At 34.0% G+C, this 144,179-nt stretch overlaps 1 protein-coding gene across 1 annotated transcript; it reads right to left on the bottom strand.

The window, feature by feature from the left end:
* Positions 1-47,411: 47,411 nt before the first annotated feature.
* On the bottom strand, positions 47,412-119,661 carry LOC105215616 (knirps-related protein). The gene is made up of 5 exons (XM_029043329.2): positions 119,262-119,661; positions 116,683-117,549; positions 104,928-104,995; positions 57,720-57,797; positions 47,412-49,763 (listed from the first exon to the last, which is right to left on the bottom strand). The coding sequence occupies exons 3-5, from the start codon at positions 104,952-104,954 to the stop codon at positions 47,454-47,456; spliced, it is 2,415 nt and encodes an 804-aa protein (XP_028899162.2). The 5' UTR covers positions 104,955-104,995; positions 116,683-117,549; positions 119,262-119,661; the 3' UTR covers positions 47,412-47,453.
* Between the last annotated feature and the right edge of the window lie 24,518 nt (positions 119,662-144,179).

Genomic DNA, 144,179 nt, shown 5'->3' with positions numbered 1-144,179 from the left:
AGTATTCAAACGAAATGAAGAGACTCCTTCGGCTGGCGAGCAAGTGTAGCGGGACTAAGTGCTGTACGAAAGGAATGAACTGGGCGGAATTCCAGCGCAGATGTTTAGATTAGTTTTACATTTTTTTTTGTGTGGAAGATTAGAAAGAGATAATTAATCTTAACATAAGCTAATTATGTAAGAATATCTAATTCAAAAATTTACTACAAATTTTAGTCCTCAAACTTTATTTTGAATTGGGCACTCCACTGTTATAAGTTTTGTGTAAATGAATTTTGCTTAAACTGTGCTTTATTAATCCCAGCCTCAAATTCGGTCTCAGTCTCAGCCCATGAATGAATCTTCACCTGTTTCAGTATCTCAATCCCAGCCCATGAATGAATCTCGATCTCGATCTGAGTCCCTGAATTAATCTCGGTCTCGGTCTCATTCTCAGTCCCTGAATGAATCTAGGTCTCGGTCTCAGTCTCAGTCCCTGAATGAATCTCGGTCTCGGTCTCATTCTCAGTCCCTGAATGAATCTAGGTCTCGGTCTCAGTCTCATTCCTAGTTTAAGTACTAACTCACAGTCCTTGTATCAGTAAAAACCTCAGCCTCAGTCTCAGTCCTAGTATCAGTACTAACCCATTCTCAGTCTCCGAATATTAGTAGTAAACTCAGTCCCAGTTTCAGTCTCAGTCCCTGTATGAATCTCGGTATCGGTCTCAGTCTCAGTCTTAGTATCAGTACTAATCTCAGTCCAAGTCCCAGTCACAGTCCTACTATCAATACAAACCTCAGCCTCAGTCTCTGTCCTAGTATCAGTACTAACTTTAGTCCCAGTCTCGCTATCGGTATTGGCCTACGTTTACAGGTCCACCCTCAGTCGCAGTACTAGTACCTGCCTCAGCTTCAGTTTCCGCAAAAAGCTGGTAGGAACTCAAAGTATCCATACAGACCAAACCTTTATCAGAGCTTTGGACATGTAATGTAATCATCGGTCTCCGATGGGTTCTTCTTCAGAACTAGGGGAATATTGAACTTAAATTAAATAGTAAAATTCGAATTAGTCGTCATATCTACCGTTAGGTAAAAGTACTTCTGCGAATGCATGTCAAATTTTCAGCTCAACATTTGTTGCTGTTGTTGTTGGAATCATTAAAATTCATCCATTGCTGCCATAATTTCCAACAAATGGCAAACGATAGCAAAATGATTTGAATGAAAGAATGAATGAGCTGAATGAGCTGAATGTCTGGCGAGGAGCCTATAATTTGCAATTTTCACGTCAGTAAATAAAAATATTGCGTCATTGTTGGAAAAAGGAGCAATTCGCCGGTGTATGGATGGATGGCGGAGATGTGGTGGAGCAAAGCGACTGCAAGTAAAGAAGTGAAATGTTAAGTGCTGTTGATGTTGAATGACTGCTACGCTGAGCACTTATCTAGCGGCCTACCTGTCTGCTGAATGTGGCCGTTGTTGACAGCTTGGGTTGCGAGGCATTCAAGCCAGCTCTGTGGAGTATTGCCTAGCCGACTCCTGCGCCTGCCACTGTTGCATTTATGACTGTGATTGCTTTTATTGAATATGTCAAGTGCAAGATGCAAATTAAAGTTAAAAGTTACAGAAGAGCCACAGTTGAGCGCTGCATGCATGCAAATGTCGGCGACGGCGGCGGTTGTGGCGGCGCGGAGTGATAATATGAAGGATCAGCATTTATGTGGGAACTAGCAGGTTGTGGCTGAGTGCCGTAAAGTGCAGTCGAGCAAATGATTTGAATTGAAAAACACTAAACACTTGTCAAAGCACATTAAATATGAAATATCAGAGGCGTTTAGTGAAGGCACAAGCAGCACATCTGAACACAGTATATAGTATATATGTATATAGTATATACGTATATAGCACCAGCACTTGAGTGAAGCTTGGTAAAGTGCACATATGGCACGTTGCAGGAAAGCCACGAGTCTTGTAGCAAATAGTTAAGCGAAACTAAATGACAGTTGCACTGAATGTGGAGGGAGTGCAAGTTAGTCGAGCGCACGAGCTTGGTTGTCAATTGGAACTTTGAAATTATTTAGCGAAACTGTAGTAGAGTATGAAAGGTTAAGAGTTTGAAGATATGGATTTGTATAGAAAGTATAATAATTTTTTAGTTTCCTTCTTGAAAAGTATGCATATAAGGCCTATAGATTGGGTTGGGTTAGGTATTAAGGCTGATTCCTGATAGGAATATCAGATTTCATGAAGATGGAAGAACCAATAATTTAAATTTCAGCCGATGTCGAGAAAGACAACTTCAGCTTTAATGCCTGTTGTAATGGTCGTTCTTCGTCGTCGAACCTTCCTCTTGTTTGTAGACGGGCACTTGACAGACTTAGATATTGGCAGCACAGAGGCTCATGCGTATCTTCGGTCCTACCAGATCAAAATTTGATAAAAAAGTCCTCCGTCTATCACAATATTATCGCTCTGGTTGCGGGTTTTTCGATCTGGAGACAGCCAAGTAACTTGATGAATTTTCTTGTACCGGAATCTGGTACTACAGGCAGCCTTATTTAGGGCACCGGCGAAGTGGATCGGCTTCAGTCCGTTTGGCGATGTTTCGTCATGGAGGCTGACTGTTGGAAGACACCTACTTCACTCAACCTAACATTGACATAGCCAAACCCGAAATTGACTTCGTGGCGAGAGCACCGCTCATGGGTGCATTCTAGGCGCACATAGAAAGCATCTTTGGCCACATCATCCTTCTCTTCCGTTGGGTCGTGGCCGCAACTCAGCGAGATCTTGAAACTCTTTACTTTCATGCGGATTTGGTTAGACGTTCATCTGTTGGGGTGAATGCTAGGACTCTGCTAAGGAGTTTCTCTCACACCACAAAACCTACACCAAATTTAAGTTCCTTTATATGGTTGCTGTTGTAAATGCCACAAGAACTCACCTTCTTCCGTCCTTGTACCGTTCACCCCATTTCTTGGATGGCGGTGATACCTTTTGTTTTAGGAGAACATCAACCAGATGGGCGGAGGAATCTTCCCATTAAGGGCCTGGACATTCCAGGGACATGCCTTCAAATCAAAATCCTTAAAACCTTTGCAGGAGTCGTCATCAAAAGGGCGGTTTCTCATCCAATGAACATTTTTTTTTATCTGGTTGATCCCAAATTATATGTATAATCGCGAATCAGATGTTTGTTGGCTAACGAAAGGATACTTGGTCTAAGAGCGGATGTCATCAGCTGCATGACCCATATGTAGGAAACGATTCCTGGCCACTCCGAAGTGTATGACAGTCAGAAACTTTCCTCTGAAGATTTATACATGCTCTATCCCCCAACCTTAGCAATACATAAAGATAATACAAAGTAATATTTTATATCGAAGTAGGTGACAAAGTAGGATGTGAAACACCAATAAAATGTCTACACACACCTCTAAATATACCTTTAAAAGTACATTCGAGATTACATGCTGCCGCCACTTGGCGGTTAGCAATCGATGATCGATCCTTTTGTGGCAACAACAGACTTTTATTAAGTCATAACTGCCAGGCAAATGTGGTGACGAGAGTGATGGAAGAGAAGTAGTGGCAGTGATATATAATAAATAAAGACTCGCAATAACTTACTGTACTTACATATATATAAATGTACATATATGCCTCAATGTACATATGTTTAAATGTGACATGTGTTCAATAAACAGCGGCAAGTACTACGACTTAATATGCCACAAAAGGCCAACAACATGTGTCGATGTATGCAATTTATTTGTCATATCACGTGTTAAATATTTTGAAATGCATGAAGGTTGCACAGCCTAAGCGACAGGTTCTCCGAGTGCTGTTGATGATGACGGTGATGATGATGTGTCTGATGCAGACGGGAAGATGAATTTATAAATCTCTAGAATGGATGAGTAAAATATATGTAGACTCGATGGCAACTAGTCAAGCAGAGTAGCGTAAAGCCGAAGGGATAATAAAAATGGCAAAAAAATGTGTTTATCTCAAGTGAGTCCATTAATTCATTGATGTAAATATATACACACAAATGCTTTTTTAAGCTCTTCCGCAGTCACGTGTGTGTACAAGTCTATAAATGACTCTGTCTCGGAAATCGAACATAAATGGGCGTTTTATTTGAGTTATTGGTTTCGTAGTTGCAGCAGACTGATTACTTGTTGTATGTTGCCTAGCTCTTTATGCGATAATCATGCCATTATCGTTTATGCGTAGGTGTTTTGGGCGTCACTTAAGTTACTTTAGTTGTCTCATTGAATTTCATATGCAAAAGGGTAAACTCATAGTTCCATTGGCGTTGACGTTTCGTTTGGTAGTTGTTAATGATTGTAGACGTCTCGTTTGGATATTTGTTGTAGTTATTATCTTTTGAAGAGTAGTTGTTCGGCAATTAAGTAATTTCTGTTGTATGATAATATCGGTCGGTTTGGTCAACTATTTTTATTTGAGAGCATTATGTTGAATATAGGGTATACTAGTATGGATTTTTGAGCAGTTGTCTATAATAGGATTCAATATTCGGTTAGATATGAAACAATGAGACTACTTTCTTGTATTCCTAAAAAATTTAATTAGTGGAGTTTCTTTGCCATCTTCTGATGATACCCTTCAATATTTTAGGAGTCCTCAGGAGAAATTTGAATAATCTCACACAACCGGGTTATGAGTTTTTGGCTTATAGGTTAGGTGAGGTTTTGTGACAGATTCTGGATGAAAGACCGGACTGGGTCAGGTTTAGATATATCTTAAGTTATTTTCTGATTCCGGAATAAACTTTCAAATCTCGTCCGAACATCACAAATCTTTAGAGTATTCAATCCCTTCCAGGCAATAGAGTAGAGTCAAGATACGTCAATCATAGTTTTGCAGGAGCGGCATAATCTACAAGTCTACCGTATCATTTTCTAAACGACTCTAGTATAATATAAACTACAATATCAAGCCTTCCCGTCTGGGTACCATTCGAAAATCCCAGTCATAATATGTGAGATTTTTGAAAGTTTACCAAGCTCTGGTTTAGTAGAACTTCTCTACTTTATTGTGTTTACGTCTTCTTGAGAATTTGACTCGTATTCGGACTGAATGACCATGTCAATAACCAGAACTTCCGAACTGCGGGATCTTTTTTAACTGTCCACTGAACTATTTGAAATTGGGGGATGAATGGTTTGCCAAAGCTTTCTGGAGCAGACCTCTGGAGACCGTCTCCGAAGTGTTTCGTGTATATATGAGGATCTTGGGATCCAAACTTCTGAGTTTTAGGCATCGCAAAGGACAGTTTTTTCTACGAGTTATCCTCATAATCTTCCCCTTTGGGATCAGCTCCGAGAACCCAACCTAACCTACCTTCACCTTGTCTTCCGTGTAGTGTATTCAGCAATGAATTTTGGGCCCAAGAAGTTATTGAGTTCGTCATGTTGTCCCTTAAATAACTGGTAGTCGATAAGTACAATTTGGATACCATTTGTGTCGGATCTCACAATTCTACAAATCTTACCTCAAAAGACCAACAGACTCACTGTTTCTTCGACTTTCTTATAAATTCCGAATGAAAATATAAATAGAGGGAGTTTAATAAAGGGTTTATTCATCCAACAATTCACTTCCTAGAGTTTTTGTAAAGTAAAGCCATAATGAATCTTTGAAGATCTACGAAGTAATGGGACCTCAGAAGTTAACCATATAACGTCTGTGATATTGGATTCAACCTTGACTCTAAATCAATCGTTATTCTTCCCTTGAAACTCTGACAATTTTATTATCATAATTTATTCATTACTTTCCATTTCGTCACTTTGTGACAGCTCAGCTCAACTACTTCACCGATGAATCACTAAACTCACATCAAAAGCGTGTGTGTGCGCTCAAGTTTGTGGCATCAACACACCTCTGGCCTAGAAACCATAACCATCAACTGCTCCCAAACACACATCGAGTCATTCGTCAGCGGTGCAGAATATCATTTTGCTTAATTATTTCAAACGCTTTAGTTTCATAATTAAATGTCGATTTCATTTTCATTTTGGTAGGTGTGTTCGGCGCTTTGCTTTATTGCCTCGTACATGGCATTTAATGACTGAAAATGACTTCATTCTGCGCGAATTGGATTAAATGTTGACTTTTTATTAGGCGGTGGTGGTGGCGTGGTACCATATTTTTCCGTGTTTGTGCATATGCGCGCAGTATGTTGCATGGATGCGCGTAGGTGCAACATGTGCAACAAATGTGGTGTGGCTGCTGTGCGGAGCGGCCGTTCGCAGTGTAGGCGTTGCAACATTTGCTGAAGATTGAATGAGTAATCGCTGTGTGAAGTGAGCTCATGCATAGCATGATCGGCAACACAATTTATACATACATCTATATGTTAATAAGCATACAACTATTGTGACATCGCGGAGACTTCCCATAAGCATATAAGTAAGTACTTCGTAAATATAAATGTTTTTTTATTGAGAGCAATTTAAAGTCGTTTAATAATTATTTTCAGTTGCAACACAAATGAGTTAATGCGCTGTGACATCACATCGAAGTATAGACGGCTATGGAAATATGGTGAGGTATTACCTTTATTAATTGTGGTGATGTCTTTATCGAATACTATATGAATTGACGATTTTGAAATTCGAAACCCAGTAAAATTTCCCATAATTCTGCATCCAGCTTTTCGATGGAAACATGATTTCAACGAGTCTGAACGTTCAAGGAGTTCTTTTATATATATTTTCAAGGTTATTGTCGTTTGGTAAAATTACTAAAATTATGAGGGCCGCCCGCTAACTTCTTAACCTCACCGAATCCTTTATTCTGACTGCGTGTGGAAGGTGGCGAGCCCGTGGAATTTAGTAAATGGAAGAAGAATAACATCGTTCATTCAATTGATGTTTTTGGAAGGGAAATCGCATACTGTATATCGTGCCTCTGCTCCTTCGATGGCGTCCATCAAAATGTAGTTTAACGGGTTTCAACGTGATCGGCCGACAAATATTGTTGAGCCTCGAAAATGAAGAATAAAGCGGTAGAAGTCCACGATCTCTTATTTTGGGCGAATTGTATAGCAGACCACCGCTGTATAGATAGGCGCATTGTCAAAAGACCGCATTGGTCATATCTTGACTGTAATGAGAAATTCATCCTTTATATATTATCCGGAGCAAGTTTTTGCGGTGCTTCGTGACCGTTGACAAAACATGAGCCCACTCATTAGCACCAGAACCCAAGGATCAGTTAAAACAATCGACTCTATGCGTCGAACATGATTCGAAGAAGACGATCCTATTCGCCAGAAGGTGGAGGATACCGTTTTCTGGGATTCCTAATGTGTGATGCAGCTTCGATTACCTGGGGGAGGTAAAAACTCTTCGTTTCGTGTGCCACATTAAATGCCACATTAAATTAAAACTCGGTTAAATGGTTATCGTCGTCGCCACGTTCCAATTGCTTGAATTTGGTTCTGAACTCCCGCCACCACCTACCATATTTATCAGATTTAGACCCGTGTGGGTCCGTTCAAATTTCAGTCGGTTTATTACTACTATTAGACTCCTACGTATAGATCGTAAAAAGACTCTTATATATGGCGAATCATTTTGAGCGTATCAGAAATTTGTTGAACTGGCTAATTTCTTTTCCAGCCAATTCGTTTGCTTCGACAAAAGTTATGATTCAATCTCAGTCTTGTGAATATTGAAGAAAAAATGACACCTGCGTTCAACGATTTCTAACCTTACCAAGTATGTATATTGTTGAAGTTCACTATTGCGAGAACTTAATCTTTTAAGAGGTTCAGCGGGCCTCTTGCTACTCACTCTGGACCAAAAGTAGGTGGTCATAGTTAAAAAACAATTACCGAGTTCGAGATAAGCCCGTTGATCCAGCGCTCAGCGATTTGTACTCAGTCTGATAAAGTACGGATTAGTGTGCCCTTTCTTGCGAGTTCAACAGCTTTTCCAAGCATTTCCTCCAAAAGGAGACTGTGTTGAATATAAATCGCAATTTTTGTCATTTTTTTGTGGGCTAAGTTCTTTTCGTCCCTTTCTCATATACTAATTGGAGAATATTTTAAAACTAAAATACTATTTTAGAATGCACTGTTTTTTCTATAATATTGTAAGAGATATACTGAGGTTCTCAAGATGTAAGGTATATATAGTATGTATGTGGCGAGCTGCTCTTGGCAGTATAATTCAATTTCAAGTCTTAACGCATTTCGGCACCTCAATTGATATATTCATAAGACAACAAATAAAGCAAGAAATTTAAACAAAAACAATAAGATCGAAATGAGTAACAATAAAAAGACATTCGATCAGGCGATCGCATGTGTAGGTTGATGGGCACGCTGGTAGAAGAAGGTGAGGTTGCCGTTTTGTTTTTTGTGCGTATGTGGGCTTGGAGTGAACTGCACTGGTTGTTCCATTTCGGAACAAATAATACATACATATATATATCTCCAAACCTATGGCTTCTCTTCACTTTGCTGCCCGAGAGCTGTGTTGCTGTTGCTATTGTTATTATAAGTGTCACGTTTTCAACGCCGCCGCTACTGCTGCTGCTGCTGCTCACGGCATAAACAAGCGTGTTGCATGCATGCATGCATGTCTGTCTGTCTGTTTTATTGTTGCACGTAAAATTGTAGCAGCTTTGTTCGCCCGTGGCAATAAAAGAGTTTATGTTGCAACATACATAAATACACTTATATATATGAACATCATGCTGTTACACTTATGACACTCGCATGCCAATTGTATTGATGACAGCAATAATAACAACAAAAAGAAGCTAAAGCTGGCAATAAAAGCAAAGCAAAGACGTAAAAAATCATTTAAGCCAATTCCATTAATGAGTACAGCAATGCATTGCAGCTCCGTGCAACAACTTGTGGCTGCAACATGCCAAACTTTTTTAGTAAATCATGTCTAAGTATTAGTGTTAGTGCTTATTGCTGCCGGCAAACGGTTTTATGCGTCTCTAAGTCTAGCTGTCTAGCTTAGTATCAAAGTTCATACTTTTTATATGCGCTCTTCATTCAATTGCTCTTTCTTTGTAATTTTCCATCAAAAGGAGACTTTTTCTTTTTTGCCAAAAAAAAAAAAAACAACAAAAACCATTTTGCCAGCATTGCTACAGTTTTCCCCGTCTGTGTGGCAGTGACGCATTTTATGGCGCGAAAAATGCAAATTTGAACGTGGGAATTATTTTATGTGCACCATTAGGCTGGTTTATTGCTACACATGCGTTGTTAGCGTTGCCATATTACTGTACTGCTTTTATTGTTACACCGCTAAGTGTTCGCTTTTGTCGCCGTTTTGCGGGCGTGTACTCAAACATATGCGCACTAATACACACGCAAAGCTTTTTATGACAAAATTAAGTTTACAATGTCATATTGATTGGGATTGTGGGCCGTTGCTTGTAGGCTGAGCTTAAGCGCTGCATTTGTTGCCGTATTTATGTGCAGACAAATGATGATATATAAATGTTTCAGTTCCTGTTGTTCTTTCTTTTTGTATGATTCTTAATGTTGACAAATGTGTCTGCAGCTTAACGGTTAGTTTATGCGTTCCACGCTGACAAAATGGATCATTTACATATATGGTAATATCAAAAGTTGTAAGAAAAACGATTTTTAATATAATTCTAGTACATAAAAATGGAAAACAAATTGATATTTATATTTTAATGTTTTTCCCGCTGTAACCACACATTATATACTTTCGCAATTGATTTTTGTAATTTTATTAAGTTAACACACAATTTGACTCATATATTCGGCATAAATTCCACTAGAATGGCGAAAATCTTCATATATAGTATATGGATGCTGGGGTAATTGCTGAACAGATTTCAAGTATTTTTTTACACTAAGCTACATTATATCAAAGTCTATTTGGTCACTTAATTTTGCTAAAATAACTTACATATTAACCGATATATGCGGTATAAAGTTAACCCAAAGTTTAAAAGTCCGTATATGAGGTACATGGAGTAAGAGGAAGTATTGTGCCGATGTTACCCATTTTTGACACCGAGGTACACTAGAAGAAAAAATACATCTCCTTGGTTTTTTTTTAGAATATATTTTTAGTATATTTTCGGAAATGTATAACCTAAGCACTGACGTCCTCATGTTTGATATCTGGGGATTTAAAAAGTTTACTCCGATTTCAACGATTTTTAAACGATCGATACTAGAAAATATTTGTGAAAAGTACTATTCCGATATCTCCTGGTGCTTAATTTATATATTGTTGAATCAGATTGACTTCAAAATTGCAAGAAATTTATTGGGCTTATAGCTCTTCAGCAAATTTTATCTACTGGTAGGTCTTCTAAAAATTTAATGGGTGGCCAATTGTAGATGTTGCTTGGAAGTAGACGAGTAGAAATATTTTTTTCCTTCTGGTATGTATTGCCTTTGGAGATCGCTCCTGAAATATCATGTATCTTACTTTTTCGTACACCTTCACGAACTAAATGGATTATTCTAACTCGAAGAAATTTTACTATCGAGGCAAAATTTTAAAAGAGTCCCTCCATATAGTACGGAGGCGAACAAAAAATTAAATATAACACTTATGGATTACATAAATCAACTAAAACAAGGCATAGGATACAGACGTCAAGAGCCAAACAATAGCAAAATACAACAAGCAAAATTACAGAAAACATCGTTTATCTTATCTTCATAAAAATTTTTGCGAAGTAACTAAATAAAACAGTACATAAATCTATATTTTACAGCTTTTTGGAAAATTGTATGTTTTAATGAAAATTCTATAACTCGATGTACCTCTAACTCGAAGTTATTTGTGGATTATGGTAATTCGAGTTAGAGAAGTTCCATTGTATATTTAAAATTTTTACCCCTCTTGTGGACATCAGCTATAGAACCTAACCTAATCTAAGCTATATTAGTTTAGAAAACGTTTCATAATCCATTCTCCGTATAATTATTTTGCATATCAAGGTTTACTTTATATAGTTTTCAATTAATGGTGCCAAATTCTGTGCTTATAGGCCTGTAGGCTCTTGGATCATATGAAACGTAAAGTTTAAAGAAAGTGGCAACATTAAGATCATAAAGGAGAGGACTCTAGAAGAACAAATTGAAGTAGAAATATATGGGAATAAACAGGACAATAATGTTATTTGTTGTTTCAGAAATTCAAAATATTCTCTAAATAAGTTTTTGGAGATAATTCTTTGCTGTCATGAAGTCCGGCTCGGGTCAGCATTACTTAATAGTTGGGAATACTTCAATAGTTTGGTAAACTGTTAATGTATTCATAATATTATTGGTCAGAAACGAATATTTGATAAATTTATGGAATCAACTAACTTGACCCAAATAGTCATACCTTCATTTCAAGTTGTTGACATTTTCCCCGAGATTCGAGTGGATAGATTTAAGTCAAAAAATATTTAATTCCAATTTACTTTAAAAAGGACCAGAATCACTCCTCGATTGATGTCCTTGTATACAATTTTTTAATTGTCAAACATTTCCAACAGGGTATCTACCTAAAATTCCTTTCACACACTTAAAAATATACAAAAAGACGAAAACCAACTAAAACCAACAAACGCTCAACTTAGCCATATTTGGAGATTACCTTCGGGTTATACAAAACTATATACGTGTATGCCGCATAATATATGAATGTAAACGCACATGAGTTAATGCATATGCACAAATTGAGATCTGTTTCCATGAGAATTTACAAAATAGGAGTAAAATTGCTATATGATTTGATTGCATTTGTAGAGTCGATGCTAATGCGAGAGGTCTCCACTTTTAGAGACTTTCAAAAAAAACTTTTGCTGAGAAATATCTTCATATATTAATGAATTTGAGTGTAATTATTACTATTTTAGACGATTAAAACAATCGGTCCTATTTTCTGAAAGTATCCACATTTTGGAGACTTACAAAAATAATACAATAGTTCAGTTTAAATAATTTTAAATACATATTTGCACTTATTCAGGGGTATAAGCAGAACAAAAAGTCTACAGCTTTTGTAGAGTATGGAACAAGAGTCCTAAAAATAGTATTTAGTTAGATAGATAGTGGAGAGTTATAATTAATATATTTATTTTTGTTGTAACTTAGATTTGTAGCTCTTTTATCAATAATTTATCTAAAATTTATTTCAACTCACTTATTTTTGTCCTATACCCTCAACCAATCTTCCACTAACCTTTGGCATGCCAAGCACATTTTTCGTTGAATACTTTACTGCTTCATTTTCACAATTCGTGCCACCAACTTTTACCGCCAAACTATGAGTGTGTTCACCCATCAGCTGAGATTTTTTACTTCCCTTTTTTCAATTATGCTACTTTTTGTTAAAATTACTTTATTTTTTTACATTTTTTCCACTAGCTCTCAAAATATCGTGATTCCTCATTTTGAGCACAAATCGATAAGCAAGTTGAGGTGAAAAAAATATTCTCGCTAAAAAATTGCAAAAAAAACAAGCGTGAAGTGTACATAAAAATGCGGTGGTTGAGCGTGATCCGCTTGCCTTCAACACGTTCATTTTCGTGCTCTACATAATTCATCAAACCAAAACGAAGTAACGATCAACGATCGATGGTTAAATCGGCGTAACGATTGAATGTCTCTATGGACTTTTTTCTGTGAGACTTCTTCTGTAAGACTCTCGGTGTATGATTCTTTTCATTTTTAGCCAACACTTGCAAATCCATTGATTCGATTTGTTTTTGTCTTTTTGGTTAACACAAAGTAAGCTGCATCATTTGCACCACGACTCAGCAACACTCTCAGCTTGGTTGAGCCAAAGCACTGGCAGTAGAGAATTAAAAGGAATAACGAGTGCGCATTTTTGTTAAAGTGGTTGAGATGGTGTGAGGAAATAGTATAAGTTATTCCATTTGATGAGTAATGTATGTTGGAGCAATATTTGGAATTGAAAGGAAAAGCTCTTGTTTACACAAATCGTATAAAATTCACATTGAAAGGTGTTACGATATTTTAATACATATATTTACCAACTATATAATCTAAAGATAGTGTCCGAGGATCTATCCTACTTTCACTTTCGCTTTTTGTATACGCTCAAACCAATTTTCGACGCACTTTTTTTGAGCGATTGTCAAATTATGCGGCATCCAACGAGAACAAACCTTTTTTACGAATGTATGCTGGTGGGAGAAATGCATAGGCATGCATCTATCTGAAGGTATGTTACATGACGGTCTTGCATTATCAGTTCATGTACGGCATCGATGTTTTCTGGCACAACGGCTGTTTTTGGACTACCTTCACGGAATTGGTCTTTGAGCGAGCGTCGGCCACGATTGAATTCGTTGTACCAGTTTTTCACAGTGCTATAGGAAGGTGCTTAATAGCCATACAAAGATTTTAGTTCATCGATGCACTCTTGTCGCGATAATCCACGTCGAAAGTTGTGAAAAATGATCGCACGAAAATGTTCACGAGTTAATTCCATTTTTTGGCCGAGATGAATTTTTTAATTCCCTGAAAATAAAACAATTCACGATTAAATAACAAAACGTTCTGACTGATGTTATGATAAAAAAAAGTCAAACTTTCCAATGGAAATGTCAGATTGCACCTGGCAACACTTAGTGTTGCCTAGGCCAGAAATATATATAGCAGCCCTCGTATAACCCTCGAACTAATATATAATAGGTTTATTAGTCGACTCCAGACAATTTTTTATAGCACGAAATTTCTTCATCAGATCTGCGCCGAAACTGCGAAACATTTTTTCGAGACGTTGTTCCAAAAAAAGTAGAAGACATTGTTATCTGTATCCGGATGCTTCTCAGAACCTTTCATCAGATCTCCCTAAAACAGCTAAAGATTGCAGAGATAATAATAGGTTAGGATGAATGGAACTCGAGAAGATTGTTAGAGATTGGATGTAGAAGAAAGGGGCTAAAGGGATACACAGGTTCCATTCACCTACTTATTTAGTGTTAATTTAATATAATTTTCTGTTCGTGGCCCAGCCAGATTCAATGTGGGTGGAGACAAGATTATGAAAGTAGGTACACTGGCTATCCTGAGAAGCCCCGAACACTAGGTCTGTTTCATAAGGTAGTACGATAGATTTAGTCTAGAAAATTATTTTCTACAAACAAAATATAATGGATTCTTTAGATCGTGGCAAGAAATGATATAAATAGGATGGTGTCATCCTCCTTAACATTCATTGCAAATATTTTCACTTATTCCTTTGTGTGCCATCAACACTATAATCATTAAGTCACCAATACAATCGGCACATATTTAGCACGGCTTATCCACATCTTCTTTGAAAACTCCCCACTTTGCAAGATCACCTCTACCCACCATTGATACTTAGCACTGTTTTCCCATCACCTAGATATCATAAGCTATACATTACTTTACAACAACAAAACATAACGAAGAAGATCCAGTGTACTTATGGACCATTGATATGAATTACCGGTGCGTTATGATCTTCAGCATAGACATTCAACATTTCATACTTTGCTGTTGTTGTAACTGTGTTGTCGATATTTTGCGATTGTCGTGATCAATTGAGAGCAATTTATTACGAAATGAGGGTGAATTATAAGGCTGGCGCTGGCACTGGCACTGGCACTTGAACCAGCACTGCGTTCGGCCATAGATTGCTCTGCTTTTCGCCTTTGTTGACCCGACTGGACGAAGTCGGGCGCGTTCGCGTTCGCGTTCGCTCTCGCATTTATGTGTTTGTAGCTTCTTCAAATGACTAAAGTGTGTGCTTTTCGGAACTATTTTTTTTGTTCTTGTTATTGTTTTTTCTTCATTTTGCACACGACAACATCGCAGCGCCGCACAATTCGTTTGATCTTGTTGCAAAAATATGATGAGTACCCTCCGCCCTCTCCTCCCACGTTCTCCTGATCTTGCCAGTGCTTTGGCACAATTCGTGCGTTTGCGGCCAAGGTGCCGTAGCCGTCATGTTCGAGTTCTAATATGCCTTACTGCTTTCAACACCACAAAGGCAATTGCTTTGGCATTTGTTGTTGATTGGCATGATTTGGTTGTTGCTCTCAGCATGTTGTGCTATTGATCTCATTGTTGTTGTTGCTGTATTGCGCTTGTCGTTCGATTAGTGTGACTTTTGTTGTTATAGTTTTTGTTATTATTGTTGTTGTTTAAGTTGTTTTACATGAGAATCGACATGATCCAGGCGATTCGCGCACATTTCGGCTGATTTGCTACGATTTCAGCGTCACTTTTTGCGCTTGCTTTTGTTGTTGTTATTTTTGTTTTCAGTTTTTTTGCTCTTCTACCTAGTTGTCGACAATTATTTTATTATGCTGTCAACACTTGAATGCAATAATGCCAATAATCTTGTTTTATGACAGGCGCACACAAATTTGGCGTTACAGCGCCGCGCTGCCTTTGTCAGGCGATTCTTGCTCAGCCGATTGTTGATCGGCATTCGTTTGTCTGGCGTTCAACATCTAACACTCATCCGTACTTTGCTGTTGTTGAAACTGATTTGAGGTGTATCAAAAGCATCGTCCTCTTCCAGTTTTTTTGCTCGCGTTGATCGTGTCGGCTGATCTCGTTGATGATCCTCATTCATAGTAAGCCAACTTTTAGTATTTTTTTGCTGCATAAATTATACACGGTAATGGCGGACTTACATATTTACATATATATTTGTTTGTTTGTATGTATGTATCCATTTAGTTGCTTCGTTTTCGTTGTCTGCTTCGTTAATGGTGGGAATTGTTCGTGATTGGCTTCTACTTAATCGTTGCGGAAAATCGAGGGCACAAACGTCGTTCATAAATATGTTCTATGCCTGGCATTCGTTGATGAGTTTGCTCGGTGATATATGCTTATTGGAATTTTGAGGAATGTTGTAATATTTTTTATTTATTTCTTCGTTGCTTGGGAGGAAAATTATTACTCTGTGTTGGGTTGGTACAATTTTTGGAGTACTCATGCTAGTTTAAATGCGGTTAACTCAGTGGATACTTTGCTGATACTCAGTTGAGAAATGCTACTGGTAACGGAGTACTTCACATACATTAATTTTTTGGCTTAACGCCAAACCTGTTAAACTGTCTCTGCTGAAAACCCAATTTCTTTCATTTAAAAAGTAAATTAAATTAATTAATTTTATACTTTCGTTAGCTTCATTTTCAGCGCCATTAACTAAAGCATTTGCGCAGATTTAAATGAATGAAAAGAAAATTAACTCAATTGTACTATTTCTTCTTTTTTATTTCGCTCTTCACCTTTATCTACAATTTTAGCTGCTCTTGATCTGTTTACTGCGATGGGGAATCGATTTGTATATTTGTAAGCTCCAAATAATTGCATTTACTTAATTTGCGGATTTGAATTTTTATTACAAGTACTTTTTTGGCTTAGATTTTAAACTGCTTAATGGTTCACAAATAAAAAATGTAATGCAAGTACACTGAACAAAACACATATAATAAAGCAGATAATCGAAATCAAATTGAAACGCAAAATTAAAAGCTTATGTATTCCACATAGTATAAGGAAAGCATAAAATATCGAGATCAAGGTCAAAACCGTGGCCTGGACCAATCGCAATTCACATACCAATACCAATACCATTACCATGACCAGTATCCATACATATATCAATACGAATTACTAGCAATATCACTACCAGTACCAATACCAATACCAATACTAATATCAGTAGCAATACCAGTACCAGTACCAATACCAATACCAAAACCAATACCAATACCAATACCAATACCCATACCAATAACAATACCAATACCAATACCAATACCAATTCCAATACCAATAACAATACCAATACCAATACCAATACCAATACCAATTCCAATACCAATACCAATATCAGTAGCAATACCAGTACCAATACCAATACCAATACCAATGCCCATACCAATACCAATACCAATACCAATGCCAATACCCATACCAATACTAATACCAATAACAGTATCAATACCAAATCCAAATCCTATATCAATACAAATACCAGTATCAAGCCATTACACTTAGACTGCGATCGATCAATACACATATCAGTACAAATACCAATACCAATATCAATACCAATACCAAACCACTAGACTTGAACTACGATCGATACAATAGTCGAATTCTCAATTTAAAAGTAAAGCAAATCCAAAAGCCAAATACCGGGCCTTAAAAAAGGCGATATCCAAAGCAAGCCTTAGGTAAGGTAATGACAAAGTTTGCAACCAACAAAACCATTTCCACGAGTAACCAAAACTATGAACATGAAACCCTGACCCCGGGCAATACTAATTTTATGTAGGTCAAGATCAAATGTAACTCCTAAGTGAAATAAATCGTACGAACAACCAATTATATTCCCTTCATGCATCAATTTCGCACAGTGTGTCATCGCCAACTGTGTACCCACTTGAACTCAACTGATTCGACACATGTACGAACTATAAATCTATATCGATCTGTCTATTCAGCAGCCTATTTGACTGCCTGGCGGCCGGCCATCCATCCATCAGCACACCAGCTACCAGCGAACCGAAACGAATCGAGCTGATCGATTCTGTACACACATGCAGAGCCGTGTGGAGTTGCGCAGCGCACTGAAACTAAAGCAGTGTAGTAACAAAGGAAAACGGCTAAAGCTCACAGCGTACCGAGCGAAAAGACTGCGACGAAGTGAAGACAACTGCACAAGCGCAGCAAGCGAAATAAACCGAACCATAGTAGCGATTCTACGAGTCGTTGCAGTGCGCTGCGATGTAATGTGGTGCGCGGCGCAGCATAACTGGGGCTAACAGATTTGCCCACCGCCAGGCTCGCACATTCGACAGGCCGTTCGCATAGACGAAACGCCTGACCGCCGCGACACTGAAGGTGCTTCCGCTTGAACTACGTTTTACTTCGCGTTGATCAGCCGTGCAACAAGCATGTAGCAACCGTGTATCCGTGCCACACAGCGCACAGTGTGGCAGACAGGCAGCGAGCCAGCCAATAAGCATAGCTACTAGACGCGATGCTCTGTTGTATTGCAAGGTGCTGCGTTGGCAATTGCTCCATAAGTTCGCAGTGTGTGTGTGCGACTGCTGCTGTTGTGTCACCTTTTGTGACCATGCAGGGCAAGTGCTGGAGCATGGATAACATGTTGGAGTGCAGTTCCCAGGGCCGAGGATACATGTGCGCTTGCACATACATATATTTGCATGTGTTGGACTGCCGCTGCGGTGGCAGACAGTTGGGATTTTCAGTTACCAGCAACAGAGACAGACAGACAGACAGACAGACAGATAAAGGAACAAGTGCACTGGCAGCACACACCGCTCAGGTTGATAATAAAAATGGGCACTAAAGCAACAGCAGACAATACGCTGAGTGGCTTTCTGTTTGGTAAGTGGCAAGGATGGGCAGTAGCTGTCGATATGCAATGGCTTTACAGCAAAAAAAACGAGCGGATTAAAATACTTTCGAATTCTAAAGAACTATTTTCTCTTTGTTATTTTTATATCTAGCTCTAGCTTTTCATTTCAACTAGAATAAGCTGGCATTTGGTGCATTGCATTGGGTTCCTTTCTCTTGGTCGACATTTTTTGTTAGTCAAGTTCACTGCTACTAATTTATTTGGCACTAAATGTGTTTAAAAAAAAATGCACACAAACAGCGCCACATTTTTATTTTCATTCTGTTTAATTTCGTCTGAGTTGTTTTGTTTTACACTTCAGCAGTGCTAATAAAATTTTATTCAACTCGCTGTACGTTAATTAATTTTTTTTTTGTTATAAAATATGTGAACTAAACCACAGCAGAGGAGCAGCAATACGTAGTAGATTAAATGATTATTGAGCTATATAATGTTGAATGAGCTTGTAACTTTTTGGAGAAGAGATAGAATTCAAGCACATCAATATATATATGAATACTTTTACCAATACCAATACTAATATCAATAGCTATATCAATATTAATAACAATATCTATATCAATATTAATATCAATATATATATCAATATAAATATCAACATCAATACCAATACCAATATCAGTACCATTACCATTACCATTACCAATACTAATCCCAATGCCAATACCTATACGACTACCAGTACCAGTGCCAATATCAGTACCAATACCATAACTATTACAATTACCATTACTATTACCATTACCGATAGCAATACTAATACTAATACGAATATTAAAACCAATACCAGTACCAATCAATCAAAACTAATATCAATACCATTACCATTATTAATATCAATATTAAAATGAGTACCAATATTAACATCAATACCAATATCAATATCAATATCAATACGAACATCAATACCAATACCAATCCCAACACCAAGAACAATACAAATATCAATATTAATTCCGATACCAATATCAATACCAGTACGACCAGTGCCAATGCCAGTACCAATACTATTGCTATTATCATTACCTTTACCATTGCCATTCCCATTTCCATTTCCATTTCCATTTCCATTACCATTACCATTACCAATACTTATACACTACTGGAAACAATTAAGGGATAAAAAAAATCGAAATTTTTGGGCAAATTTCAACAAGCCGTAACTTCGAAAGAAATGGTCGTACAAGAAATCGATACAGAAGGAAATTATAGCTCCAAGTGTCTAGTTTTTGGATTAGAACTTTAAAAAATTTTAACCTCTGCGGATTTTGAGTAATCGTAGAAAAACGAGCAACAAAAACATTTTCAAAATTGTTTTAGTTTTTTTTTTTGGTATACGGGTGTGGAAAAAATCTTTTTAGCTTAACCATTATAAGGATCGGATACTTTGTTCATTTAGCTTTAATTTTGTTTTTTGAAGTCCTCGGTACGTCCATTTCTCGCCGAGATATCGGTCTTCAAATGAAAAAGGATCCTTTTGTCTTTGATTATCGATATCTCAGCAACCAATGATCGCACAGAATGTTAAAAGTGGGTTTCAAGAACTTGAATGAATTCTCCTTAGCGACTAGCCATTGCTTTTTCGAAAAAAAATTTGTTTTCTTGTTGTCACATGAATTTGAAAATGCAACAAAAAAAAAGGGCTTTCGGTGGTTTTTTTGGAAAATCGAGCGCTAGATCGAAAATCTTGAGGAAACCACTAATGTTAAGTGTGCCTTTTACAGTTCAATATGCCCACAAAAATCCTACAAAAAAATTAAATTAATCCAGCCAGCCGTTTTTTTGTTTCACTCGGTCGAATTTTTTAAGAAATTAAAGGATCACGTTTTTTGCTCTGAAAAGCTCATAATTTAAAAATATGAGAAAAAAATCGTTTTTCCTAGCTTTTTCCACATTTTTGCTCCAGAAAAAGCTTAAATTTAAAACAAACAAAAAACAAGTTAAGGATATTCAAGAAACCATCGCCCAATGATTTTTAACGCATTTCCGCAGCTGCATTCCTTGATTCTACTGATCTCCTTTTAATTAAATTTAAAAATAAGTTAATACCCCAAATCGAATTTTTAAAGTTCTAATCCAAAAACTTGACACTTGGAGCTATAATTTCCTTCTGTATCGATTTCGTGTACGACCATTTCTTTCGAAGTTACGGCCTGTTGAAATTGGCCCAAAAATTTCGATTTTTTTTTTATCCCTTAATTTTTTCCAGTAGTGTATAAATAACAACACAAATACAAATACTGAATAAAAAATCTCTCCAACAAACCTCAATGAAATTTTCGAAAATATTTTCCTCACCAAGTATGCTCATTCCTTGAACTGTAGCGCCCAACTCTTGACTGTGATTTTAAGGAAATTTGCCTAGCAGGCTTACTGTGAAAACTGAAGTAGTGCTGCAATATACAAAAAAAAATAGTAATAAAAAAATATTCGCGATTTCCACTTGTTAGCCTTAAATAAAAATAAATAACAACAGTAGCAAAGTTGTGAAGTAAATTTAATTACCAACACGATTACAATTACACTTCGACTTCATTAGTTGTGCATTGCTGATTGCATTTGCAGTTTTTCTGCCTTAGGCCAAATGTGCTTACCGTGGCTTTATATGCTTATTATTGTTTATAGACGTATGTATGTGTTTAGCCATCTATTACTCGTTTGTTTTCAAAAAAGATGGGTCGTAACAACAATGCTAGTAAATAAAATAAAAATTTGAATTTTTTGCGAAGTAAAAATTATTGACAGCTTTATCGAGTTCGTGTCTTAAGTCTTTTGTGTGCGAGCAACATTGATTAGAGTATATGAGTATTTTATAACACAATTAGCAAGTAAATGCAATGAAATTTAAAGCATAATTTGAAATAATTTTAGCAACTATATTTATATAAATATAGTTGTGAAAATTTCCATTTTCTTTTGTTGTTCTCCAGCTGACCGCCAGCGAACGTGCAACAATCCATTGCAATTGCATGCCACTTACAAACGAAAAATATGCTTGCAACCATCGCCACCCATCAATTCAAATGTACATCAATCCCAAAACAACAAGAACAGGAACAACAACAGTCAAAAGCAGTATGGGCCGTGTAAATAGTCAGTCAAGACGGTCAAATATGCAAGCAACCAAAAGCAACACACAACAATCCATTTGTCCACTGTTATCCTCAAACAAACAACTGAGCAACCAACCAACCATCCATCCATCCACCTATCCCACCAACCAATTGACCATCATCTTCCAGCGTACAAAGTGTTTAGGTCAGCGTGCTCATCTTTCTTGGCAACCGAAAAACCGCTTGGAATGCCATACGGCGTATAAATATACTGGTTACTATGCGAATGACGTTTAACGCATGCGTGTCTATGTACATGTGTGTGTGTCAGTTTTTGTGTGGCTCATAAAAATGTGTGCAAATCTTTGAGATTCACATGTCAAGTGGACGCAGCAGTCAATCAGTCGCTGTGGTCGACTACATGGCGGTCCAGCTAGTTGTGTGCTGAAATATATGACTATATATATGTATATGTATATGTTGTTATTGTTGTTATTACAAAGTTATGCATATTCTTGTTGTTGTGGCAAGTGCATCATCTGCAGCACTTTGTTGTTTGCGGCATTGAATTCATAAGATTTATGGAATTTTTTCATCAGAAGTAGATTCTATTCGTTACTTTCTGCCAGATTTTAGTGTTTTGTTCCACTTTCAAAGGCGCATACTTTGCGAGCGGTGTTTAAAGTTTTCGGTGCTTAGATATTTCTTTACATTTTTAAAATGTTACAAATTCGAATATTATATTCTTCTCACACATAAAGCGTCATTAGAAAGTAAACTTAAATTCGCTGATACCTCTGAATTGAATTGTTGTATTTCACGTCTTCAAAGATTTTGTATTATAAATCATCCCTTTTTAGTTCTTGTTATTTTTCAATAATGCAGTACATTTGAAGATGACCAAAAATATTAAAAGCATACATCCCTTTGATCAAATAATTCACCGATATGTTCAAAATGCTCCTCAAAATAAGTTTTTCTTGTATGTTTGACTTTTAAGGATCATATTTTCACGCATACGATCCGTACTCAGTTCTTCTAAAAAACTTTTATTTTTTCAAGATATGGAGGGAGTTGTGAGACTGGACTCCTTCAGTTCAGAAGCTTAAAGCTTCAATGCAATGCAAAATAATAATGAATAATCATAATATGCTCATAGGAGCATCATTTCCGTTAGAATGTTACTATAAATAATAATTATTTAATCAGTGGACCGGGGGTATTAGGATAACGTTGAGGTATTATAGATAGCCATATACTAGAGCCTAACCTGATAGGACATTATTCGAATAATATGGCTTGCAGTATCCGGATAGGTGAAAGTTGCCGACTTTTTGATTAACCGCTCATTTCCGGCTATTCGGTTAACTAACGAACTATTCGAATAGCGTAAGTTTATTAAATTTATATTTTTATTAATTGTGAAACTCACGAAAAATGAGCACAATTGACATTTTCACTGCTTGAATTTCGAACAATATTTATTTATTCAAATACTCGCAACAGAGCAGCTATTCGAATAGTCGCAGAATAATAGTTATTCGAATAGTATTAGTCGGTTTATTCGAATAATTTTAAGAGCCCTACTACACACCGAAGCCGTGTAGGATACTTAGATAAATAGATAGTGCGGTACTAAATCGGTTATACCGTTCGATAGTTTAGTCGATTATCTCCGGCTCTATAAGCCGGGTTAATACTGTGCTCTACCTAGATAGTGGATAGTAAGTTATGAAGCTTGGTTCTGTCAATTTTTTTCCATCTTGTCGTTACTCATATAAGGGAAATGTTGTAAAGACACGAAGAAATATTAGGTTAGGTACTAGTAATAACTAGTAACTCCTTCCGAAAATATGAATAAAAGCAATAATATTATACCTCAGCGTAGAACAACTCCAGTCGGGGCTAATATTATTTTGTGTATGTCCTCAGCAAACCCTACATAAGTCTGTAGATTAAAGGAACTGTAGAACATTTTCTATGGTTGAAACCATTAGAAGTTTAATCATTATATATTATAGACTTGATATTCTAGACATTCATCCGTCGGTCCGTCGGTCCGGCCGAATAACTTGAGTAAAAACTGAGATATATTAATGAAACTTGGAATACTTGGGACCGTGAGAGGCCCACAAAATGGCGAAAACCGAAAAGACATAAAGTGGCATAACTTAGTAAAATAATAAATGTAGTTATAAAATTTGGTCCAAAGATCGCACTAGGAAGAGCCATATTTGGATGTATTTTTTTTGGGGAAGTGGGCGTGGCACTACCCACAAATAGGTTTTTTGTATATATCTCGCAAACCAATGAAGCTATATAAACCAAACTTTCTGCAGTCGCTTCTCTTACGTACCCCACCACACACCATGAAAATAGTTGAAATCGGATAATAACCACGCCCACCTCCTATACAAATGTTAGGTTGAAAACCACTAAAAGTAGGTTAACTCACTAACGAAAAACGTCAGAAACACTAAATTTTAAAGAAGAAATTGTAGAAGAAAGCTGCACTCAGATTTTTTACAAAATGGAAAATGGGTGGCGTCCCCCACTTATGGGTCAAAACCATATCTCAAGAACTACTCGTCCGATTCGAATGATATTCTTTATATAATATTTTTTTTGACACCCTGATGACACTTATTGAAAATGGATGAAATCGCTTCACAACCACGACAACTTCTAATGTTACTTAATTTTGAATTCCATCTTATTCCTTAACTTTATAATATATACATAAGGAACCAATGATGATAGCGGAATAAAACTTTGTACTGTATATGTACATACTGTATATGATTTGTGTCGTCCCTTGTAAAAAAATTGTCGAAATCGGACTAACTTTTCAATGCCCCAAATATCGAATATGACGAACTCAGTACCTTATGGTAATTTTTCACTGAAAATGTTAGTAAATCTCTCAGGTATCATAATTTAATTCAAAGGAAATATTTTTCTTCTAATAGTGTGTCTCTCTACCAGAAATGGTTAAAATCGGGTCATAACTTCCCCTAGCTCTCATATACTTAATTATAGGATTTTCAAATTGGGTCAAATTGTGTGTTATTTTAATAAAACCAGATCAAGAAATTGCGAGAGTATAAAATGTTCGGTTGCACCCGAACTTAGCTTTTCCTTACCTTTTATATTTCTAAAAGCTCAAGGCATACGTTTTAATAATGGTAAGGAAGTAATTACAGACGCTTTCAAGTCAAATACAAGTTAATGTGATACCAGTATTTCTTCTTCATTGATATTTTACAATCACCATTCCGAAGTCCACAGAACGATTCCTTTTAAATGTAGAGAGCCCAACTTTCACTATGAGTCCATTTTTTCTGGGGGTTTACATTACTAGCGGCAGAATATCTGTTGGTCTTCGATCATCATTTTAGACTATAGACATTTGACAATAATATATTACCGGTAGTTACTATACTGTAAAGCTCGAAGGTAGAAGCTTCGACTATAAAATGTGTATCTTCTTGCACCGAACTTATTTCAAAGCAGTTTTGCTACACTTTCCAACTAATGATAATTATATGTATTTTAATTAGTAATTCAGAAACCAAAAACAGTTAATCCAGTTCAAAAAAAAAAATAGTGTTCGTTAGAAGTAAGATTTGGTATATGACTGCTGCCAATAACCCAGAGGCCATATAGACAGACAAAAAGAATGAATTCAGATCGATGTTCCTCAAATAAAGCTCTAAGCCAAAAGTCATCGCTTTAGCTACAATAAATAGTAGCACTTTTTTCAGCTGCACCTGTAATGATGCAAATGGACTCCTAGACAAGTAAATACATATACACAAAATACATATGAATATTCAGAAATATATATACATCTTTATATGTAACTAGTCAACTGTTCGCATTAACCTCACTTCATGGCATTAGTTATGAACGTTTTTGATTGATTATTGCATGCTGTGGCAGCAACTGGAATTTCACCTTAAGGCGTTCGATACCACACAAACCCCGACCAACCTGTACTAACTTAGAAACTCGGTTGTGCCGAACGTGCACAAACAAACAAACAACGGTGTTATTAAAAATCTTAACTAAAACCATAAATAGCTGTTTAAATGAAGCTTCACCGCCCGTTGGACTGTCTCTGCGCAACGGCCTGTCTGTTCATCTATCTGTAAGTCGGTCTGGCACGATATTTATTTATTTAATAGGTCAAAGGTTTGTTAAATTGATTGAGGCAATATGAAAATAAATTGACTGCAGCTTTGGAAATTCATTAGAATACTTGAAGAAGATGAAGTAGAAGAGTATGAAAAAAATGATGTGTAGTTATTGATTTGCTTTGGATTTATGAACGGTTTTAAATAGGTATTCATATATAGATTTCACTGCTAACAAGTGTGTTATGAGTGTTTGGAGGTGAAAAGTGGGGTTAGTTGTATGTGATTAAGAGTTGTTTAGGAGAATTTTTTTTAAACAAAATATAATCTGAATAATTTTTGCAAATTTTATTCATTACAGGTAGAAGAGATGATGTAGAGGGTCGCTTTGACTTCAAATGAATATCCATTTTAGTCCTTGGTTTCGTGTACATTTTTGCTATTTTTCTTATATTATACTTCTAATTATACATATAGATAGTTATACTTATACTCATACTCATATATATATATATATATATTTGGCGTAGGAACCGCTTTAAGCGATTATAGCCGAATCCACCAGAGCGCGCCACTCATTCCTAATTTTTGCTTTTTGGCGCCAGCTGGAAACATCAAGTGAAGCCAGGTGACTTTCCACTTGATCCTTCCATCGGAGTGGATGCCTTCCCCTTCCTCGGCTTCCTCCAGCGGGTACTGCATCGAACACATTCAGAGCTGGAGTGTTTTTATCCATCCGTACAATATGACCTAGCCAGCGTAGCCGCTGTCTTTTTATTCGCTAAACTATGTCAATGTCGTCGTATAAATCGTACAGCTCAGTCCAAAGTAACATCTGTTGGCAATTTCGAGGCTGATATTGTTGGTGTTGTTAAAGCTGGTTCCCAAGTAGACGAAACCATCTACAACTTCAAAGTTATGACTGTCAACAGTGAGCCAAGACGCGAGAGCGCGGGAGCCAAGACGCGAGTGCACTGACTCTTTGTTTGATGACAGAAGATATTTCGTCTTGTCCTCATTCACCTCCAGACCCATACGTTTCGCTTCCTTATCAAGTCTGGAAAAAGCAGAACAAAGAGTCCTTCCCAATCCTGACGGAGCTTTTGGTGTTGTATAGCCGTTTACATAGCCGTATTTGTTTCGTAGGGATACCAAATTCAGACATCGCGGCATAGAGGGAGTTCCTTTTCGTTCTGTCGAAAGCAGCTTTAAAATCGACAAAAAGGTGGTGTGTGTCGATCCTCTTTTCACGGATCTTCTCCAGGATTTGGCATATGATGATTATCTGGTCAGTTGTGGATCTTACAGGTCTAAGGCCACACTGACCAATCAGTTCATTGACGGTGGGCTTTAATCTTTCAAATGGTGGGGTCTCCCTTTTTATGGATTGGGCAGAGCACACTGAGATTCCAATCGTCGGGCATGCTTTCTTCCGACCATATTTTGCAAAGAAGCTGATGCATGCACCTTATCAGTTCTTCGCCGCCGTATTTGAACAGCTCAGCCGGTAATCTATCGGCCCCTGCCGCTTTGTTGTTCTTAAGGCGGGTAATTGCTATTCGAATTTCTTCATGGTCGGGTAATGGAACATCTATTCCATCGTCATCGATTGGGAAATCGGGTTCGTCATCTCCTGGCGTTGTACTTTCACAGCCATTCAGCAGAGAAGTGTTTCCTTTGGACATGCTTTGGACATCCGTTACCAGATAACCTCCTCGGTCCCTACATGATAAAGCTCCGGTCTTGAAATATTATCTAAATCGCCTCATCTATTCATAAAATTTTCAAGTATTACCAGCCAGATTTACAAGCTTTTCATACTCACGCATTTCGTCCTCTTTCTTTTTACGTATGCAAATTCGTCTCGCTTCCCTCTTCAGCTCTCGATATCTATCCCATCCCGAATCGCCAAGCACGATTTTGACATCGTGGCAGGGGCAGCGCTCATAGAAAGCATCTTTGATCACATTGTCCTTCTCTTCCGTTGGGGCGTGGGCAAATCAGCGACATGTTGAAAAACTTCGCTTTGGTGCGGACTCATACACATTATCATATTTATACTTAGAATTAAACCTAGACCTAGACCTAGACCTAGCCTTAGACTTAGACTTAGACTTAGACTTAGACTTAGGCTCATACCTATACTCATACTCATACTTAGAGTTAGAGTTAGACCTATACCTAGACTTATAGAAAAGAAAAATAAGGTCTCGATTTACCGTCCAAGTCACTTTAAGTGCCCAATGCTTTGGATACCATTTCAGTTATTGCCTACGCCCACATCACCTTCTACTTACTGACTTCCTTATATTTTTATGTCAGCACTGCCTTCTATTACTTTAACCCATTTAACGAAACGTTACTAAATTTGAGCAGCTTTCATTTTGTCTTTCATTGCGTTGCAATTGAAAAATCATGTTCTAGTAAAGAATTTATGACTGCAGCGCGGCAAATAGAATGGTCGCAGACACATTTGCCGAAAACACATTTGACCTCTCTGCATAGGCATTTAGTGGCAGAGCGTTGAACGCTTTGGAGTGGCGAAAGGCGCATCGCACAGATGCTCCAAGGTGCAATTTCAAAGCTTGAGTTTTCAATTTTTATATATCCATGCACCTTTTTTTTTTGCACCTACAACTGCGGCAGTGCAACTGGTGTGTCGTAAAAAGTTGGCGGGCGCGAATGTGAACGGGTGCTGCACGTGTGCGCATGCGCGGCTATTGCCGGTGTGCCTGTGTGACCATGTGCGAGCGTTTAACGATTTGACGCGAAGGTGCAAATTGCTGACAGCTGCAAAAGAGAAAAGCGTTGCATTTATTTCTTTGAAAAAAATACAAATAATAAAGAATCTGAACTATAAAAGAAGCTTCAAGGCGAGTAGCAGGATGTGCATATATGAGCGCCTGTGCGAAGTGTGAAGTTTACGCATGCGTTTATGATGGTAAGACAACAATAACAAGCAACAAAAATAGCATAACTGCAACATCAAACAGTAAACATAACCTTTTTCACACTCACGTCTAAATGCTTAGAGCACGCGGCGACCTGCATTACTTCACTCAAAGGAATCCTTTTTTCAGCTTTACGGCTTACTGCTGCGACTGTTGCCACTGTGGCTTGTGGCAACTGCAGTGCGTGCCATATTGCCACAAAGCCATGCATTGTTTATGCTTCATATAAAATTGTATTACTTCCATTATAAAGAGCTTAGTTTGCAACCTGCTGTTGGCTTTCAAGCTGCTGCCATCACATGCCGCTGACTCACATTTTGCCACACATACTGACATCTTTCTAAGTACTAAGTGGATAATGAATGGTTGCTTGCCGCGATTGTGCTCCAGTAGGTCTCAAAATCGAACAAAAGTAAAGCAAACGTTACATTTACAAAGAAATTAGAGGCTTCTTTATTGACAGTTACTCTAAAGTCGAACAGTTTTTTTGAAAAAAAAAAAAAAAATCTTTAAGCAGCCATATTTTATCAATAAGCAGGCAAACCGGACAAATCCGTGATTTCAGCATAAACTATTATATTTGTTGTGGCATAAAGTGTTACTTCATATGCCTTTCTGTGCTTCGATGATGTCTAAATAGTTGCTTAAATGCCTCAATGGATTGCTGACGCACTTTGATTGACTAACTGAATGACTCGTCATATATTTTGATATTAATATGTTGCCACATTTTCGGGTGGGTGTTTTATTGACAGCAGCAATTATCTGCAATAATAAACATAGATGCAATAATAAAATACGAGGGTAGGTTGTGAAGTTACTGAGTTGTGATGCAGTCATTTGTGGCTTTGTTCTTTGACAATCCACTTTAAGTAACTTGGTTTACAATTTAGAGGCCTTGATAGTAGCGGTCGGAAATCTTTCTGTCATGGTCATGTTCCTACTGAAACCCGTGGTGTGGTCACTACATTTATAGAAAATAAATTAACTCAATGAAGATATTTTTTTGTTTGCTCAAAAAGGTTACTCAATTCCGTGGAACAAGAGAGATTGCGAAATAGCTAACAGTGAATTCATAGTATATTGTTCCAGCGAATGACAGGCACCTTGACGCGGTGCAGAAACTTAATCGCACTTTAGCCGACCTCCGCCAGATCGACATAACGGTGATGACCAATAGTGTCCACCTCCTAATCCAGGATGTTATGCGACTCTAATGTCCATTGGAGCCTTCCTCACGACGGACCGCTTTGGGCAGTTTGATTTACTTCTCAAATAGTATGCAGTGTTATATGGTTATTTGCAGTCTAACGTGCCAAGCACTTAACGTATTAAGTGTTATGGAAATGAAAAGTTCCAAATTCAAAATAATATTTCATATAAAAACCTTTTCTTCAGTCAGATATAAATGCTTTGAAGACGTGATAGGACTCAACGATAATCTACGAAGGAAACATCAAACCTCATTATGAAGTAGTTCGAATAACAAACACTATGTGATGTCTTCTCCATAATTTCATATTTGTAATCTCAAGTGTACATAAAACAACTAATCAATGCATTGTCGGTACTTAGGATCCAGGAAAACCCAACTGAATGTAATCCAAGTAACTTTAAAGTTTGTAGAACTAGTAGCGAATAAATAATTGACAGTAATCAATACAATTGAAAATTAAATTCCTCTCCCAACGAACCAAAATTGAACTCTATAGGTCGTTCATTATTCCCGTCCTGCGCGGACGATGACGACTTCCAATGAGACAACTCTAGGAGTTTTCCAGATAAAGGTTTTGCGAAAAATTTAGGGTTCTTGGAACATTGGCAACGACGAATAATGCAGGCGATAGAACGATTAGCTATATGAGTTATACGACGACATTGACATAGTTCAGCGAATTAAAAGCGTGTGGGTCTTTGAACTGCTTTGGTAACCCCTTCTACAACGATAAAGTACTAAAGGTGAATACGTCTGATATGGATATTCGTACTCTAGATTGGGTTAAGAACTGACTAAAATGGATCTGGGTGATAAGGAGGATAATACGAAATACATATCTCCCATAATTATCTCTGATACATTAATACATGAAAATCGTTATATTGACATTAGTATTACAGGTGGCAGCTGTAGAAATAAGATTCTGTTTTAAAATTTTAAGTATATTGTTTTAAAGACTGGAAATGATAGGATCACGGAATAATTTGGCTTAAGGATTGGAAATTGATGGTAGTAAGGGTGTTTCTCTGCTTAACTGAACGTAAATTTGATTAATCTGTTTTAAGATAGACCAAATTTAGCAACTAACTTACTTAGTAACTAAACAAACAAATCCTTTCGCTTCCAACTCTACCGAGTTCATTACTACTGCCACTAAATATTAGCGCTATTACCCACAATTAATATTCCCATTAATTTAATTTTTATATATTTTTTATTTCAAATATTGAGAGCAACAACCAGCAATTTCATAAGACTATATATATTAATATAAATTTTTTGCGAAAGTCAATTTTTGCAAAGAGTAACAAAAAAAAAAATGTAAAACATGCTGTGAAAATTCGCGAATAATTTTTTATTTGTTACGCTTGAGTTTTTGCGAATTGCTTATTATCGATGAGCCAAAAAAAAACCTACAAACGTGTACAACATTTAAAGTGTTTAATGGAAACAATCACTAATTGCTCCTTTTTGATTAATGATGGCGTGCGGCAAATGAAACAAATGCTTTCTAAGCTGATGAACTTTTATATGGAACAGAAAAAAATTTGCGAATCGGGCGAAAAAAACTGAGATAATTACACGGATTTATGAACGACTAAAATACATTAAATATACTGAACGACAATGTTCATATATCATAAGTTTTCTTTTATAAAAAATTTGGTATTATTTATTAAGTTAATAGATGGTTGCCAGATGTTTTTTTAAGTGGAGGGATTTATGTATATTAATAATTCATGAGCTTTAAGAATGAATACGACTAATTCGCGGCGAACTAAGTAGCCTTATGGGTAGTCTCAATGACGAGTAGTTTTGCGTATGTATCATAGGTTTCCTTTAGTAATATCTGTCCATTCAGGAGCTGGGAAATCCTTCAAGATCATTGGGTAAATAGTGATTTCAAATTATTTATTTAATTTTAAATACTTATACTTATATACCTGTACTTATACTTGTATTTATACTTGTACTTGTATTTGTACTTGTACTTATACTTATACTTGTACCTATACTTGTACTTGTATTTGTACTTGTACTTATACTTATACTTGTATACTCATACTTATACTTATACTTGTACCCATACTTAAACTTGTACTTATTTTGTATTTGTATTTGTATTTGTACTTGCACTTGTACATGTTCTTTTACTTGTACTTGTACTTATACTTATACTTGTACTTCAACTTCTACTTACACTTATACTCATACTTGTACTCGTACTTAAACTTGTACTTATTTTACTCAAAAAATCTATATAGACGATTTCTACTTTCAATACACTCATACGTCTCAAAAATATCATTTTAAACACTCAGCAGCACAGCAACTCTGCCAATAGAGTTCACCGGTTACCTCAATAACTTTGCACGCGTTTGACCCACCCATTCAACGAAACACCCATACAAAATCAGGTGAGTGAACTCCACAAGCCAACAACTTCATTGAACTAATTTAGCACTAATTTATTCACCAAAAATGTTCGCCCTACCATATTGGGGTAATTAAAATATTTTCTGAAAGTATTTCGTATGTGCAAAAACACACAAAATTCGCGAATGTCTATCAAAATGGTGATGCATGATAAAATTAATTCGTTACGAACGTGTTTTTTTTTTTTTTGTAAGTCCCTAAGTTGCCTGCGCACTGCTGCTCCCCGCTGTACGAAGTCTTCCACTACCCGACTGTGAGCTGTCCATCTTTGACTGAGTGCTAATCTATACGCTTGCCTGTCTAACCGAATTGACGGTTTAGTTATTAGTCTATCAGCTTGACTAGGCAACGGCAACGGCTACTATTATACTTGCAAACATATTTATATAAGCGTTCAGATAACCACTGCTCTTCCTATGCCGCACACAAACTCACATATTTGCACCTGGATCTGGTTGTTGCTTGTAGCTTTTACCGGCGTTTAAACCCCTGCCACGCACGTTCGAATTCGCACACATTAAGTTCGACAAACGTGTCTGCTGTGGAAAGTTGCAAAAAAATGATTTTGCAACTTGTTGCCAATTTTAAGTTGAATGATCGACAGTAAATCGTAGTAGTGGAAAAAAACTTCGATAAGGATCATTATGAAATTATATGTTCGCATGTATAACTGGGTGTACGCAAAGCATGCAATTTGTTTTCTTAATTGATTGCTAACATCAGTATTAATGTTGCCAACAACAACTACATTGCAATTATCACAGTAATAACTAAATCGATAATAGTGTACTAAGTGCATGGTTTTGTGTGGTGGGGATTAATAATTTGCTAAATGTTGCTAGAATGAACAGTGAGTACAGTAGATCAGTGATGTCGACTTGGAGGTCTTTAGAAAGTTATTATGACCTTGATTAAGGATCAGAGAAGGTAGGATAAAACATACAGTATATAAATTAGATAACCTAACATCGTTTATAACCACTCAGGAATTATCTTAATGTCGGTTTAAATACTCTCTGTGGCTCCTAGAAAAATATAAAGTACTCACCTTCCTTTTAATATTTGATTAATACAATGTTAAATCTCTTACTAGGTCTACTAGGTCCTTACCACTTCACTTTATAGTGGCGCCTCTTCTTTAATTTCCTCGCGCATAGTTTCAATCTTCGCAAACCAATTACTGAAACAGGAAAGGTAATTACAGGCTTCATCTTCGTCGTAACATTGCATTTGTATTTGGATTTCTATTAAATACTGTGACGCCTTTATTGTGATGGTAAGCCTCATTGTCACATCGCTGTCATTGTCATGTTTATGGTGTGAAACATCGCCAGTGGACGGCTCAACCAACTAATTTTAAGGCGCCAATATTAATATATAGACTTTTTAAATTTTATAGACTTTGATTGACAGACAAATCAGTTAGAGGGACACATGCTGTGTATGAACAAATTGGTGTGTTGAAAGGCCAATTGATGGTATTGATTGTTTATGTAATAATTGAAGCTATATTTTATTTTGTTAGAGAGTAGAAGGAGTAGAAGTAATAAAAATAATGCGGTTTACTTATCCATTAGTACTAGGTACTATTGAACTTGAGAGAACTAATGTGAAGATGAGTAAGAGCACGTACTGGATATTTTTTTTTTGGTGCCATTTACTTAATTTGATTATGCGGAAACAAATTAGACTAACTCAGAATTTACAAAAGTTTGTTCAGCTAAATGTTATATTAATCCAGAATTCATTTCAAAATAAATACATTTAAAATTCTCTAAAGAAGCTTCAACATATTATATATCGCATTTCTCCAGTTCAACAATATTTTCTAGTCCTTTCGTAGTGGATACTGATGGCTTACAATCGACCGATCCATCATGTCAGAAATTTTTAAAAACCGTTGTTGAATTGCATGAGTGAGATTTCAAGCTGCTTTCGCACCCACAGTTTTCTCTGAATCTGACCACAGTGACTTATTAGTGTCCTCAGGCTTCAAGAGGATGGTTTTTGACAGGAAATCACTAAGACTAAGGTCTAGTTTGAAGCAAGGGCTATGCAAAGCGGAACAGGAATTCCCTAAGTCTTCATTGCGGTTTAAAACAAACTACCCTAGTTATGTTCAGTTGATTTCATATACTTCCTGGATCCACCTGTACTGTTCGAATATACCAAGGACCGGTCCTAAAAAACATAAATGTTCTTTTTATTTTGGAATATGATTTTTCTTTAAATTTCCCCATGAAGCAAACTATTTTATAGGATGATTTGAAAAGATACGCTTACGTGGTAGGAAAATTCCAGCGATTATCTGAGTATTTTTATACCAAGAATCGTCCGATATTTGCAGTTATAGGTGTATTGAGACTATTTCATCTGATAAAACACTAGACTCGGTACAAGGATTCCTAGTCAACTGATTCAAGGAAAACGTCGAGCTATTACTATGTATTCTAGGTTTACTTACACTGGGTTAAACAATAGTAACACGACACCTAAGTCTGTCTCAAATATAGGGTCCATGGTGAATTCTTAGAGAAACTTGCACCGTCTACAACTACACTACACTACACCGTCAAAATTTGTTCTTAATACTCTTTTTCTAACGAAACCTAGTATGAAACTAGCATAGGAACAGCTTGGGGAATTTTTAACAGTTATAAATTCTTTCACAACTGATTGACAGTTCCAAATACAACAAATATCCGCCCCCAAAACTACAGTTCATCAATGCGAAGTGAAGTAGCCAGCCGAGCTGCCGAATTATGTTGATGACTTTGATGGCTTTGCGGTCACTTTCTTTAGAGCAATGCGTGGGCGTTGCTGCAATACTTGACCTGCTTCATAGCACAATACTGCTATAATTGATGGGTTTACGATGCCTTATGTGGCAAATACGCGTGAATGGCGGTCAGCCAAGTGCTTTAATAACCAAGAAAATATGCTACAAGTATGGCTCTTTGACAGGCTATGATTACTAACCTCACTTTTCTATGGTCCACAATACAAATTCCATATTCATATTGAAGAAGAGATAAACAAAGCTGAAAACATGTCAAAACATTTGCCACTGTCGGCAAAGCGGCGCAGCACAAAAACCGACGAAAGCCGAAAAAATAGCTGATTGCACTTAAAATCGGAGCTTAAAGGCGGATTTCGTGTTGTTGAGGCTGCTGCTTCCTCGACGCACAGACAAAAGATGTACAAAAATGGCGAGTGTTGTTTGGCTGGTGAGTAGAGCATAAAGGCCATAACTGCTGAATGAGTCTTATATGTATGTATGTGTCTGTGTGTTTATTGTGTACGCGCTATTATTGAACAAAGCGTTTTTTGGCCAAAAGCGGCTTTTCGGTTAAACAAAAAACAAAGCACGAGTATTTTTTAATTTTTTTTCGAAATAAATTAGTTACCTTTGTGTCCGTTGGTCAAATGTCAATCAGTGCGCTGTTTGGCGAGCGGCAATTTCAATTATTAAATGCTACAAATTTTTCGAAACTATTCAAAGTCGAGTTCAGAGCAGCGGCATATTGATTATTATTGAAGCGTTGCCCTGCAGCACAGTAGCCAAGAAATGTGGTGGCAAAAAGGTAGTTAAAAAGCAGCGCATAAAAGATGAGATATTAAAATTCGACGAAAAAAAAACAAAAATAAAAACAACAAAGAAATACGGAACAATAAAAAAACACGCACACAATTGGCTGTGGGCTAAACAAAAATGAAATAAGTATAATAGAAAATCAAAAAAAAAAAATATAGATATATATTTGCTTTGTAACTAGTCGCACAAAAGACTGTTGTAGAACGCATAAATCGTTTGGAAATCCAAAATTTTGTGCTTCGGTTATGACAATTGGAATAACAGCGTTGATGTTTAACTAGTAAAATGGCGAGCAAAATGTTGTATATTGTTAAATAAATTGATGCAAAAAAATAAAAAAAGAAGTGGTTTAGTCATGGATTTTAAGCTTCTCAAGTAATACATTAAGCTCGGATGTCACAGTGGTATAGAATCTTTGAAATGCGAGCAAATATAATTCATTGGAATATAAATAATTAGAAGCATACATCTCCTGGAAAATATACATATATATCTGATGAACCTCAATACTATTTTTATCGTAAATCGCATGATCCGGAACCCCAAATTTATTTACAATTTGAATTTTGTATGATGCAGTTCGAAAAGGAAGCTGATTTCGGGCAACGAGTCATAGTTTTTCGCAAACAAATTCTGTTGAATGTTTTCCAAATAACTTGTAGTCTTATTGATTTATTAACCTTCGAGGAACCGAACTTCTAACTAAATTTTCCAGTCATTTGAATAATTTCTGTATGGTAAAGTTGATAGTTGTTTCATTTGTAGAATGCTCATAAAAATACACTTCTGGTGATCTAATATGAGGAGACTGATTATCTTTATAATAATAATGGTTTAACTTCTATAACTCGAACTTCTACAACTCGAAGTTCTCCATAACTCGAACTCTTGAAATAGTAAAAAAGTCAAATTTCATAAAAATGACCTTTAATAACTCGGAGTCTCTCTAACTCGAAGTTTTTTTGTGGATTATGATGTCCCGGATTAGGGAGAACTTCCACAAACTGTAATTGATCTCCTGCGCCTCGCCTCATTTTAATGTCCTGATCGATTTCATAAACGAAAAATTAATCAAAAACAAATACAAGTTATAATGAAAAAATAACGGGAATTTTCCTTTTTCAAAAAAAAAAAAAATTTTCTTCATCTATAATAATGTTCTCACCTTTAATAGCCCCCAGTTAATATTACACACTTCCAGCCAGCACTTCTTCCAATCGTCAAAATATGTACTTCTCAAAATCGTTTGGACTATTGGACTTTTGGACAAATTCCCGATATTTTTCGAACACATGTTTTCTTTTCGAAAGTACCGATTACCGAATAACTAGGAATACTGAACTGCTATTAAGCTAAGTGAAGCTGGGTTTTTAGAGGAGTGCGTACCTCAAGAATGGTCGCACTCTTCGACTCCATCTCGAATCATCATCTCTTTAATCGTAAGGGTTCTACTGATCATTGTATTCCAAAAAGAATTCACGTATTAAAATTTATTAAAAACTTAGCTCATGCTAGCAGTAATTCCATGAGAAAGATGATGATCAAGATTAAGATTTCTTGAATCTAACTTTTAAACAACCGCGAACAAATGGATAAACAAGATCTTTGCAGATTTGTTGGTTCAAATCGTTTTGTTGATATATAATATCCAATCAGGGAGATGACTTCACAAAGAACTGTCTCTTATAATCTAAGTCTAATATAATCTGATCATTATGCAGTAAGAGAAACTAATGAGTTCATAATAGATCTACGTCTGTCTGTTCACAGGTGCAAATCAGTATCTAAATATTCAATGTATAGTTTGTCATTTTCTGAAGCCAAAGTTATGACTCAGATAAAAGCGAAAAGTTGAAAACAAATTTGTTAACACGATCTTAATTAATTATAAATTTTATTCAATGGGCATCTAGGCTTTATTAATCTATTATTTTCGAGAATTTTGTAAGAGATCCTTAAATAATCAGATGTGCCGACGTTTCCATAGCAACATTGATCATGAGTGGTGACGTCACTTTAGCTGAAATTAGCGCAGAAAGTAGTGTGAAGATATACTATTTAAGATTTTTGCTACTGCATAATTTGAAACATAAAAGTTTTCTTTATATTAAAAAATAAATAAATTTTCCCCGAATTTCATCCAACTCCTACCTAGTGTACCTCTAACAACCACCTAAAGAGTTCCGTTGACGCATGCGCTATGGCAGCAATGACATGAAAACAAAACCCAATCAATTTACATAGACTTGAGGGTCAACATAAAACGTCGAATTGACGTACATAAGTGCGGCGAAAATGGCCTGCAGGTGACAAAAGCTAAAATAAGAATTTTAAATTAGTTGAAGAAATAATATTTCAATCTAATTTTTGCCTAATGAGTTCATAATAGATCTACGTCTGTCTGTTCACAGGTGCAAATCAGTATCTAAATATTCAATGTATAGTTTGTCATTTTCTGAAGCCAAAGTTATGACTCAGATAAAAGCGAAAAGTTGAAAACAAATTTGTTAACCGGCCGTTGCCGTTGTTGCCGGCCGCTATAAACAGTGCAGCGTATGCAAATCACTTCAAGAGCTTCGTTTTTTTTCGAACAACTCGCTCAGCCTGCGGCACTGCGCTAAGCTTTCAATTGCGGCTTGATTTCAGCGCAACCAAAATGGTATTAGCAGCCACCCTCAGGCGATGACCAATGCTACCACCATCAGGCGCACCTACACCAACTAAGCAGCTACCCAGCGAAGCCCCAATACCGGCTGTATGTGTTGTGTCGGCGAAACAGAAGCGTTGCTGAATTGGTGGCACACAGTGGGCAGTCTCGCGTGCGTGCTTTCGTGTGTGTGTGCGTATTCACTTAAGCTTCACTATGCCGTCGCGGTCATCTTTTCATTGTATTATCTTTTATTATTATGATTAGCATCTTTTTTTTTAATTTTTTTTTGGTTTTGTTTCCATTATGTTGTGTTCGTTCATAATTGTGATTAATGGCTTTGGTCGCACCACAAACTGCCGCTGATTGCTACTAGTTGCTTTTATTATTATTATATATTTGGAAAATGATTTAGAAATCTATAACCCCGTTGGCTTTCAATTCAATCAACCGAAGAAATTTTTGCTACCAATTTTGGCACAAAACAGGTATTTCTTCTGCACTTATTGTTGTTATATATACGCTGGTTAATAGAGTTCTTTGCAATAGGTATTAAGTCGCTAACAAACTGAAAATGGTTATGATTAACTAAGTTGATTATGTTTTCCTTGAAAATTTTGTGTGCGGCTATAATTAAATATATCTTCTTTGCACCTGAGATACACCTTAATTAACTAACGATCTGTTGAAATAGTTTCTAAAGCTAAAAATGTCCTTCACAACTCTTTCAATAATTATATACACCAGAGTAAGATAAGTTATTTCAAATATTCAGCATCCCATAGAGATTTTCGATGTCTCACTACTCCAAAATCCGTTATGGTGACTGTAAGTCTGTATATGCTTTCCCTGGATATATTTAATAAGTCCTTAGTTCTTACCACATTCAGGCCATATCTACTTCTTCGTTTTATTGACTGTCGTAGACAACAGCGCGCCACGCATCTCTCCTTTTGGCAGTTTGGCGCCAATTGGTAATACCAAGTGAAGCCAGGTCCTGGTCAAACTGTTTGTTTGATGACAGGAGATATTTCGTCTTGTCCTCATTCACCACCAGACCAATACGCTTCGCTTCCTTATCCAGTCTGGAAAAAGCAGAACCAACGGCGAGGGTGTTGTTTCCAATGCTACCGATATCATCGGCATACCTCAGCAGCTGTACACTCTTATGGAAGATTGTACCTTGTCTGAAACCTCGCTTGGTATCGAACAACTCGGAAAGGTCCTTCCCGATCCTGACGGAGCTTTTGGTGTTGCTCAACCGTGTTAGTTTTGCAGGGATACCATATTCAGACATAGTGGCATAGAGGCAACTCCTTTTTGTGCTGTCGAAAGCAGCTTTAAAATCGACAAAAAGGATCCTTCTTTCACGGGTCTTTTCCATTTTTTGGGTCTTTTCCATCATTTGGATCTGATCAGATGTAGATTTTTCAGGTCTAAAGCCACACTGATAAGGTCCAATCAGTTTGTTGACGGTGGGCTTTAGTCTTTCACACAGTACGCTCGATAGAACCTTATAGGCGATGTTAAGGAGGCTTATCCCTCGGTGATTGTTGCACATTGTGGGGTCTCCCTTTTTGCGTATTGGACAGAGTACACTGAGATTCCAATCGTCGGGCATGCTTTGTTCCTTCCATATTCCACAAAGCAACTGATGCATGCACCTTATCAGCTCTTCGCCGCCGTATTTGAATAGCTCGGCCGGCAATCCATCGGCCCCCGCCGCCTTGTTGTTCTTCAAGCGGGCCATATCAGCAGAAATTGAGTAAAATGTGTGTATATTTGCTTTCTGTATCCCTGTTGTTCAATAAAACTCCACAGACCTTCTGTATGCTTAGAACTTCCGCTTGTAGGATGCTGGCTGAATTTGTTAGACGAAAAGAGATAGATATGTCTAGATCCTTGTGTATTGGAGCAAACACACTTTTCAGAAAGATTAAGTCATAAATAAAAAAACATATATTCTCCAAAATCAAAAAAATGCTTCCTAATTTCAAAACACAGAGTAGTTATAAAAAAGATTTGCCATTTTTTTAATTTATTTTTTTTCAATTTTTTCGAACATCGAACTTTACATCTGTTTGATAGTTTTCGCGAACACCAACATTCAAACAGTATATAAAATTTACAATATGCTAGATGACGAAGTCGAGATATCTTCAGATGGAGGAAGGACGCTCCTTACTAAACTCAGAAGAACCGTTCGATCCTATTTAAATTTTGGTACTACTTTCCCAAAATTATTCGAGGGGTGTGATTCAACGGACTACCGACAAACGAACGAAAAGCTTTTGAAAGGCATTAAAGACTTCAATATGTATTTTAGACTATTCTCATGTGGGATCGCCTCGAATCACTGAACAAATCAGCAAATCTATCGTCAGTGTCATCATGAATGCACTGAAGGAATGGATTGGTATAATCAGGTCTACGAAACAATTGGGGAACTACTTAGAAAAGTGAAAAGTACCTAGATGTGTGCTTTTAGATAGATGCTAGAATTGCTTAGGAGCAAATCGCTTCAAATATTCCACCAAAAACCCTTGCAAAGATATTCAATAAATGCTCCACTAAACAAAACAACAACAAAAGAAATAAAAATCAGAGTAAATTTTAAATTCGCCATTGAGTTTCTCACAGTCACACGTCGCATAGCTGCCAATGAGAGTTACAGTAATTGCAGTTGCTGATGTCAATGCTTGCCATTGTCGCCATGGCTGCAATTATTGTGCAGCGTTACGTTGGTGTTGTTACCCATAACACCACGTCGCATTACTGCACTCACGCCAATCAATCGCAAATCTATTTCAATCAATCTTCGCGTAATTGCAAATACTTTCAACATTTTTGTCAACAAAGCGCGCCCAAGTGCTGCTGCCAATGCAAAGCGCAACAGACTACCATTAATATTGTTGCACTCGATTGCTGTTGTTACAGTTGTTGTTGCTGTTGTGTTGGCTGTCACTGTGCTGCTCCCATTGTTTGTTAACGCGACGCGACGGCAGCAGCACAGTTTGGCAGCTACTTAAGACAGCGAGCTCTTGTTGCTCTTGATCTTCTCAATGGCCAACCTCCGCATTCTGCCAACGCGCTAACATAGCGCTTCAGGCGATTGTTGTTGCTGTTACAATTCTTCTTTGCTTAGTTTTTGCATGGCGATTGCTTTTGCAAACGGTGTTAAAATTATAGCCGAAAGTCGAGCGCGTCGAGCGACCTATCCACTGCGCGCTCACCTAACGCGCCGGTTATAATGTTAAGCGCTGAAGTTGAGCACCAGCGCGCTCATGACAGTGCCGCGTCGCTTACCGCTCGTCTCATCTAGTGCGCATCCTAGTCATTGCGCGCTTACCTACCGCGCCGCGCCGCATACCGCGCGTCGTATCTAGTGCGCGCTTGCTTGCCGCGCACTCATCAGCAACCCACCCAACTGTCGAAGTCGTTTGCATTTTCACACTTGAATGATGCGACTCGTCGCGTTTGACATTTGCAAATGCGCGCCTGCGCACTAAAGCACACAGCAGCAAACAAACTGAATACACACACAAATAACTACAGTAGAGTGACAAAATGTGACAGCAGCGGATGCTGAACGAGCGCGCGCGCACAATGCTTTGTACATCCAATGAGCAATTGTTGCAGCTCGCTGCAGTCGCACGCTGGGTGACGTGCCCATTTGTACAGTAATCTAAAAAACAAACAGCAAAAACAACAAAACAACATAGAAGTACGGTAGAGATTAACCTAAACTGAAAATAAGTAGCAGCGGCATTATGACCAACAACAAAGTAGCACAACAGCGCTCTAGGCAGTAGCAGTTGTTGCTTAACAACAGTAGCAACAACGACAGCACTAACAGCGCCGATATCTAGTCTAGGGTCTGCTGACAAGTTAAGCTTTGCCTGCGTCAAACTACTTAGCGCAGCAAAAGCAGCAATAACAAGCTTTGAGGCAATGACAATCGCGCTGTGGCTGGCATTCACTTTTGTTGCTATGAAATAAATCGCAATTGGAAGACACAATTGGCAATGTTGACATTCCAGTGACACTTCGCAGAGCGCACAAGCTTTCAGAGCGCTTAGCGCGTTAACCCTTTGAGTAGCTGGTGGGGTTACTTATACCTGTTTGGTAGAATTAATATTTTTTTGGTATATTATGATTAATATTCAATGAAATCGGTAGTTATTGTGGATTATATAGCTGAAAACGACTATTAACCCTGTGAGAACCTCTCAATATATCGTGACATAACCTCAATTGTATTATTTTTTAATATCTTTGATGGGTTAAAGCCCATTTGTTTACCATTTCATGCTATATACATCTATACATTTGCCTGATTTTATTTTAATGTTTTTCAATTTATTTTATTGTCTTGTTGTATTTTTTTTTTTTTTTTGCTTATCAACCTAGGTTTGGTTAGCTGTGAATTTTGTATGCAAATGCGTTTTGTTGCAATTGCGTTACACGCCTTCAAGCTAGGTTTCTGTAAGACACATTTCCAGCTTTATTTGTTGTAACAGTTGGTACTGCGTTTCGACTTATATTTATACATTGTATAATGAAAATTTATTCATGCCACGGCAACACCCTCTGCCAAACTAGCAACCAAATTTACAAGCGGAAGTTGTAGCTTAAAGTAGCAGTAACAACAACAATAGTAATAAGCTTGAGTTCTTACACTTAATAACGATGGAAATAAATGAAAATGATTTGCATAAAAATTGAATGCGATGGTGTTGGCAAAGATAAGGCTTCATAAAGTGTTTTAGGGTGCGTTTTTGAATATTTTTTGTTTTGGATTCAGAGTAAGGGAAAAAGAAATGGTTTGAGGTAAAACAATGTAAAAAATATGTATAAATAAAACAAGAAAAAACGTTAACTTCGGCTGTACCGAAGCTAATATACCCTTCACAGGTACATTTCTTTTAGTAACTATGTGGTTAAACAAATCTAAAGACGTTAGAAAAAGTAAGTATAAAAAAGAAAACATTTTATGATATAGTGGTCCGATATCGGCAGTTCCGACAAATGAGCAGCTTCTTGAAGAGAAAATAACATCTGCAAAATTTCAAAACGATATCTTAAAAACTGAAGGACTAGTTCGTATATAGGGTTAATTATCTTACAGATTACATTTTGTTAGATGATCCAGTTGTTACCCATTTGGAAGGTTTGATGAGGTTAAATCAGTTATGTTGAAAAAAAAAATGGTGTGAAATTTAATCGGTGGATCGCCATCTATTGACTATTAATCTCATGTTTATTATTTATGGTATTTATTCATCCACAATTATAATAATATTTTGCAATAATTATTTATTATTGATATAGTTTCCCCTCCTACAATTTTCTGTATTAAAAAAACCAAACATTTTGTTTTAAAAAATTTTCTACATAATTGTGTTTTTTATTTAATAATTTAAGTGCAGTTTAACTAGAACAGGATAAATAAATGTATATATGTAATTTAAAATACTATTTAGTTTACAATTTGTTTTCATACTTTTTTGCTAATAATATTTTTTCATAACTAAGCTAAAGGTAATAATTTATGCTAATAGATAGCGAATATTTCATATTTTTTACAAAACTCTTAAATTTAAGCGGCAAAATTTCTTAAGCTAAAGATAACAATTCATTTTATAGATTTGCTAAATATAAATATGTTTTACTTTTTATATAGATATTAAAATATATTTTTATTTATAAATTGCTATTTTTACTTTTTTATTATAATTTTTTGTAGTAAAATAATATCGTGAATAATTAATAATATTTATATTAAATAATATTTTTAAAATTTTAATATAAGTTACATAATATATTTAAGCAAGCAAACATTTCACTAATTGACTAATATATTCAAAATTGTAAGGAAAAAAATATTAAGTTGTGAAATAATAATTTTTTTTTTTTTTTAATAAAAGAAATAAATAGCTATACGCTCTCTTTGGAAAATTTTGGAATACTTATGTGCATTTTAGGTATTTAAATTAGAATTTCTAATATGCAATTGCATTCAGACAGGTGTAAATATAGTTTAGAAAAAAATTTATATATCGAAACATATTAAAAAATTCAAATGAATATCAGCAAAGAAATTTTTGAAAAAATAGGAAAAATAATAAAAAAAAATTAGAAAATTTACGAAAAAGTTACCAACTGACCTCATTTTCGCCGTCTTTTTAAAAAATTAATTAATTTTTCTTTAAGAAAAAAATCATAATTTCGGCATTTTTAATTACTTCCAAAACTTTTCAAAGTATTTTTAAAATTTTAAAAAAATTAAAATTTGTTCAATAACTTTCAACTATATTTTCTGGATTTCTGTTGAAAATTTTCATATTTCGGCAACTAATCATTAAACTTTAAATTGTCTATGCATTTTTTTCTTTATTCCCATTAAATTTTGAATTTTTGAAGCTGTTAAACACCTCTATGTTAGGAATTTATCAAATTTAGTTTTAGAAAATTTAAATTTTCTTGGCGTGAATAATCATCCGAAACAAACAAATTCGAAAATTAAATAATGTAAAAAAATTTTTTTTTTAGATTTGGACATATGGACTTTTCTTTTAATTCGCATTGCTTATTATTGAGTGAGGAGAATCGCAACTAAATTCACTTCATGTAAAAAAAAAAATATTTATGGTCTTAATAAAAACCATTAGAAGAGCACAAATTTTTATTTCGGAATATTTGTACGTAGTTCTTCGACAGGTTTCAATAGAGCCAACCGAAATTTCAAAGCAAAAAATATACAAAACCAATCAAAAATAGAAAAATAGGAGAAATATAAATTTCATAGCAACACCATAAGAAGAATTTTAGTATTTATGTGAAGACGTGATGAATAGTTTAATGAGAATATTTAGAAATATAAATTTTCAAGATCAATACAACACTCATAAGCCATGGTGGTCATGTAACAATGTACTCTACATTCCTTATAAGTGAGAAACTATATTTTTTAAGAGAAATCTTGAAAACTATAACTTTTTTTAATAACAAGGCCTCTCAGCAATAATTTTCAAATACTCCAAATTATTAGAATTCACTTGAACTGGGCTTTTTCACAACTCATTTAATTTGTCATGCCAAAAATATTAAAATAATAGTAGTCGAGCTAATTTGCCCTGCAACGCGCCACACAAATTCTCATCTCTCATATTTGTATGCCATTACCAAATAAATATTTTTATGACATATTGTTAGAACCAAAAGTATTCGTCACTACTGCAAGCGCATATAATAAATAAATATTCCCAATATTTTTGTAACGACTTTATTGCTGCTTCCGTCGCCGTTAGATGTCAACTGCTGCTGCAAAATAGTTAACAAATTTTTATTTATTGCGAACGCCATAAATTATTTATTATATTCTTATGCCATAAAAGCAGTGACATTAGCGCCGAACGAGTGGAGCAGCAATATAAAATTAGCAAGTTGTAGAAAAAGATATTGGAATATTATCTGTATGCAGCCATATTTACACACACAAATTGCTATTCAACAAAACGGAGCAGTTATACAGCTCAATAATAGCATGCGCGTCTGACCAAGTACTCTTCGCGCGCTGTAGCGCTGCCAACTGATTGGCCCGCCCGCTGTGCGCTTAGCGAAATTTGCATGCAAATCAGCATTGGCTCGCTTGTACACGTTCGCCACTTGCGCGCCACTGCTGTGCTGTTGGCTATTTGTTAGCAAATTTCTTTCTTTTTATCTCATTCGCTATTTGTGCTTGATACACAATATATCTTTATTTTAATGGCAATGAAGTGATAACATGACCGAAAAATTCGTTAATTACCCTGGCTTGTGAGTCTGTATCTATGTGCCTGTGTGTATGTGTGTTTGTGGGCCGCGCATGCGACAACTGAACTGGATTTGCTGCGCATTGAGCTGTGTTATTTATAGAAGTTGATGATATATACGAGCGCGCAGTTATATTTTATATTGATTTTTGATTAAATTTTGCCTTAGAAAGGAAACACGATCACTTGGTAGGAGATCACTAATGATCACTTGTGGAGAAATATTGAATGTTGTTTATATTATATAATGAGTATCTGTATAAAGGTATAGGTAGTTCAATTACTTTATAAATAAATTTCACTTTTGCTCAAACATTGTTTACGATCGGTAAGATCAGTTTTGTCAACGCCGACATGATCACCTTTTGAAAATATGTGATCTTATATTGTCATTAGGAGTAAGTAATTTTAATAAAAGAAACTTTATGAAGAATTTCAAAACATTTTCAAACTGAAGATCAGTGATCTTCAAACACCTCAATACCTTCAATAAAAAAAAAAACATAGTTTTTATTCAGTAATTATCAGCTGTATCTGTTTACAATATTAAAAAAAATGTTGGCCAGAAAAATATTTAATTAAGCGACACATATGATTTTAAATAGTCCCAGATAGACAGATCAGTGATCACGAAAATAGTTTTACGGAAAAAATGTTAAAAAGTATACAAATTTGTAAGTATTTAATTAATACAGAGTGATAGTTTTAGTTCAAATTTAGTTCAATTGCTTCATAAATAAATTTTACTGCTTTCAAGACACAACGATCGGTAAGATCATTATTGTCAACGAACTCACGATCACCTTTTTAAAATATGTGGTCCCATATTACCATTTGGAGTAAGTACTTCGAATGAGTACTTCTAATAAGAAGCATTTATAAAGAATTTCAAAATTATGTCTAACTGAAGATCAGTGATCTCTAAACACTTCTTCTTCCACAAAATACAAAAAAGAGCTTTTAAAGTAAATATCATCAGTTTATGTTTTAAAATATTCCAAAACATTTTTTAAAGTGAAAAATTAAAAAAAAAAAAACAAATAATCTTTGATAAAATGATCAGTGATCATGAAAATATTTTTGTCAACATTTTCAAAAAAAAAACGAGTACAAAAATATATCTACAAAAATTAAAAAAATTAATCAATTTCACTAAAATATCCATTTCCATTTCAAACTAAACCTTCGTGGTCAAATCCAATGGTGTTGTTGTTGTTGGTGTCACGGCGCTTGCGACATTACCACTTGCTGCCTTCGATGCCGCGCCAACACAGTCGCCTACGCTGCCTACCCCAGCTTTCATATTGACGGCGCACTCCAGCGCAGTGGCTGCCGCGCTTAATCTCAAACGCTTGGCACACAGCGCATCGCTGTCCGACTGCTTGCCGCTAACGTTATGTTGTAACTTCCGCTTCACGACGTCCAACTGCAGAACGCTTTCATCGCTGTCGCTTGAGTTGATAACATGTGTTGTATTGTTGTTGCTGTTATTGTTGTTGTTATTGCTATTATTACTGTTGTTGCTATTATTGTTGTTATTGTTAGCGCTGTTGTTGTCATTGTTATTATTGTTGTTTTTGTTATTGTCACAGAGTTTGTGGAGTCTAGTATCAACTGGTTTATCCAAACCATCAATGTCCACCTGTAGTACCTCTTCTTCTTCAGCGCACTCCGCAAACGACTTTATATTTTGAGCTTGTCTTTCAGCGGGGCTACTGAGCTGCCGACACTTTGTCTGCTGTTCCTGTTCCATCACACACTCAATTTCATTATCGCTGTCGGTTGCTTGCACTGAGCCAGTCGAGCTGCACTTGCTGCTGAGCGAACTGCTCGCCACTGAGCTACAAGTCCTCATGCTCAAATCAATAGGATTGTCCTGTTGCAGTGTGGACTTCGCAGCTGGTGGTAAGGCGCTTGTTAGCGTTGCCACCGCTGGCGTTGGTGTTGTTGCGGGCGTGGTGGTGCTGTTGTTAGTATTGTTTGCCGTAGTCGTCGTAGTACCATCATCCTCGCCGCTATTGAGCACGCGATTATTCACAGGCGAATGCGGTGGCGTCATAGACACAACCAGTTCCTCATCATCATCTTCATCATTGTCGCTTTGCGCTTTGGCCGCGCGCTCATCACTATCGCCACCATTACCCACTAGCGCGTGCGCGTCACCAATAGCAGTTGTGGCGGCTTTTGTTGTAATGCAACGCGTCGCGTCATGCCGCTCGTCGCATTCCTCATCGTCCTCATTGCTTTGCCGACTACGCAAACGCTCGCGTCCACTCTCTGAATTCGGCGTCACCAAAGCGGAGATAGAGTAATCGTGCTTCGGATGTTCGGGCAATTTTGTTGTCGTCGGCGGTGGACTGTTGCGTTGTGACTTGAGCACTGCGTCTAAGTAGAAGCGCTTTGTGAGTTCCTCTGCCGCTTTACTGCCATTGGGTATATGATTGTTGTTAAGCGCGTCACCAGTCTTCGGACTCTGCGCGACACGCTCCGCTTCCTTACAGGCGTCCAGCTTATTATTGTGCGTTGTGGTGTTAGCTACTGTCAATGGTGAGCTGGGCGCTTGCATTGCGGGTGGAAAACGATTTTGCGCTACACTATTTGTATTGAATAGCTGATGCACAGCGGCTGCAGCCGCGGCGGCCTGTTGCTGTTGTTCCGCTGAAGTTTTCAACAGCCCTTGATGATGTGAGTACAACGCCGGATGGTAGCCGGGGAAGAGCAAGTGTGACGGTGGTAGAAAGGCAGGTGGTGGCATGACTGGCATTGAACCGAGTCCAGGGAACGGCAGCGGCAGGAAATGTGGCAAGTCTTTGCGTAGTTGTGGTGGTGGCGGCGCTTGCGCTGATGCACCGCCCGCCTCTGCGGCATGTTTGGCGCTCAAGTGTAGCAGCGCATTGGCGCTCGCACCACCGCGCGTATTAATTTCTAACGAATTATCTGAATTGTGCGAGTCAGGCGAGCTAACGGCCGGCGATGCGTTGGCAGGATGTTTGGCGGCCGCTGCTGCTGCAGCATATTCCTCGAGTCCCAACATTAGCAACTCCTCCTTCGTGCGTGGCGGATAGAGTCCGGGGTATGCGCCTGCATGCCCCAACATACCAAGCGCGGCTGCTGCGGCGGCGCTGCTGGGCGGTCCATGCGGTGACATGCCATGTGGCGCTTGTGGTTTCTGCCCCGGCATAAGTGGTGGTCCGCCATGTTGTGCCGCTGCGTGCGCGGCAGCAACTGCTGCCTGTTGCTGATTATTATGATGTGCTGCCATTGCTGCCGCAGCTTGCTGCTGCTGCTCTTGCAGTAGACAGTGTATTTTAAACCAATTCGAACGGCGTCCATAGCGTGAGCCACTCTTGGACATACCGACCATCAGACACTTGCGTAGCCGGCAAGCTTTGCATGCGGTACGATTCTTCTTGTTGATTATACATTCACCGTTATTCTTGCAATCACTAATGGAAGAGAGATTGTTGTAGGAGCGACCGAAGAAGGACTGAAAACAGAAAGAAAATAAAAGTGAAACATTTGCTTGTTTAGTGAATATTTTCTTGAGCCAAACAAATTTTGTGGCTTAATGAGATTCATTGTACTGAATATATTTGGATTTGGATAGTTATGAAACTGATGATCGATAAAAATAGTAAATCGATTATCAGCACTATTGTAATTAATAGTCTAGATTGTTATCGAGAACAAAGTTTGGAATATTCTGTATATAAATACTGACCTGCAGCACCAATTTTAGCTTTTACTTATATGATTATTTCTCAAATTACTTTAAATATAAATAAAATAAGATACCAGCATTGCAATCATTTAGAATAAACTTGTTAGCACACCTTGCTCCAAAAACTTGCCCTTTTCTGTAATGCCACCACTCACTCTACAAAAACTAATTAATGCCAAGCGAACGCTATTGTTCTTATTCTTGTTTTTGTTTCTTTTTGTTGCTGTTACGGTTTCTAATTTCCAATTCGTTTGTTGTTGCCTCAGCGTTCGCTTTATTGGAGCGCACTTATCTTCTTCACACCTTTCAAATTGACAGCCACGACAGTGTCAGCTGTCGCGTAGTGCCGTTGCAGCAGTGTGAATGTCAAAGTGTGCCAACTCGGGCAAAATAGCTAAACAAATACGCCAAATTGACGAGAAAAACAATAATGAATAATGAAAACAGCAAATACACACACATACAAACAAAAAATCATTAATTGCCAATTGAGGCTACAAAGCAAGCAAAAGAGACTCCGCTTACAAATGCTAGCTAATAAACTGTTAAATAGAAGACAAGCAAATACCGTTTGCTATGGCATCTTCAACGACGAACGACAGTGCAGCGCAACATCACTCATACGCCACCTGCACCCACTGCTGGCGCTGGCGCTGCGACTGTGACGTGCCGCGTTCACTCAATGCCACACGCCTTACAGCACACAGACATACAAACAAATGCTATATATATTGAGTTTATATTTACTTGGCATCTATTCTTGTTTTTCCTTTGTATCACTTGTAAATACTGACGTAATTGTGGCGCGTTGCATGTCTCAGAGTGCCATCGTTCTTGATTTTGTTGTTTTTTCTTCTTGTTTTTGGCCAGTGATTGCTTCATACTTAGATTTATCGTGCATTATTGTTGCCTGTTGATGTTGTTGCTGCAGCACAAACGAAACAAAAAGCGCGCATTTCCGACCTAGTAATCTTGATGCCCAATTAACCTTAAAAGCGACGCTGGTGGTGCCGGCTGGTTGAATTTGATTTTTAGACTTTTTCGTCTTAGTTTTTTTGTTTCAATTGATTTTATTATTGTTTTTTTTTTTTGTTCTTATGAGAAGCAGATATTATTGGAATAAATTGATACTAAATTGGTATTGAATTAATCAATTTGGATTATCGTATTTGGTTTTATGTTTTCAAAAAAATATCTTAAAATGTATATATTTTCTACAGCAGTTTTTCCGTGCTAGGAGTAATCGGTCGATATAGATTTTCTTATAAAAAAGCATATTTCTAATTATATTTTATTTTCTATTAAGCTATTATGGCTTCCCTGCACCATATTTGGGTAGAAAAAAGATAATACCAATTTTTTCAAACAATTTTTTCATTCAAAAATATTCTTTCTATAACACAATAAAAACCAATGATTATTGCTTTTTAATTACATTTGCCGTAATTTGGAATCATGAGTTAGTTATTTAGTGGAAAATCTGAAATATAAATACCCAAGACTTGATGATATAATCTGCCCTAGACTGTGGAGCCTAACTTACCCGAACAGAGCCGTACTTTTACCCTGCCAAATACCATTAACTCAGCAGATTTTCTTAAAATTATTTAGGAAATGTTTTTCATTAAATATGTCATTAATTTCTAAGCTTCAATATAAAAACATTAAACATAATCCGATGAAAAAAATATAAAAAAATTTATTGACAACAATTTTATCAAACAAAATAAAAAAAAAAAATTATTGACAAAAAGTTGATTTAAAACAATTTTGTTTCGCAAAAAAAATATTTTTTTTTGGAAAATACGTGAAAAAAATAATTAAAAAATATGGTAAAACCTTCAATACACACGGATATGAAATATTCAATACTAATTTAATATAAATAATCCTTAAAAACATAATTAAAAAATTATAATTTTTTTTTTAATTATTAAAAAAAATATAAAATAATAAAAAAAAATTAACAAATTATTATTAAAAATAAATAAATATAAAATTAAGTATTTAAACAAAATTTATAAATAGTAAACTTCTTTTGTTTTTTTAAATCTATTAAAAGTATGACTTAGCTAAAATTAATGGTCGGAACTTAAGAATCTCAAGGAAGTAAAAACATCTGGTCACCATGGCCTCTAACTATTTTTTCTCACAACTGAGTCAAACAAAATTCGGATCTTGGTGGAACTAATAGTTGAATTCTTACCTTGAAGTTATCAAGGGAGTCAGAAGCTCTAACTATATATAATTTTTTAAATTTTTTTGTACTCCTTATGAGTCACTTATGCTGAGGCGTTGAAAGATTTTGTTTGAAAAATTAGTTTAAACCCCTTTTTTAGAAACAAATTCAGTACCAACATGCAATGACGTCACTTAAATGCAAAAAATGAACCATCCACCTTACTAAAATAAACCTTGCCTACGAAATGCAGCAAAGGCAATATATATTCTGTTGAAGCTTAATTTAACTTAACTGTATTTTTATGCTATTTTGGCTAACTTCTTCACTTGTCTTTTGTTTTTGCACTTTTCCACTATTTATAACCACACAATTATTGTTGTTTTTGCTTTTGCTTTCCGTAATTAACCATCGCCAAACTGCAACAACTTTGATGGCTTTTGCCATTTGCGCTTCGATGCATTGAATTAAATTGTTTGTTTGCTTAGTTGTCACGGAAAAATAATAAAAACGGAAAAAATAGAAACAAAAATTAAAACAACAACAACAGTATATTGGTTTATTGCTGCTTGTGGCAAATGTTAATGTTGTAGGTGGCACTTAAGTGTGTACTATAATTCAGTTACTTGTGTATATCTGTATGTAAGCAACTTGCCACAAAGCTGTTCGGCTTGCTTGCCGCTTGTGATGTGCAAAGGTCACTGCTGAGAGTGATGGCTCGTAAAATGAATCATTGTCAAGTGAATTATGGATTTTTTATTTGTTTTTGTAAGGATAATTTATATTAAACTATTATTGAATTTTTCATATACGTGTGTATTGAAGGTTTTGCAAACAAAAATTGTTTTAATTATTTATTTTTTTAATAAAAAGTTTGTCAATAATTTTTTTTTATATTTCCTTTGATACAATTTTTGTCAATAAAATTTGTTTAAATATTATACTTTCTATAATTTTTTTTCATATTTTTTAATACTTTTTTTAATATTTTTTAAGTATTATTTAAACTAAATTATTACTTAATTGTGCATATATGTGTGTATTGAAGGTTTTACCATATTTTTTAATTATTTTTTTCACATATTGCCTAATAGTGAAACAAAAATCATTTAAATTTTTTTTTTGTCAAGAAATTTTGTTTAATTACTTATTTTTATAATTTTTTGTTTAATATTCTTTTAAGAATTATTTATATTAAATTATAATTGAATATTCCATATCCATGTGTATTGAAGGTTTGCCCATATTTTTAATTAATTTCTAAAAAAAGAATTTTTTTTGCGAAACAAAATTTTTTAAATTATTTTTTTTTTTATCAATTTTTTGTAAATATTTTTTTCTTTGATATAATTGTTGGCAATAAATTTTGTTTAAATACTTTTTTTAATATATATTTTTTTTCTTAATTTTTTTAAAAATAATTTTTTGTAACAATTTAATTTTTTTTTAAATATTATATAATTTTAAATTAAGCAACTTATATACACGTTAGTTGAACTAGAACTAAAGCCCAATATATGTTACCGATAAATATTGGTATAACAATTATATGCGATTTCACACATTTTATCAGTTAACCCTTCCTTATTTACCATTTTAATCACCTATTTTATACATCTTTTCTATTGTCTTCCTTACTACCTTAATTCTTTATCACTAATCCCATTAGTTCTCAATAGAGATCTAAGTGCTTGGGTATAAATACTGTTAACTTCCATTTTTATTTGAAACAAGAGTTAATATAAAGAGAGCGCATAATAAATGAGAAATTTACCCTCATTAGCAGTTAATAAAGTACCGCTAGAATGGTATTATATATGTATATGTATATAGACATATAAACTCTAACTCATATAAAATTCAGTTTGAGGCGTTGAGTGGCAGTTGAAAATACAGTTCAGTTCTACTTTATTTCTTTATTATTTTACTGATATATATACTATAGCTTCACCAATACTTGAAGTGATTTTACATCGCTTTTCATGCTTACTTTGCTATATTCAACTCAAAACTATAAAATAAAAGCGCAAAGAAAGCTTTTCGTAAGGGTAAGACACAGAGAAGTTGACAAAAAGTGAGGCTTAGGCTACTAGATTGAAGACAGATTGGACTTACAGTTATTATATTCGCAACACATAACCTTAGTCAATGGTGAACATAACCTCCAATTCATTGATACACTTATTTCCACTTTAAAGCCGCAAAAGGCTCGCTTTTCTGAAAAACCTTAAAAATTAGTTCACCAATAAGTTGTACTTTTTATTACAGAAACACAATTTTTTATTTCCCTCACTAAATAAAGCGCTCACTCATAGCAAATCACGCAATTAGAGCCTACAACCGGCAATCAAAGCGATTTGTGTAGGCCGCTAAGTTTATGCGAACCGAACGTTATGCTTCATTTAATTTCATTTAGTGGAACACAATAAATAAACTAACGGTGTACTTAATTACAATTGGCAATTTCCATAGAGTCCACAGAGTAAAGCAATATTTTTCATGTTAGAACGCGTATCGCCTGTTTCGTTTGCCCAGCGCCAAGTTCGTGGCTTAAGTCTTTTGTAAGCTGTACAAATGCAAGGCAGCAGACATTATGCAATGGCGAGGCAAGAAATCAAGAATAAACAGAGCTGAACTGACGGCAGAAGAAAAAATAATGCTGACGCTGCAAGTCAATGTTAATGTAAACAAAAATAACAAAAAATATTTTAAGAAAAAAATGAATGAAGAACAAAAATTGAAAAAAAAAATTAAAAAAAAAAATGGAAAAAATACAATAATCAGCTGCTAGCAACATATAAGTAACTCTAAACTAAAAAGAAAACTTTAGCAAAAAAAAAAAACAACAACAACAAAAAAATCACAAAAATATCACAATTCATGCAAAAATCAAAGCAAAAAGCAAGCACCACAATGTAGCCACACATAATGAGCGCCAAATCAGCAATAACAACAAACATCGCTTTAATTGTTGTATTGTAAGCAAAGTACGAATACACACACACATACAAACATAAATACAAACATCTATCTGTGCATACACTTGCATATGCGCATAGCATTAGCTAATGATGAAGATGAGTTGAAGGTCGTTCGCGCAAGTCGCATTAACTACTTGAAAAACAAAAACAACAACAACAGTAACAACTATTAGTTAGATACACATAGTATAGCGCATAGTGAACTGCTTGTAAATAACAAAGCTGCACGAATTGTCAGTGCAGAGTGCAGTTCACTTCATACACAAACAAATACACAGAGAGACACACATAAGTTCACGTGTGTGCATTTAAATGTGTATTTACAGCATTGTTGTTCTATAATTGAGTATACGCGATTTACTTTTTTGCAATTGCAAACGAGTAATGAGGAAAAGTTTTAGAATAACAAATGAATATGCACAAGTTATGGTGGCAACGAAGTGTCGCTTTAGGTTTGTTAAAAAATTCATATAATGGACGTGGATTTATGGTTGAATATATTGATTGTAAGCACTAAGCACTGAAATTTAAAGTGTTATGAATAAAACAATTTCCAGCTATGATAAAAATGAATTCAAGTGAATGATTTGGTGTTAAAAATATTTATCTATATTTGCAGTAATATTACATTAATATTAAAGGAAAGGGTCACACCAAAAAATATACCCAGACAGCCAAGTATCACCAATCAAGTAATTTTTAGTGTTAAAGAGGTAAGGAAATATATTTTATGTGATACGAATTGTATTTTTTTTATATTTTCAGTTCACTAAATTATTTATAAAATGCTCGATAGTCTACTCGACATACTCTTCTGTTTCCACTTGATTATTGAATTAATTGAATCAATTTTGAAATGATATTTAGTAAATCGTGTAATGCCGGTGTATCCAAAGATTTAATACATTAACTAACATTTCTCTTAGATCAAAATAAGAAGGCCTCTGAATTAATTTTACATCAAAATGAAATGCTCAGTGACAATTTGTATCTATACCTTATGGATTAATTTAACATATTTGATATGAATAAACTCTGAATCTGGTGATACTAGCCGGCTACTTTCCACTTACAGAAACTTTTATCTTTAACAATTTTCAGTTTTTCTATTACATTGTGAACAATTTTTGCTTTTCCTAAACTTTTTTAATTTGCAGTTTCCTATACATCTGCAATTGATAGTTTTCCCCGTTTTTTCTCAACTTTCCTATTATAGCATTTTATCCGATATATATGTGTTCTATTCGTGGAAAACTGTATATCGAAAAATTCATTTTTCTCATGATGTTGAACAATATTCTAATTTTTATACAATTTATATTTTTATGTCATAACTGTCTTCACAGATAGTGGAATGGATATCAGCCATAATTAATATGCTTATAACGGTATATCCAAAATCACAAGTCTCTCACTCATTAAAATGCTTGGACAAAGTAACAAGAGGTAGAAATGAAATCTAACTACATATCAGGGTAATGCTTCAGCAAACCCTAGAGTTAAGGGAACACCCTCCCCCATTCTTGGTTTCAAATAATCGATTTTTTTTAATTGAATTCGAACCTAGAACTATTCAGGAATATTCCTTTAAAATGTCAAGTGAAAATTTCAAAAACTCTTGAAGATGAAAAAAAAAGATTCAAAGGTTCACCATTTTGTTAATTTTTGTGCAAAATTAATAATCGTAGTTCATAGCAGAGCCAACATGTACTCTTTCTAATCCCGTTGGAATTTTTGATTTTAGATGTACCAGTGAGAGGAAATCACATGCGCCGCCGAAAAGAAGTTTGATCACAAAAAAACAACAACAAAAAAATTATGTAACTTTTTTTTCTTCTTTTTTAAGTCTTCAAATAAATGTATGCAAAGTTACAACCCTAAAAAATAATTTATGTTCATTTACCAGCCCATTGAAAATCGTCAAAATTTGAAATCGAGAATGCGGGGGTCCCTATATAAGAGTTAAAAGAGTAAATTCGAGAGCCTAAACTGAGCAATTGAGTCGAAATTTAGCTTATCAAGATGAGAATATGTTTTCAAACCAACAGATGTTATTAAAGGATACAATAGGACTACTTTAAGATTTACTTACAGTAGAAAGTGCTTGAAAAATAGTAGTGAGAAAGTAGTGAAACACTTTTTCTGTGACTTTCACAGTCACCAATAAGATATTGAGTAATAGAAAAATTCGAGTCCAAAGACCTTTCTAAGTGTAAAAATGACCATAGAATTACATTGAAATGATATTAGCATGCCCTAAAAGGGTTGTGCTTAAGCCACTCATGCCCTAATTAAAATAGATATATATATTAGTCCGAACTCAAATATGAAGTGATAAAAATTTCAGAGTCCTTTGAATCTTGGTTCATTAGTTACAGGATGTTGCCTATTGGCAACAACTAAATTATTAGAAACAAACTAAACACTTTTCTCATGACTAAATTTTTTAAGCATTAGCAATATATTAGGGCATCCCTTAATGGACAATTTTTGTAAGTAATATGATTTAAAAAATGTATTTGAATTTTTTTAATAAACTATGATCAAACCGTTCACACTCACCTTACAACCCTCGCATGTAAATGCACCAAAATGAAAACCCGCCGCAGGCTCCCCACAGACCTTGCAGGTCTGATTCATCTGGAAAGAAAAATATAATAAAATTATTATTTGAATGCTACAATATTTGAAAATACATATAATTTAGAGAATAAATTTAAAATTATTTATGAAACAGTGGGTGAAAACAAACAAAGCAAACCAGTTTAATACAAATATAAAGAAAGACTAGGGAAAATTATAAGTAATAATAACATGACTGTCTTGAAGAATCCATTGTGGCAAATATTCAAAAATTTACAGAATACTTTAATATCGAATTATTACCCAAAAAACTGGAACCTTTTTGAAGAAGAGATTGGTACGATCTACTTGGTATAAGACTTCCGAAAAAATTTAGCGTAATTAGCATTAAATGGTTTGAAGAGATCGCTTCAAATGAAGTTAGCTTCAAAAACCAATCCAAAACTATTAAAAACAGAAAGCCAGTACCAAACCACCAAAATAAATCTCTCAAAACTCAACACTTACATCATTTAATAAAGCAATAAATTCCACACGGAACAAATAAAAGTGAAGCCACAAAAAATCATATTTCAATTAAAAGCAACAAATGCATGGCAAAGGCAAATCGCGATCGAAATCAGAACGCCGTGCTGCAAACTGAGGCAAAACGCGAAAATTCACACGCATGTTCGTTGGCAATAATGGAGTGCGTCGCTGGCAGTTTGTAGCCGGCAGCTATTTGTTTTTCTTTCCACTCCATTTGTGTTATAAAACATCCTTGCTGTTGTTGTTGTTGCTGTTGCAGTGATTGCACATGCGCAATAACGCATGTTTGGCACCAGAGTCATAATCGCAAGTGAGCGGCCAGCGCCGAGTGCTGCTGTTGCTGTTGCTGGTGGAATACATATCATAAAATTCATATCAAATGCGCTGGTGAGCGCACGGCAAAGCACGAGGCAGCACATGCGCATGCGCAGCACTCGCATGTAGATGAAGTCAACTGATGAAATCTCGAAAGTTACATATGAAAAATTGCCCCTGAAGCGGCGCTGAATAGATTAGAGCAGTGCTTATAGAACAACATTTATTGCCAGCATATATAAAACTAAATATACATATATAAGTTTATAGCGCAGTAAGTGGCAAACTGTGTACGTACGTTTTTATATTTTTTATGAAAAAAGCGAAATAATTTGTCTTTTTCTGTTTTTATTTGCTTGCACTCCAGTTCAATTGCAATCATCATGCAATGAGTTACTTTCTCATTTATATACGAATATGCGGCGCTGCGCCAACCGGAGCATATTTAACGTTAACATTCGCCACTCACCTTTGAATCTGGCGAGTCACCATGGCAATCTTCATTGCATGTTCACTTTTACATTTGTTTCTTATTGTTTTATTTTTTTTGTTATATTTTTTTATTTTTATTTTATTTTTTATGTATGTTTGGTACTTGTATTTGTATCAATAAAATTATTGTTATTTTTTACATATTATTTTGTTGTTGTTGTTGCTTGATGTTTCGTATATGTTCACATTGAATTTATTGCAATGCAAATATTTATCAACAAATTGCAATCGGACAAGGCCAAGGACTCGTGTTACGTCGCTGCCGCTGAGCTGAGTTGCTCTGACTGCTGCTGGTGCTTTTGTTACTGAACCACTGATGGGAAATAAAGTTGGTTTAATGCAGCGCACAGTGGGGAAAAAATTTAAATTTTGTGGAAATACAGCTGCACTTAAATAACTTGAACTTCTATAACATGAAGTTTTCTATAACTCGAACTCTTGAATTGACAATAGAAGTGAAGTTTCATACAAATTACCCTAACTCGGAAGTCTCTCTAATTTGAAGTTTTTTTGTGAATTATAGTGATTCGAGGCTAAATTTTAAAAAGAAGCGAGTATGCGACCGAATTATGATGAAGTTATTGGACCAATTACCTGAAATTGACCTCAGAAAATTATAATAACCGAAATGAAATCAACATCTTGAGATTTGGTTTATAATGTTACGATTTTTTTGTATTTTTTAACTCGAAAATCTTTGAAAAAAGGTTCCTCAGGTGACCTGCATTATTTTTTTTATATTTTTATTTTTGCTGTTTTTGTATTTTCAGAATCTTTTGAATGAGGAGGGTTCGATAGTTCTTAGAAGACCACAATATAAATTTTACCAATGTTTTCTGTGGAGCATTGGCCTCAAAAAAGGTTTAAACTTGGCGAGAATGCATAGAATATGAGATTTTGAAGAATTGAACTGAACTGGAAGGTCATTAAAGGTCAACGTAATTTGAACTTAAGTTCTGCATATTATATACTATGAGATTTTGATTTTATCTCTGACAAAGAGTACTGATTTTTCAGCATATAGCTAAATACTACACACCCACCTTCTTTGATTTCTTTAGAGATACCTGCTTCCTGTAAAATAGTTCGAAGATGTGGAAAGCTCTATGAGAACGGTGATAGGAATATTGGAATATTTTTTCTTCAAATAGCTGTCCCTTAATTTTATATTCAGTACCTTTTCGATGAAAGAAAGTATATGTTTTTTGTCGTTGTGGTAGAGACAAAAAATTTTGCTGGCACAAATATGTATAATGCTGTAATGTTGAAAGTTCTTATATGTGCATTTGAGTCCGTTCCAACAATCGGTTGTGAAAACACAATATCATATACAATGTCTCCAATATCAGTGGCTTCTGGAGATTTTTTCAACATTTAGTTTATTTCCCAGAGAGTTGAGTAAGAAAGAAATCTTACTTAGTAGATGTTAATGTTGATGAGTTCACTTTTAGCTATATGAAAGAGCTTCCAGAGATTTCCCTCTACGACTGCTTGTTACTAAACTGTTCAAACCATAACTTAAAGTAAAATTATTCCTTACAACGCTTCTTTATCAATGAGTCTTACGTTTTTGTAAAGCATGTTATTTATCTCATTATTATATTTCATCATTGATATAGCCTTTTAATCGATTGATCAATTAAAGTTTCAATCAAGAGACCTTTGCCTTTCGCACTGCCGGCTACTCGAATTTTTGTTTTTGCTTTTCAGTAGAAGTTGGTAAGTTTCATCAGCTAATTGCTTTTTTAGCAGCGACATCTACAGTCGTGTAGCGTGAACAACAACTCGCAGACAAAGAACGTTTATATAATTACAAACACAGTCTTTATCACAGATTTGCATTTCATTTTCAAGTCGATTAAAATTCAATTAAAAATTGATGTAGAAAAATTTGATTTTTTATTTTGTATGGTAAATCGATCTTAAACAGCGTTCTAATCGAGCATAGGCCGGTTAATTGATCAATTAGCTCCTGTGTGAAAAGGCTATTAGGCCTTTAATGAAGTAACTTCTTCCTTCAGAAAGTTGAAATCTGAGTTTTTGTGAAAATTCTTTATCAACCTTCAGTCAGTTTTATACTGAATAATATTAAAATTAATGAAATCAATATATAAAAAAATTATATATGGTAAGAACGAAATGTCCATATAAAAAAACTTAATTTATTCTAAGAAAAATTCTCTCGACAAATCTTCTTAAAAACTCGATCCAACTCAGCCCATCGTCACTTATTCCACAAATATAGTATTTTCGTTGCAACTTTGTTACTTTAATGCTAAATATTTAAATAGAGCAAAGCAAAAAACAAAAAAAACACTTTGTGACAACAACAATAACGTCAACAACAAACAAACAAGATAAGGAAGACACCCCTTGTGTTGACGTCTCTAACAACGAGCGTGCGAATTTTCAAATTTATTTACTTAAACGCGGGCTGTTTACAAATGTTTACGATGCTTTTTGCCTTTTTGCCTTCGTTTCCACTTTTTGTTGCAACATTTATTTGTCAATGCAAATTTTGTACTGTACCTTATGACCTGCTTGAGAGGCAAAACAAACTAAAATACTAACACTTTTGGCACTTCGCTTCCTTGCTTTGTTTTTACATTTTCCATTTGTTGCTTGTAATAGATTTTTGCTGCAAATTTTATTTATGGCATCAAGATGATTTTTCAATGAAACTAAAGTAAATAAAAAACTCGAGTAAATGAAAATTGTAACTAGTGCGGGGCTGCAGTTTGTGCTGGCAGCAACACGAAAGAAATTTTTAATTTCAATATTTATGAGCTTACAAAATGTTGCATGTCGCATGTTGCATGCCACAACAGCCGCAATGGCAGGGCAGCCACTGCGCACATTGTTACGATTTATTAGCGCTGATTTGTCGCTACAAAATTTATTAGCACGCTGCTGTGTTGTTGACAACTATGAGTACACTGGAGTGACAATAATCGCAGTATGCGAAGCTTAAGTCTTTTGTTGGAATGAAAATAAAATAAAATTATATTAAATTAAAGTAAATTAAATTAAATTAAATAAATAAAACAAAATAAAATAAAATAAAATAAAATAAAATAAAATAAAATAAAATAAAATAAAATAAAATAAAATAAAATAAAATAAAATAAAATAAAATAAAATAAAATAAAATAAAATAAAATAAAATAAAATAAAATAAAATAAAATAAAATAAAATGAAATAAAATAAAATAAAATAAAATAAAATAAAATAAAATAAAATAAAATAAAATAAAATAAAAATAATATTTAACCTGCTCTGCTTCTCACTTTCACTTAAAAAATATATTTCAAAAAAACCGTTAATTTTTTTGTTTCAAAATAATTATTATTTCCTCTCCCAGCAAGCTGTTATTTCTAATGAATATAATTAATTTTAATTATTTTATTGTTTCTTTTGATAGCTGTCAGCTTAAACTGCATGAGTTGGCTGCCACTTGCAGCTAATTTGCACAACAAGTGCCGAACGAGTTGTGAAGTTAGCAAAAAACGAAGAATATGCATATATTTATACAATAAAATTGACGAGTGAACCTGAAAAGGTGTTTGCTTGGTGTACCAAAATTGCTTTGTTAGATAAATTTGGCAACTCATCATAAGCAAAGCAACTAATTAAATATTTCGGTTGGCTACTTGCGGGAAGAGATGGCGAGTATGGCATGTGAGTATATATTTATTTGTTTTTTTTTTCTAAAAATTATGCGGTAATAAGAAGTGAAAAAATGAAGAAACGGAACAAATTTATTTGTAATTTTTAATATAGTGAATTGAGTAATAATAAAATATTCCAAGGAAAAATAGCATAACTCAAAATTTTTAAATTTTAGCAATATTTTTAGAATCACTTCTCTTCCATAAAATAACTGCACAACAACAATAAAACGAACATTCGCAAACACCGCTTGATGGTAGCAAAGTTGGCAAGTTGGCACCAGTGGCTGCTTCTACTACTGCAACGCAGTCATCACATTTCTGCCAGTCATGCAACACGTCCCGCTGTGGTGCAGTCAAAGAGCTACCAAACGGTGGAGACTGTAAGCCTCGAAGAACTGGCAGCAGCTTGATGCCTGAGATTTTTACTTTACATTTGTTCTCCTCCAGCATCAGCAGCAAACGGCGGCTCAACCAGCTGCCCAGTGCAAATCATGGCAAATTGAATTGAAATCACATAAATCAAAAGGTGGCAGCACAAATCGCTTATGAATCAACATAATTACTGTGAGATTTGAGATTAGATTTGTTTGTGATTTTTTGATTGCTACATATCGGTGTGTATGTGATTTCATTACAATGACTTTGTATGCGAGTGTGTGTCTGCGTGAGAGAGTGAGTATGTGCTTTCGCAGTGCAATATATTTTTTGCGTGTAATTGTGAAACAAATCTAGTTTGAAATGCAATGCTAATTGAATGATTGGAAAGAATTCGCGGGTAAATTTAATTTGTTGCGAATTTTTAATTTTTGTTGAAGAATTTGGAAAAGAAAAAATTATAATAAAATTTTCATTTAATTACGAGTAATTAAATGCATAAGATTATTAATTTATAGTTATCAGTAGATTTGGAAGAATGCATGAATCTTTAAGAATTGAAGAAAAAATCGTAAGGATCAAGACAGAAATCGAAATAGAAATAAATATAATGAGTTTGAAAGAGGTAGAGATAAGACGAGAGAGAAAGAGACTGAAATAGAGCGAGAAAGCAAGACAGAAAGAGAGAGAGGAAGAGAAAGAAAGAGAGAAATAGTGATAAAAAGAAGGAGAAGCCAGAGAGAGATTAATAAAGAGAAAGATAGATATAGACAGAGCGAAACTTTTCAGTTTTCTACATGACACTCTCATTAAAATAGTAGAAACTGAACGCATTATTCTACTATAGGGATGGTCGGGGTTTCCAAAGTTGGTCGAGAAAAAGTTTTATATTAGAAAAAAATATTGCTTTAGCGCCGATAACTCTGACAGTCTTTTATAGTTCTTAACCTGCTTCATTGATCAGTAGATTTCTGATTTATAATACGAGATCGTTTCTAGGGTATGGGAATTTAATCTGCGTTCGAAATTATTTTCTCCATTGCTGCACTCCGCAATTACTTGCAGAATTAAACAGCAGGGAATACTGATTGGATCTTAGCTTAACAAATTTAGTTTAAGTAACGTTAAGTTTGAGTTTACTAAGTTGATATAAAGTTAAGTTTAAGTTAATTAAGTTCAATTGAATGGATTCTATCTTGTCCAATTCAAATTATGATGAGATCAGTTTACTAAGTTTAAGGTAAGTTATGTTTAAGTTTACTAAGTTAAGGTTAAGTTAAGTTGAAGTATACTGTGTCGAGGTTAAGTTAAGTTTAAGTTAATTTAGTTGAAATGATTGAAGTTCACCGTGTCCAATTGGAATTAAGATAAGTTTACTTAGTTTAAGTTAAGTTAATTGTACTAAGTTTAAGTTAAGTTAAGTTTAAGCTTACTAAGTTGAGGTTACGTTAAAATTAAGGTTACTAAGTTGAGGTTAAGTTAAGTTTAAGTTTACTAAGTTACGGTTAAGTTAAGTTTAAGTTAATTTAGTTGAAATTATGGGAATTATCCTTGTCCCCTTGGAATTAAGTTAAATATAATTTTACTAAGTTTAAGTTAAATATAATTTTACTAAGTTTAAGTTAAGTTTAAGCTTACTAAGTTGAGGTTAAGTTTAGTTTAAGTTTACTAAGTTGATGTTAAGTTAATTTTAAGTTTATTAAGTTATTGTTAAGTTAAGTTTAGTTAACTTAAAGTTAGAAACTTATGACAGTTTATTATTCGTATATGACATTCGGCATACATAAGTCTCTAAAGGAGATAAAGTACTTAATTTAATATATATATATATATAAATCAAACACACTTCTTCTTAGTCACTTAAATTTTTGCGCAGGCATAATTAACAATACCCTTCATGATTCTTATTTTCCCCTCGCCTTTATTTTTTCCAAAAGTAAAGTCTTTTTAAAACCACAAGTATACCTTCTAAGACTTTTGTTACAAGAAATTGCCATATTTCACCTTTCAGTCCGCTATCTCAATAAAATTTAATTACTCAATTAATAAACTCTAATTACTCCAATAGGAAATATATTTATTATATTATAACTCCTCTCTCTTCATAATTATTTTTATAGCAGCTAATAAATTCTCGCTAATAAGCCAACGGTCAACATCAATTTCTCTGCTGCATAGCATATTTTATAGCGCCAAGAAATATTAATTTACTACTAATTTGCTAATTGCGCTGCAGCAGTGAAGACACAAAGCCACAGTGCCATCACACAAGCACGATTAATAGAGTGTAAAGTCAGAAAATACTTGTCATTAAATATAAATAAAAGTAAACGGTATACAAAATAAACAGGTTAATTTGATTAGCTGTCGAACGAAGAGCACACAAAAGAACATAAAGCAAAGAGGTGAGAGATTAAGCGAAGCCTTATGATTAAGATAAATAAACAAGTGTTACGTGAAATGTTGCATGAAATGAACTTTTATGAAAAAGAGGAGGAAAGTATACAGAGTTGGGTGGTATAGGTTTTTGTATGCTGTTGCTAACTGTAAAAATAATATATTAATGCCATTGCAGCTAACATTTAGCGGTGCCACTGAGTGTTTGGTACTAAGTCAGAGCGTCTAACTGCAATAAATGGCGCTTGGTTGTTGGTTAGTGGCAAACACAAGCACATAATTTGCATTACCATTGACCGTAAAGCGAATATATAATACGATAAATGACATGATAGCCGCGAAGAAAGCTTAGTTATATATTTGATTTACTAATTTGTGTTTAAGAGTAGGAAAAGTAAATAAAACAGTACTTTCATTGTCATATTTGTGCTCATAAAATTGGTCAGTGCATTTATGACAAAAATGGAATTAAATTTTATAAAAAATATATTGTTTTTTTGTGAACTTAACATAACTTAAACTTAATGAACTTAGCCGTAACTTAACTTAACTTAAACTTTATGAAGTTAAAGTTAGCTTACATTAAACATTTAACACTTAGCTTAACTTAACTTAACTTAACATAACTTAACTTAGCTTAACTTAACCTAAACTTAGTGAACTTAATTAATAATAAAATTAAAAAAAAATAACTTTTTAAACTTAAACTTAACATAACTTAACTTAAAATTTGAAATTTAAACTTAACTTATCATTAACTTATTACACTTAAGCTTAGTTTGATTTCTACTATTGAAAACACATACCACACCCATATACATACATACATACATACATACATCCATCCATATAATTGTTGCGCCACATACATATGAATATACATCGATACATATGTAAATATCTCAATCATCATTACATCGGTTGACATGCTGCTCACCTTTTTGCGCACGAGAATTGGCGCAGTGACCAAAGTGTGTTGGCGACGTGACTTGCAAAAGCGCACACGCAGCACAACAAACACATGTATTTAGTTGCACATGTTCATATCTAATACTTGGTATGCTTATTTATAGTGTCGCTGCACATATGTTTAGTGGTAGTGTTTATTGTTTACACTTTCCCGACATTCTTGCTGCTATGACAACTTTGTTTGCTCCGTAAGCATTTGTTTAACGTTATGCGTTCACATGCCAACACGTAGCAAATGAGTGTGAACGCGCGCCTCCACTGCACTCTGGGCAAGTGTGAATTCTGAAGAAAGTTGTCTGCTGTCTGCATGCCTGCAACTAAATGTTGCAATTGCTGCAAGTGTAACTAAAGCATGTTACTGGCTACAAATGTTGGTCGCACGTGCATACAAGTGCTAATATGCATACAAGTTTCAATATGCTCGATGTGTGTGTGTGTTGGTGGTAGGTTTCCGCAAAAATTCCAAACAATTCGCATGAGTGACTTAATTTTAAGCGGAAAGGTGTGCTGCTGCACTCTTGCGCAGCAGATGTTGTTAGAGCAAGAATGTTGCTTTGGTTTTAGTTTGAAAGCATTATTTGCGAAATATTTTTCCAGTTTGCTAAAATATTCGTAAAATAAATTTAAAACCTCATACTCAAATTCGTATGAAAATTATACTGCAGCACAAAAGACTTAAGCAACGAACCCGATTTGTCCTTCTATTTTCATATACCATTGCATTGAACAATAAATTGCCGTCTAAGCTAAAGGTATTTCTTTATTTCTTGAGTTAAAAAATTTACTTAGCTAATTAACTTAAACTTAACATAACGTAAATTCAACTTTGTAAAATTTAACTTAACTTAGTACATTTAAACTTAAAATAACTTAATCTAAAATTATTGTATTTAAATTTAACTTAGTTGACGTAACTTAACTTAGTTGACTTAACTTAACTTAGTTATCTTATGCTTAACTTAACTTGGTTAATTTTAATTTTAGTTTAATTTATTGAACTTAACTTAGCCTTAACATAGTCAACTTAAACATAACTTAGTTAACTTAAGCTTTACATAACTTAAACTTAAACTTAACTCAGGTAATTTAAACATAATTTATACTATTTATCTCTAACTTAACTTACTTAACTTAAACTTAACTTAGTTGACTTAAATTAACTTAGTTGACTTAACTTAGCTTAGTTATCTTAAGCTTAACTTAACTTGGTTAAATTTAATTTTAGTTTAACTTATTTAATTTAATTTACACTTAACTTAGTTAACTTAAACATTACTTAACTTAAACTTTACTTAACTTAAACTTAATTTAGGTAATTTAAACTCAACTTAAAATATTTAACTTTAACTCAACGTAAACTTAACTTAACTTAGTTAAATTAAACTTAACTTAACTTTTCTCGTAGTTACATTCAATATTCATTATATGAGATGATCGATACGGTGTGTTCTTATTATTAACATATATTTCCAGCTAATCAATAACTAACTAAGACGTAGGCCTTAACTACTTAGAGCTACATGTGCAAATATGAGTGAAATATGGTACATACATACATACAAGAAACATAAATAAAGAATATATACAAACAGCAACAACGCTTCATACAAAACTAAAGTAAAATCTATTTTTTTTTTATTTTTATTTTTTGTTTTTTTTTTAGTTTTTTTACTGTTTATTGCAAGGTTTTCGCGCACAATTAGCTAAATAAACAATTAATATTAGCCATAAATATTGTACCTACACATATGTACACATATTATAGAGTTCCACTATGCAAACACATACCCTCTATATATACCGTTTTGAATAAATCAGCCGCAGCGAGCTTTATGCATACGATTTACTAAAATCATTATTTTTCTAATTTTTTTTTATTTTTGCAATTTATTTCCTCCCTTCAAACTCAGACAGTTGACAAGCCGCACACAATCACGGCGAGTCAACACTAAAATGCCAACCGCTTGTTACCGCATAATTGAAGGACCTCGAGACGGCAAGCAAGTCGGTGACGCCTCTTCGACTTTTATTTGCTTTGGTTTTGATTTCAAATGAATCCACTTGTCATGTGCTCGCCGTATTTTATGCTAATTTACATATATTTAATGCTTGTGAGTGTGTATGTTTTGTGCTTATTATTATTACTTTGATTGATGTGGTTGCCCGCCATGGCTGTTGCGTTATGTTTTATATACGTTATTAAGCGTAATTTCTTATGTTAGCAAATACTTCCGCATTTAGTGAGCACATATGCAGTTTGCTATGTTTAATGCTTGATTAGCAATGCTTGTCAAAGTTCAACAACTGTCGACCGCCCACTTCTTGACTGCTAATTGATACAACAACAAACAAAATTTTAATTTTTTTTATTTCTTTGGGGTTAAATTTTGCGCAGCAGCAGTGCAACAGCGTTAAAGGTCACTAATTTAAATGATTTCATACGCTGGCGCTTGGTTTAAGCAGTGAGTACAAAAGACTTAAGCAACGAATTTGCTTGAATTGGTAATGATTATTTGCTAGAGTGTATGCTAAAGATGAGGAAATGAATTTTAGAAATATTTTTATGAAATAAAATAAAGAAATAAAGAATAAAAAAATAAAAAATAATATGAAATAAAATAAAGAAATAAAGAATAAAAAAATAAAAAATAAAAATAAATTAGTAATTAAAAAAATATAATATTTAATTAAAACAAAAAATTAATTTATAAAAAAAAATTAAATTTAAATAATCGAAATAAATATTTTTTTTAATTTAAAATAAAAAAAATTAAATAAAATATAAAATAAAAATTAAATAATAATTTAAAAATATTTAAAAAAAATGAAAAAAAAATAAAAAAATAGATTTAATTAAAACAAAAAATTAATTGATTAAAAAGTTAAATTTAAATATTTTAAATAAATAGTTTTTTTTATAAATAAAAATACAAAATAAAAAAAATAAAAATAAAAAATTACTTTAAATAATAATATTAAAAAATTAAAAAAATATATATATAATAGATTTAATTAAAATAAAAAAATATCAATAAAATAAAAATATAATATTTAATTAAAACAAAAAATTTATTTATTAAAAAAAATTAAATTTAAATAATCGAAATAAATATTTTTTTTAATTTAAAATAAAAAAAAAATAAAAAAATATAAAATAAAAATTAAATATTAATTTAAAAAGATTAAAAAAAATGAAAAAAATAATAAAAAAATAGATTTAATTAAAACAAAAAATTAATTTATTAAAAAAGTTAAATTTAAATATTTTAAATAAATAGTTTTTTTACAAATAAAAATACAAAAAAAAAAAATTAAAAATAAAAAATTACTTTAAATAATAATATTAAAAAATTAAAAATATATATATATAATAGATTTAATTAAAATAAAAAAATATATATATTAAAAAAAATTAAATTTAAATATTCTAAATATTTTTTTTTGCTATAAAAGCTTTTAAACCACTTTACAATATTTTCCCTAAATAATACTCTTTTCGCCACACCTTTCTTCCTCTCATTTACCATCAATTTTATGTGGCGCCTCAGCACCAAAAAGTTATTTGTATGCGTTTTACATGCCTGTAATGTCAATTTACTTGCCAAAAATTCATTACGATATTTCAATTTTGCACAATTACCTTCCACTCCCACATACACCAGTAAATTCATTATGAATTATAAATTTCTAACACATCTTGCACTAGTTTCGATATCAAATTCAATGTTTAACATTGTGTTTGGCTGACTGCCGAAAACATTCGTATGGCAAGTAGCCAAAGGTGAGGAAGGTGGCTACAATACATGAAGTGTGCTAAAATTAGAAGCAGCAATGTGATGTGCTACGATTTTAAGTTGAATTTAGATGTGTGGTAGAAAGTAGTAGGAGAGCTGTTTTATATAAAAAAATTAATATTTTCACCATATAATTCCTGAAATTTTTTCATTTATTTACGAAAATTTTTGATATTTTCGAAACTTTTTTCTTTTCGAAATTTTCGATATAAAAAAATTAACAGTTTTCACATAGAAATATTAATTGAATATACCAAAATTTTGAAATTTTCGAATACATCTTTTCAATTTTATAATGGTTGAAAAAAAAATGTTTCGACAAATTCCAAATTTTTGAACTAAAAAGAATTTAACAGGAGTTTTCATTAAAAAATTTTATTGATAAGAGGAAAATTCTCCAAATTTCAAAAAACTTTTTGCACTTTTGTAAATTTTGAAAAAAGTCAATACGATATTTCAATGTTTTCAAAATTTTTAATTTAAAAAATTTAAGAGCTCTTTTTGCATAAAACGTTATTTGTATAAAATTAGAAATTTTAAATTTCGAAAATAATGTGAATTTTTCCAAATTCAATAACGTTAAATACTGAAAATTTCGAATAAATTAGCTATTCATAAAAGTTTTATAATAAATATTTTTTTATTTAATAATTTTTTGATGTATTTCATTCTTGTATTTATCGAAATTTTCGATATTAAAAAAATTAGGAAATGATAACTGAATATACCAAATTATACAATTTCCGAAAACATCTTTGCAATTTTTGAAAATTTCGAAAAGATTTTTTCTGTTTTTCGTATTTTCGAAAATAAATACTTCGATATATTCGAATTAAATTTGTATTTATTTTTTTGCATAAAAACGCTATCTGTGTAAAAGTAGAAATTTTAAGTTTTCGAAAACAACTTCGAATTTTTCGAAATTAAAAAAATTTAAATATTGCAAATTTCGGATTTAGCTATTAATAAAACATTTATTATCTTTATAATAAATAATGATTTTGATTTTTATGAAAATTTCGGAATTTGAATTTATCCAAATATTTTGAATTTATATATTAATCAGTCAAAGCATTTGAAATTATTTGACATACAATTATTTGTATATATTAAATAACTCAAGTGTGCATTACACCGCTGGCGTTATGCTCTTGCAAATATATATGTATGTTTTCCATTGACCTTGGTATAATTTCTGTAAACATTTATTTTCATTAAATTGCCATATTATGCTTTTTGTTGTTGTTTTTATATTTCATGCATGTTCGTCATATTAATTTGGGTTTTCTTTGCCATGCTTTTGTCTATGTTTGTGAGTGTGTTTATAGCTAAATGATGTGCCAAAATTAAAGACTCGCTTTTATTTGCCACGCTTGCCAACTCTTTCCTGCGGCCAAATAAATAAATTTTGAGTTAATGTAATTTATTTGGTGTTTTAATTTTTGTTCTGGTTTGCTTATTTATTGTAGCGTGAACGCTTGTAAGCAATAAAATATGAACATATGTAGCTTCGGAGGTTTGTGAAAACAAAGTCAAGAACGCACAGGCAATTGAAGCGAGGTTGGTCATATAATTGAAGATTTACTTGGTGAGGAGGGAGGCGGTTAAATTCGTGTTGATAAACAATATGAATCATAGCAATAAAAATTACACATAAACATATTTTAAATATTTTTTTTTTATTACAAATTTTATTAAAATTGTTTATTTAAAATAAATAAATTATAAAAAAAATTTAAAAAAAATTTAAAAAAAATTTATTAAAATTTTTTATTAAAAAAAGTTTTGTCTCGACCACACACATGCTGCTGCGCCTAAACTGTCTCACTGCATTGAAATAGTTATGAGAAATTATAACAAAATTTTATAGCAACAGCGTGTGTGGACTTGAAATACCCCCGTGACTAAAAAACTTATATAATAACACTTTGGCATGCACCACACACAACGCTGGCTATTTAACTGGCATTGCAGCAATTATAAATGCCACAACGAAAACTTGAGGAATATTAAAAAATTATAAAAATTTTAAGGGCTCGAAAAATGAGTAAAATAAATGGGCAACAAGATTCATAAAAGGTGAAAATATAAAATAAAACTAAAAAAAGTGAAAAAACGTGCGCGACTGAAATAGAGGCAGCAGCGAGAAACTCCCAAATCATAAACAAACATATGAGTAAAACAGTAAAGTATAACAATAACAACAGCTCAACGTCATAATGCTGCTTGGCTGCCAACTGATTTAGTTTACTTTTTTTCATTTTTGTTTTTTCGCTTTTATTTTTTCTTTTTTAATTTTTTGTTTCTCTGATTTTTGTGCATTTTTGATTCCATCGACGTGCCGGAATTTTTATGTGTAACAAACATTGTCGACGCACATTTTTGGGCGTACTTTTAATGGGGAGAAACGAGTAACAACAAACATTTATTGATATGAAGCAACCGGGCCGCGGCATAGAAGGCGCTTAGTCATCGCTTGCAATTTGTCAGCGGCGTAACAATAAAAATGCTGAAAAAAGAAAGACAACAAAACAATTTTTTGCTTCAAGCATAATTGGCATGGCAAATACACGTTGGCAGCACAACAACAATGCAACAACGCAATATTTTGCACTGTGAAGTGCGCTGCCAACTGGGGAAATCCTCCTGGGAGCGAGTAGCTGTGGCGATCAATCATATTTGCAGACAAGTTGAGGAATCATTTCAAATAAATATATATATGGTATATTAACATTTGCTACATTTAGTAGTAGAAGCATACATGCTGACATATATAAATATAGTAAATTCACAGCTGCTTGCAACCAGGAAGCTGTCACTGTCATGCCAACGCTGCAAACTGCGTTCGAACACACTTCAGCAAATACACTGACATATATACCTATTTATACTTATATATGTACATCCAAATATATTGACGAGTATAAGCAATCACTTTGCACTTTAACGCTTCGCTCACTGTGCAACAAATTGTTGTATTTACATTGTCATTGTGAAATATGACAAATGACTTATTGCGTTGCGTTGATTTGTTCGACAGTCGACAGCAGCGCTGCAAAGCAACCCTACTTGACATTATCACAACTGACATTGACATTGACTGCATATGTCTCTTTATCACTCAGATATGTATTTATACATATAGTATGTTACTATATGTGTATGTGTGTACCGCTTCCAACTTCCCTTACCCCAACAGTTAGGGTAGTCTGCTTGCCGCCCATGTTTTGCCTCCGTTTTGTTGTCACACACGCCTCGTTCGCACGCAGGATCAACGTACGTGTCTGTGCGGAAATGCATTTAGCTTGTTTCATAACTATTGGCAGCAGTCTTTTGTGAATGATGATCCATCATAGCGCAATTTGATAGGGATGAGTGTGAATTTTCATTGTTGATTGGCATAAATATTGAGCGGTGATTAAATGTGATATGAGTCGAAAAAGGAATTTTAGTTATTTTGAATTATATAGAGAGAACATGAGAGAGCAAAAGGCATTCGAATATTTCTAAAAATCGAAAATATTATTTAGATATAGAAATTTAACAACATTAATGATTTTAAATCACAACGAACGAAATTAGAAATATTATTTTTCTTTCAATTTATGTATAACTCTAAGGGTTAAAACTGACTACACATTTTTTCACAATATTCTAAAATCATCAAAGTCTTGAATGAATTTTAAATATATCAGTTTCAAAGTTTTTATATTAAAATTTACATATTGAAAGAGCAACCAAATAATCAGATCAAGCACTGGAAGCTCCAAAAAATGCTTGGAAATTTTGTTGTTCTATATATTTTTAAAATTTTTTCTTTAACATAATTTAATATAATTTTCCTTATGCTAAATAATTAAAAAAAATCAAATTTGGTCCAGAAATTTGTCAAAGATATAGAAAAGCATTGAGTTTTTTATCCCTCCAAGCTTAATACAATAAATTGATAGGGCCACTTTGAGGGATAAGATTTGATAAGACTGAACTTTAGTGAATTTCCAAGATTAATTTAATTTTGTAGAATTTAGGTACTTTTGTCAGACATCATTTGAAGAAAATAAATGAAACAAATGAAAGGGAAACTGCCACAGCTTTCTTCTCTAAAAATAAATTTTTTGAATTCGAAAGGAAGCTTTACTTTTTCTAGAGAATAAATTTTCTTAAAGGTTGAATAAATTAAGCTCTGTATTAAGATCCTATATAGCTTCATTGGCCAGAGTTTTTACCCGTTCCAATATATGTGAAATAATAGTCTACGAAAGCCATTTATTAAATATTGCTTCAATTGGCAAAATAAATTTTATTACAATTTCTATTTTAAAGACTTTCCTAATATCATTCAATGGGTAACATATATCATATTAGTAACAGCATTAATGTTTACTTGATAGTACGCGGAGGCAAATAGAAATGCAATTGGTGCAACTAAAGCTTAGAATACATAAATCTTTGTTCAAAGTCTTACAATGGTCTGTTACAATACCATTAATAGAGACGATAAATTCAAGGCAATGAACTTGTATCATTCGACGGCCCAGGATGAAAATCATGCGTGACTTCTTTATAGAGTATTTTCAGCGGATTCATGCAAGGAAAATGAGGTAGAAAATTAATTTGAATATTATTCTAAGGTAAGACCATATCTTTGGATAAAATTAATAAAAGAAAAATTCATTCGAATATACTACCTATGCTCCCTATTCCATAAATTAGGAAATTTAGAAATTAGGATTAATACTGAATTCTGCGCGTACATTTGCAGAACTTCAACCAGCAGTCCCGTTGAAAAAACATATATATAAACCAGCCAAGAACCATCCAGTCGAGGATCCAGTATCATAGAAGAAATGTTGTATAGACTGAAGTTCTGTAAACTATTGAGATGCCCTTTGTTTCCTGTTCAAAGACTTTTCATCATATATTCTTATGATTGATGACGAAAATAAAATAATGATTTATATGGATACTTCATATATGTATATATATTTATATATTGCGAATTTTTAGTGGCTTTGAAACTTCTTTCAGAGTCTTCTGATGATATTTTCTTTAAAATTTTATATTGATTTGTACGATATACACATATGAATTCGTTAAATATTGATATTATAAGAGTTAAGCTTTATTAGAAAATAGTTAAAATTTAAAATATCTTGCCCGATATCATCAATACTAATAACACAATGTGCTTAATATAAGAAGCAAAACCCAAAACTCCTCTAAAAATGAAATAGCACACACATTTTAGCTATAAGCAAAAAGTAGGTTATCAACTAGCTGAAATACAAAAGACCAGCACTTAGCACTCCTCACCGGAAGACCTATATATTCTACACGAAGTGGCGCTAAAATTTTCCCAGCCACACAAAAAGAAATGAAGCCACGAAATAAAAGCAAAATCAAAAGCACCAACTGGATTCTCCAATAAAAACTCTAGAAAATCTAAAGTAAAGCTCTAGTTTTTGGACATTTTTTGTGGCACAAAAATCACTACTGCGGTTCCCAGAAAATAAAAAAAAAATTTTTTGTGCACTATTTGTTTTTCCAGTTGTAGCAGCACTGTGACTGTAGCCCATATTGGTTTTTGGTAGCAGAGCTTGCCGCTTGCTTGTTGTGGCTTATGCTGTGAAGTGCTACTGTTGTGTGGCAACAACTGGAAGCTAACAAAGCAAGGCAAGCAAGGCAGTGCAAACAAAAGTAAACAAACAAGACAGCGTGCAAGCGATTAACTGCTCTTATTTAATTGACTTTTGACTTTAGCGAGTGACTTTGTTTGGATTTGAACAGAATTAAATTAAATAGTTCAAAATAAGAAAAAAGGTAATGTGTGGAGAGCAGATGAAGAAATAAAATGAAGATAAGAGCGCAAAGTAGTGCTGCGGTAGTGACAATAAAAGTGGCTAATGCTTTGCAAAGGAATTGCAATAAAAATGCGGAAATCGCAGATAAGTGCGCTAATGGTGGCAGTGCTTTGCGAGGATGGAAGAGAAGTATGAGTATTAAGAGGAATTGGTTTTTTGGGTTGAGAAAGTAAGAAGTTTTGGAAATGAATTTTCAATGCTCTACTTATATAAGGGTTGCCAAGTACTTAAAAAATGAATAATATTCATATTTATAAATAATTTTCTTGTTTTCACTTAATAATTTATTTGATATAAAAATACTAAAAAATTAAAAAAAAAAATTAAAAATGTGGTTGCCACCACAAATTTTTTTTAAACTATATTTTCAAAAATTTGTCATTATTTTTTTCTTGATTTTTTTAATAGATACTTATTTGAAAAGATTCACTAAAATATAATGCTGAATATATAGGAATTAAAAATAATTTATGTTGTAAATATTAAATATTCAAATTAAGATTAAGGGTTGCCATTTTTAAAAATATTTTTTAAGAATTTTCTTTGTGATGGTTTATGTTGCCAATATCTCGTCGAAGCCGCAAATTGTATACATTTCATTTATAACGGTTGTATGATAATCTATAAAACAGGGTTGCCAACTAAAATTTTGTAAAATTAATTGTAATATTTTGTATCGATTCAGAATATCAGCAAAGGTTTCAATTGAAATCCATATGAATTTGACAATTTTTATTCAAAAAGTGTTGCCAGATTGAAAAAAAAAATATTGATATATATTTTTTTTAATTATGAATTAAGAAATAAATAAATTTTAGATCTCTTCAAACAAATTATAAATCATATAGCTCAGTAATCACAAAAACAACAAAGCCACAAAAATGTTGCAACATCATCTAAATGCTGACCAACTCCTTACAAAAGCAGCAACACTCGAAACAACAACAGTAAAAAACGAAAGCAAACAGCACACTCGCTACACAATTGCTTCAGCTTGCCACTCCGACTACTGTTGCTATGAATGTGCGGCACAGGCTACTACTGTTGCACATGCTACCAAGTGGCAACTTGCCGCGCTGCAATGAACCAATTCCCACGAAGGCGAGTGTGCGCGCACTTGCCGAGCAGCCAGCAAACCAGACAAAAACGAACATGATGGCCAAAAAACACAAAAGTGAAGATTAAAAGCCATGCAACAAGCGGTGGCAAGCAAGCGACTCACCACTGGGAGGTGGCATACCACTAATCTTTTGTACTGCAACCAACTAATATATAAACTAGTGTAAATGCTCAGATGCCTGCGAGTGTGTGCTCGACTTGCTGTGTGGCAGTCCGTGTGGCTTGCAACAACTTTCAACTGCATTTAATAGTCTCGTCGTCTGGTCGGGCTTTAGACTCGAGCTACGAACCGGGCACTGCCTCAGTGTTGCTAACTCGACTCTAACGCTTGTCTGGTGTGGCTTGCTTGCTTACATTGTTGTTGTTATTTGTTTGGCGATTGAAAGTTGCATTCATTTGTATGGTGTGCTTGTGGCAAGTGCCGGTGTAGCGCCCCACCGCGTGTCACACACAGTCACTAAATTGTTGTTGTGCCTCTCCACATTGCTTGACACTCATTCATTTGCTCAGACTAAATACTCGTGTACATATATATGTATAGATTTACATACAGCAAGACAGCAAGCAAATGATATGTGGCAAATGAAATTGGTTAGTCAGCTGTTGAAAGTGTGTTGTGGTATTTTATTTCGAATTTCTTCATTTTGTTATTGCTATTATTGGTGTACTCTGTTACATTGGTGAGAAAATTTTTTTGTTTGGTCGAGAAATTTTGCAAATGTTTGGCATTTGTCTGTTCTTACAGCCATTTTGGCTCGTTTGGCGAGGCATTTCTTTGTTACATTTTACATTTTTGTTTTTGTTGCTCCACTAACTGTAGTTTTTTAGTATTGTTGCTTGCACTTCGACTTTTTGCGGGCATTTCTCGTTGTCATCATTATTTGTTTATGACTTGTTTGTGAGAATTGTTGATTGCGCAGTTGAGTTTTTCTCGCCGACTGTTGGCACTTTTTTATTTGCTGTCTTTGGTTTCGTTTCGGAAAAGCATAACGATTAGTCGTTTACTAATGTAGAAATCTAAACGGGAATTTTTATGGGCAATTGTGAGTATTCTTCTCGATGTTCTCGTTTTTGGGTTCGAAGTTGCTATGGAAATTTGGTATGCATAACGAGGTGGCATGAAAAATTAGGAAAATTTCAGTTACTTAGTTATAAAAAGGTTTTTATTTCTCAAAAATATTTCTATTTTTTTATTATTTTATTATCGTCAAATTAGATTCTGTATTTTTCTAGAAATAAGTAGGTGCCCAAATGTTTTTGGTTTCCATTCTAACGGTACTGCAGCTAACAAAAATAAAAAAAATAGTCTTTATGCCACATTTTTTCAATTATTTTTTGAAACACAATTTTTTTCCAAAGTTACATTTTACGAGCTTTAGCTAGTTTTTTGAAATTGTTTATTTGACACATTATAAAAACAAATTCAAATTGGTCTGCCATTTTGAATTTTTGAAAGTTAACGTTAAATTCGTAATCCCCCGAGTAGCAAATTTCAAGCGAATGCGAGAAAAATTTGTCCACCATATTGAATCCGCCATCTTGAACATTGAAAAACTGACACCGGATTCGTAATCCATGACCTCTAAAACACCCGTGTAGCGAAAAATCGTCCCCATATTGGATCCGTAATTTTGAATTTTGGAAAAGTAACATTAAATTCGTAATCAGCGACCCCGAAAACCTCCGAATTGCGCGTTTCAAGCAAATCCGTTAAATTAAAAAAAAGCGTCCGCTATATCGGATCCGCCATTTTGAAGTTTGGAAAACCAACAACGGATTCGTAATCCGTGGCCCGAAAATCCCCGAGTAGCGAGTTTTAAGCGAATCCGAAGAATTAAAAGAAATGTCAGCCATATTGGATCCGCCATCTTGAACTTTGAAAAAACCGACACCGGATTCGTAATCCGTGACCCAGAAAACCCTCGTGTATGGGGTTTCAAGCGAATCCGTTAAAATTTTCAAAAAAACGTCCGCCATTTCGGATCTGCCATTTTGAAGTTTGAAAAACCGACACCGTATTCGTAATCTGTGACCCCGAAAATTCCCGAGTAGCGAATTTGAAGCGAATCCGAAGAATTTGTCAAAAAAGTGTCAGCCATATTTTTTCTGATAGGATTAAATGGATGGACGGATTCGGATTCAGTGACACCAAAACATAAGGTACATATAGTAAGACCTCCAGGTCAGCACCAAATTGTTTTTTGTTAGACTGTGAAATTGTTTCAAAGTCTTTTTGGTTTCTTCATGGTTTTGTAGCTTATTTTCCAGATCTGTTGTTTTTGTTCGAATTTAAATTTATTTACATTTTTGAAAAGATTTTTATTTGTTATTTTTTTCAAAATATTTTTTTCCCAACTATATTCCAATGTTAAGCACAAATTAACCCAAGATTTTTTAAAAAATCTAATATATTTCTCTTAGTTTTTTTATTGCATCAAAATTCATACCACACAAAAATTTTCAATAATTTACGTAACAATAGACGCTATAAATGTTTTAATAAAAAATAAAAAAAAATTTAACATAAACTAAAAATTATGATGAAAACCACGCATTTATTTAATGAGAAAAACAATAAAAGAAAAATCAAAAATTTACCTATAATAAAAAATATAAAAAATCCAAAAAATCCATATAAAAATCATTAAAAAATATAAATACAACTGCTGCTGTCATAAACATTTACATTTAACGTGTTTTGTTTGCAGCCAATTCCGAATGGCCAATTTAACAAATTAGTATGTAAATTTACGGAACGGAATTGCGGCAGCAACCGAAAAATGCGCCAATGAAGCAGCAAAGGCCGTAATGTTACACACTAACAACACACATACTTGAGCTTCAGGCAGAGCCTACACACTGCCACCGTTGCTCCCAAATTCAAATTAGTTGAGCGACAAGCCATCATAAGTACACCTGTGTTGAGTTTCATCGTGATAGAGGGAAGAGAGAGGAGACACTTGTTGGTAGCACTCTAAAGCAGGTACATTTTACCAACAGCGCAGCGCCCACAATATATTTATTTGATTATTCCAAACGCTTTTGCTCTTCATTTTTTCTAGTGCTGATCAAATGTCAATTAGAGCGATGCCATCGCGCGATAAGCCAGCAAGAGCTACGAATATTTGTATGTTACTGCATGAGTGAGTGCGTGTGTGTTTGTGCTTAATTTTCAGTTTTTTTGGTATAAATTATGTGTCTCTTTTTTAATGCGATGCGTGCATGAGCCGTTGCGTTGATTATAACTTTCAAGAGTGGCGTTCATAAATTTTCAGTTCGTAATATAATCAACACATTATTATTGAATGTCTGGTGCCGGCGATGTTGGGCAGCTGATAGCAAAGCGCTTTACCTTTCTGTTGCTTTTTTGCTTTGGTGTGGCGTTGCGTTGTGTAGGTGAGTGAGTTGATGATGCAGTTATTTTAGGTTATAATTTGCTGATAAGCTAATTAGATGAAAATTTATTTGTTTCACGTGTGGAGAGTGGAGACTAAATTTGGACGGGTTTTTTAGTTGATTTTAGTGGAGATATACATACATATTGGAGATATTGCTTGTGTGTTAAAAAATCGGAAAAAGGAAAAGTATTTGAAATGTAAAATGTATATTATTATGTTCGTTCTATAATGTAAAAAATATTTTATAAAGAAAACAGTCCTGTAGTAAAATAATTTTTTTTTTCGAAATATATCTTATTTCTTTAAGAAGCTTCTGTAACCGAATATCTTAATGAAAAGCTAAAATAAAGTTTTTTTTTTTGTGGCAAAAATTTAATATATTTTACTAACAGAAGTGCCTTCAAATAGTTTTGAGAAACATATGTAAAATGTGTATAATGCTTACAGAAGCCAAAGCCGAAGCTGAACTAATACTCTAGGTGTATACAGTTAAACTTCTATAACTCGAAATTCAAACTCTTGCATTGGAAATAGAAGTAAAATTACATACAAATTACCTTTCATAAATCTCTCTAACTCGATTTTTTCAACTGCTCAACTGTATATAAATAGAAAATTTGTCGCACTTAATATAAACTCTTGCATTATTGATTGTCATAAACTCAACTTGACTTTTGCTTTATTTTTTGTGAATATTTGCCCTGGAAACCCTTAAGAAAACCTGTCTTGAAATCCAATGCAGTAAAACAGAAGTGTTTAAGTCGAGTCCAAATAAATTTTTAAACTCAAATTTCAATTCAGCATTATATTGAATTCTAATTTCATAAACACCAATACATAAGTGTTTAACTAAGTAAAATCTAGATTTTGTAGTTTTAGTAGATTTTAGAAGTAAATACCGAAAAAGTCCTGAAACTGAATTCTATTTCTAAAAACATCCAAAAATGTGGTGTTTAAGGCGAACTCCTCGTTATAATTTGTTGTTAACTTTCAATCAATTGAATTGCATGTTCATAAACACCATTTCCGCAAATACCATTTCCATAAACACCTTTTCTATAAACAGTATAAAGTGGTGTTTAAGTCGAGTTAGAAGATCTTTTTTTTTGTTTTCTAGTACAATTTTAAACAAACACCAACGTGTCCTTCAAGCTGAATTTTAATTCCATAAACACTAAAAAATCCGTATTTAAAGTGAGTTAAAATTAATTTTTAAACTCCTTGTGTCTTAATTAAATGATCAAAAAGTGTTTAACTCCATAAACAACAAAACAGTGGTGTTCAAAGCGATTAAAATAATGTACATTTAATTAAACACCATATTTATCAGCAGAGTTTAATAATAAACACTAAATTTTCCAAAAAACTCGAGTTTATGCACAGACAGAACATATCATAATGCAAATTCTATACTTTTGTTAGTCAAAGTGCATTTCAAGGGCGAAACGTAGCTCTAAGTTTTAAAAACTGTTACTGGAAAAACATCTATGAAAAGACATGGATTAAATCGTTTTAGATCGATCTTTGACATTTGTGTCAACATTAATCCAACAAAATATTTGTAGAGATCTGTTTGCATCCCAAACTTATTCTCAAAACTGAAAATGTCACTTTTTGATCCGAATTCTCGACATTTGCACGGAATACGCGAATATGCTACCAGAAAGATGGTCAAAAGTCAATATTTTGAATAACATTTTTATAACCATTTTTATACAAAAAAAAGCCTTAAATTTACAACAAAAAACGGCGGAAGAAAAGTTGTAGACCTAATAAGAAAAAAGCTTTTCAAACAGCAAAATTAGTTGCTCAATTAATTTTGATTAAGAAACCAGTTTTTGCTCTTCACACTGCCGGTTACTCGATAATCGATCAGCTGTTATAATTTTTTTTTTTTGCTTTTCATAAGAAGTTGGTAAGTTTCATCAGCTGATTGCTATTTTTTTTATTTATTTCCAGCAGCGACATGTACCGCAGACAAAGAACGTGTATAGTATAATATGTTTACATATAACGAGATTACCTTCATTTACGAGCTTAACTCGATAATCTGTAATTAAGAATGTAATTAAAAAAAACGTAACCAAAAATGGCCGACAGCTAGAGAAAGATGTGTAATACAACAACAAATATAACACATTTGACAATTGATAATCTCATTTAGCTATATGTAAAAGGTTAGATTATTGAACGAGCACAGAGAGATATTATTTTCATATGTTAACATACTATTAGTCTTTGTCGCTGAGCAAAGTTGAGGCAAGTCGATTAATTTCAATTGAAAATTAATGTAGAAAAATTATATTTTTATTTTGAATGGTAAATCGATCTAAATCAGCATTTAAATCGAGTAGAAGAGGCCGGTTAATTGATTGAGCTCATGTATGAAAAGGCTAATCTATGGCTATTGTGGCTCAATTTAGCTCAATTACAACATGTATTGACAACAATAATTTTTATGTCTTGAATTCTGAACCAACTGGACTTGATTTCCACGGCTGATGAATTATTTTAATGCTCTTGAGAAAACTTTCTTTAAAACTGTGATCTTGCAGACTTACAGGCATTTCAGATTGTTTTTATTTGAGTCAATTAGCAAAATCAATGAACACAGTGATGTTTAGTACAACATTGGCAATGGACTTCCTGACTCAATTATTGGAGTTATTAATAATATTATTCTTTGTATTTATGAGGGAGTTTATTGACTTAAAATTCTCTTCGTATTTTTATATAACAATTATAGTTGATTTTTTATTTTTGAAATTTATTTTTTATAGATATGTGTTCAACTTGTTCATATATGAAAAATATAACCCTGCTCTTGAGCATCCGTACCCTTCATAATTGTTGAACTAATAAATCAAATTTGCCTCACCTTGAGCGCAGCAGATGAGCAGTAGTCAACAATAACAACACATGAAACGAAATACACATTCGAAAACGCAATTACAGTCGTGGCTAATTACGCAAATATTTAGTTGTTAGGCTAGGCGTGTTGCACAGCGACGAACCAAATAACTAGTCAAGTGCACAACAGTCGCACTAACAGTTAGACAGACAAATCTAAATCTAATTTCGCTGCATGCGCGAGATAAACAATTTAATTTTTAACCAATCAAATTCAATGTTAAATTCCAGGCAAATAAGCAGTGAAAATAATAAATTACGATATGTCAACAATAACAACAACAACAAAGAGATTAGCAACAAATGATTAGCCAGCAATAAAAACCAACAACAAGCTTAAATATTATACTATATCTACATGTATATATTATCGATCCGCTAAGCTATATGAGAACTCATCTTCTTCTTCTACTGCCAGCTTAAACCCCGGCTAACTGCTTGTAACTAAATAGCGCGCAAATAAATGGCAACACAATGACAAACAACAATTGTTTAATGAGTTGAAATTATTTTAGATACAAAAACACACACTAACACTAACAACAACAATAAAAGCTGAATCTCATGCTAGATTTATTTGTGCATTGATCACGGCGCGATGATCGCGGCGATTTTATTTAGCCGTTGCTGGCATTCGTTTCAGTTACAAATTGTTAAATCGATGAAGCGACTAAGCTGGTGCCATTTTAATGCAAAAACAATTACAACAAACCACACTAGTGACAGCGGCAAATAATAATGCAAAAGTACAATAACTAACAACAACAACAAGCGCACACGAATATAAATAATGCTTAATCATGTTGGTGGCGATCGTCGTGGCGTAACAATTCAATTCAATTGTATTTAATTTGTTATTATTGCTTTTTTGCTTTTGTTGTGGCTTTTGGAGCGCATTCTCTACTTATTGCTGTGATCAGATTGTGATTCTGTTTTTGAGTATCCATGCACTATGCTAGCAGATGGTAGGGAAAACCATTTGTTTTAAGCTTATAAAGCTAAGTTGAAACAGTTTGAGAGGCAGTGAATTGAATTCTTGGAAAAACACCAAAAATGGCAATGAAGTGCTTTCAATTAAACCTTGCAGTGTACTAATCTGCTGAATTTGTTGTTCCATTCTATTATAAATTCCATAAATCAAAAATATTCCACAAAAATTCAAAGCAGATTAAAAAAATTTAAAAGCTTAAAAGCTATAAATAAAAAACTCAGAAGTAAATTTGTTTCAATTCCATATCAAACGTAAAAAATATAACAAAATCGAAAAAAAAATCAGAAATACTTTTAACTCTCCATCGTTTTATAACAGATTTATTGAAGGATGAGAAATTTTAGAACACCTGAAGTACTTAGAATATATGTCTAAAAAACTTAAAAAAGGTTTAAAGCTTCGAAAAGCTCATAATATATAAAAAGCTAAACTTTTGTTTTTCTATTTCAAAGCAATATTTTGAAAGCACGAAGTATAATAAAATCGAAAATTGATTTATAAATCTATTAAAGCTTCCAGCTGGTTGTTTAAGTGATCTTAGGGAAGCTTGCAGAAAGCTTTTTATTCCAAGTTGTTTTAGAATACCATAAAAGCTTAAATGAAAGCTTTAAAGCTTAAAAGCTCTGGAAAACTCATAATACATTTCCAATTCTAAAACATTATTTTGAAAGTTAAAAATAAATGAAGCCGAAAAAGATATTCAGACATATAGTGAAAGCTTCAAACTTTCAATTCAAGTGCTTCTAAAGTTACTTTATGAACTCTCTTTTTTTCTATTAAAAATTAGTTTAAGATGAAAGCAATTTTAGAAATCCTTAAAGCCTTTAAAGAGCTCGACAAAAATATAAAATAGCTTGACGTTAAAATGTTCTAAAAATAAATGTTCATAATATCAAAAAAGTTCTATACAAATTCTCAAATTTTAAATTAAAAGAAATCGAAAAAAAAATTTCAAAAGATATTTAAGGTTCAAGTTTTATATTTGAGTACATTCAAAGCGCTTTTGGAACTCTTTTATAGTCAGTCAGAGCTAAAAACTGCTGTTTTATTTTCTACAAACTCTAATAAATGACACTTGATACTATAAATTGATAAATTTGCTCAAGCTGCACGAGCGACATGAAAACGTTAATGATAATTTGTTAATCGCTCAATTTTTTCTGAGATTAATCTATGACAATACTCTTGAATGACGTTTGTTTATCATATGTACAGCACCTTTGTTCAATATCTTCCTAATTTATATGAGGATTGAGAATTTCTACATACATATCCTAGTAATGTAGAAAATAAGAAATTCTACAGAGATGATGTATCGGAACATTCTTAATCATTTCCTCCTTAACCTCTAAAATCAACCTAAGTTCATTTGTAGAATATTTCTTTATTTGCTTACTATTAAGTTATGTATTGAATAGAAAACTTCATAGTTTTTCTAAACTGTACAGCGTATTTGCGACCCTCAAAAACCTTTGAAAAGCACACATCACAACCTTGAACTCACCCGTCAATCATAAAAACCTTAGCCGCCACTGATTGCTTTAGTTTCATTTCACGAAGCCATTGATCCCCAGCTACCATATAACACATAACAAGAGCACAAACTGTAAACCATTCTATACCAACTCACAGGTGATGAACTACTCGACTCTACTGCAACCTTTAACCAGGAAGCCCTTCTGGAAACTACGCACACATACGGCGCCCTTTACTAGTTGAAGAGCAAGTACAGCAGTAACCAGCGCATACAACTGACAAGACGATTATAAATAGTGCAAATGCGTGAGCGCAAAAATAAAAGAGATCACTGTAAATAGTAAAGAACTAGTGCTAAAAGCAATTACACCAACAATAGCAACAATGTATGAGCGCAAAAATATTTTAACTACTCGAACGTAATCATCATTAGTTTTCGGCCAAACGAAATAGACTCATCAACAAGCAGCATAACGGCTGGAAAAAAGAGTGCAAAATTTGAACATTGAAGAACTGCAACGAAAGACTTAAGCTACGAACTTGTATGGTTTCACATGGCTGGTGATGGTGCTATATAGAACTATATAGTAAATAGTGAAGGATAGGTATATGTGCTCATATGTGTGTGTATAAGTAAGTATATATGTATGTACAGTAATATGCACATTCATTTATTTTGTTGTATGACAGTGCTCGCGTATTTATTGCCAACAAATCTCCGCTCATTTTTAACTGTGCAAAAATGGTGCGCTGCGACCATCATTACCAAACGGTGCATTGAGTATGGTATAGCGGCGAGCGGGTGTTCGCCGGCAAACTGACAAACTAATTTCGAGCATCTGCAGCATATTGGCTAGTGGAGTAATGATGAGGCGTAGACCGAGTGCTTGCTGCACGCTTATAAGCGTATTTGTCTTTGAGCTCGCTGATTTTGACACGCTGCAATTATCACAACAACAATGAAAACAACAGCAATGAAATAACAACAACAACAAAAGTGATAATAATAATAGCACAAATAACAAAAACAAAAAATACAACAACAACAAAAATACAACAAGAAGAAGAAAACTAGTGAAAACTCCAGCGAAACAAGTGCTGTAAGCAGAAAAAACCAACCGCCAACAGCAATTTGGCATCGCGTTCATTTGAGAAGGACATTTCACAGCGCGGCAAGCAAATGTGCGGGAAATATTGTGATTTGACTAAATAAATTTTAGTTAAATTGTATTAATTTGTTTAGCTGCAAGCGCATGCGAAAGCCGCGCCAAGGCATTTGTGTCTTTTTTTGGGCAAACTGTGAGTTGCGTTAGTGTCATTTGCCGTCTGTGCTTTGCAGGCAAAAGTTGATTGGGCAAACAAGCTGGTTTTTAGTGCGCCTTAATGATCTGGGTAGTTTGGTTATAGTTGGCATCATTCTCTATTTTTTCTTTTGCCTCTTAGTGTATAGTTTTCCCACTGCTCTAGTAATGTTGCTGCATGTGAAAAATGTGCGCCCATTAGTTGGCAAGTGCTTTGTAATTGCTAAAATAATTGCAATTCCCGCGGTTCTACTCGCGCACATTTGTTGCAAGCGCTGTTTGTGTGTGTGGAAATTTGCTGCAATTGTAGCAAGTTGTTGCTTTAGAATAAGTTGTGAGGCGTGAATTGGCACTCGTAGCAACTGAACTCTTTTAAACTAAAGACTTATGCCACGAACTTGATTGTTTTATTAGAAGACTTAAGCAACGAACCTGATTCTTCACTTTGATATATTTTACTTGAAGAAGAGACTTGATAAGATTTTTTTAATATAAAAGACTTATGTGACGAAATTACAAAGATGATACAAAAGACTTGAGCAATGAACCTAGTTATCAAATAATAGTTTAACTTTTTTATAAGTAAAATTGATATTTTGAGTCCTATTAAAGTTCTAAAAATTGTTCATAAATTGTATGTGCCCATTTCTTTATTATTATGATTGCCACAAAAAAAAATTATTTTCATGTACTCCTCAAAATTGCTTTTTCAAAATTTTACGAAATGTCACCAATAGAAAAGTAGGACATCTAAACTCGAAATGAAATACCTTCGATATTAAAAATATGCTTTGCTTAACATCAAACGAACAATACTATTTTTTTCTCAACAAATGTGAACGATTCTGAATATTTTAAGAGAGATCTTAAGCTCACATGAACAGTAACATGGTTTTGAGTACCAAATGAACTATTTAGTGATCTAAAAATACGCAATGTAATGTCATCTGGCGTATATTCAAACGCAACAGAATTTCGTGAGTTATTTGTTTTAGTAAAAAATGTTAAATTTTGCTGTTATATTTGTCCAAATTACTGTCTTTAACAAAATAAATACATAGTTTCACAATTTAAAAAAATAAATTCAATCTCTTTAATTTGTATAATTTGCAAGGTCAAATTCTTATACCACAAATAATGAGTTTACCATTCTTCAACGACTGTCAATTTTTGTGTCACACAATTTTTTACAACATTTCAGTATCATGCTACTTAAAGAGCGTAAATTAAATTAACTAGCTTAAAAAATTATCATATGTACATACCACATTTATACATAAGTACTTGCCACAATTTGCGACTAACCTACTTAAAAGCATATTAACAACAATCAGAGACGCCAAAGCACTTACACTTGACCTCAACCTTGAAAAGCAGTAAAATTTGTACACATCACATACATGCATACAAACATATAAACAAATATATAACAATTTTAAATGCACAGTCGTATAAAAGGGGAATCCGCAACAGTAGCAAACAACAACAAACACATGTACATAGTGCTATTAAAGCGTTACGCCTGAGTGGCCTAAGAAAATGATTGCAATTACCGACGCCCAAGCAAAAATGAAAAAAGGGAAAAAAACTTTGTATGAAAATGAAAACGAAAAGTGTAACAACTTAACGCATTACGCCCGCTGTGATACGTAACAGGCATACATACATACGTAATATATATATGTAGGGGTTATGCGAATGAAACGATGATGAGTGGAAAGAAAAATGCCGAAATTATTTTTTTCTTTAGCTAAAATATTTTTTTTTACATTATTTTCTTGCTTTGGTAACCCACAAATTATGGCATACTTTAGAATGAAAATTTTGAAAGTCATTGCAACTGGTGTAACATTTGTTGGACTGACTGACTGATATGTATTTTTGATGAAAGCTGCTGAATTTTTGCTTCTGTGTTGCTGAAGATAAATTTGTAGCTTAAAATATATAATAATAAATACATATATAGGAATCTAAAATTAAAATGAGAATACAAGTAATTAAATTTTGAATATTGTCAATTTAGTGTCAATAAATTTGACAAAATACAAACGCATATTAAACTGACAGTTTAATATCTTCCAATAATTAGGTCATACCAAAGTCAAAATGGACATTCCAATTAAGGTGAGAGCTCTTTTATTCGAAATTGTAGTATTGTCAATAAATTTTACATAGACCTACAGTGGGTCCCGGGTCATAGTGACATTCCTGGAAACTGTGTAGCAGATGAACTTGCCAGATTGGGCACAACACTGCAGTTGGATGCTAATAAAGAGGGAATGTACACCATACACCTCTGGCAACGTGCAGATATCTAATAGATAAACATTCTGTTGATACGGCTGAATCACAATGAAAACAACCAACGACCTGCTCCGTAAGTAGACAAATGTGGCCTGAGTGGAATAAGAGCCGCACATGTCTCTTATTGAAATGTAAGAGGAATGACACAAGAACCCTTGTAGGGGTGTTAACGGGGCACTGTCTGATTGGTAGACACGCCAGCAGACAGGAGATACCTTTTAATGATCACTGCAGAAGCTGCCAAGAAGAGGAGGAGGAGGAAACGATTACACACCTTCTATGTGCATGTTAGGCTCTGTATAGGAAAAGAATCGCAACTATTGGACGCGGTTTTCTCGATGATGTGGGCGAAGTAGCTCATATCAAATTGTGTGAACTTTTTTACTTTATTAACGTGGTTCAAAGATGACTCTATAGTGTGGGGGATCAAAGTCCCAGCGGTGTCACAATGGGCCGCCCAAAGGCCTAGGTGCGTCGTTTGACAACCACATAACCTAACCTAACCTAACACTACTCAATAGGCTGTCCCTATAGCATATTCTAGTAAACATATATAACATATTTCCAAACATAACATATAAACAAAATGAATGCTGTCGTAAGATTGGTGTAACCCTACTACCAAACCCTCAACCAGGAGCTTTGAAAAGGATGCCAGTAATGAGGATTGAAGAAGAAATTTCAAGTATAAATAGCAATTTTACCGAAATTTATAAAGGAATAATAATTTAAATAATTTTGCATATTATCTGGTTTTATTGGAAATGCATTGAAAGTGCTTAAGGGATTAATTCAGTGTGACACTTTCAAAAAAAATATTTTTTTCTTATTCCACAGTTTATTATTTAGAAAAATATTCTGTGAAATCGGCAAGATCGCATATGGAATTGCTTTTGAAACCTCTATAGTTGAAACTTTAAACGCGTTTTTCTCAAAACGATTTTATTTTTTTTCAAAATTGCTGACTTCATAACTCAACGAGAAACTAACCGATCGTCTTCAAATCGAAAATAAGTATATTTGAAAATATTTACAATACAATGACCAACGATCTGTTTGATTTGTTGAAAATTGTCAATTTGGCATAAAAAAACACCATTTTTTACCTAAAACACGACACTTTTTCAGAACTACGTCATCTTGTTAATTTTTGATATTTTTCAAAAATCGTAGGTCATTGTATTGGTAACACCTTCAACGCTAATAACCTGTTTGAATTTTCTTGTTTCAGCTACTCATTCGGCCGGAGTCATGTCAGCAATTGGGGAACTTTTTGCTTGGCACCGCCGAAGACATCCCTTAACTCCGTTATTTTTCAATATTTTTGTAAAACAAATATTAAAATATAGCTGCAAATACACCTTATTATGTCGAAAAAATTTCGAAAAAATCAATCGAGTACTATCTTTAAAAAAAAAATCACGAAAAAATCTGGTATAGCCCCTTAATAGGCATCCGTTATCTATGAATATTAGTGCAATTCATGAAGTGGACTTGTATGAAACTCATTCTAATCTGAGAACCGTTATAATTTCGGGTTAAGCACCAACATAATCTGAAGTTTATTAGCCTTAAATTTTATAATTAAAATTTTATTCATCGTTTGTAATATGAGTTTGTTCGCCCTGGATATGATTTCCTATGATACATTTACTTAGTCGATGATAATAGTTAGTTAGCTGATGGTTATGACTGTAAACCACAAGTATGCGTAATTATTGATAATTTCGTTTAAGTGTTAAATTCTTTGAGTGACTTTGTCCACCAATAATTTAATGAGTTCTTAATCAAGCGGATTTAATCTATATGTCTGTTCAAAAATACCAATTAAGAATTTACTAATCACATTTCAACTAGTTCAAGCTAAAATAACGCTCGCATTCGAAAATCAAATACCCACTTTATCTAACTTAAATTAAGTATCTCGTTCTTTAAGATAGCTGCCTCACCATATTCCGTGATTTATGCTCTGTTAGCTACCAAAATAACTTGCCAACGTTAAATTTAACAAGTCAGTACTTTAGCAGCCGCTTTATTTGCTCATTTGCACTTGTTTGAGTGTGTTTGTGTATGTGCTCTTAAAAGATCTTCGCCGGCCGCTTAATAGTTGCGTATACAACACGGGCATCCGCCGAGCGCGCCAACTTCCGCTACTAAGTACGGCTGCCCTTCATTACTAACTCTGCGCACACAAACATTTGCACAGCCAATGCAATACACTTTTGTTGTTGTTGTTGTTCTCATTTTATGCGCCAGCTAAGCACTTAAATAATAGCAGTTTAATAGTCATTGTTATTACGATTTGTTGTTGTTGGCCGTTTTTTTTTTTGTTTTTGTAGTGGCGCTTCCTTCTATTGTTATGCTGTGCATGTTGTTGTTGTTTTGTTATTGCAACTTGTCTTTTGAACTATAAAAGCACTCAAGTGTACGATTTTTGTCAAGGTTAAAAGCGTTAAAACGCACCAAAACGTTTGATTTTTGTTTTTTTTTTGTTGTATGTATGTATATGTGTACTGCTGCTGGTGCTTTATGCTTGCTAATTTTTTTTGGCCCCCAATGAGTCTTATTTTCGTCTATTCTAACTGGTCTTTTTTACTTTATTTGCCGTATTTTGCTTAGTAATTTTGGGTTTTCGGTTCTACTCGGTTGGTGAGCACCGCATTTGCCCGTTGTAATTGCTGCAAATAAAGCATACAGAACTGGTTGAAAAGCACACACAAATTATTGCAGCAACTCGCTGACAGCCGAATTTGTTTTAACTGGTTGTTGTTGTGACCACCGCATTTCCATTACCAAAAAAGCCGCAAATGCAATAAATAATTGCAGTTTTGGCGGCACTTTGCTCCGTTGCTCCGTTGCTACTTGTGATTTTTTTTTGTTTTTTGCAATTACTTATGGCTTTTGCTCAATGAGCAATGATGGCATGGAAATTAAAAAAAAAAAAATTGAGGATGTGTGGTTTGGTTAGCGATGTTGCATGGTGTGTTTAAGGCAATGACACTCTTATTGAAATTAATAAAAATAATTTAAATTTAATATTCATAGCAAATTATGTAACAATAAAGTTAAATGTCAGTGCAATTGATGTTTGTGTAAATAGGGAATCATTTGTATAATTTTTTAATTTTCTAAGGTTCTAATTTTTATTTATTTGTTTTTTGATTTTTTTCTTTTTTGTTTTCTAGTATTATACTATAATTTCAGATCCACCAATCAACTAATACTCATTACTAAGCTACAAAACGCTAATCTTATCGTTTACAAGTGCGCTTGCGCACAACCAATTAAACACCGAACCGGAATAAACGCACTGTACAAATCACGCATGCCTTTTCAAGACTAAATATACACACACAAACAACAACAACATTTGCACTAAACACTTCCCACTCGCTGCGGCACAGCCACGCTGCAACATGTCAAAGAAAGAAAGTGATTGCCGCGCGCAATTTTTCAATTAAAAGCCCGCTAACAATATTTATTTATGTGTAAAATACATTTTAGTGTAAGCAACATTTAAACGGCAACAGCAACAACAAGAATAGAAACAACAACAACAATAAATAATAAATAAAACATGCTGTAATTACTTTATTTTGCTGTGACTGCAATGGCAAATTGCGGTACGTGGCCGCACTAAAAGTAATAGAGCAGGCGCAATATGCAGGCAACAACAACAACAACAACAATAACAACAGCAAAGCGCGGCTCGCATGTCAACAGCGCGTAAAGCAGAAAAGTCTGTAGATTTGTATTTATGTATATACATTTGTGGCGAATGCAACACGCACATTGGTTGGACGACAACAGCAAAAATAACAACAACAACAATAACAAACAATTAACAAACGACTTTGCAACAACAAGCGACTGGGCAGCTGGGCGGCACAGTCTAAGCCAATTGTGTGGCTGCTGCAGAGTCAGCTGTGGCATGGCATAGCACAGAATAGCACAGCATAGCATATGGCATAGCACGGCACCGGCATGGCATGTGCAAAGCGATAGCGCGCAACAACAAGCGCATTGGTTGCCAGCGCAACTATGAGTGTATCGTCAACTACCGCAAACGTTTAACGCAAAAATTCAAAACTCGCATGCAACATTAGCCAGCACATGTTGGCATGCCACCGCGGTGTAACCACCAGCCTGATGCACCGCTGCTTTCTACGCCACACTGCAACTAGAGTCATTGATTGCCGTGCAGCATCAAGACCTTAAGTGCCTGCAGCCAACAGTGGAGTCGCCTACAAAGCGCAGGCTTTGCTTTCCTCACCCATTTCTATATATGTATATATAAATATATATAAAGAGATGTGTATGTTTGTGCGCATGCTCTGCACGACGTTAAGGATGATAACTCAATTAGAGTAGTGAATTGATGTTGGCAATTAACTCGCAATTAGAAATGTACGCAGTGTGTTCGCCGTAGCGCAGTCGTCAACGATAGCAGCCTTGCTAGCTACACAAACAACAAGCGACAACCACACGAAGCTGGCTGAGTTTGCCGTTCCTGCATTTAGTATATGTACTCGTATGCTTTCCGTATATTATGTTGTTCTTTTATTCTTTGTGTAGACAACTCTAAAAAGGAGTTTTGCTGCCGCGTTCATTTTTCTTAGTCAACTGTCTACTCTGTAGCCTTCGTTTGTTGATGTTTGTTGGCAAATTTGATATTCCTTTTCCAGCGCTTGGTGATGTACTGCTGTCGACAAGTGCTCAATTGCATTCGCTATGCGTGTAGTTGCTCATGGATGCGGCACATATGAATATATCTAGAAATGGGTGTGATTACAATTTTATGTAAAAGGAAGTTTTGTATCCTTTTTTGTGCTCAAAACGTTAATAAATAAATACTATGGAAAAAATAAAAATTCTTTAAAAAAAATTAAAAAATATTTACATAAAAAAATCGAATTCTAGATCTCTAGAGTTTTAATATAAAGTGTTCATTCTTTGGAACCTTTTAAAATTATTTATATAAATAAAATTCTTTAAGAGCTCCATGACAAGTTAGAGCTAATACGGAGTTATTTTTCTTCCGATATCGTTGCTTTAATTTGACATCATTAAAGATAGAGATAATGCATATACTACCAAAAGCATTCTTATATACCTATATTTACAACATGGCATTCACTTTATATAAATATATGTATATTATCCATCAAGTTCGTTTCTTAAGTCTTTTATATATATGACATTTAATGGGTTAGGTGGGTTTCGGAGGCTAAAAACAAAGATATTTTTACAATATATTTATTTAATATATACTTTCTGTCAAATAAGTTCCCGGATTTTCAAATTAAAGGGATAAAAATATAGAACAAAGAGTTTGTGTGAAATTTTTTGTATTTCAAACAAAATTTCTTGTGCCAAAACGTTGGAAATGTTGAAAAAATATTAGGTGATTCAACCATGTCGAAAACTCAAGTTTACGATTGGTATAAATCGTTCAAAGAGGGCCATATAAAAATAATAATAAAATAAAAATAATTCATTATTGGTTCATCTAAAAACAATTAACCATAAATATTTCGATAGTATATGGATAAATATAGTTAATGAGCGAAGGAAAAAGAAAAATGTTGAAATTTGAATTTTTGACTGAGTTTTAACCAAAAACACACTTTTAGGTAAAACTTTCGTCATATATTGACTCGACAAAAAATAGTTGTAATAAAGATATAAAAAATTCTACGTTCGTTAACTAAATAATGTTTTTCCAAAGATGTGTATAAAATTTGAACAAAATCGCTTCATAACTGTTTCAGATATCGTGTCCACGTGGCCTGATTTTAGACAAAGAACATATTTTCCTGCGAAATACAATCGACCGTAGAAAGACTTAAGAAGCGAACTCGATGGCTGGGTTTACTCTTGTGTAACCTTTTCACACAGGAGTTAATTGATCAACTGATCGTTAATCGAGTAGCCGTCAGTGCGAAGGGCAAAATCTTTTTTTTTTTTCAATTATAATCTGAGAGTATTAAATTAATTTGGCTGTGTAAAGGTTATTAGGTTCTTTAGATAAATTAAATTTGAGTATTTGAGTTAGATAGTCATAGCTATGTCATTCCCTTTATTTTAAAGTGGCATAAATACTGCCTCATATAAAATTATTGACATGCCAATATCAACTTCATGTGGAACTCAACTTATATCCTCTAGATATAACCATATTCGTACTCATTTGGCGTTGCCTTAAAATTTTATTATTATATATGATGACTAGTTTCTTTTGAACAACTTTGTGTAGTGTCAAATTTACTGTAATTAAGTGCTTAAGTGAAGTGGAAGCTATCGACCTGACCTAAAATATATGTAGGTCAGACTAAGCTATTGGAGAGTCACGAAGGATTTCATTTGAACAGTTTAAGGTGACGATACTTTGTGAAGATAAGAATTTTGAACATAATCATGAAAGACACTTACATGGCGCTTTGAGCTTGATACGACGATTATATGAATACCGATATTTTTCAACCTCAGCCTTGATCAGCTGGGCAGTGAAGGAGATAGTTATTAAATAAGTAACTTAAAAAAGGGAATATGTTGCAAATCTTTAAACCTGTATTAAGTCGTTAAGTTCGTGTCGCGAGTCTTTAGTTAAGAAATTACTTATGAAATACCTACTAAAAAAGATAGTGAACTTAAAAGCAGTAAGTTGAAAAAATAATCCTTCTAGTATCAAATTATTAAAGCATGTATTTCCTTAATTCGCTTATTTTTAAATAAAAATAGTTATTTAAATTTAGATGAACGCTCGGTAAATGTTAAATAATTTTTAAAATAATTAAGAACTTTAATTATATTATTATTTTCTCTAAAAAAATATTTTTAATTATTTTTTTTTACGTTAAAAAATAGACAAAAATTATTTTAATTTTTTTAAATTTGTATACATACTAAAGTAATAGATTTAATTATCTAGTAAAATTATTAAAACAAATAATTTTTTTCGTGCAATTTTATATATTTTTAGACCTAAACTTATGTTAAGAGAATATTAAAGGCGAGAAAAGTATTTCAAAATCATTTTGTATTTTTTCAACAAAATTATTTTTTTGTTTTTCAATTTCTTATAAATTTTTTTATAAATATTATTTTTTATTTTCCTTTTTTATTTTATTTTTCTTCTTATTCCATTAATTTTCTTATATATTTTTTTACTTGAATCCACCATATACCCAGCTTTGAGTCAGTTGTTTAAAAAATATAAATAATTAATAGGATTAGCATACAGCTAATCCCAGCTTAAACAAACCATACACACACACCAAAACATGCACAGGTTACTCGCTTACTATCTATTAAATAACCGAACATAAAACGAAATATGTTTCGTTCCACTTTGGCTAACAAATCAAGTGACTTTATAACTAACCTGTCATTTTAGTTCATTTAACTAAAACCGCACAGCATCTGTGGCTATAAATTTAATTTAATGTGTAGCACCAGCATTTTAATTAGCAAATATGTGTGGACTACACAAACCTATAATACATGCACACATATATAAGAGTGTGTGCCTAACGCTAAGCAGAGCAATTTAAATTTGCTTCTAACTGTATGTGTGCATGTTCTGTGATATTTATGAGCGGCAAAAATTAACCGCATTGTTCTTGAATTGTGAAAATATTGCTCATTTGCGTATGGCAGCCCGTGTGCGACAAGTGGAGCACATATTTAAGGCGAACTGGCGTGCAAAACAAAATAAAAAACGAAAAAAAATAATAATAATTTAAACGAAACAGGAATAAATTAAAATTTATTGATAGCTAAAATTAGTTGTCTTTCAAAAAAAATACGCCAATAAAAATTAGCGTTGAAAATAATAAAAGACCATAAAAATATGAGCGCAGCAGTAGAGCAAGTCGCTGCATCTTGCACTGTCTTCTTTGTGTTTTCTTTTCTTTTTTCCCTTTTGTATAGCCGAAATGTCATAAAATTTAATGCAATCCTTTTAAATCAACAATATAATCAACTAATTAACTTCCACTTTTATGTATCACAAGAGCAACCGACACATGTATATTTTAACGGTATAGCTGTTTGTTCGTATTGGTAACTCGATACGTGTGTCATTTGAAGCGAAAATTCCCAAATATCAATAAGAAATTGTGTATCAAATTTAATGCGCCCGACTACACTACAAAATCAGCTTAGACGCATAAAATACACGATTTAACGAAATTTATATTCAAATTTTGACATTTAGTATGCTGTTAGCAGTTGGCGTAAGCGGCAATAAAAAGTTGTTGAGTTGTTGTGTTTAAGCTTTTTTTTTTAATAATTTTTTTTTTTGTTTTGTATAACATATTTATTTAAATTTTTTCGTTCTTTTTGGTTACTTAATTCATAATTCTCAGATTTGGTTTTAGTAGCAAATGCTTGAACAGTTCTGAAATGTTATGTAGAAATTTAGCAAAATATTTTATAAATTTATAATGCTTTCAACAGCGGAGTCCCTATTAGCCTTAATAATCATGAAATAACGATTTTTGGGATACAAAGTTACTAGTAAGTCTTCAAAACCTGCCAAAATTGGTGTTTCAGTATTCCCTTAATCTGCATACCATTCTAAAAAGATGAGATAGTGAACCATTTCTTGAGATTTGAAGCTTTTATTTATATATTTTTTGATTGTGTTGTCTAATATGTTAAACTCGTCCGGTTAAATCAGTTATTATAAATAAAAGTTACACACCTAAAGACATATGAGTTAGTAGTACATATTTTGTGAATCTTTCTGAGGTAATATCATTTTTTTTTTCGGTCTTATAGCCTAAACCCACCTTAATCAAGGTACTAGAATCAACAAATAAGCATATCCCGAGATACACGATGTCTTGAAATACTATACAAAAAATGTTCAGTACTTCCTTAAACTCTCAATCTCTCTGTTATGACGAGTTAAGCACGATTTGTTTAAAATTCGAGGCTATAACATACATTTTTTCTTGAAATTCTTATTTATATAGCTAAACTTGCTTAAATATTCGACTTATTGCAATCGAAAATTATAATAATACTATTAAAACATGGTTTCACTCCATATTAAAGCTTTCAGTTCTCCTAAAAAGAAGAGTTAGCGAATGATAATTTCAGATTCGAAGCTAAATAGTGTATGCTTTCTTAGTTTATTATCCAAATAATTAAACTCGTCCGAAAAATAGCACTTTTAAGACCGAGAAGTTGTACCCTCCAAAAATATTAAAGGCAACCCTTAAAATACTTTTAAAATAAAGTTTTAGTAATTCCTAAAGCTTTAAGTACCGCTATGAAGAAGAGTTAGTAAACACTTGGTTGAGTTTTGAATCTAAAAAGGTATTAGTTTTATGAAATTATTATTTAAAATATTAAACTCGCCTCAAAATTTGATTTATTACAAAAAAAATTGTGATTCTTATTATACATAATCTCAATACTTAAAAGAACAACTAAAACAACAAAAAATGGAATAATAAACTCCAATTGCTAATCACAAATTTAATAATCTTCAAATCTACATATACTTCTAGAGCTACACCATCAAGCTATCATCTCTTTCGAACTATTTCACCAAACCATCCAACAACTCTTCAGACACAAATCACCAATTTAATCTAATTTTAATGCTAATGCTCTAGATTACCATTATCTAATTTAATACAAACCGGCTAACTGCTCTACATTCGTATTTGCATATGTAACTTCGCACTTTCGGGTCACTTTAAGTTTTTGTCTTGGCGTTTATGGGCACTTTGTGAAACCATTTGTACGATTTGTTCGTCATCAGCGTCAGACTTAACGGCCGTCTGTTTGCCTACAATGGTGATTTTGGTGACGTTTAATTTTCAAATATTGTCTAATTTTCTACGCAACTGTTTTAATTTCGAATTAATGCATACAAATTAGTTAATGTGGATTTTAAAGTAGAACGAAATTTGGTGGCAGCAAATGTGAGAATAATGTGAGCTTTGGTTGTATTGTTATGTTGCTAAAGAGGCTATGAACTTTAGAATTGAATAATGACAGCAACAACGAAGCTTCAGTACGCCATTTTGGATTTATGTTCGAAATCAGCTGACTGACTATCAACTACCGTCATATACTATTTGTGTTTGAATATAAAAAAAATTGGTTGTATTTCGAATTGTCCACCATAAAACTCTGTTCTGGTCTCTGAAAATTTTTTTGCATTCTCTGCTTATAAGAACCTTAGTCATTAGAAATAAATTTAGCGACAAGAAAGACCTATTTAATGAGGCGGTGACTTATTTTGAACTCGTCTCCCAAAAGCTCATATCGGTCTTATATATGTATGATCAAAATACGATTACAATACAATGACAATACACTTCATTAAGATTACAATACAATTATAGTGCCATTACATTAAGGATACAATACGATTACATTACCATTACATTAAGAATACAATAGGATTATATTATTATTACATTAATCATACAATATGATTACAATAACATTACATTACGATTACAATATCATTACAATACGATTACAAACACATTAAGATCACAATGAAATTACCATGCCATTACATTAAGATTACAATGGATTACAATGCGATTACAATATCATTACAATACGATTACAATACAATTGCAATACCAGCACAATAAGATTACATTATTCTTACATTACGAATATGTTACAGTTCCAATACCAGCAGATTACATTACCATTACATTAAGATTACAATACGATTACAATACCGTTACATTAAGATTACACTACGATTATGATATCAGTTCATTATGATTATATTATAGTTCCAATACCATTAGATTACAATATGATTACAATACCATTACACTACCATGATTTATAAAATTTGACTTATTTTTGTTTCAAAATGATTCCATCCTTACAGCTGGACTGTAATCTATTTAGCTATCTCATTCGAGTTCCCACCTTATCTTGCATCAGCTCATGCCAATTTGTTTCCACTCTAGTATAAGGTAATTAAATATTAGAATAACTGCTCATCCCTGCCACTCAACTGTTGACTTTAAGTCAACTAAGCTGATTCGTATTTAATAAAAGTTACTTATAAATCATCATCCGTGAGCATCTCACTGACCTTCAGGCAGTCATTATTAGCGACTAGCCGTTACCGCACTAATCCCAACCCAAACGTTTTGCCTAACATCTAACACCTTAACGCGCATTACGAGCAGAGCACAGCTTAGACTGGCTTATACACGGCGAAAACGACGAGAAACAAATAAAATTTCATAATTAATAAACCACTTCAACTTAATTACTATTTTACAAAACTGTTAAATACGAACGCTTATTAAATGCTAAATGCTAAATTCCACTTATGTAGATTATACTCGAAGAATTATTGATTTCTTATTGATTTCCTATCATCGCATAAGTAGTCACATAAGCAGCAAATGGCAAGCAGTAGCCGCAGCAACCTGTGCGCCATGACATCACACCTCATCAAGAGCGGCAGCGGCAGCAGCAGCGGTGGCAGTGTTGGCTTAAAGTCACTGCCAAGTCAACTACTAACCGCTAAAGTGTCATAAAGAACAAGTTCTATTTTCTGTCCGCCGCTGCTATTATATGAATTTATTTATACTCGTATGTAAATATTGGCGTTTAATGAGCGCATCACTGCGCGCATGTCATAATCGCCGCCTGGCACTCATATTTTCGCTGAAATGTGTGCTTTGTCTGTGGCAATCAAATCAAAGTCAAATAGTCGAGCACTCGCCCGGCCGTGCGGTGTGTAAGCGACAGAAACAGTGTCGTTTATTGTTAGTGGCTGAGTGACAGCTTAGTGTTGACGTGTGAGTAATAAGGAAGTATTTTGGTGGGCATATTTGCAGTTTTGTTTCTGTCTTGTTAGTATCTGGTATTAGTGCGTTTTTTATGTTGTTGTTCATGTCAGTAGCACATACTTGCTTATGTCGATAGGCTTGTTCTTTTCAACATGACATATTGACAACAGTGATTTCTTTGCATAAATTCATAGTTTTTAATGGGTGTGTTCATGATTTGTAGTTTTGGATTTATTTAATGATTTAATTATTAATTATTCTGGAAGGAACTTATAAATATAAAATATTGATAAAGTAAGCACCATCAGTAAAAAAATAACAAATTGTGGTTTGGAAATACACATTTTTTCAAAACAAAAGACATAAATCACTGATTTCACTTTTGCAAAAAATATCTTATTAACTAATTAACTTCAATTAGAATCATTATCGGACGCCTGTTATAGGAGTTATTTGAAAGAAGGTGTAATCATCACAAATTTTCCTTCTTAACTACACCGCTTTTGTGAGCTCAATGCTAAAATAAGACAAACAGATATCCAAGGGGATATCTGCCGAGAATAGAAATAAACAGAAATAAGTTCAGGGTGCTTTGGCAACACTTAATATCCAATCACTGTCTGGTTTCACATATAATCCAAGATTGATTTTCGCTTTTCAGGACCAACTTTACAACCTAACCTTATTGAAATAAAAAGTTAAATGAAATATATTTTGCCTAAATACGGTTTTTTTTTGTACTTAATGACTTCATAAACTTAAATATGTAAACAGTCATTTAAAGTGGACTCTACCATGTTAAGTCAAAAAAATCTCATGCTAGAAAAATATATGTATTCTATCTCAAGCTCAAGCTCAACTCACAATTTCAACAATTAGTTGCGAATAGATGGAAAAATTCATTCAAATGTAAAATAACTAAGGAGATTTGGCCAAAATATGATAAGACAAGAACTCGGGTCACATTAAATAGGACCAAGAAAAGTATTTTCAGACTTACAGCTACTACTACGGGGCAATGTCCATTTGCAGAACATGCAGTGCAAATGGGCATGCCCTACATTACTATGATCTAGAAGGGAATAAGGAAATAATTTCCCACATTTTCAGTGAATGCCCAGACCTATCGCAAATCCGACACAGAACACTTGGAATCCATCAGGCATCAAACCTCAAATGGATATACACTAAAGCATATCGGACGTAAGTAGTTTCAACGAAAGTACAATATGGATTGAACGGAAAGAAACGTGATAGCAGTAAGATATAAGGTCTACGATTAGTGTATCAAAATGGCACTTCTAGTGTTAATTGAGCCCATAAAATATATTGCTGCACTCCTATCTATCTATGTAGCTATCTCAAGCTTTGACTCTAAACTGAATCATTGCATTACAAAAGCGTAAACATATAAATGATTAGATAATCATAAACCAATTATAAACCAGCTTAATATATCAAGAACATATTATACTGTAATCCATTGGGAAAAACGCTTGACTATCACTAACTTAGAAATGGTAAGATCAATAATTGACTAATAACCTTTAGTAGTGAACAGGTCTGATAAATTTGTAAATAATTCTGAAATCTTGAAAAATTTCAACTATTCATTAAAATTAAAGTATATTTAGATCAATTAGCAATTTTTCAAGTAATTTATTTCAATCAGGATGCATGGAGCAATTTTCATGGTAGATAAAAAGGCTTTTTGTTAATTAATTCGACATGTTTCTGAATAGATTAATATTATGCGACTACCATCTTGTTGATGAGTAAAAAACATGGTTCTTGACTCATCAGCAAACCTCATATTTGCAATTAATTACCAATAATATATTTTCAATTGAATTATACAGATCGAGAGATAAAATAATTTCAAGCCATAGTAATAAGAAGAAACTAAGAAATTAATTTTTAGATTTACTCTTAATCTCAAAGATCTTACTAAGCACTATAACATCTCCTATTTATGCATATGAAGTGATTATATTCGATAAAGTAGGAAGAATTGGGTAGCTGAGAGGTAGGCAGAGGGGAATTATGCGCTTTTCAGTGACATCTGTGTCATTTAATAACATATAAAGCCTTCCGCAAATATTTGAGCCTAAAGCGTTCATATAAAATACTTCTACTACTTTCACTATACTACTCTATGAATCACTGTGAGAGACAAATTTTGCATTGAGTGTTAACTTTTATGAGTGATATTCCCTAATTTTTAGGTTGCTCAAAATCGCCAAAAGGTGACAACCAATTGAAAGTTTTCCAATATGAAAAGAGTCTATTATAAAAAATCCCTCGCTATTTTGTAGTCGCCTTTAAACTTCAATATTATAATCAATAAGAAGTGAGATCATACCCAAAAGCTGTCTCTGAATGATTATCAACTTTAGCCGAGGATTACACAGATTTACTAGACCAACAACAACCCCCTCCCAAATGAGGGCATTCCCGGCGCCATTGCCGCACAATTTTGCCAAAGCACGCTTATCATATCATCATTACTTTTATTATCAGCATCTTGTGATCTCATTTAAAATTTTAATCTCATTTGCTCACACGAAATGCGACGACACACACACACCCGAGCACTCAAACATCAGCGAAGTGTATGAAATAATATTTTTATGACCGAAAAATTTTTTCAAACCACAACGTGTCCATAATAAATTTTGTGTTTTTACGACTTTTCGACCACTGGTGTTGTTGTTGTTGTTTTAGTAGCGTATATGAAGTTTTATTGTCGATTTTTAAACACACTCTTATAAATATACACTCATATGAATAACCAAAAGCTAGTGTTAAATACAAACAGACACACTTATAAGTGTGCTTAAACTAGCTCAATAATTTTTTTTCTTTTTGTTGTTGTTTTTTCGTGTTGGTTCAGGGAGGGCTTTTACTTTTTATCATTTGTCAGCGGTTGAACGCCGCATACGATTTGTGTGCGCTCGTAAAAATTTAACAAATAAATGTCGCTCAGCCTGGGAGGTAGCTAGCACCTGAATATTGTGGGGAGACCACCAAAAATGTTGAACGTTACATACATACATACAAACACTATTAACACCAGCTTTTTGGTTTGGGAATTTATGAACTTTTATTTATATAGTTTTGTATGTGTATAAATGGCGACACATTTCAAGTGTTATTACAGTTATGGTCATGATTGACCGCAATTTTTTGTGTCACATTTGCGTTTTACTTGCTGCCTTACTTGCCAGTGTGGCCTTTTTGGCGTGTGACTTACAGCAATTATTTTGATACTTTTTTCGTGGGGTCTTTGTATTTGTAATTGACTCAGTCCGAAATTTTTAATTCCAGTGAAAATGAAAGCTCGCGGTTTTTTATGCTGGCTATGGTTTTGCTACTTCATTTTTGTTGGGAATTCGTATAGCAAGTCGCTTTATATTTGATATAAGTAAGTGTTTATATACAATTTCTGTACTACAGTTGTTGTGAAAAATAAGGTGTGCACACTTACCGCATACGGATTATCCTGATTCATCATTTTGATGAGTGGTTTGTTGCTATTGTTGTTGTTAGAAAAGTCTGAAAATTATAAAAAAAAAAAATATTTTTTTAAATATTGATTACTATAAGGCTGGATGACAATAAAAATATGTTAATAATAATAAAAAGCTTAAAGAATGATAGCTGAATAGCTCCTAATGGCATTAAGCGCTTTATTTGCTTATCTCTTTATCAAGCTGAATAAAGCCTGGAATCTAAAATTGAGACTATCTTATAATTTGGGCAATCGCATAATAGGAGTCTACTGCTTAAAAACCGTCAAGGTCCTCATTAAAACAACTTAAAACTATAACTGAACAGTCATTTTGGTTCCAGCACTTATTCAGCTTAAGGAGAAGATAACTGAATAGCTCCTAATGACATTCAGCGCTTTATTTGCCTAGCTGAATATATTTTTTTCCAAGCTGAATAAAAGCTGGAGCCAGAAATAGTGACAATATGAGTATGGAGTTAACGTGTAATAGCGGTAACTATAGTCCACTGTTTACGCAATCATTTAGGCTTTTCCCAATTAGAAATAAATTGACATAAAAAAACTTGAAGTCTTTAAAGTCTCCACTAAAATAGTCTAAAACAGAAACTCTTCAGGGCTTTTGGCTACAAAACTTATTCAGCTTAAAAGGAGAATGGCTGAATAGCTTTTAATATCATTCAGCGCTTTATTCAGCTATCATTTTCTCAAGTTGAATAAATTCTGGAGCCGAAAATAATGACAATCTGACTATGGAATTGACGTGTAATAGCGGTAACTAGAGTTAACCGTTTACGCAATCATTTAGGCTTTTCCCAAATAGAAATAAATTGGCAGACATTTTTTATGTAATTTATGTCATTCAAGACCTTCAGCGTTCAGCGCTTTATTCAGCTATCTTTTGCCCAAGCTGAATGAATGTTGAAGTAAAAAACTGTGACAATCTGGGTATGAAGTTGAAGTTTAATAGCGGTTACTATATTCTACTATTCACGCAATTATACCCGCTTTTGCCCAATAGTTTTTTTTTATTTCTTTGAAATATTCTGGAAACTGGATTTTATATAAATTACTACAACTAGTTTTCATAGATGATATTTAAATGTTATTTGTTATCTAAAGATCCCTATATAAAAATGAGAAAATCTATTATGGATTTAAATGCATAATGTTTGAGCTTTAATTAACATTGACAAATGCAAATAAATGATGTTTCTAATTGACTTCATTTACATGTTATAAATAAGTTTACTACCATACAATAAATCACGTGGAACTTTGCAGATTCTCATGTACATGATAATCCACATTTATGAGTACACATTTAAATACTTGACAATTGATTAAGCTGCCGAGCATCCGTGTTGGTGAATGTTGCAAAATGCCGCAAACTCATCAAATAATAGCAGAAAATTGCATATTTATTTAACAAGTAGCCACTGAATTGATGGCTTGCAGAATAAACTGGATGCTACAAAGCAATAATCACCGCCAATTTATAACATTAAGGGCAGACAAGCTTAAGAAAATATTAGAATTACTATAATGGTAGAGTAAATAGAAAAAACTCAACAACATTAAAGGCAATGAATTTCAAATTCAGTCACAGATTTTGCATCAGTTTTATTTATAGTCTAACTTCAAGTAGATTAAACCCAGCTTCAGAACTCAGCAGTGTTTACAACAAATAGCAACAAGTACATTATTATTGTCAGTCACTGCTGCTAGCCAGTTTCAATAGTAATAGTAAACTAGCAGTTGGCTGCACCCATCTACTACTCTTGATTCTATAAAATATTGAAAAAAATCGTTAACTAAGCTTTATAAAAGAATAGCAGTTGCAACAAAAAGAAACTAAACCTGTGTTTACAATAACAAAACTGCTGTACTTGTAAACTTACCGAAGAAGCTACAATTGTCAAAAGAGTTGAGCCGTAAAAGGAGCAAATAAATATTTAGTACAATCAGAACAACAATTTAATATGCCGCAAGCGATGTGCTGCACCCACAGCAAGTGCTCATACTATTTGTGGAAGTACCGAAAATTTGAAGACATAAGACGTTGTTTTGCACGGGGTATCTTCACTGTGGTGTAATTTGAGTTACGCTCTGATACAATTTTGAAGAATTTTTTGAGTATTTAGTAACACAATCACCCAATAAGTGGATTGATTCTAAAGTAATGAGTATTCCCTATCAATCATTTAGTAAGAAGTATTTAAGTATTTTAGTATTTTGGTATTTTAGTATTTTAGTATTTTAGTATTTTAGTATTTTAGTATTTAAGTATTTTAGTATTTTAGTATTTTAGTATTTTAGTATTTTAGTATTTTAGTATTTTAGTATTTTAGTATTTTAGTATTTTAGTATTTAAGTATTTAAGTATTTGAGTATTAAAGAATTTGAGAATTTGAGTATTTGAAAATTCGAGTATTTGAGATATTGAGTAATTGGGTAATTGAATACTTGAGTAAATGAGTATTTAGTAATTAAGTAATTGAGTATTGAGTATCTCTTACTGAATATTAAATAACGGTTATCGAGTATTGAGTATTTATATTAAGAATGGGTATTTAGTATTGTTGAATATTGAGTATCGAGTATTGATATTAAGTAATTAGTATTTAATATTTGGTAATTATGCAACCACTGCAACAGTACTTCTGATTACTTGTTTTTGCCAGGCGCTGTAAAATAAATGCTTGCATTACTTACAATATTTTTTTCGAATTCTGTTGTTGTTGTTTTTGAGGCACTAATAAATTATAGTTCTAACTAAAGCAGTGCAGCTCCCAAATAAGATGTTGCAAGAGTAAGATTTTTTTACTATTCTATTATTTAAGGCAGCGCTTGGGCAAACATCACTTCAACACATATAGATATACCCTTCACACATATCTATGTAATTCTATGATTGTATGTATGCATTGTAGCATTTTGTATTTGTTTCCATGAGTATGTAAGTTCGCATATGCATTGCTTGAATGTCAGGCGTGCAAAGGTAAGCCAAAGCCCGCACTTGCCAACCGCTTGGCACTTGTTAAACAAAAACAGGTGTTTGCAACAGCTGGCTGAGCGCTTAACTTAGCACCCAAAAATGAAGAAGAAGCAGAAGAATACTGAAAAATTACAAAGCAAAAAAATAGCTTTCACACTTTTTTTTGCGGCACGTTGTTGCTGCACAATAGTAATGAGTTGTTTTGCTTTCCGTTTTTTTTCAGATTTTCTTTGATTTTTTTTCGCTGCCACACACAAACGAACGAACGCGCCAAGGCTGCTCGCGTCGACGTCTCACAATCATATGCCACACAATGGCTGAGGTGGGCATCTTCTCAACGGCTTGCACTAACAAAAAGAAAATCACAAAAAACCACTAACAAAATAGAAGAACAGATATGGAGTTACACATGTAGATAGCTGCGCTGATAAACGCATACACACACACACACACTTAGACTGCCTTTGAAGCTTTGATGCAACTGCAATTGTTCTCTCATATGTGTGCTCATTCTTGTTTACATTTAAATGCATCCGCAAGTGCAACACATACTACTTACATATATACAGACACACTTATGTACATACATGTATACATACATATATACCTAAATATATACTTAAATACATATATTCATATATTCTTACATACATATTTACTTATATCTAACCAACCATGTGGTTGCTTGTGCGCATTCTCGCTTACTTATAGCACAATTTGCATAACATTTAATGTAGACTCGCAAATCGCAGCTAAATAATATCGTTGCAAGCTACACGCGGCTCATTGCAGTGCAATCGCAGCCCCGCAACGTTTGCGCGCGCCAAAACGACCTTGACTTGTTAATTTGCTGATGAGTGATGCTGGTTAAGAGCGGCGAAAAAATAAAGCGCGAAAAAAATTAAGTATTGTGAAAAATAATGCAGCGCAAAGTAGATGTGGAAGAATTGAATAGATGATATTTGAAGATTTGGAGAGATGAAGGGAGGAAATTACTATAACGCGTAAGTAAACCAGATATTGAAGTTTAAATATTTTTAAAAATATTTGAGGATTTTTTGATGGTCGAATAAATTGTAAAAATATTTTTTTCTTAAGCACATTCTTCGCTGTGAATCGAAGACCGGTATGTTATGGCTACTGTTGAAATTAAGATTGAGTTATACAGAAATTTCTAAAGCAATCTTTAACTCTTTGACCTATGGTTGGAGACAATATTTCAAAAAAAAAGTAGGAGAAATATTTCTAATCAGGGCAATTATTACTTCATATCAGAATCGTTTTCTATAGGCTATTTTCTCATCAATCAATTTGAATTTCAACTGAAGAAAAATGAAAACGACGATCAAGCGTGGCTTAAAAACTATGATTAAAGTGAATTTCTTTCGGAAAATTGAATTTTAGGGAATGTTTTCAATACAAATAATGTTATAAGGGATCGTTAATTCCTCGGAAAAGATTTTTCTATGCATAACAAACATTATATTTCAAATGGGAAAATTCATGTAGAGTAGAATCCCGATTATCCGGATCAAATAAAAGCAAGGGTATTCCGGATAATCAAAGGTTTTGAGGAAGATTTATGGTCCTCTGAACATTGACAATGGGGAATACCGCAGACGATGGAACGATGAGCTTTACGTGTTTTACGACTACATTGGCATAGTTCAGAGAATAAAAAGACAGTGGCTACGTTGGCTAGGTTATGTTGTTCGAATGGACGAAAGCGCTCCAGCTCTGAAAGTGTTCGATGCAGTACCCGCTGGAGAAAGCCGCGAAAGCCTCCACTCCGTTGGAAAGGAAAAGTGGAAAGTGGCCTGGCTTCACTTGGTGTTTCCAGTTGGCGCCAGAAAGCAAGAAGGAACAAGTAAGGAAGGGCTAAGTTCGGGTGTAACCGAACATTTTATACTCTCGCAATTTATTTATTTAACTTTATTTATATTATATAATACACAATTTGACCCACATATTCGTCATATATATTGTATAAAGTCCATTGAAAGTTGGATACCCAAATATTAGGTTAGAAGCACCGAGGTCCTCATGTTCGATATATGGGGCCTTGAAAACCTATGGTCCGATTTCGGCGATTTTTAGAAATGGGCTGCCACACTATAAATACAGTATTTGTGCAAAGTTTTGCACCGATATCTTCACTAGTGCTTACTTTATATATTGTAAAGTAAACGATTCAGATTGTCTTCAAAGTTCTGGTATATAGGAAGTAGGCGTGGTTGTGAAGCGATTTGGCCAATTTTCACAACATATCATTGGGATGTAAGGAAACTTTTACAAACCAAGTTTCATCGAAATCGGTCAAGTAGTTCCTGAGATATGGTTTTTGACCCATAAGTGGGCGACGCCACGCCCATTTTCCATTTTGTAAAAAGTCTGAGTGCAGCTTCCATCTGCCATTTCTTATGTGAAATTTAGTGTTTCTGACGTTTATCGTTAGTGAGTTAACCCACTTTTAGTAATTTTCAACCTAACTTTTGTATGGGAGGTGGGCGTGGTTATGATCCTATTTCCTTCATTTTTGGACTGTATTAGGAAGTGGCGAAAAAAAAACGACTGCAGAAAGTTTGGTTTATATAGCTCTATTGATTTGCGAGATATGTACAAAAAATTTAGTAGGGGGCGGGGCCACGCCGACTTCCACAAAAAATTTACATCCAAATATGCCCCTTCATAGTGCGATCCTTCATACCAAATTTTGTTTTATAGCTTTATTTATGGCTTAGTTATGGCACTTTATGTGTTTTCGGTTTTCGCCATTTTGTAGGCGTGGCAGTGGTCCGATTTTGCTCATTTTCGAAAGCAACCTTCCTATGGTGCCAAGAAATAAGTGTGCCAAGTTTCATCAAGATATCTTAATTTTTACTCAAGTTACAGCTTCCACAGACGGACAGACGGACGGACAGACAGACATTCGGATTTGAACTCCACTCTTCACCCTGATCACTTTGGTATATATAATCCTATATCTAACTCGTTTAGTTTTGGGTGTTACAAACAACCGTTATGTGAATAAAACTATAATACTCTCTAGCAACTTTGTTGTGAGAGTATAAAAATAAAAGACTGTTGATTATTTTGAATATTCCTCAATGTTCACTTACCGATAAAATAGATGACACACCCCGTACAAAATTATTTACAATATTACGCATTATAACCACTGTTCTTGAGAAAATCAACGATCATTATCAGGATGATACTTCTTCTTGAAAAATCTAAGAATAGCACAATTTCAGACAATGACCAAGCATATTCCTTTTATGCTATTTTCATTTACTTGTCCAAATTATGAACTGTCCGAGTCTATATAACATTACTACTTAGTGCTTTTCTGCTCATAAGTCTACCACAAATCAAGAAGTACAGAAAACAAAATCATAATGAACGCAGTTCTGCAACTTATCAGCCTGATACTCCTGGTAAACTTGGTTTATCAGAGTCTATCACAGATGCATTCCAGGGAAATATGTGAAAAATTAATGGAATTTAATCAGCAATTTGAAATTGAGACCAATATTTTCATCTATAATAGCCGTGAAATTGATATCAGTGACTATATCACCAAAGAAACGTCAGTGATTTTAGTTAATCGCATGCAAACCAACTTTAAATAAACAGACGGACGGACGGCCAGACAGACATTCGGATTTGAACTCCGCTCACAATGGTATATATAACTCTATATCTAACTCGTTTAGTTTTGGGTGTTACAAACAACCGTTATGTGAACGAAACTATAATACTCTCTTTAGTAACATTTGTTGCGAGAGTATAAAAATGAACGGCTTTAAAGTAACATCTTCAAATGTATCTGCATAAGATGGTACTAGATATACACAAATCCGCAGTTTCAGTCTCTTCATCATCTTCTCTCTCCTTACTGTTCAAATCGTCAATAATTTTATCATAAGTTAGTATTAGGAATCCATCGTATTCATTATCGCAGTTCATCCACTCCTTGATATTCTCTTCATCGCACTATTTTTTTATCTTGCGGTTCAATTAAAGAATTAGATATAGTGAAGTTTAGTAATATATTCCGTACCTTTTTTAATGATTTATGCCGTTAAAACATTTTTAAATTGGCAAAAAGAGCCGAGACGAATGCGTTTGGATAATCGGGATTTTACTGTAAATTGTTTTGAACTCTTTTAGTAATAGCTTGTATAAATTATTATCAAACATTTTAATACCAAATTTTTTTTGTAGTTACACTTGATAGATTAATGTTATTTTAAAGAGCTTTCTGTTAAATTTTTTTCCGGTAAACATTTTATTGCGATCGTCATAGATATCACTAAAAACTCTTCTCAAATTCACAAACAATTTTGAACGATTTTAGAAGTATAACATATTTATATTTCAACTCATAAAGCCTTTACAACTTAATATATGTTCACTTGTAATATAAAAACTAAATACTCAAATCGCTTATGTATTATTTGGTATTTTTACAAGGAAAGGTTGATGCTTGCATTTCCCCTGCCAATATTAGCTTTGCTCTTAAATTAGGTTTGTTATATTAAATGATAATAAGGAAATGCCTTAGATACTTACGAAAATAGTACGTAGTAGTATTAGAGAAAATTTCTACGTTATATGTCTACATATGTATAAACCCATTAAAAATATATATATAAATGCTTAACAACGAGTTTTCGTTCCCCGTTCCGAAATATATGAACATTTTTTATTGTGAATTCAAACCTTCTATCATATTCCTGACAAAATAGAACTCGTCTATAATATCCATTAACTCTTTTAATGATCTATGACTTATAAATCTTTCAATTTGGTGGATTATTTAACAAATTAGTAGAGTATAGAGTTGAAATAAATATATTTACACATATTTTATATATAAAGAGATACTATAGAAATAAAACTGGAACTAACAAGACAATATTTAGATTAGATATAATCAAGCAAATATGTATATAATAATTATTTCAAAGTTCTGCTCAAATGATGTATATTTATATAGCATACGATTACATATTAAAAAAAAATTATGAACTAATATAGGTTTTGAGAAAACGAGTACAAATTGTTCTTAATCGTAAATTTACTAAAAATATAGGCACGCAAGCTCATACATGACAGCTTACATACAAAAAAATTATACACACACACAAAGCATAGAGACGTACTATACTTAATATATTTGCGTTGCACTATTAAAATCATCATTTAGACTATGAGTTGTCAGGCAACGCCAAATTGTATAATAAAACTTCCATATTTATTCATTATGAGTTTTTGCTGCCAACTGTATTGCATTTTTTGCACTGGCTAACTTATCTGCGAATTTCGTTGGACTTTTAAACTGAACTGTTTACTTGCATGCAATGAAAACGTTAGATAATTTCAAGCGGCACTTGTTATACAAGCGGTTAAATATACTTTTGTGTATATGTGTGTACAAATGCATGTTTGCACTTAATTTCGCTGAGCGATATTTCTCAAGTCAACAACAAAAATTCATTACATTTCATATTACATTCGAATGACATATGACATACACATATGAGAGCATTTCATGCACACGTGCATTCGCAATTATTAGACAACAAAGATGGCTGCCAGCAATTTGTTTATACTTATTATATATAAGATAAACATGCTAGGGGTTATACTAAGGCTATGCACATAGTGAGGCGCTAAGGAATGTATTAGCATTAAAATGGGTTTTGATTATAAGAAGAAAAGTGAATATAATTATTTTCTGCACTCTTCGGCAGCTTACATGGTTATGCAACGCTGCACTAAGTATGCAGTCCAAAGCTTATTACTGGCGATTTTTTATAATAGAAGTACATACTAAGAAAATGAATGCTTTCTTCATCTTTATTCTTATCATAATTCGCCATTTTGCGCTTTTGAACAAAATTTGCACGTTTCAATCGGATAATACTGCAAGGTGCCAGAAAAACTCTAATTGGGCTGGGTACAGAATTTTTTAATAATAAATTATGCCTTGCGGCTCCAAGCGTAATAAATGTAAAAATATTGTATTTTCCTATTTTTTGCCCTATATATTTGTATACTCTCGCAACCTGTTGCACAGAGTATCATAGTTTTGTTCACATAACGGTTGTTTGTGTCACCAAGAAATAAAAGAGTTAGATATGGGGTTATATATATATAAATGATCAGGATGACGAGTGGAGTTGAAATCCGGATGTCTGTCCGTCCGTCTGTCCGTCAGTCCGTCCGTCCGTCCGTGCAAGCAGTAACTTGAGTAAAAATTGAGATATCTTAATGAAACTTGGAACACATGTTCCTTGGGACCGTGAGAGGGCTGCTTTCGAAAATGGGCAAAATCGGTCCACTGCCACGCCCACAAAATGGCGAAAACCAAAAACACATAAAGTGTCATAACTAAGCCATAAATAAAGTTATAATAGTAAAATTTGGAATAAAGGATAGCACCAGGAAGGGGCATATTAGGATGTAATGTTTTTGGGGAAGTGGGCGTGGTCCCGCCCCCAAATCGGTTATTTATATATATCTCGCAAACCAATGAAGCTATATAAACCAAACTTTCTGCAGTCGTTTTTTTTCACCACTTCCTAATACAGTCCAAAAATGAAAGAAATAGGATCATAACCACGCCCACCTCCCATACAAAGGTTAGGTTGAAAATTACTAAAAGTGGGTTAACTCACTAACGAAAAACGTCGGAAGCATTAAATTTCACATAAGAAATGGTAGATGGAAGCTGCACTCAGATTTTTTTACAAAATGGAAAATGGGCGTGGCGTCGCCCACTTATGCGTCAAAAACCATATATCAGGAACTACTCAACCGATTTCAACGAAACTTGGTTTGTAATAGTTTCCTTACCTCCCAATAATATGTTGTGAAACTTGGCCAAATCGCTTCACAACCACGCCTACTTCCTATGTACCAGAACTTAGACGATGATCTGAATCGTTTACTTTACAATATATAAAGTAAGCACTAGTGAAGATATCGGTGCAAAACTTTGCACAAATACTGTATTTATAGTGTGGCAGCCCATTTCTAAAAATCGCCGAAATCGGACCATAGGTTTTCAAGGCCCCATATATCGAACATGAGGACCACGGTGCTTCTAACCTAATATTTGGGTATCCAACTTTCAATGGACTTGATACAATATAAATGACGAATATGTGGGTCAAATTGTGTATTATATAATATAAATAAAGTTAAATAAATAAATTGCGAGAGTATAAAATGTTCGGTTACACCCGAAATTAGCCCTTCCTTACTTGTTTAGTTTAATAGTTGTTAGTTTACTACTATTTTCAATTGTATAACTATTTTTGTCCGATAAAAAAGAAATCGGGTTATTTTTTGCTCATTTGCAAACTGAGTTTTTGGAAAATTAATTGATTTAAATGCGCTTTGAAGTTATCTGTCACTTCTTAAAATCTTATTTTATGAAAAGATTTTGAAAAGACATTTTCAAAATCATTCTAATTGGAATACAAGTTCTGAAGTATGACTTACTAGACCAATACGATTAAATAGCAATGCCCCTAAATGTAGGCAATACGAATTTTTTGGTTAGAAAAATAATTTTCAAGTATAGTGATAATGGGAATATTTTGATACAACTACTTTTTACTTCTAATTTATTAATAATCAAACGGTAAAAGCTATATTTTTCTAGTGCAAGAAAATCGATATACAAATTGAAAGCAGGTAATTATACTAAATGGTCTAAAATAACACTCATTTTTCATCCTTATTATTTAGTTGTTGATAAAGATGAAATGGTAGTTGTTTTGAATGGGAAGAACATATCTTTTGGAAGCAAACACATATGATGAAATTAATTTTTCTATCTACTCAATTAGGCTAGAAATAAGAAGCATTAATTATTTATTTCATTTAGAAATATCATTAATGCTATTTTCAAGGTTTTCTAAAACAGACTCAATTAGGTCAGGATAGTCTGGTCTTTAGCGATACCAAATGCACTTCCATCACATAGTCAATGAGGAGTAGTCATCCGTAAGGATGTCAGCACTCAAGATAAAGATTATTTGACTTTACTATCGATTCCTCTTACAGTTTTTCGTACTGTGGATGTGGACAAGGATGCCTTGTTTTTATTATTTCCTGCAATTCTCGTGATCTGTAGCCCCATGGTAGAGTTGACCAGACTGGGACCAAACAGACGGTTAATTTACCAGATATTTGCAGAAGTGCCGTTTGTTTATTGGATCAGTTAAAAAATGCTGTGCCAGAAGTACCATTACTTATTGAGTAAATTATAAAAATATTATAAGTACTCTCCTCTATAGTAAAAGCTTATAATTGCATAAATGGTTCGCTGCTTTGGTTCAGTCAAGCTAAAGATGTATTGTCAATATATTGTATGGTAAAATATATAAATAGATAAATGTGTATGTCTTCCCTAGTTAAATGGTTTGACATATCTTATCTTATTGATAAGTTAAGTTGATTTATAAGTGCTCTGGCTTACTCTTTTTCAAGAAATGACGATCTTTATAATTGAAAATTTTCATTGAATATAATAAGTAATAATTTGTGTAACTCTGCCGATAATAATAACAACAAATTATATATATTTAGACCTAAATATTGTCTTTGTACAAGTTCTAGAACTATGTGGCTTTTTTACATGGGTTAGTGAATATTAAGATATTACTATTAAAAATATTACTAAATATTTATTCTTAATGAGATTGCAGCAGTACATACCTTGTATATAATGCAGAGAGCTTGGTTACGCTGTTAGTAGAATTATCCGATTTTATATCTCTGCTATTCTTGTGTTGTTCTTATCATTATATGTTGTATAAATAATGTTTTTGAAGTACTTTGAAGTACTTTGCGGTAAATTTGTTGTATTATTGTTCTTTTTGCAGATATTTTCAGGTATTCTTTCTTTTTTTATTTTTTTATTATTATTTTAATCTCTGTTTTTGTTTTCAATATTTTTTTATATATTTCTGAAATTATTATTTTGATTCTTTAAAATATATCTTTAAAATATTTAGATAATGTATTTAAATATTTAATTTATTTAATTTAAATTTTTAGTGTTTATATTTTTGCTGATTTTACGCATATTTTTCCACAAGTCAACACCATAATTTGTTCAGCTTTAAAAAAATCAACCATGTGTTTCCTCATATACATATGTATGTAACTATGTTTCTGTTTTTTTTTCGCTTCTTATTGCATTTACATACACATATTTACGCCACGCATTGTCAGCCAGTCACAAATATTTTCCACTAAACGCCTGCGTTGTAGTTGTTGTTGCTGCTGTTGAGCCTTTATGCATGCGCGGTAGTAGTTGCGTCTGCGCACATGACCTTTCTACCGCAATTAGGCATGCTTAGCTGTTTGTTGTATTTACCGTGTTTGTTGCTTTGTTATTACGTAGTTTTGGCTGCCGACTTTATGGTTTATTGCTTAATTTTCGTTGAACGGTTGCTTTTTTCACTTTTTTATTGCAAATTCTTTTTTAGTAACTTCCAGGAACACTTTGGCAAGCAAATAGCGAACAATTGATTTTCAAATGCCACGCAAATGTTTTGTTATTTTTTGCAGTTTTTAAGGCTAAAAAAACGAAAAAAAAAATATGAGTGTGTAAAAAACGGTCACTACAGCTGCGCATGCGCACAAATATTTTAATTTTTTTTTACTTAATATTGCGCTTGATTTTGCAATAGTCTGCGCGGTATTTGAACTGATTTAGTGTTGTTGATCTTGTTGCATTTCACTTTAACATTTTTTTTATTTGCATTTATTACACTTCGTCGGCAGTGTTTTACTGCACACTGTTGATCTAAAAATTATTAGCGTTAGAAGAGCGCGCCTTTATTTGGTTGCCAGCTTGTGTTATAGCCAATAAGTGTGGAAAAGGGGAAAGAGAAGGGGGGTATGACAAATGTAATGCGAAAGCGCCAAGTCAATAACGGCAGGCAGTGATATGCAAGCGTCAAGGCGTCGAAAAAGCCAGTAGACTATGACAAGTCGGTTGGTCTTTCTGGTGCGATGACAAGTGCATAGGTTAGTTTGTTTGCTAGCGCATTTACATATGCTATATAAGTATGTAAATAACTACATATATGTGTTTATGTAAGTAAATAAATAGGCGCTCATATGTAAGTTTTGCTGAGTGTTTGTTGTTGTTTTGTAAGTGCAAGGTGTGTGCATTACTCGCTTGCAGCAGAGCGTTGAAGAAAGTGGAGTGACAAGGTGACAAAAATGAGATTTTTTCTATTTTTAATTTAAGTGGTTGAAGATATTATATATAGAGAGATGATTAAATATAAAATATTTTATATTTTCTCTGGCAAATTGAGGGAAAATTAAAAATTAAAAAATATTAAACTTTTTTTGTTAAGATATTATGTTTGAGTGCATATTTTAACCAAAAAAAATATTTGTTGTTGTGGTAATTTTTTTTTCTTTTACAAGTAAATCCAATCAGTTCTGCAAAAGCGATTTTTTGGTTAATTTTTTTTATTTTAAAATTTTCATTAAATGCAAAAAAATAATTGTTGTTGTTGTAGTAACCACAAAGTCCAATCAGTTCACTATATACATATGTGTTTTTGGTTAATTGTTGTTATATATTTAGAACTTCCGTGAAACCAAAAAAATATGTGTGTTGTTAAAAAATATGTTGAAAAAAGTTGTTGTTGTACTATTTTTTAATAATTCTTGAGTTTACATTGAAACCAACAATTTTTGTTGTTGTTGTAATAGTTTTTAAGTTGCCCCTCTCTCCAATTATTTCACTCCAAATGTAAACACATTTTTTTGTAATTATAAATGTAATCCATTAAACATTTAATCTTAAAATTTATTTTGAAAAAAAAAAACATTCGAAAAAAATCCTAAACACTAGTTTTTAAGTCCCAAAAATCTTAGACATTTGAATATATTGCTCATTAGTGCACCTTTAAACTGAAATATGCCCGAGTCCCGCTACACACACCTCTCATTACTTTTAACAGTTATTCATTATACCGTTATAAGTTTTTGCACAGTTAATTTTTATAAACTTTTTAATACAAACACACTTTAAATTATGAAAAAATATTAATTTTTTATCAACAAAAGCGTCTTTATGTAATTTCCAAAAAATCGCTTTAGTTACCAACCGCACAATGCACCGATTAGCCGGCTACTTAAAGTACACAAATACTGATATTCACAGTCTCCAAAAGACACAGTGGTGTTCTACTACTGGACTGCTGAAGGGATAGGGATAGCCCAGTTGCCCTACCAGAGAACACACGTACAATTCTATACATTCGTACATATCAATACATGCGTATATGTGCCGTGAAGCACTCGTAAACACCGTTATTGTTTATAAAAATTCACCGAATGTCATTTCATAAAACACACGCCACATATCAAGTAACAACCGATTTTTTGGTGTATTTACTATTTGCAACGCGTTTGCATTTGCCGTCGTCGTTTCGTTAGCCGGCTGTTTGTTGTTTAGTTTGGTTTGCTTTGCTATGATCGAACTCGCTATCGATCGACTATGTCGCCGCCGTCGCTGGGACGGTGGTCGTATTTGCCGCGTCGTGTTGTCGTTTAGCTGATCAAACGAACCAGCAAGAAAGAAGCGCGAAGTACCACTAAAGGCGAATATTGCAAAGCCATTCTGCAAAGCAATCGGCAGCAGCATGCGCCAGAGCGCTCGCTAGCCAGCTAGACATACACATACACACAAACACAGTTATAATAGTAAGAAATATAACATGTGCAGGCATCAGGCCAGTTGGCAGGCAGTCGAGTTCACGCACACAAAGCCAATAGCCGAGTGGCAATAATGTAAGACTCAGCGCAGTGAAGTGGCTGTGCGCAGTCGCAGCGGCAGCATCTCTCTGACGCAGCAGCAGCACTTAAGACAGATGCGTCAGCAGCGCAGATGTTGTGATCTCAAGCAGATGAGCAGCCAGTTAACAGTGCTCTGCAGTGATTTGTTATGCTGTAACAGCGCTGCTGCTGTTACAGCTGCTTCGTTCAGTACTAACAGTGGCAGCGCTGCTGTTTGTGAGATGTTAATGTTAACGGTAGAGATTTTTGAAGAGTTAAATATGTAATGTTAAAATGGTAGCAGTTGTAAATAGTCCAAATAGGCTGTTGCTGTTAGATTGACGGATTATTAAGGGGTTATATACAGTTAGAATTTTCAAAAAATCGATTTTTTTTATTTCATTTTCTTAATGTACATATATTTAAGAATACACACAGAAAATTTCATATCGTTCCGGTGAATATTTTCAAAGTTACAAGAAAATAAAAATTTGAAAAGGCGTTTCAGTGCTTGGAAGTACAAGTACAAACTTTAAACGCGATTTTCTCAAAATGGTGTTTTCAAAGTCGTTGACCAACATTACTCGAAATCGGCTAGATTTAACATTATTTTAACGAAATCTGTTTGGTTTTTTTAATTTCGGATGATCCAGTTCCGAGATATAGTGGTCACCGCAAAACGTCTTTTTTGAGAGGAGCTCCTGGAGATCAGCTGTAGCTCTTTTTTAAATAAATATTTTTACTAGCACTAAGTCTTAAAATACAGTTAAAAGATACCATAATATGTGTATACATTTTTGGATCAATAAATTAAAAAGTTTCCCTGGAAAAAATTCTGGAAAATTCACTTTTTTTCGGCCGTCTAACTGTATATAACCCCTTAATGGAAAATTAAAATTTCTAAAAAAATATTTTTTTTTATTATTTTTTAATTTTTTTTTAGACAGAAATTGGCATTAAATTTATTTTTATATTAATTGCGGAGAATTAGTAAATTTTTTGACAGAATTTTAGAAGCTATCTACCCAACAGAATTATAAATATGATCAACTTGGAGCACTATTAGTGATTTAAAATATTTCTAAAATGTATTAAAAAATTTAAAATTAATTAAATCACTTTTAATGATAAAAATGATAAATCCAAACAGTGAAATTTTACCAGACTTTCCCTGTTAATATCGTCCTTTTAAAATGTTTAATAGCTTACATTGATAGCATGGCCTACTACTGATTCATATACCTTTAACAGACTTTTAACTACGAATTACATGATTCAAATGTTGTTCTTATAAAAAAACTACCGATTGTTAACTGTTAAAAGCATGTTAGCTGTTCAGGTACCACCGATATATTTACATTACATAGCTGAAGCGCTGTTATACTAGAAATGAAGCTGTTAACTGTAAAATATGTTGACTGTTAACTGTTAGCATTTACTGTATTTAACATTGTCTATGAATATGTTAGTTACATCGCCTTGTATGAAGTTGCTGCCAGAACATATTATGTTAAACCATAAGTGGCAGCGCTGCTAGTGCAATATACATATTTACAGTATGGAAATTCTGTGCTCATGTTAATATTGTTTTACATACAACAGCAGCATTTAACCATGAAGTTCGCTGCTAAAGTCTTCAGTATATATCAAGCCTATTGAAAAATGCTTGATAGAAATGTAAAAATAGTAAATGGTGGACAAAATTTAAAAAATTTAGAAGAGTTTGGAAAATATAAGAAATATAAAGCATTTAAATGTATTTTTTTTTTAAATTAAGGGTTTTGGATTGATAAGAGTACAATTAAGAGTATTTTTTAAAGCTTCATATAAGATTAGTATGCGAATTGAGAGATTTTCTTTTATAAAGTTAAGCTGTTTTATAAAAATTAAAAATTATTATTAAAGATAAATTTATGTGATTAAGGGGTTAGGTGGGTTAAAAATTTCAAAATTTCAAAATTTGGAAAAAAATGTATTGTCTTATTAAATAGTGCAATATGTTTAAGATATTATACAGGAATATCAAATAAATTTGAGTAATATACTAAGAGATGTACCCTTTGGAAATTCCGCCCATCATGCCACGTCAGTATGAATGTAAAACTTTAAACGCGTTTATCTCAAAACTCAATTTTTCAAGTCGATGGACAAGATTTATCGAAAAGTCATGATGCTTTTTTGTTCAATTTTTACACTTATCTTTGAATTACCTTTTTCTAGTTAATTTACGAAATTTTTTCATATTGTTATTTTATGTATTTTTTTCGATCCAATATATGCTCTATATTTTACCAAAAAAGTGATTTTTTGATTGAAAATCTCGTTTTTGAACACGTCTTGGGAGATGAAGTGCCAACACCTGGCTTTTCGGAATTTTTAAATAAAAATTGTTTAAATGAAATAGATGATTGTATATATTTAAAAAAAAATATAAAACTACCCTTGTTTTAAGCCTCTGAAACCCACATAACCCATTAATTAAAATAAAATAATATAATATTTAAATTTATAACGAAATGAAGAGATGATAAGGGATGGCTAAGCGCACCCACCGAGCTACTATAGTATCTCAAGTGACGAAATTCATATTTATGATTATTTATATTATAATTAACAGTTTATTTTTAAAATTATATGAAAAATACTGCAACAAATTGTATTAGATTAAATTTTTCTATGCCGTACCCTTTCATACTTCCCATATGTGTGAAATATTTTTATTTTTGGGCTTAAAAATAAGTATTTCTAACAATAGAAAATATTTATGTTTTCCCCAAAGGCTCGAAAATCATTTCTGTAGAAAAAAAATTGACTTAAAACAAATCTATTAATTTCCATTTCCATATTATACATACATACACTTCTTTTTCACTTCTAGTATTATGTTACGCTTCTAATGAGGTATTTAAAAGGAAATTAATATTTATTGTGATTATTGTAAGCAGAGAAATATGTGTCAAATAAACATTAAAATGGCTAGTTATGTTTATATATGTACATTTCTATGTACTGCCAATATGAAGTTGAAGCTGCTCATACTTATTTAACAGCCTCATTGCAATAAATGTTTGAAGGTCCATGCCACATTTTTATGCTTATGCATGCAATATAGTGTTCGTCATAAATTTCACATATGAATAATAACTGTTTTTGCACAACAATAGTAACTTCGGCTTGTCTATAAAAGTGAATGTGTGCAATTGAGCATGCAAAGTGTCAGCGCTTGCCGCCTAATAGTAAACATTAACTAGCGATAGTATAAAATAATCATTTCTGCATGACAATAGTGAAGTTTGGCGGAAATGTATTAACTCTAAAGCCCAGACAGTGCCATTTATTGACAGTTTCAGCGCTTCAAATAAAAGTTTAGCTTATTAATATTTATGTATATGGTGTAATTAAATTTTTAGCGCTGAAATAAACTTGAAATTTATGAAAACGTTTAATTTTATATGCTAGCGAAATAGTTTTGTAAATACATTTGTCATAAATCCAATTTAGATTGATTGGAAATTCTTGAAGAATGCAATAAAAAGATGCAAAAATAAAAAATATGACAATACATTAATTTTTCTACGTAAAGGGCAACAGTAGATACGGTTTACATGAGCTAAAACTAGTAACAGCCCAGCATTAAGAGTAACAACAGTGAAACTGTTAACTCACTGCGCGCTGTTACTGTTAACATAAGCTGTACTAACAGCTGAATTGACTGCCAGCTTATAAGTAACGTCGCTGCAGACGCTGGCGCTAACGCAGCTCGGCCACACTGCTTAACAGCTGCGCTTGAGCGCTGCCACTCTCTCAGACACTCTCACTACCATGAGCGCGCTCATAACTTGTTTTTATTGTCTTATTTGCGGTTTGAATTCTCAACCAACATATAACTACCGTTGAGAATGTGAGCAGCAATAAGAATGCACAAATTCTCTCTACAAGCAATAACAACAACCACTGTAAGCGACATCGTTCAGCGATCAGTGTAACGACGATCGCCAACGACAACGATACACTGTAGCATTTGATTGGCTCGATTAACACAATCAGAGCACCGTTATTACAAGCGTAGCGAAGACGTACAAAAACAAAACCAATGCTTACAGCAAAAAGCAACAAAAAAGTTTACATTTTATGAGCGTAACGACGTCGCCAGTTTTTGGTGAAGAGGAGGAGCAGCAGATGTGTCGTTTTTTGACGATCATGACGCTGATGTGCGCTTATTTATTGTTGTTGCTTTTGTCATATACTTACATTTGCTGTCAGTATTGAGCGTGTAACTGCAAAGTGGGCAGCATTACAGCGCTAAATAATAGTGCGAGATTAGTGCAATGCTCTAGGCAAAAGCGGGATGGTATAATTTGCGCGCTTACTTGCTGTTCATTGTGGTTTTGGCGCTCAAATGTTGTAATTTTAATTATTTGTTGTTGTTGTATGCAATATTTTTTTTGGTGATGAACATGAATGCTAGTTTTTTAGATTTTTTCTAATATTTTTTAAAGTATTTGCACCGTTATTTACACAGAAGAAATGCCTTTCTGAGCAGTTCTTAATCGTCGCTTGCGAAATCTATACTTTTGCGCGCGCTTCTCTAACTTTGGCTTCTCAAAAAGCCGTCGGCAATTTTGTGTTATTATTAGAAGTCACAAAATATCATCTAGTCTATATAGAAATGTGTTTAAATTAAATATTTAAATTTCGAAAAATAAATTTTCTTAAAATAAAATTTTTAAAAAGAGATTTCCAACTTCATACCCACAAAAAATCCATATATTCATTCATTCTATCAGCGCTGTTAAGCTGTCGATCAGTTTGCCACTCTTCTGACGCCCGCCACACATTTTTCCTCATACAACCCTGTATCGCAACACAAATCCCTATATCGATCGCGCGCTGTCTTCCTATATAACACACAACTGTCATACATACATATCTACAAAGAAGTACGAGCGAGCACGCCTGCTTCTGGCTTAGGTGTCACTGCGCTCACAGTGACACACACGCCTTCTCTCTCTCACACACACACACTGTATTAACCCCGTCCACTTACAGTTACTTTGTTGACTGTTTGCTGTGTTGTTGCTTTGGTTATTCACTCTGTCTGCTGACGCTGACAGTTTATTGCCATCTCAGGTGATCTTATTTACTTTGGCAGCGTATGTGCTCACAATTGTGTTCTCATTTCATTGACCAATGCAGAGCAGTAACTCACTAATACATACACACACGAGTTTGTTATATATAAAGTGCTGTTATTTGTGTTGTTGTTTTTTGATACTGCTCTGCAAAAACATTGTAGCATTTCTGTGTCGTTGTATTCGTGTTGGCTTGTTGCAATTAGTTGACTGGAGGCGTGGTTTCCATCCTAATGTAGTTATATAAAGCAGCACATATGAGTGTCTGCATGTATATATTTATATGTATATGTATAAATATATGTATTTCTATGTGGGCTTGTATGTTTTGCCGTTTCGCGCTGTTACTCAAATATGAACCATTGCCAGAGGCACGGCTATTGATGTGGGTAATTAGCGTGTTTGCTGCGAATGCGATTTGATACGTAAATTATTACGAAATTTCGCAATTTGCTTCTAACAAATATGTTTATACGTTCATTTAGTATTTGTAAAGTTGATTTGTCTGCACAAAACTTATATAAATAATATCAAGCACCAAATGGGTATAGAATTTTTAAGAGTTTGTGATATAATACGATTATTTAGGAAGTAATTTTGAAAGAATTTCGCATATTTTTGAAAGAAAAAACTTTTGCTGAATACTACTAAAATTTCTATTAGTAAATACTTATGTTTAATACACATTTGTCAAACTAGTTTCTACCTAATTTTTTGATTGTCTCAATTTCTATTATTTAGGAACTCATATTACAAGGTATTTCACAGTAAAAAGATTTTTTAATGACCATTATTTCTTATATGAGAGTTTTGATAAATTTTCAAAAGTTTTTAGTGCCTTATGGACTGTTCTACAGCTGTCTAAGTGTGATTTTCTTTTTGGCGATGAACTTTAATTTTTTTAAGTAAGCTAAATCTGAAGGCATCTTACGTTTCAATCGGGTTGTTCGTTCAGCTGTTCCGATTAGTCTGGATGCCTCTTCATTTACATCCTGTTTAAGCCTCATTTGTAAGTTTGGTTATTTCATTTAATACTGAATCCACACCAAGAGCACGGTGAAGGTCAGTAGATCGAACATACCAAGGGGCATTAACTATACTTCTTAGTACCTTATTTTGGAAGCGCTGAATGCTGATGATGTGCATCTTTGACTTTAGCAACCACATAATTGAGCTCCATAGGCCCAAATTGGCTTTAGTACTTGATTATATATAAACAGCTTGTTTGCGATTGAAAGCGTGGATCTCCTACCGACTAGGTGGTAAAACTTAGCAAATTTTAAATCAAGCTCGCCCCTTATTTTCTTGACATGCTCTTTCCAGCGAAGCTTAGCATCTAGGGTGATTCCTAGGTACTTAGCATTATTGTGATGTGGTATAGGAGTACCATTTATATAAATGGGATGGTATGATGTTTTTTTTACGCAAAGTCTACGTGCATTGATTTGAAATAGTTTAATCTAATGCATTTCAATTTCAGCAGCAGACCCAAAAAACCAAAAAAAATTACTTATTGCTGGTTGAAAATTAATCAAAATTCGACAAAGTTATGAATTCTTCATTAGATAAATTGCTCTTTCATACTATTTTGAAACATATTAACTATAATTTTGACTTATGTATTTGTATTGTAAATGTGTTGAGGCAATTTAGGTAAGAACTTATCCAAATTTGATTCAATTTTTTTAATAATATGTATACCCACAGTGGCATAGAAATCAAAAGATTTTTTGAATATTATTTTTGGCTTATTTTTCCATTTAGTTATAGAAATATAAGATTCGGAGCATATATATCAAGCTAGTTCAATAATACTTGGTAAAGCGAAGCGTTTGTGCAATATTTTCGAAAATATTTAATGATCATTATGCAATATCAAAAAAAAATCATTTTTCAAGCACTTGTTTTCGAAAGACAACAAAATTATTCTTAATATATTCTCCTTTTGTTTTGCTTTTCTGTATAACAGCAAAATAATATCGCTAGATGGCGCTGATACCATCATTTTGAAAATTAATTTTAAGAATTTTTTTTCTCTGGCACAACGTTTGTAGATTTTTTATTTGGATATATGAAACTGAGTTGTTATTTTGTATAAATAACATAATAAAATGAATAAATGTACGCCGATTATCTGATAAAGCTTAAAAAGTTTTCTTGATAATCTCCCATCTCCTATACAGATAATCATGATATATGAAGAGCACTACATTCTGCTAAACAATTAAGAATCATTTACTTAGAGTTCATTGCATGAGATTTTTTTGTTGAATATTTACTCTTCTTGTTTTTTTGTATTATAATTTGACTGAGTTAATTAATGTTTATTTTAATCTTATAATATTGAGTGTCCGAACCTAACTATCATAATATTTTCGTTCTTTCCCTAAAAAAAGAAACAGAAAGAAGTGTGTGTATTGGATTCCTTTCAGCTTAGATTTACTGAAAATCGATTCAGTTTTAAAGCAAAGTTAAAAAGTTAGCTTAGGTTAATGCCAACTACTTAGCGATACCAGATGGAGTACCGTCACGTAGTTAATGAGAAGTAGACATCCTTTAGGATGTTTGCGCTTGACGCGAATTTCAAAAGGTGATGTGGTTTTACTAACGATATCTCTTCCAGAATATCGTACTGTGAAGATTCCAAGTGCTGAAACCGTTGCCTTGACACCGCAGGACAAGCACACAAGAGATGTTCCATTGTTTCTCTGGCACTTTGTTCTTGACATTTCTTGCATTCTTCGCTTTCTGTCAGCACCATCTTATAGGCGTGCGCCGACTATGACCAGTGAGTATGCCGACCATGTTCCTACATTTCCTTCTATCGCATCAGCGTCGGTAAGAATTTCGTGTATTTCTGATCTACCGCTTTACACATAACTTTTGCGGTTTTGCATCCGGGTAGATTCTTCCAGCGCCCTTTTAATTTTCTTAACAAGTTCCTGTCTATAGTATAGTTAAAGAAGAGTTAAAGATACATACATACATATATAGTTGCTTAGAGTATATGCTAGACTTTCTTCGCAAGTATATTGACTCTGATGATTCAAAACATAATATTTTATAATATTTGATAACTTCTACGAGCTCTTGAAGAATATGATGTTTAAATGATTTTTTTTCTCGATACAAAATTTACTTCCAAGAGACTATATATAGAAATAATATATAATTAAAATAGAAATAAATATATAATTAAAAATAATAATTATTCTGCGTGTGAAATAATTAAATAAAATATTCATATAAATCATTTAATTAAAAAAGAAATAGTTATCTTATTTATTTTCTTAAATTCAATTGATGTTACATCAATATAGGGGAAAAACGGTTTTCCATTTACATATGTAAAAACATACTTATATACATACATACATATACCAATACAACAATCAACAATTCTCACTGCGTAACGAAGTGACTTTGCGCATGCGCTCTGCCCTACTGCTATCAAACCTCTTTCTTTCCTCTTTCTACATTTCTTACACACAAAATAAATTAACAACAACTACACAAAAACGAAGTCACACTGTTGTGTGGTTAAATGCGATTAACAGTAAATTAGCTATGCTTTAGAGACAACGCGCACAAACGAGCGGGTTAAGTACACAAACCCAAGAACAACAACAAGAACAGAAGAAACAATAAGAAACAACAACTACCACTCGCGTTCATTCTTATAAGGTAACCCTTTCAACAAATAATAAGTCGATGCCATTTATGAAAGGGTTCCACAACAACAACAACACCTATAGAAGTGTATATGTTCGAAATACAAACAGTAGGACATTTATGGGTGTATCCTTGAAAACATACACAGAGCAAACAAAAGCATAGCACAGCACACATTCAAGTCTACCACAACACAAATTGGATTAACTTTTGTGGAATTTATGTGAAGTCAGAGCACAAAAGTCAATCTAACAATAATAACGGTGCGTTCGGGCAAAAAAAAGACATTCGAGTTTCTTTGAATTATTTAAAAGAAGCATGTTGTTGTAGTGGGTTTGTCAGTGGTTTGTGCAAAGGTTTGCTAAGTTGTAAGAGGGGTGGGAATGGGCGTTAAATGCGACACTGATGTTGTAGTAACGCCCAGTTGAATTGGATTTTGCAAATGCTTAAGGAATTTTCGGTAATTTCCAACGAAAGTCAATATGTTCAATGAAGAATTGTAGTTTTTGGTTATAGTAGTATAGTATATGGGCTATTCTCAGTGTATATGAAACGGTGAATAAGAAAACGATTGAATAAATAGAGAGAAATGCGGAATAAAGAAAAAATATGAAAATATACTTGATAGTAATCAATGTATATTTTAGAATATGGAAAATTTCTACTTGGCATGTATTTAGTCTATTTGAATATCGTATAAAATGTTAGGATTTATTGAAATGAAAGACATTTTATATGTCTTCCTAAAAATTGTGAGCCCTTATTATATCTTTATTTGCCCATTTACTCAACTAATTCTAATGGCTTTATCACTTTCAGTATCCCTTTCCTCTTATTCAGAAAACTTCGAATATTGCCATGGACTCCTTTAATTTAGATGAAAACGCAAGCCAAATTGACTTGTTGGGAATCCCGCTAGCCATACATAATATGAAGGTATGATTCTTAGAAAACCATTTCCTCCAACAAATATGCTATATGAAGATAGAAATATTACTTTAAATACTCTCCCTAAAAATTTTATATTATATTTATGGATGATATTAAGGAGGAAGTCTCATATTGATAACTGAGAAAATCTATTATTTTTTAATATGTACATATGGTATCCTCACTGCTAATTATGATATTTTTGTCTAACGAATTTTGTTTTTTTTTTGTCTATCAATGGACCTTCTATGAGTAGATGAGTTAATCTTCAATGAAATAGCTTTCCAAGTAGATTCTTCAGCTTTTCAGACATTTAGTATCCATATGTTTCTAATAACATCAAGGCTCATATGACCAAGGGTAAGGTAAGCTCGGCGAGGCATATGATAGGATATAGCTCTACTAATCATTCTTAAATTAAATTTGTCGCTAAGTTTATACGACGGTTCCACATTTAATGAGTCGAATCATAAATACTCTCACTTTCTGAAGTCTAAATCTAAAAATGCTCAACTCTCACTTGGGCTTGAAATTAATCGGTATAAGAATTAGATACTGAAAAAAAAAACGATTTCTAGATAATATTATATCGGGTGATCCAAGTAGATTTTCTTTTTACTAGACTTATGCCAGATCCCGTCCATATTTTCAGACACCGGTCCATATTTCTTTCAAATTTATTTCGGTTAGAACGTAACCGTCAATGGCGACCGTAATCGCGCAGTGATAACTATTTGATGCCTGAAAATGAAGCTCGCGATCTCGGTGACATATGGCTTCACAGGACGGCGCCACCACATCGCATCAATCAAAGGATTTATTGAGAGAGCACTTCGTTGAGCAGATAATTTCACGTTTTGAGCCGGTGGATTGGTCACCAAGATCGTGTGATATCACACCGTTAGACTTATTTCTGTGGAGTTGTGTAAAGTCTAAGGTCTATGCGGACGCGTGTCATTCGCCAGTTACCAGTCGAAATGGTGAAACGAGTCATCGGAAATTGGACTCAACGGATGGACCATCTGAGACGTAACCACGGCCAACATTTGAAAGAGATATCCATTGAAAAATAAATGCCAAAGAATGTTCTTTCGAATGATAATAATTTTTAATTTTCTGCGTTTTTTTTCTTAAACAAAAATATAGGTAAACCCCACATACATAGTGCCAAATATTTCGATTACAAAAATAGGACCAAGTGATGTTTATAACGGTACTCTTTTTGGATACAAAGGAAGATCATCGTTTCAGACTCTATACAGAATCAAAATTTGCCTCTTCAACCGATTTGTGATATGGTCAAAATTCTTTGTCAATTGCATAGTGTTTTTGATCCTTACTTCGCAGATTTTATAGTATCACAATTGGCCATTTGGTGATATTTTTCCATTTTATACTTTGTCTAAGAAGTCTTCTTATTCTTTATTGATGCAAAACCCAAAATCAAAGGATATTCTAGAAATATCTAGCGGGTTGACTTCATCCCACCATTACTTACGAAGTTTTCAAAAGTATTGGCTTTCCTGCTTGAAGTATTAGTGAGTAGTAATTTTGAGATTAAGGGACATCTCATATTTGGCAAGTCAGGCAGTTTAATTAATGAACTACAAATCAGTGTTCATTACTATCTTCAAATATAACCTTTCGAATTTTTTTATGCCACCAAAATTTACCAGCTTTTTGCAACATTCAGAAAAGAAAAGAACTGTTTACGCCAAAACTAATTTTTCTTAATTTGAAACGTATTCAAGCATTTCCAGCTTGTTGCCAAGCGACATAAAACATAAAAAGAACGAAAACACATGTCCACGAGAAATCATTTTCTTATTGTCACCAAGCAACTGAGGAGAAATGCTAGCACACTACTACTGTCTTGCAACTGCCACAACTAAACGGCCAGCTTGATGGATTGATTGATTGATTGTCGAATGTCTGCTGTGATTGCATTACACTATTGACATTGTTTGTGGCACAATTTTCCATTTAAAGTGGAAATTTGCAAGTCACACCCCAAGCGGCAGCAACACAAACGTCGCCAGAAGTGCTAGTTGCAAACAATGAAGGAATATCAACACAGAACGCTATCAAAGCAACAAGCGCAAGAACAATGCAAACGCAAGAGTTGAAGCAAAAGCAAAGCGGCACAAATCAACAAAAGTCACATACATTAGAACGCATTAAAGTGGAACCCTCAAGAAACGGAAATCCACGCACTCAAAAGATGTCTGTAGGGATGTGACAAGAACACACTCACACATATATGGCTGTATATATGTATTTGTATATCTCGTGCTGCGGCCGATGATTATGAAAAGCAAAGCATATAACTGCTGTTTGGCATCTGTTGACCACAAACGCTGCCGTGGAGTGTGATAATATCCAGTGGTCCATGTCTCAGATCTGAGATTGCCAGCAGCGTTTGCCAATAAACACAATCAGCTAAACAATTGGTAGGGATAATCTGTTGCACAGTGGGCAATGCACGCCGACAAACGGAACAACACAGCCATACCGTTAAGGCATATCACATACGAATGAGTGTGAGTGCGGCAATTGAAAGGCGTTAGCATGAATTGCCAGAATTATTAGCATGTGGCAGTGACAAGCAAGCAGCAACAACAAGAACAATCATATGCAAAGGCTGCAGCAAGTAATAAGAGTGTGTGTGTACGAAAGGATAAAGGACCACGATGACCAGCCGAAAAAGGGTAGACAATAGCAGGAATCTATTTCAAATTAAAGCGTAAAAGTGAATGAGAACAAATAGTAGTATATTGAGAGCGGCGCACAGACACACAAGCATACAAATATATGGCAAATATATATATATATACTTTAGCAGTATATGCCTGCATTATTGAAATCCTTCGTAATGTAAATTTTCATGCTTCCTGTGACAGCAGCCGCAATTGTGGCATGCAAACCGCAGCGCGTAACCACAACTGCAACGCCGCTGACCACAGTCTCACTTCATTTTTTGTTACTTTTCTCAACTGCTAGTCGTGGTATCCTTTGCTAGTTATAGTATTCACTGTATTGTTGTAGTTGCTGTATGCCTACATGGCCGGTATCAGCGCTTATCTTTGGTAGGCGTTTCGTTAAGTGATAGCCGAGTAAGGCGTGATTGTGGAAATAGGCGGACTGTAGCATGAAATTTTAATGGGTTTAACTGGCCAATACATATAGATATGTACAATATTGGTGGCATATGGACGAGAAAAGTTTGGAAATACACTGACATGCTGCTGAATATTTTTAGCGTTATCGCAAAAGAATGAATACAATTTCTATTATTTGAAAGAGTTAGAATTAGAGTTTTCGGTAATAAAATATTTTTTTTTTTTTTGAAGATTTCATTTAATTTTTAATCAGCGCCTTTATATTCATATATTTGTAAGTACCTAGAATGAGCTTTACACTTAGAAAAAGCCTTAGTGTATAATTCTAAAAATTCACTTCAAAAGCAACTTTCATTTATGTGAAGATTTGCGGAAAGTATTCACTGGCTCAGATAGGAGATACTGTAACGTTGAATATACAACGTTTGCTTAGTTCCGAGCCCGGTCTTTTACACCTTGGAATCCCTACTTATATTTCCGAAATTTAAAATGCAGTCTTCGTGTTTAATTAAAATATATAACAAAACAAGTAAGAAAAGGCTAAGTTCGGGTGAAGTTATGACCAGATTTTAACCATTTCTGGTACAGAGACACACTATTAGAAGAAAAAGATTTCCTATCTTCTATCCATCTATCTTCATCGGTTCGTTATGTATGCATTCTAAAGTGAAGGAATCAGAAAGAATTCAAAATTTAGTTATATGGGAAGTAGTCCATTTTTCATCCGTGTTGTCAGAGTGTCAAAAAAAATATTATATAAAGAATTTCAATCGGTCGAGTAGTTCCTGAGATATGGTTATTGACCCATAAGTGGGCGACCCTATTTTCCATTTTGTAAAAAAATCTGAGCGCAGCTTCCTTCTGCTATTTTTTCTGTGTGAAACTTCATATTTGACCTTTAGATCTGCTATATAATCAGATAACTTCTGGTAACTTATTGACAAGCTTAGATACTTGATCATCTTCTCTATGAAGGCAATGATAAATGTAAATTTTCAGAACAAGAAGAATCCGTTGAAGCCTTAAATCTTTCGAAATTAGGAATATTTTATTTTCATGAACTTAATTCAATTGTGGAGTTCATTACAAGAGAAGTACTCTCCTGTTCAGAGTGTTCTTAAGTGGAACTACGCTTCTTCGCTTCTTTGCTAACACCTCATTAAGATCATATGTGAAGTTTATTAGATATTTATTAGTATAAAATAGTAAAAGCACATTGAAAGTTCAGTACGCTCTTGTTTTGAAGTTGAATCAGATTGCAGAAAGTAGAGCCTATGTATTGAGAGACTCTGAATAAAATTACAGCGGTTGGTAAGCCTCAGAGCTGACAAATATTTTATATTCGCTGAATCCGAATCCGATTTCCAATTATATCCCATCAGATCAGGGTTTTGAGATAACCCAAGAAAACCAACATGGCGGAAATCGGTTTTTAAAGTGGATCGGATTCGCTTAAAACTCGTTATTGTGGGGTTTTCGGGGTCGCTGATTACGAATCCGGTGTCGATTTTTCAAAATTCAAAATGGTGGATCCAATATGGCTGATGCTTTTTTGAAAAATTCATCGGAATCGCTAGAATCTCGTTACTCGGGGCTTCTCGGGGTCCCTGATTACGAATTTGACTTTTTTTAATTCAAAATTTTAAAACTTCTCGGATTCGGATTCAGCGAAAAGGTCATGACAAAATATTTGTTTGTGTTATTAATTTGGGAAGATTGAAGTTATCCAGCTTTTGGTTCGTAATGAAGTCTCACCGCATGATAAATATTTTTTGTAGAACGATCCATTTGTCGGTTAGAACGACCCTATTGATGTAGTAAAATAAAACTAAATGCTAATGAGACATCACCGCAGTTAAAGGTATGGCAAATCACCAACCAGTTACTACTGTTCCACAACCGTAAAGAAAGTTCAGCGAGAAGCGATCAGCACACCCACTTGTAAAGCATCTTCTATTGACATTTTATGCATACATTAAATGGAGAACATGTGTATCTACGGTATCACATTCGTATATGCCGTTTAGTTCGCTACTTAAAACGAAAAGCTTTACGTTATTTTAACGATGCGATTTCACTGTCAGCACGTTATATCATAAAAAAGCGAGATGTAACCAAATATATTTACATATACGCGTAAACATACAAACCTTGAAGGGGCAACATGGAGTGCAAATATACGAGTATGTTATGTTGGTATGTAAATTCATCTTAAATGCATGAGTGTGCGTGTGTGTGTGTAATGACAGCATTTTAATTGTGAATTTACAACTTGCAATTTAGCACAGTGGCACAAAGTGGTAATTCGAAGCATTTGCGATTGTGTGGAGATGCTGCAAAGAGTTTATTGATTCACATGTGCTGGTATATGAGTATGTAACGTTACAAGTAAATCAATTTCGATACGCCACGTGATAATTCGAGAGTATTTACTGATATGTGATGAAGATATGCAACTAGAAATTTTCAACACTAAAAGTTTTAGCAAAAAAATGATAATTAAAAACAAAACTTTTAGGTAAATGAAAGACTTAAAAATTTCACAAAGCTTTATTTTTAGTTACATAATAACATATATGTATATATCTATATATATATAAGTATCCTTTCTTCAGGAGGATGGGATCATGTGTAGAAGTTCACGCAAGTGAGGAAAGTTTTTGATTGTCACTCACTTGGGAGTGGCCAGAAACGATTCTTCTCCACATGGTTCAAGCAGCTCACGACTTCCGGTTTTAGACCAAGTATCCTCTGGGTAGCCAACAGACATCCGTTTGAAGGCGAGCTAAAGTGAGAAGGCGAAGCCCGCTTATGCGGTTGTGCGTGGGGTTTGGGACCACCACATAAAAACACCCCCCAATGAAAAATCTACGAAAGCCTCGGATGAGACACCCCCCTTTTGATGACGACCCCTGCAAACGTTTTAAGGATAATGATATAAGGGCATGCACCTGGAATGTCCGGACCCTTAATTGGGAAGGTGCCTCTGCCCAGCTGGTTGATGTCCTCATACGACTTAAGGCTGACATCACCGCCATCCAAGAAGTGCGATGGACGGGACAAGGACGGAAGAAGGTGGGTCCTTGTGACATCTACTACAGCGGCCATATAAAGGAGCGCAAATTTGGTGTTGGATTTGTGGTGGGAGAGAGACTCCGTCGCAGAGTCCTGGCATTCACCCCGGTGGATGAACGTCTAGCCACAATCCGCATCAAAGCGAGGTTCTTCAACATATCGCCGATTTGCGCCCACGCCCCAACGGAAGAGAAGGACGATGTGACCAAAGATGCTTTCTATGAGCGCCTAGAACGCACCTATGAGCGCTGCCCCTGCCACGATGTAAAAGTCGTGCTTGGTGATTTTAACGCCAGGGTGGGTAAAGAAGGTGTCTTTGGCACAACAGTCGGAAAATTCAGCCTCCATGACGAAACATCGCCAAACGGCCTGAGGCTGATCGACTTCGCTGGGGCCCGAAATATGGTCGTCTGTAGTACCAGATTCCAGCATAAGAAAATACATCAAGCTACTTGGCTGTCTCCTGATCGAAACACGCGGAACCAAATCGATCACGTTGTGATAGACGGAAGACATGTCTCCTGTGTTTTAGACGTGCGTACGCTCCGAGGACCAAATATAGACTCGGACCATTATCTGGTCGCAGCGAAGATACGCACCCGCCTCTGTGCAGCAAAGAATGCCCGTCAACAAACACAAGGAAGGTTCGACGTCGAAAAGCTGCAATCGCAACAGACAGCCACGAAATACTCTACTCGACTTGCACTCCTGCTCTCTGAGAGCACTCATCAGCATCTCGGTATAAGGGAACTGTGGAACGGCATCTCAAACTCACTGCGTACCGCTGCAGCCGAAACAATTGGTTTTCGGCAACGACAAAAAACAAGCTGGTACGATGAGGAGTGCCGTCTCGCAGCGGAGAGAAAACAGACTGCCTACCTCGCAACATTGCAAACGACCACAACACGTGCGGGATGGGATAGATACCGAGAGCTGAAGAGGGAAGCGAGACGCATTTGCAGACAAAAAAAGAAAGAGGCCGAAATGCGTGAGTACGAAGAGCTTGAGAAGCTGGTAGACAGAGGGAATGCTCGAAAATTTTATGAAAAAATGAAGCGACTTAACGAAGGTTTCAAGACCGGAGCATCCTCATGTAGAGACCAAGGTGGTAATCTGGTAACCGATGTCCAGGGCATACTGGGATTATGGAGGGAACACTTCTCCGACCTGCTGAATGGCAGTGAGAGTACAACACCAGGAGATGGCGAACCCGATCCCCCAATCGATGACGATGGAACAGATGTTCCATTACCCGACCATGAAGAAATTCGAATAGCAATTACCCGCTTGAAGAACAACAAAGCAGCGGGGGCCGATAGATTACCGGCAGAACTATTCAAATACGGCGGCGAAGAACTGATAAGGTGCATGCATCAGTTTCTTTGCAGAATATGGTCGGAAGAAAGCATGCCTGACGATTGGAATCTCAGTGTGCTCTGCCCAATCCATAAAAAGGGAGATCCCACAATCTGCGCCAATTACCGTGGGATCAGCCTCCTAAATATCGCATACAAGGTTCTATCGAGCGTATTGTGTGAAAGACTAAAGCCCACCGTCAACAAACTGATTGGACCTTATCAGTGTGGCTTTAGACCTGGAAAATCGACAACTGACCAGATATTCACCATGCGCCAAATCTTGGAAAAGACCCGAGAAAAGAGGATCGACACACACCACCTTTTTGTCGATTTTAAAGCTGCTTTCGACAGCACGAAAAGGAGTTGCCTTTACGCCGCGATGTCTGAATTTGGTATCCCCGCAAAACTAATACGGCTGTGTAAATTGACGTTGAGCAACACCAAAAGCTCCGTCATGATTGGGAAGGACCTCTCCGAGCCGTTCGATACCAAACGAGGTTTCAGACAAGGTGACTCACTATCGTGCGACTTCTTTAACCTGATGCTGGAAAAAATTATAAGAGCTGCAGAGGTAAACCGAGAAGGTACAATCTTCTACAAGAGTGTACAGCTCCTGGCGTACGCCGATGATATTGATATCATCGGAAGCAACAACCGCGCCGTTTGTTCTGCTTTTTCCCGCATGGATAAGGAGGCGAAGCGAATGGGTCTGGAGGTGAATGAGGACAAGACGAAATATCTCCTGTCATCAAACAAACAGTCGGCGCATTCGCGTCTTGGCTCCCACGTCACTGTTGACAGTCATAACTTCGAGGTCGTAGATAATTTCGTATACCTGGGAACCAGCATCAACAACACGAACAATGTCAGCCTCGAAATCCAGCGCAGAATAACTCTTGCCAACAGGTGCTACTTTGGACTGAGTAGGCAATTGAACAGTAAAGTCCTCTCTCGACGAACCAAAATCAAGCTCTACAAGTCGCTTATCATTCCCGTCCTGCTTTACGGTGCAGAAGCTTGGACGATGTCAACATCAGATGAGACGACACTAGGAGTTTTCGAGAGGAAAATTTTGCGCAAGATTTATGGTCCTCAGAACATTGGCAACGGCGAATACCGCAGACTATGGAACGATGAGCTGTACGAGTTATACGACGACATTGACATAGTTCAGCGAATAAAAAGACAGCGGCTACGCTGGCTAGGTCATGTTGTCCGAATGGACGAAAACACTCCAGCCCTGAAAGTGTTCGATGCAGTACCCGCCGGAGGAAGCCGAGGAAGGGGAAGGCCTCCACTCCGTTGGAGGGACCAGGTGGAGAGCGACCTGGTTACACTTGGGATCTCCAACTGGCGCCGAACTGCGAAGGAGAGAGACAGGTGGCGCACTATCGTCGATTCGGCTATAACCGGCTAAACGGTTGCAACGCCAATCACATACATACATCCTTTCTTCATTAAAAATATATTAAATTTGTATCTTATAAATACTTAAAATCGTCTACAAGAAATGTAAAATATTAATTCATAGTAAAAATTATTAAGTCTCCTCAATATTGCATATAAGGTTTTGTCGAGCGTATTGTGTGAATGATTAAAGTCCACCGTCAACGAACCGATTGGACCTTATCAGTGTGGCTTTATACCCGGAAAATCCACCATGGATCAGATATTCACCATGCGCCAAATCTTGGAAAAGACCCAAGAGAGAAGAATTGACACTCATTACCTTTTCATCTATTTTAAAGCTGCCTTCGATAGCACGAAACGGAGCTCCCTCTATGCCGCGATGTCTGAATTTGGTATCCACGTAAAACTAATACGGCTGTGTAAGTTGACGTTGAGCAACACCAAAAGCTCCGTCATGATTGGGAAAGACTTCTCCGAGCCGTTCGATACCAAACGAGGTTTCAGACAGGGTGACTCACTATCGTGTGACTTCTTTAACTTGATGCTGGAAAAAATTATACAAGCTGCAGAGCTAAATAGAGAAGGTACAATCATCTATAAGAGTGTACCGCTACTGACGTACGCCGATGATATCGATATCACTGGGAACGATACCCGCGCCCTTAGTATTGCTTTCTCCAGACTGGATAAGGAAGCGAAGTGAATGGGACTGTTGGTGAACACGGACAAGACGAAATATCTCCTGTCGTTTACCTGAGAACCAGTATTAACACCAATAACAATGTCAGCCTTGAAATCCAACGCAGAATTACTCTTGTCAACAGGTGCTACATTGGACTGAGTAGGCAATTGAAAAATACAGTCCTCTCTCGACGAATAAAACCTAACTTGTAGAGTCCTACATCATTCCTATCCTACTTTATGGTGCAGAAGCGTGGACGATGCCAACATCCGATGAGTCGGCACTAGGAGTTTTCGAGAAAAATGTTTTGCGGAAGATTTACGGTCCTCAGAACATTGGCAAAGGCGAATACCGCAGACGATGGAACGATGAGCTGTATGCGGTATTCGACGACATTACCATAGGACGAAAGCGCTCCAGCTCTGAAAGTGTTCGATGCAGTACCCGCTGGTGGTAGCCAAGGAAGTGGACGACTTCCATGAAATGGTTCCTACGCCAAATATGTATATACATATATAAATTATTTTGCAAAAATATTTTGTTTAAATAATTTGTAGCGGAAAAATTCGTTTAAAATAAAAAAATATGGAACATACAAAAAATACAAATATAGAAACCATATTATAATTTTGTATCACAATATGGGGTTAAAATTATTTTGAATATATATTTTCCATAAAAAAATGTAAGAAAATCATAAAAATGTATGTAAGTTAAAATTTTGGTAAAAATTATAGAAAATACATGTTAACTAAAAACGAATCAATTTAAATAAAATATATCTTTAAAAAATTGACACAAAAATTAAATAAAAAAAAAATCTTTTAAAAAAAAAAATTTCTGAAAATATTTTGAAATTTACAAAGGTTTCAAATATTCAATAATTTATAAAATATATAAAGGCAACGAAAAAATTATTTTAACTTTTAAATATACATCTAAAGTTCCTCCAAAAATATGTTTTCAAAAAATAAAAATTAAACAAATTTAAATTAATTTAAACCAAATAAAAATATTTCATTATATAAAAGATCGAATATATTTAAATAATAAATAATCTATGTATAATAAACTATAAAAAATAATATTAATAATAAATAAACTAAAGAAAATAATATTTTAAAGCTAATGATTTATAACAATAAATATAACTTAATTTTAAAAAAATAAAAAAATATTCGAAACATTGTATAAAAAATCAATATTTTTAATAAAATATTTTTCTGATACAAAAAAAACATGTTTTATTAATTTTGAAAGGCAAAAATATATTTTTTTCAAGGTTTTGCCTTTAAATGCGAAAAAATGTGAGTCCCACATTCCTACATATCTGAACTGTGGCAACTGGCAGACACACTTTCAGCACACACCAACACATACACACTCACGTATAGAAAAACTCACGCTCCATTACAACAAAGCAATTGAATTGATTGTGAATTGTATTTTTTGCACTTTCGTGAAATGAAATCAGTTTACGGCGGCCAAGCCTAAATCAATAAAAAACAACAACAATTCGGAAAGGAGAAAATGGCATAAAAATCTATATAAAAAACAACAACAACAACGAGAGTAACAACTGACGCTAAGTAATTTATTACTTACAACGCTAAATGATGTTAAATTGTGACAAAAACAACAGCAACAAGAAACACAGCAGTATAGCAAAAATAACATTATCAGGCAACAATAACAACAACAACAGCGCCATTAATAAAAGCTTGTGAACATCAGTCAGTCAGTCAAGTCGATTAGTGTTCGGATCTCGCAGGCTTTCAGCCTACCAACTGTTTGCTCCGCCAGCCACCAACCACCGCCATGTCATGCAGCCAGCCAGTCAGTCACTCATTCGCTCATTCAATTGTTGATTTTTTTGTCGCCTGCAGGCAAATGACGTTCGTTGCTTAAGTCTTTTGTTTCACTGACACGTTTCCAACATTTTAACGAGTAACTGCTCTGATTGTTACTGCTTGCTTGCTTGGCTTGACTCTGGCTTGTTGTGCTTTTTGCGTGCTTGATTGCGCATACGCACACACACGTTTGTGTGAAGATTTTGTTGTTTACTGTAAGTAAATTAAGTAGCGAAAAATTGACACGTCGCGTACGCACTGCTCGTTTCAGACGCGTCGCTGCGTGCCACACGTACATAGCACGGTACAGCAACAACAAAAGCAGTAACAATAGTGTCAGCAAGAGCGGCAGGAAACAATATCAACCATTTGTAAGTTAATGTAAGAAGCAGAAGATATAAGCAAATTTTATTTTTTTGTTGTTGTTCTTGTTGTTATTATTGACGCATGGGTGTGGCGCAAAAAAATTACAATAATAATGCGATATAATATTAATGGTATAAATTACAAGCAAACAACTCGTCGTATATGAAAATGAGGTGAGGTATTGTTGTTGAACTAGCCACTGTTCACAGTTCATTGTAGTCAAATTGCAAAAACAAAGGATGAGCTATTAAAATTGAAGAGATACTTTTATTCAGAAAAAAGTGGAAGAGGCAGCATGTCATATTGTGCACGTACTTATTAACTGATTCCATTAAGTGAAATCGGGTTTGACTGATTATGGAAACACAATTTTAGATATTTTTTGAGCTGCCTGAAGCAGTTCTTAAGGCTTGAGTGATAGAATTGGCAAGGAGGTTTTTATGGCCTATAGCGGAAAGAGAGAGAGAGAGAACAGTTGCTTATAGAGAAAAAAGAGAGAGAGAGAGAGAACAGTTGCTTATAGAGAAAAAAGAGAGAGAGAGAGAGAGAGAACAGTTGCTTATAGAGAAAAGAGAGAGATAGAGAGAACGGTTGCCTATAGAGGAAAGAGAGAGAGAGAGAGAGAGAACAGTTACTAAGTGCCGTGAAGCTAATGGACTATCCAGTGCTAAAGCTCTCCTGGACAACTACGTCAGGTCCTGAAGGTTGTTAAAAAACAAATTGGTACAATAATCATCAAACAGGATATTATTCTTGAACAGCCGAGTTTCTTGGAACATCTGTGTATAAAGGCTTGTGATCGAATAGCTAAAAATTTAACTTTTGGTAAACAGATTGGCTAATAGACTTTTAAAAGTGTTGGAAAAAATTGAAAATAATTACACTTTAATTGGACCATCAATGTAGTAAACCAGGACCCTACTTCGCATTAACCAAATTATATACAAATATTAAAGTTCCAGGAGTCGCTCGATCAGACTGAATTTCGGCAATGGCATTGAAGAGCAGTTACTTTGAATGCAATAATTCTACAGGAACATATTTTTTGTTAACTCGCTATATATATATTTGGGGTAGGAACCCCTTTCGCTCGATAAATCTCTATAGAGTCCTTACAATTTCTTTAATTGTTTTTACCGAACAGGAACATTATTTTTCTACTTTGAGGCGTTTATTTATAAAAAAAGTCTTTACTAATCGCAGTATTTTAGAGAACAAAAGCAATAATCTTCTCAATATCATAATACAAAATATAGTCTGATTAGGTTTGGATTTTGAAAATCAAAGGGCCATATCCAACGAGGCTTACAACAAGTGTATGGAAAATTAAAACAAATATCTTATGACTGCAAAAATGAATTAAAAAAAAACGAATTTTTATCAGTCCGTGCATCAAATATTTATTTGCCATTGATTGACACAGATATTTCGATATTTGCAAAAAAAAAACATAAAGAATATTTGCGGCAAAACTAAAAACATACATCAGATCTTCGTGAACAACATACTGCGTTAAACTGAAAATGAGGATACATACACAAATATATAAACACCTAAGCAACATAATGAGGTACACTAAAATAAAAAAAATTAACAAGCCAAGAATATCAATATTTTTTAAATAAAATCAGTGCCAACTCAATGCCAAAAAACAACTGAATATTAGTTCTGGGTCATAACAAAAGCAGTTAACTGCATTTTATTGACAGCATCGAATAACTGCATTCATTAGAAGAAGCGAAAAAGAAATATGAGAATGCCATGCAAAACAAAAACAAATGCAAAAAAGCAATGGTGTAGTTATAAATAGCTGCGGTAATATTAAGATGAACAACTACACAAGATATAAACAAACGATCGCTGATTTTAAAGATATACATAGGTGTTGCCTATACAGTGATGAATGAGTTATAAACTGCAGAAATGAATGGAAGATTTCTAAAAAAATATATGTGTGAGTATGAGTATGAACTTATATGTACGCATTGCTTATATATATGTATATCCTTTTTATTGTAAAGGCTTTGAAATGTATTCCTGCTGATTGCGCATAATCTGTATATATACTAGAAATATTTGAATAAATAAGTAAGAAAGGGCTAAGTTCGGCTGTGACCGAACATTCTATACTCTCGCATTTTATTTATTTAATTTTATTAATATAACAAATAATTTTACCCATTCGTCATATATATGGTGTAAAGTCCATTGAAAGAAATATTAGGTATATGAGAGCTAGGTTAAGTTATGACCCGATTTCACCCATTTTTGGCGCGGATACATACTATTAGAAGAAAAATATTCCCTACAAATTTCTTCAAAATATCTAAGAGACTTAACTACATTTTCGTTAAAAAAAAGATAAGAAGGTTTTCATGTTCGATATATGGGGCCTTGAAAACCTTCGGCTATTTTTAGAAAGGCGATGCCACACTATAAATGCAGTATTTATACAAAGTTCTGTTCCGTCATCTTCGCTAGTGCTTACTTCATATATTGTAAAGTAAACGATTCAGATCAACTTAAAAGTTATGGTATATAGGAAGTAGGTGTGGTTGTGCACCGATTTGGGCCTATTTTCACAACATATCATTAGAATGCAAGGAATGCATAAAATATTACAAGCCAAATTTCACTGAAATTGGTCGAGTAATTTCGGAGATATGGGAACAAAACTATAATACGCTCTTTAGCAACTTTGTTGCGAGAGTATAAAAAGTTTAGCAAGCACCGATTTTATCGCTCAAATATACATACATATACACTCGCTGATTAGCAGACACACGCCGATTGGTGGAATTTTCTAATCTGTA

Source organism: Zeugodacus cucurbitae, chromosome 4, assembly GCF_028554725.1.
Source record: "Zeugodacus cucurbitae isolate PBARC_wt_2022May chromosome 4, idZeuCucr1.2, whole genome shotgun sequence".
NCBI lineage: Eukaryota > Metazoa > Arthropoda > Insecta > Diptera > Tephritidae > Zeugodacus > Zeugodacus cucurbitae.
The sequence above is the reverse complement of the archived record's forward strand: the minus strand, read 5'-3'. Positions and strand labels throughout refer to the sequence as shown.

Coding starts and splice junctions, on each gene's coding strand:
- LOC105215616 (XM_029043329.2), bottom strand. CDS start 104,954: ATGATGAATCAGGATAATCCGTATGCG. Junction 57,798..104,927: donor ATCAGGATAATCCGTATGCG/GTAAGTGTGCAC, acceptor TTTTCTTTCCAG/ATGAATCAGACCTGCAAGGT. Junction 49,764..57,719: donor TTACATGCGAGGGTTGTAAG/GTGAGTGTGAAC, acceptor TTCTGTTTTCAG/TCCTTCTTCGGTCGCTCCTA.